Source organism: Tetrahymena thermophila (genome assembly GCF_000189635.1).
Source record: "Tetrahymena thermophila SB210 genomic scaffold scf_8254751, whole genome shotgun sequence".
NCBI lineage: Eukaryota > Ciliophora > Oligohymenophorea > Hymenostomatida > Tetrahymenidae > Tetrahymena > Tetrahymena thermophila.
The window spans coordinates 5,310-149,488 of NW_002476511.1; the positions used below are offsets into that span (position 1 = coordinate 5,310).

The 144,179-nt window shown below is 22.6% G+C and overlaps 38 protein-coding genes across 38 annotated transcripts in view; 11 read left to right on the top strand and 27 right to left on the bottom strand. All coding sequences in view use genetic code 6, as the record gives it.

Annotated features, from left to right (window-relative positions):
* Positions 1-1,093, bottom strand: part of TTHERM_000942629 (kinase domain protein) — a gene marked incomplete at both ends in the record, with an annotated part of 6,120 nt that extends 5,027 nt beyond the window's left edge. The window contains 2 exons of the mRNA XM_012796284.1: positions 658-747; positions 1,023-1,093. Coding sequence (XP_012651738.1) covers positions 658-747; positions 1,023-1,093 — 161 coding nt within the window. The remainder of the gene's footprint in view (positions 1-657; positions 748-1,022) is intronic.
* A 2,227-nt stretch (positions 1,094-3,320) lies between these two features.
* Positions 3,321-5,920, top strand: TTHERM_00942630 (hypothetical protein; the record flags this gene model as incomplete). The annotated part of the gene is made up of 2 exons (XM_001031005.1): positions 3,321-4,868; positions 5,351-5,920. 2 exons carry the CDS (start codon positions 3,321-3,323, stop codon positions 5,918-5,920), a joined length of 2,118 nt encoding a protein of 705 aa, XP_001031005.1.
* Positions 5,921-6,943: 1,023 nt separating this feature from the next.
* Positions 6,944-12,814, bottom strand: TTHERM_00942640 (hypothetical protein; the record flags this gene model as incomplete). The annotated part of the gene is made up of 18 exons (XM_001031006.3): positions 6,944-6,970; positions 7,033-7,248; positions 7,305-7,433; positions 7,517-8,004; positions 8,067-8,349; positions 8,730-8,883; positions 8,943-9,148; positions 9,202-9,504; positions 9,563-9,709; positions 9,761-10,042; positions 10,118-10,324; positions 10,384-10,590; positions 10,643-10,906; positions 10,960-11,194; positions 11,244-11,806; positions 12,038-12,397; positions 12,490-12,565; positions 12,609-12,814. The coding sequence occupies 18 exons, from the start codon at positions 12,812-12,814 to the stop codon at positions 6,944-6,946; spliced, it is 4,353 nt and encodes a 1,450-aa protein (XP_001031006.3).
* A 1,145-nt stretch (positions 12,815-13,959) lies between these two features.
* Positions 13,960-17,045, top strand: TTHERM_00942650 (IQ calmodulin-binding motif protein; the record flags this gene model as incomplete). The annotated part of the gene is made up of 8 exons (XM_001031007.2): positions 13,960-14,019; positions 14,093-14,270; positions 14,367-14,495; positions 14,598-15,981; positions 16,041-16,658; positions 16,716-16,777; positions 16,826-16,950; positions 17,004-17,045. The coding sequence occupies 8 exons, from the start codon at positions 13,960-13,962 to the stop codon at positions 17,043-17,045; spliced, it is 2,598 nt and encodes an 865-aa protein (XP_001031007.2).
* A 775-nt stretch (positions 17,046-17,820) lies between these two features.
* On the bottom strand, positions 17,821-18,952 carry TTHERM_00942660 (transmembrane protein, putative; the record flags this gene model as incomplete). Its single annotated transcript, XM_001031008.2, has 2 exons — positions 18,568-18,952; positions 17,821-18,458 (listed from the first exon to the last, which is right to left on the bottom strand). The coding sequence occupies exons 1-2, from the start codon at positions 18,920-18,922 to the stop codon at positions 17,821-17,823; spliced, it is 993 nt and encodes a 330-aa protein (XP_001031008.2). The 5' UTR covers positions 18,923-18,952.
* A 484-nt stretch (positions 18,953-19,436) lies between these two features.
* On the top strand, positions 19,437-20,617 carry TTHERM_00942670 (hypothetical protein; the record flags this gene model as incomplete). Its single annotated transcript, XM_001031009.1, has 4 exons — positions 19,437-19,690; positions 19,776-19,835; positions 19,920-19,969; positions 20,529-20,617. 4 exons carry the CDS (start codon positions 19,437-19,439, stop codon positions 20,615-20,617), a joined length of 453 nt encoding a protein of 150 aa, XP_001031009.1.
* A 428-nt stretch (positions 20,618-21,045) lies between these two features.
* Positions 21,046-21,846, bottom strand: TTHERM_000942672 (transmembrane protein, putative; the record flags this gene model as incomplete). Its single annotated transcript, XM_012796285.1, has 2 exons — positions 21,046-21,377; positions 21,492-21,846. 2 exons carry the CDS (start codon positions 21,844-21,846, stop codon positions 21,046-21,048), a joined length of 687 nt encoding a protein of 228 aa, XP_012651739.1.
* Positions 21,847-22,876: 1,030 nt separating this feature from the next.
* On the bottom strand, positions 22,877-25,148 carry TTHERM_00942690 (leishmanolysin family protein; the record flags this gene model as incomplete). The annotated part of the gene is made up of 2 exons (XM_001031011.3): positions 22,877-23,602; positions 24,195-25,148. The coding sequence occupies 2 exons, from the start codon at positions 25,146-25,148 to the stop codon at positions 22,877-22,879; spliced, it is 1,680 nt and encodes a 559-aa protein (XP_001031011.1).
* A 1,765-nt stretch (positions 25,149-26,913) lies between these two features.
* On the top strand, positions 26,914-31,210 carry TTHERM_00942700 (B-box zinc finger protein; the record flags this gene model as incomplete). Its single annotated transcript, XM_001031012.1, has 2 exons — positions 26,914-27,403; positions 27,456-31,210. The coding sequence occupies 2 exons, from the start codon at positions 26,914-26,916 to the stop codon at positions 31,208-31,210; spliced, it is 4,245 nt and encodes a 1,414-aa protein (XP_001031012.1).
* Positions 31,211-31,942: 732 nt separating this feature from the next.
* TTHERM_00942710 (hypothetical protein) lies at positions 31,943-33,436 on the bottom strand (the record flags this gene model as incomplete). Its single annotated transcript, XM_001031013.1, has 1 exon — positions 31,943-33,436. One exon carries the CDS (start codon positions 33,434-33,436, stop codon positions 31,943-31,945), a length of 1,494 nt encoding a protein of 497 aa, XP_001031013.1.
* A 1,120-nt stretch (positions 33,437-34,556) lies between these two features.
* On the bottom strand, positions 34,557-35,609 carry TTHERM_00942720 (transmembrane protein, putative; the record flags this gene model as incomplete). The annotated part of the gene is made up of 1 exon (XM_001031014.2): positions 34,557-35,609. One exon carries the CDS (start codon positions 35,607-35,609, stop codon positions 34,557-34,559), a length of 1,053 nt encoding a protein of 350 aa, XP_001031014.2.
* A 3,183-nt stretch (positions 35,610-38,792) lies between these two features.
* TTHERM_00942730 (hypothetical protein) lies at positions 38,793-40,784 on the bottom strand (the record flags this gene model as incomplete). The annotated part of the gene is made up of 1 exon (XM_001031015.2): positions 38,793-40,784. The coding sequence occupies one exon, from the start codon at positions 40,782-40,784 to the stop codon at positions 38,793-38,795; it is 1,992 nt and encodes a 663-aa protein (XP_001031015.2).
* Positions 40,785-41,503: 719 nt separating this feature from the next.
* Positions 41,504-42,577, bottom strand: TTHERM_00942740 (hypothetical protein; the record flags this gene model as incomplete). The annotated part of the gene is made up of 1 exon (XM_001031016.1): positions 41,504-42,577. The coding sequence occupies one exon, from the start codon at positions 42,575-42,577 to the stop codon at positions 41,504-41,506; it is 1,074 nt and encodes a 357-aa protein (XP_001031016.1).
* Positions 42,578-44,361: 1,784 nt separating this feature from the next.
* On the bottom strand, positions 44,362-46,961 carry TTHERM_00942750 (tubulin-tyrosine ligase family protein; the record flags this gene model as incomplete). The annotated part of the gene is made up of 2 exons (XM_001031017.2): positions 44,362-46,574; positions 46,640-46,961. The coding sequence occupies 2 exons, from the start codon at positions 46,959-46,961 to the stop codon at positions 44,362-44,364; spliced, it is 2,535 nt and encodes an 844-aa protein (XP_001031017.2).
* A 789-nt stretch (positions 46,962-47,750) lies between these two features.
* Positions 47,751-53,081, bottom strand: TTHERM_00942770 (ABC transporter C family protein; the record flags this gene model as incomplete). Its single annotated transcript, XM_001031018.2, has 6 exons — positions 47,751-49,206; positions 49,355-49,869; positions 49,933-50,750; positions 51,213-51,569; positions 51,630-52,047; positions 52,119-53,081. The coding sequence occupies 6 exons, from the start codon at positions 53,079-53,081 to the stop codon at positions 47,751-47,753; spliced, it is 4,527 nt and encodes a 1,508-aa protein (XP_001031018.2).
* Positions 53,082-55,284: 2,203 nt separating this feature from the next.
* Positions 55,285-55,596, top strand: TTHERM_000942771 (hypothetical protein; the record flags this gene model as incomplete). Its single annotated transcript, XM_012796286.1, has 1 exon — positions 55,285-55,596. The coding sequence occupies one exon, from the start codon at positions 55,285-55,287 to the stop codon at positions 55,594-55,596; it is 312 nt and encodes a 103-aa protein (XP_012651740.1).
* Positions 55,597-55,761: 165 nt separating this feature from the next.
* On the top strand, positions 55,762-56,262 carry TTHERM_000942773 (Sex-determining region protein; the record flags this gene model as incomplete). The annotated part of the gene is made up of 1 exon (XM_012796287.1): positions 55,762-56,262. The coding sequence occupies one exon, from the start codon at positions 55,762-55,764 to the stop codon at positions 56,260-56,262; it is 501 nt and encodes a 166-aa protein (XP_012651741.1).
* Positions 56,263-56,496: 234 nt separating this feature from the next.
* TTHERM_000942775 (hypothetical protein) lies at positions 56,497-56,868 on the top strand (the record flags this gene model as incomplete). The annotated part of the gene is made up of 1 exon (XM_012796288.1): positions 56,497-56,868. One exon carries the CDS (start codon positions 56,497-56,499, stop codon positions 56,866-56,868), a length of 372 nt encoding a protein of 123 aa, XP_012651742.1.
* A 3,330-nt stretch (positions 56,869-60,198) lies between these two features.
* Positions 60,199-61,065, bottom strand: TTHERM_000942777 (hypothetical protein; the record flags this gene model as incomplete). Its single annotated transcript, XM_012796289.1, has 1 exon — positions 60,199-61,065. The coding sequence occupies one exon, from the start codon at positions 61,063-61,065 to the stop codon at positions 60,199-60,201; it is 867 nt and encodes a 288-aa protein (XP_012651743.1).
* A 2,134-nt stretch (positions 61,066-63,199) lies between these two features.
* On the bottom strand, positions 63,200-67,837 carry TTHERM_00942800 (REJ domain protein; the record flags this gene model as incomplete). The annotated part of the gene is made up of 4 exons (XM_001031021.2): positions 63,200-66,550; positions 66,600-66,807; positions 66,913-67,408; positions 67,465-67,837. 4 exons carry the CDS (start codon positions 67,835-67,837, stop codon positions 63,200-63,202), a joined length of 4,428 nt encoding a protein of 1,475 aa, XP_001031021.2.
* A 1,191-nt stretch (positions 67,838-69,028) lies between these two features.
* TTHERM_00942810 (hypothetical protein) lies at positions 69,029-70,624 on the bottom strand (the record flags this gene model as incomplete). Its single annotated transcript, XM_001031022.3, has 3 exons — positions 69,029-69,826; positions 69,963-70,450; positions 70,510-70,624. 3 exons carry the CDS (start codon positions 70,622-70,624, stop codon positions 69,029-69,031), a joined length of 1,401 nt encoding a protein of 466 aa, XP_001031022.1.
* Positions 70,625-74,168: 3,544 nt separating this feature from the next.
* On the bottom strand, positions 74,169-77,323 carry TTHERM_00942820 (hypothetical protein; the record flags this gene model as incomplete). The annotated part of the gene is made up of 7 exons (XM_001031023.2): positions 74,169-74,186; positions 74,528-74,664; positions 74,738-75,096; positions 75,201-76,852; positions 76,911-77,057; positions 77,118-77,217; positions 77,319-77,323. 7 exons carry the CDS (start codon positions 77,321-77,323, stop codon positions 74,169-74,171), a joined length of 2,418 nt encoding a protein of 805 aa, XP_001031023.2.
* A 4,012-nt stretch (positions 77,324-81,335) lies between these two features.
* TTHERM_000942838 (Sex-determining region protein) lies at positions 81,336-82,115 on the top strand (the record flags this gene model as incomplete). The annotated part of the gene is made up of 1 exon (XM_012796290.1): positions 81,336-82,115. The coding sequence occupies one exon, from the start codon at positions 81,336-81,338 to the stop codon at positions 82,113-82,115; it is 780 nt and encodes a 259-aa protein (XP_012651744.1).
* A 120-nt stretch (positions 82,116-82,235) lies between these two features.
* TTHERM_000942839 (Sex-determining region protein) lies at positions 82,236-82,954 on the top strand (the record flags this gene model as incomplete). Its single annotated transcript, XM_012796291.1, has 2 exons — positions 82,236-82,810; positions 82,909-82,954. 2 exons carry the CDS (start codon positions 82,236-82,238, stop codon positions 82,952-82,954), a joined length of 621 nt encoding a protein of 206 aa, XP_012651745.1.
* A 4,686-nt stretch (positions 82,955-87,640) lies between these two features.
* Positions 87,641-89,118, bottom strand: TTHERM_00942840 (zinc finger lsd1 subclass family protein; the record flags this gene model as incomplete). Its single annotated transcript, XM_001031025.2, has 4 exons — positions 87,641-87,719; positions 87,782-87,964; positions 88,019-89,015; positions 89,085-89,118. 4 exons carry the CDS (start codon positions 89,116-89,118, stop codon positions 87,641-87,643), a joined length of 1,293 nt encoding a protein of 430 aa, XP_001031025.2.
* Positions 89,119-93,500: 4,382 nt separating this feature from the next.
* TTHERM_00942860 (REJ domain protein) lies at positions 93,501-99,358 on the bottom strand (the record flags this gene model as incomplete). Its single annotated transcript, XM_001031027.2, has 6 exons — positions 93,501-93,574; positions 93,811-96,472; positions 96,522-96,729; positions 96,835-97,330; positions 97,387-99,028; positions 99,326-99,358. 6 exons carry the CDS (start codon positions 99,356-99,358, stop codon positions 93,501-93,503), a joined length of 5,115 nt encoding a protein of 1,704 aa, XP_001031027.2.
* Positions 99,359-103,950: 4,592 nt separating this feature from the next.
* TTHERM_00942870 (hypothetical protein) lies at positions 103,951-107,989 on the bottom strand (the record flags this gene model as incomplete). Its single annotated transcript, XM_001031028.2, has 10 exons — positions 103,951-104,043; positions 104,351-104,487; positions 104,561-104,919; positions 105,024-106,654; positions 106,734-106,880; positions 106,941-107,075; positions 107,143-107,286; positions 107,467-107,694; positions 107,787-107,910; positions 107,967-107,989. 10 exons carry the CDS (start codon positions 107,987-107,989, stop codon positions 103,951-103,953), a joined length of 3,021 nt encoding a protein of 1,006 aa, XP_001031028.2.
* Positions 107,990-109,058: 1,069 nt separating this feature from the next.
* TTHERM_000942879 (transmembrane protein, putative) lies at positions 109,059-109,613 on the bottom strand (the record flags this gene model as incomplete). The annotated part of the gene is made up of 1 exon (XM_012796292.1): positions 109,059-109,613. One exon carries the CDS (start codon positions 109,611-109,613, stop codon positions 109,059-109,061), a length of 555 nt encoding a protein of 184 aa, XP_012651746.1.
* A 1,419-nt stretch (positions 109,614-111,032) lies between these two features.
* On the bottom strand, positions 111,033-113,332 carry TTHERM_00942880 (hypothetical protein; the record flags this gene model as incomplete). The annotated part of the gene is made up of 7 exons (XM_001031029.2): positions 111,033-111,872; positions 111,931-112,077; positions 112,137-112,271; positions 112,340-112,483; positions 112,660-112,893; positions 112,950-113,105; positions 113,162-113,332. 7 exons carry the CDS (start codon positions 113,330-113,332, stop codon positions 111,033-111,035), a joined length of 1,827 nt encoding a protein of 608 aa, XP_001031029.2.
* Positions 113,333-116,384: 3,052 nt separating this feature from the next.
* On the bottom strand, positions 116,385-120,227 carry TTHERM_00942900 (transmembrane protein, putative; the record flags this gene model as incomplete). The annotated part of the gene is made up of 10 exons (XM_001031031.2): positions 116,385-117,481; positions 117,548-117,909; positions 118,030-118,490; positions 118,546-118,692; positions 118,752-118,886; positions 118,956-119,105; positions 119,411-119,632; positions 119,707-119,859; positions 119,918-120,064; positions 120,117-120,227. 10 exons carry the CDS (start codon positions 120,225-120,227, stop codon positions 116,385-116,387), a joined length of 2,985 nt encoding a protein of 994 aa, XP_001031031.2.
* A 1,349-nt stretch (positions 120,228-121,576) lies between these two features.
* TTHERM_00942910 (hypothetical protein) lies at positions 121,577-122,428 on the bottom strand (the record flags this gene model as incomplete). The annotated part of the gene is made up of 1 exon (XM_001031032.3): positions 121,577-122,428. The coding sequence occupies one exon, from the start codon at positions 122,426-122,428 to the stop codon at positions 121,577-121,579; it is 852 nt and encodes a 283-aa protein (XP_001031032.1).
* Positions 122,429-125,194: 2,766 nt separating this feature from the next.
* TTHERM_00942940 (carrier protein) lies at positions 125,195-129,041 on the top strand (the record flags this gene model as incomplete). Its single annotated transcript, XM_001031035.3, has 5 exons — positions 125,195-125,304; positions 125,798-125,874; positions 127,816-127,882; positions 128,130-128,532; positions 128,727-129,041. 5 exons carry the CDS (start codon positions 125,195-125,197, stop codon positions 129,039-129,041), a joined length of 972 nt encoding a protein of 323 aa, XP_001031035.3.
* Positions 129,042-131,992: 2,951 nt separating this feature from the next.
* TTHERM_000942949 (transmembrane protein, putative) lies at positions 131,993-132,349 on the bottom strand (the record flags this gene model as incomplete). The annotated part of the gene is made up of 1 exon (XM_012796293.1): positions 131,993-132,349. The coding sequence occupies one exon, from the start codon at positions 132,347-132,349 to the stop codon at positions 131,993-131,995; it is 357 nt and encodes a 118-aa protein (XP_012651747.1).
* A 116-nt stretch (positions 132,350-132,465) lies between these two features.
* Positions 132,466-134,455, bottom strand: TTHERM_00942950 (LAG1 longevity assurance protein; the record flags this gene model as incomplete). Its single annotated transcript, XM_001031036.2, has 4 exons — positions 132,466-132,676; positions 132,997-133,487; positions 133,846-133,989; positions 134,159-134,455. 4 exons carry the CDS (start codon positions 134,453-134,455, stop codon positions 132,466-132,468), a joined length of 1,143 nt encoding a protein of 380 aa, XP_001031036.2.
* A 1,863-nt stretch (positions 134,456-136,318) lies between these two features.
* TTHERM_00942960 (hypothetical protein) lies at positions 136,319-137,401 on the bottom strand (the record flags this gene model as incomplete). Its single annotated transcript, XM_001031037.1, has 1 exon — positions 136,319-137,401. One exon carries the CDS (start codon positions 137,399-137,401, stop codon positions 136,319-136,321), a length of 1,083 nt encoding a protein of 360 aa, XP_001031037.1.
* Positions 137,402-138,654: 1,253 nt separating this feature from the next.
* TTHERM_00942970 (protein phosphatase 2C containing protein) lies at positions 138,655-140,213 on the top strand (the record flags this gene model as incomplete). Its single annotated transcript, XM_001031038.2, has 3 exons — positions 138,655-138,766; positions 138,834-139,328; positions 139,567-140,213. The coding sequence occupies 3 exons, from the start codon at positions 138,655-138,657 to the stop codon at positions 140,211-140,213; spliced, it is 1,254 nt and encodes a 417-aa protein (XP_001031038.2).
* A 755-nt stretch (positions 140,214-140,968) lies between these two features.
* Positions 140,969-143,013, bottom strand: TTHERM_00942980 (CAIB/BAIF CoA-transferase family protein; the record flags this gene model as incomplete). The annotated part of the gene is made up of 4 exons (XM_001031039.2): positions 140,969-142,015; positions 142,142-142,285; positions 142,353-142,523; positions 142,639-143,013. The coding sequence occupies 4 exons, from the start codon at positions 143,011-143,013 to the stop codon at positions 140,969-140,971; spliced, it is 1,737 nt and encodes a 578-aa protein (XP_001031039.2).
* Positions 143,014-143,528: 515 nt separating this feature from the next.
* TTHERM_00942990 (SKIP/SNW domain protein) overlaps positions 143,529-144,179 on the bottom strand; it is a gene marked incomplete at its 3' end in the record, with an annotated part of 1,919 nt that continues 1,268 nt past the window's right edge. Inside the window, exons 4-6 of the mRNA XM_001031040.2 lie at positions 143,941-144,179; positions 143,748-143,878; positions 143,529-143,691 (exon numbers count right to left, since the gene is read on the bottom strand). The exon at positions 143,941-144,179 is cut by the window's right edge and continues 253 nt beyond it. Of these exons, the coding sequence (XP_001031040.1) occupies positions 143,529-143,691; positions 143,748-143,878; positions 143,941-144,179 (533 nt within the window). The remainder of the gene's footprint in view (positions 143,692-143,747; positions 143,879-143,940) is intronic.

Genomic DNA, 144,179 nt, shown 5'->3' on the forward strand with positions numbered 1-144,179 from the left:
AAAAATGAAGAAAAAATATGAAATAATAAGATTAATTAATTAAGAGAAATTAATTTATTCAAATAAATTTAATTTTTAAATTTTTTTATTTTTTATAAGATAATTATGAACTTACAAAAATAAATCTGATATTTATAAATTTAAAACAATAATAAAATCTATAAAAACAAAAGATAATGTAAACCCATTAAGTGTAATTATAAGATTTAGCTGAAACTAAAACTACTAAATAAACTATTTTGATATTATTCGTGTACATATTACCTTAGGGTATTTATATAAAAGAGGTTAAAAATACTTTTTTAAAATATTATTTAATAAAAAATGTTATATTCAATTATTCATCGCTTTTTCGCAATTGTTTATCATCAGAATCTTATTTCAAAGGCTACTAATCTTTTTGATTTAAGGAAATTGCTTTTTACTAAGAATTTTTATGATTCATTAATTTAGTTAAATCTTTTATTATAAATTTGTGTAAATTTTAAATAAATATTAAGTAAAATAAATTTTTAAATTAAATAACATTAGTCGAATAAAAAAGATAAAAAAAATATATCAAATAAAAGCTATCAAATAAATTAAAAGAACTTTATTCTTTTATATTTATTTTTATAGTTAAAAATAAACAATCCAAAGCAAATAAACTGTTTCTACCTAAGATTAAGTGTTAAATTTGAGAGATTAGCACACTTTGCTAAAGCAGAACCTAAGTTTGATGCACCTTCGTCGCCAATTTAATTTTCACTTTTTAAATATTGAAGAAAAAATATATTTTTAATTAGATAATTAGAAGGAGAAAATGAAGAAAAAATATGAAATAATAAAATTAATTAATAATAAAAGCAAACGTTGAAAATAAAATAATGAGTTAAATTAACAAAGAAAGAAGCAAAAAAAGCAAGCAAGCACAATAAAAAGAAAAAGAAAAATAAACCAAATAAATTAAAAGAGCTTTATTGTTTTAAATTAGTTTTTATAATTAAAATTATCACAATCCAAAACAAATAAACTATTTTTACCTAATGTAAAGTGTCAAATTTGAGAGATTAATGCACTTTGTTAAAGCAGAACCTAAGCCTGATGCACCCATTACACCAATTTAATTGTCACTTTTTAAATATTGAAGAAAAAATATATCATTAATTAGATAATTAGAAGGAGAAAATGAAGAAAGAATATAAAATAATAAGATTAATTAATTAATAATAAAAGCAAAAGTTGAAATAAAAAGATGAGTTAAATTAACAAAGAAAGAAGTAAAAAAGCAAGCAAGCACAATAAAATGAAAAAGAAAAATAAATCAAATAAATTAAAAGAGCTTTTATTTTAAATTTGTTTTTAAAATTAAAAATATCACAATCCAACTGTTTTTACTAAAGGTTAAGTGTCAAATTTGAGAGATTAATGCACTTTGCTAAAGCAGAACCTAATCTTGATGCACCAATTTCACCAATTTAATTGGAACTTTTTATATATTGAAGAAAAAATATATTATTAATTAGTAATTTGTAGGAGAAAATGAAGAAAGAATATGAAATAATAAGATTAATTAATAATAAAAGCAAAAGTTCAAAATAAAATAATAAGTTAAATTATTAAAGAAAGAAGATAAAAAAGTAAGTACAATAAAAAGAAATATAAATCAAATAAATTAAAAGAGTTTTTATGTCTTAAATTAATTTTTATAATTACAAATATCACAATCCAAAACAAATAAACTGTTTTTATCAAGTGTAAGTGTTAATAGCAAAAAATGAAGAAAAAATATCAAGTAATAATAAATAATTAAAAATTGAAATAAAAATTAAGTTAAAATAGCTTAAAAAAATTTTGTATAAATACAAATCAATAAATCAAAATGAATAATGAAATATTAGAAATGTTATTTTTTAAAATAAATTGTTAAAAATATAAAAAAAATATTAATAATAATATTTATAAATGAAATATACTTCATATTAATATGGAGAGCCTAATGAGATTAAAGTGAAGAGCTTAAAAACTATTTTTATTAATAAAAATAAATTTAAAGGATACTGATGAATAAATAAATAATTACCTTTTCTAAATCACCGTAATATTTAATCTAATATATCATTTATTTATTTTTTTTCAAAAATATTAAATAGCAATCAATTTATGGAATTTAATTTATATGATAAAAAGAACAAATAAAATATAATAACCATCAAATATTAATTTATAAATTTGCTTTTATGAAGAGATATCACAAAAAAATTAATTTAAAATTCATTATTTAATCTTAATATTTGTATATAAAACATATATTTAAAAATATAGTAGGAATTAGGGATGGGTAGTTAATTAATTAATTAGCCATATGTTGAAAAAATTCTAGTAATTAAATCTTTGATTAAACATTTTTTACTTATTTATTTTTTTTCTTCTATCAATTTTAAAACATTTTTTTTATTTCTTTTACATTTTCTTTAATTTATAAAAAAAATATTTATTATTCTACTAAATAATTATATATTTCCTATTAGCGAAATAATTATTCAGAATTTCTCTACTTATTATCATAACATATTTAAATAAATGATTTGAATTGTTGATTCGCAACACAAATTATTTATTTCAAATATTATTTTTCTTCAAAATTCAAATTAATGATTAATGAATGATTGATAATCACAATAATATTAGATTTTTACAATAATTGTACCAATTTAAAATTTAAAGATTAATAGATAATAAATTAATATTTATATTGGCTTTTAACTGTTTAATATTGGCACTTAAATAATGAATTAATTTATAAAAAAATAAGCACATTAGGTTCTTGATTAGCTTTATCAAGAATAAAAAATAGGTTAATATACATTTTAAAAGTATAGTAAAATATGTAAATACTTGAACAAAAAGCTTAATAGAAAAATGAGTAGATTGATAGTTATATAGATTGATAGATAAATACATGTCTACTATTGATTATAAAATTTAATAGAAATAGATTGAGTAAGGGAGAAAATAAATAGCAAAATTGCTATTTATAATGTTTCAATATATTGGCTGAAAATGAATATAGGTTGAATTAAAAGATTTTGAAATATATATATTTATTTATTTATATTTGAATAAAAGAAAAAAGAGTTGAACTTGAAAAGACAATAAGATCTATGAATTATTATTTATTTATTTATTCATTATTTTTTACATACATAAAAGCTTAAATCAGTCAATCAGAAATCAAATAAATAATTAACATCAAAATAATCTTTCTTTCTTTTTTCTCCAAAAGCAAAAAACGAAATAAATTCTTATTAAAAATTAATCAATTATAAGATAAATAGGCAATGTAGGTAGAATAACATGATGATTAAAAGACCATTGCATAGTATCGTGAGGAGCACTCCAATAATTTTCGCAACGAGTTAAGGAATAAGTTCATTTAAAAGTCTCGTGAGAAACACTTGAATAGAAACAACATTAGCTTTCAAAACAACGATTTAAACAACTACAACAACGCAAATAATTAATATTCTTAGATTCCATAGTAGCAGTAGCAATAGCTTTTTTCAAATTTTTTAGTTGACCAAAATAATATCTTTCAGAATGCGTTTGAATCTCAGAGACAATAAAACCAAAATTTGTCTAACTTATTTGGCTAATGCTAAAACGCAGATTACATGAAAATGGGATAAGATGTCATTATTGAAGAAGGAAATAGCTCAAATAATGGACAAATTATTTAAAGCATAGATTTCTCTTAATAAAATAGAAATAATTAGTATTTGAATGAAGTAAATAAGTTTCATAACGAGAGCAACCAATCCATTTAGTATCTCAATTTTTAAGGAAGTGTGCAAGCTTTGCTAAACAACAACGATGCAAACTTAAAAGTAGCGATAATGCAGCATATCACTGATTTGATTGAAAATAATCTACAAGATCTGATGGACTTCTCCTATATTTTGCAGAGTCATTGTTATCTGTTGGATATTGTAAAACAATACATCGAACATAACTAAAAGCAAGTAAATTTATAGATAAATAAAATGGAAACGCAGCAATACAACTGTAGCAGTAGCAACCATTCTAAAAACAATATTTTAATTTGCAAAGAAAGCGGAAGCAGTAGCAGTAATACTGCCAGCTTGCATGAGTTAGAATAAATAGATTCAAATGGTGAAAGCAGCAAAATTATTTGGGCTATTAACTTAATCAGTCTTATTGCGTATACGAAATAAGAAAGCGTCAACATGCTAATCAAGAAGGGATTTGTTGATTTGTTTATGAACATTTTTACCGAATAAAACTAAAACATTAAAATTGCAGAAAAAATAATATCATTTTTTGCTAATGTAATTTCTGTTGATGAAGTAATGAAAACGTACATTTTGACTAATATCCCGATCAAACTATTCCTTTTCTTTTTTATAAACAACGAGTACCATCATCCTTCTTTTCTTGATTTTCACCAAATTCTCTCCCTCTTTTTAAATAAGTGCTACTTGTAGTCTGATTACATGAATTTAAATAGCAGTAATTAAGATAAACCAAACAGTAACGGAGTTAATAGCAAAAATGACAACGAAAACTAAAATTCATAGGAAGGCCACATTTTGCAAACACTAAATTTTATATTTAATTCTGTAACAAAAGATTTCCTAGAAGCTTTACAAAATTTTATAAACGACACTTAAGTTTCAATAAATTTGTCAGAAATTTTGACTTATATTTGTTCTAATATACTCAAAACATATCCTTTTGAGATGATAAAATAGCATATTAATGAAATCAAGCAACTAATTTAATTATAAATAAAAAGTGGAATAAAACCTCTTTAAATCCAATCAATTAAATTAATGATAAAGATATTTCAGATACCTCACTTGCTTCAAGTAATTTCTTTAAATAACTCTTTTTTACTTAAATAAACCTTCACAAATATGAAGCAATCAATTAATTACATAAAAAAAATCCCCCTTTTAAAAATAAATTTTACAAATGATAATTTAAACAACTTAATTAATCATCATTTAAACAAACAATTTTTCTATTCTAAGAGAAGAAATTTTTACTGCATCAGATCTATCCAAAAATTAGAGCCAAAGTACAAAATAATTAATTAATTAATTGAATAAATAAGAAAGAAAGAATTTATTAATTGAAATTTATCTTTTAATTTACAGTTTTGATAAAATTAAAATTACTAAAAATAAATTAATAAATAAATAAAAATCACTGATTATAAAGGAAATTTTTCACATCCTTTTAATTCTTTCATAAATTAATTCCTTCGTAAATTAGTACCTAAATATATAGATGCTTTTAAGTTAAGCAATTAATTAATTAGTCTATATTAATTTGTATTTATCAATAGGAATTTGATGATGAGGCTAAAAACTTTATGGTTCAAACGTTAAAAGACTCTATGAGCTCTGAATTCAAGCAAATAAGGATTAACTCAATGACTGCAATAATAAGTCTTCTATAAAATATTCAAGATGACAATTAATATACTCACATTATACAATACCTTTACATTAATATCTTTAATCTTTTCGAAAATGATCATTAATAAATAAAAACAATATGTTTAAACTTCTTTTAGAGTCTCATTAACCACTGTGCAAATAGTTAAAATGTTACAATAGATTGGAAGCTTAAAATGGGAGATTAAATCTTAGTCAGTTTGATTTCCTAACTCAGAAAATGCAGTGTTTCAGTATCCAACATAGACTTTATTTCTTAAATTCTTAACTTACTCTAGTAAATAATATCTATCTTAAACAGCAACATCTTCAAATATAAATTCCAGCTTGATTATTTGTAACAAAGTGGCTTGCTAGAAGCTCTTAAAATCCTCCAACAGCAAGATATTTCTTTTGAAATTAAAAATTAATCCTTCATGATACTTTAATAATTTTACAATGTATAAAATCAAAAATGAAAAAGTCCCAACAAAAAATTGATATTTAAGAGTTATCTCAGTAAGCAAGTAAATAAGTAAGTAAGAGAAAGAGAAAGGTATTTTAGAAGAGTTTATAATTAAATAAGCATCCAAATAATTAATTAAATTTTTTAATAACTCTCTAAAAAACTAACTAATTAACTAACAAACTAACTAACTAATTAATTTTTCCACAATAAAATTTTAATTGATGAAAATAAAAAAATAAATTTATAAATTCTATATAAATACTTTCTGGTAGTTTTATACCTTAAATTCACTTTATAACTTAAATATTATGTAAAAACTTAATAATTTGATTTTTAAAAATAAATTATATACATCTATCTATCTACTCATCCTCCTTCCCACCAACTTCTTTTGAGAGAAAAATAGTAAAGAAATCGATAAAGATAAGCAAACTTAAAACAAATAAATAATATAGATAGATGCATACCTAGATAGCTATCATGTCCTTCAAAACTCTCTTAAGCATATTTATATTGACGATCAAATATTTTTAAACAAATACTTATTTATCTATTTAAATACATAAACATATATACATACCGTACTTTCTGTTTGATAAGAATCACTTTAATTTAAGAATTTTTTTTAATAAGGAGGTATTATCTCCTAGCAAAATATAATGTAAATTTTTTAGTAAGACTTAAGATTTTGAAACTTTGTAGTAATTATTGAGTAGATTTTTGAGAATTAAATTTATGATTAAATAAAATTTCATTTATCTTTTAAATTGGAAACATTTGAGAGAGTAAATAAATAAATGAATGAATATAATTTTACAAAGATTAAATATAATTTTGTAATTAAAATAAATTTAATTATCTTATTATTTTTTTTATAATAAATTTAATTTGATTAATAGCCAGCCTCAGTATCTTAGAAATTAATGAATTATTTTCATCTTGCGGTTGTTATTTTACTTTTATACTTTTTCATACTGTAAAGTTTATTTTAATTTAATGAATTAATTAATTATTTGAATTTTGTTAAATATTTTCAATCTGATCTATCGAATTTCTATGCCTGTTTTTAAATCAATTAAATATGTTTAAGCTTTTTATTTGGAAAGAAATAAATTAATTTACTATTTCTTTCATGTGCGAACTGCGAGTACTTAAATTACGAAGTATTGTCAAACAATCAGCCGATATTTCTGGAGTTATTTAAGCAAATACTTTTCTTACTCTTACTATTGATTCTATAAAATCATCAGCTCTGTCATAAATAAAAGAAATAAAAGAGTGATCAGAAGACTCAGAAGCTAAAAATTTCCAGAAGAAAGCAGAGTTTAATCCAATTTCCTTTAATTTTTTATTCATTACTTAATTATTAATAAATAAGTTTGAGTAAATTTTACTTTTGAAGCTTTATTTAAGCATGTCTAAGATATATTAATTAGCAATTCTGAGCCATGAGGAGATTATTGGATCAAATACTTTTTAAGAATATTTTGTTCCTGATACAAAGTTTGAATCATTTCTATACACTAAAGTTAAAAAACAAATAAAATAATTAATTAATTAATTTATTTATGTTTTATATGAATTTTTATATAGTAAAAGAAATTACTGAAAAAGCTTTGCATATAACAGGGTATTAATAAATAGATTCTTCTATGATGTTGAGTAAAAGCTCTACTATTCCAAAGTTTAATAGCATCTTCATCGATTGATACTATTTAAGAAGATAAAAAATACTATCTAGTCCGAAGGCAATATATTCTTCATCAAGATTCTCTCTTTTCAAAATGGTGACTAACTATTCTAAATGATTTTCATTGATGAATAAAAGTGATTTGATTTCCTAAGCTAAAAATGATATAATTTTCAAGGCAGTGTAAGCTATTTTATAATCTGTGTGCTTTATATTTGCGAATAATTTTTCCATCAACTAGTCTCCCTTCTTATCTAAAATAAATGTGTTCATATTTTCTCTCTCACAAACGCCTACTAACATCAACCCATAATTAGCAATATCTTGAATGCTTTCACCTTCTATATACCCATCTATAATCTGTGTTAAAACAGTTGGCTCGATCAAATAATCAACCATATTTCCTAAATAATTAATACATACAATTTATATTTTTATTTAATCATCAAATATTTTATTTATTCACCTTCCATTTTATCCCATAGTTAGTGAATTATTTCTAAAACTATTCTCTCAACTTTAGGTTCTTGCTTGATTTATCTATTAGAAAATAGCTTCATTAGTTTTTTGATAAAGTTCATTTCATCCCTAACAACACTATGTTCAATTATATATTCATATATTTTTAATGTTTTTATAATTCTTTCCCTAACAAATCTATTATCTTTCAAGCTCTCTTCTTCCTCTAATTCTAAGTTATAAACCAAATCAGAACCACCATAAATATTCAGCAAATTAATGTCTCTTTCCTATTTAAATTATAATTAATTTTTTGTATTTAATTTAACTCAATATATTTTAAAAACTAAAATTATTAGTCATGGTTTAAAAAGCTAAAACGAACATTTTATTTTTTTCAAAAAAATTATAATTTTATTCAAAAATTAATTTCTTTCATTCTAAAATAAATTTAAAGTTTTTATTTTTAAAATAAAGTTTCATCAAATCTTAGTTTAAAAGATTAAATTTATTTTTAACAAAATTGAATTTAATTTTGAAAAAAATGAAATAATAATCAAATCCTTCAATTAACTCTTTTTAATTGAAATAAATTAACTTTGAAATAAATCTTGGTTTGGAATGATTAAATAAATGATTGAGTTCAAAATAATATTTAATTTAGATTTACATCGCCATTTTCTACGATTCTTTTCATTAAAGTTAAAGCGTTGCTTTTTGTTGCAGGGTATGGAGACTTAGTACCAATTTAAGCTATTCTTTCAATTATATTTTCCTTAAAAATGAGGCGATTAAAGGTATACTAAGGGATTAAATAGCTTATGCTTTTGAAAAAAATAATTTAAATACATTTTATGCACATTAGATTTAAATAAATATTTACCATAGCAAAGTACCTTATAGAACGCTATTGTTTTACTCGAAAAGCAAATTTAAAAGCTTCATTAATTTTTGATCTTCTTTCACTGTTTATTTAAATGGCTCAATCTGTAGCAATAAACCAAACAAATTTAAATTCGAAGCAAGGAGCTCCTGATTGCTCTCATCCAAATTAATTATTAATATTTATTATAAATCATTTTGGATCATCTATTTTTAGATAAATTGGTCAGAAATTTAATTTAAAAATTAGAATTAATTACTTGGTTAACTAAAATTTTATTCTTTGCCATAAAATTTAAAACATTGAAAGACAGCAACTTTGGCCATTCTTTTTCATATTATCTTAAATAACTAATAAGAAGTTTCATAGCTTAAACATTTTAAAACTCTTCTGTCATTTGAGTAGTCCAAGGTAAATTGCAAGTATTCATAAAAGAAAGTACTTTCAGTCCTGCCATATGCACATTATGATAATCATTTAAATCTTCTTCAGGTCTAGGACCTCTGAGGCATCTTACAGCTATATGACCATTGTTGATATACTCCATTTCTTTATCTGTTAACTTTGTTTAAAAAATTTAATTTTATTTTATGAAATATTAAAAAGAATCATTAACATACTTTATTTAAATCAATAATATCTGCCATTATTTAAATTGCCTGCTCATACATATCTGAATTTTGACTTTCAAGAGCATCTTTGAAAACCCTCATTTTCATTTCAGGAGATTTGGAAAACTCATCTTTTAATTTCTCAGTGTGGCTCATCTTTTATCAAAATATAGATTAAAAATGCATATAAATAGTTTGTAAGTTTACTCTTTCCAAAAGCTGGAATTTAAAGGTTGTATTATCTGAATAACTGACCCAATACTAGAACCATTCTTTTAGCGTTCTGATGTATTTTATTTTCAAGAAAGGATTGGTGTTTGCATTAAGTGGAGGGACGTTGTTTATATTGACATTTGGAGAGTTCACTTAATATATAGAAGGATTCGAAAGCAATATTTGATTTTTATTTGTTCCAACTCCATTTTTATTAGAAGGAGTGTTAGCATAAGATTTTGAATTAACTGCAATAGGAGCAGTGCTATTAATTGTCTATTTTTATCAAATTCATTTTTAATATGTATAAAAAAGTTAAATTTAATTTTATTAATGAGAATAAATTTGTACATCTAATCTGTAAGACTAATTCCCTGCTACATTAGATTATGTTGGAGTTCTCATATAAGGCGACTGCTCTCTACTAATATTCTTTTTTGTATATAAATCTGGATCTTTGCCATATCCACTTGAGCTCTGTGTTTTTAATGGTATTTGTTGCATACCTCCTTCTATTTGATTTTTTAAATTGATGTTTCTTTTTCTGAGTTTTTTCAGCTTTTTAGTTGAAAAATTATTTTAAATCAAAAAATCAAAATAAATTTGAAAAAAAGTACATCTTCTTCTTGGCTAGAGCATTTCAATCTCAAGTGAGCAATTTCTTTTTCTTTTTCATTAATAACAGCCAGAAGTTGTTTGTTTTATTCAGAATTTTAGTAGTTTTCTTATTTAATTTGTTGATAACTGTCTAAATTTAAGCTGCTTAAATTATCTATTTGGCTCATTTATTCTTTGATTTTGTATTTGAGATCATTATTTTATTGCTTATTTTTTAATTAAATCAATAAAAATTAAATTCATTTTAATACAATTTACCTCCAAAGCTATAGTTTTCTATTTGATCTCATTATCTTTTTCTTGAATTTGTCTCTATAAATTTTCAATAGTCACTTCCTATTGATAGAGTTTTTCTAGGTTTTGTTTGTAATCCTTCCCTTATTTATCTAGTTCTTATTAGTTTTTTTACTCATAAAATTTAATTTCATCTTTCAGCTACTAAATCCTTTTATCTTAGTCTAAAATTTCCTATTTAGCAATCAACTCTTGACTCTCTTTCCTCAGCAGTAAATCTCTTAAAAGCTAAAAATAAATTTTAATTTTTTAAAAATAAAAATAAATATTTAAGATTTTACTTAACACAATTAAGTAATGTCTTTATTTTCGTTTTGTTATGCTTTCTATAAGTTTTTTAAAAGTTCATCTTTTTATGTCGGATCTTGTAATACCTCATTGTAATAAGTCCTTATCGTTTCGTATGCTTCATTTATAATTTTCATTTTCTATTGAGTTAATTTTTCTTATTGCTCAAGTTCTTCATTCTTTTTAATTATGATTTGCTCAAACTCATTGTTTTTATATTTCTAATCTCTATTCAAATATATATTCATATTTTATTTCCTAAAACTAAACAATTTACACAAGCATCTTCCTTAAATCCTCTTTTGTTAAATCTGCAGGAATTTCTTTCTCAATTGCTTCTTTGTCATTCTAAACTTTCTAATTTGAATTCTTCAATATTGGTTTTATGAAATCTTTTTATGTTTCACCAGCTCTTTCAGGATTTAAAATCATATCGTACTCATCAGGTTCATCTTCATTAATATTACCATCAGGCAACTATCTCTAATTTTTTTCAAGAATTTCATTTTTAAATTACAATCTTTCAATTTATTCATTTTTCTTTTAAATTAATGATTTCATGTCATCAACCAATTTAACTAAATCACTAAGCTGCTGAGAGTGATCTGTTGGCTATTGCTCATGATTTTAGTTAAGCTACTTTCTTAAAATTTATACTTCCCTATCAGCTAATCCCTTCTCTTCGAGCAACTATTAAACTGCATTCTCATATTGCTTATGCATTAGCTTCATTTATTGCTCTAAATTATATTTTTTATCCTCAGTTTCTCTCAGCTTGATCTCTCTAAGTACATCTGGCTTCTTTTCCGGATCGATTATGATTTGTTTTAAATGTTTCACCTTTTATAAAATATCAAAATAAATGAATGAAAAAAAATCTAATATTTCATTTTATTATTTATTTATTTATTTTTCGATAATAGGAAGTCCTTTTGTTATCAGATTAAATAAATTAAATAGCCATCAATCAATTAAATATTTAAAGAAATTGAATGCCTATCTATAATATTTAATCTCATGGTTATAATTAACTTAATAAAATAATAAGCAAACAACTAATTAAATAAATACCTCCTTTTCCAAAGTTTCGTTTTTATGCTTAAGCAATTCAGAAATTTACTCTAAAGTTTCATTTTGAATTTCCAAAGATAAAATTCGCTTTTTGTATTTAACTACTTCTTGAAAACTGACAGGCTAACCATTTTTGTTAGCCGCATCAATTGATGTTTTAGGATCAATAGTTTTCTTTTAACTTTAATCAATCGATTACGATCCTCTCCTCCTTGCTAAAATATTTGTTTGAGTATTATTTAATGTGCTTGAAGGATTTATGCTGCTAGTTGTTTAATCTTTTCCTTAAGCATTGTAAACAGATCTATTTTTCTTTCTAATCGGCGTTTTAAAATTGTTTTTTTCCTTCATTTCATTTATCTAATAAATAGCATAAATGTTAATAAATGCTGAAATAATTTAACGTCTATTATCTTAGATAAATTAAATGTAAAAATAACATTAAAAATTACAATATCATTAAGCTCATTAATTTAGTTCTGATATTACTCGATTGTACCTTCTTTTTTATCTAACTTATTTTTTAAACTTAAAAAAACTTTATTTATTTCTAAGTAAAAGCGATTTTTACTTATCTATTTTCGACTTCAATCTATCTGATTTAAATGTGATTTCATCCTCATCATTATTACCATCTTAATCCTCTTTATTCCTCTATTGCTAATTCCTAATTTCTTAAGTTAATTGCATCTGCCCCTCCTTACTGCTTAAAGAATTCTATTAATTATTCTTTTTAACAGTTGACTTTGGTGCGCTTGGGCTTCTCTGCCAATACATTTATTTACTTGTAAGTTTATATATCTATCTATCTAAATAATTATAAGTATCTAATTTATTAATTTGTTAGCTCTTTATCAAATGATATTTATTTAATTGATGATAGAAAAATATTTGTTGGTTTTAATTACAAACTTAAGCCTTATAACAAATATTATAAAGCTGTTCAATATCTCTCGCTTTTAATTCTAAATATTTCATAATATCTTCTTTAAGAAATAATTGTATTTCATACTTACAAATATGTAAATCACAAAAGATAAATAAATAAATAATTTATCATATATTTGTTTTAATCAAATCATTTTAATCAACTATTTTAATTTCATTTGAAAAATCATAAATTAATCAAAATTAAAAACCATATATTTTCATTTTACTTAATGAAATATTTAATGAAGCTTCAGCAATTTAAAAAATAATAAATCATTATTTTCATGAATTGGTTGTATTAGCAAAAATGTTAAATTCTTTTCATTTATAATTAAAAACAATATCTTTTTTTAATTTATTTGGCTTAAATTTATATTAACTGTTTAATTTTTATATTTCGTGAATGCATTTTAATTAGTTAATCATTATAAATGTAAAATTGTTTTTGCTTAAATTAATTGTAGTGTTAAATATTTTTTTACTTAATTATGTAATTATTTTATCATAATTTATTAACAAATTATTAAATTGATTTACTTTATTTAAAACGAAAAATAAATTGATAAAAAAACTATCATTTTAAAATAACAAAATATAGTAATTAGTTTTGTTTTTAATGTATTTTATTTGTTTTATTTATTTATTTATTTATTTTTTTGTAAATTCTTATTTTAAATAATTCTGCTCAGTAAGTATTTTAAGAAACACACCAAGTTTATGTAAAATTCAAATATTGATTAGGACTGAATAGTTTCGTTAATAGGACCTTAATATAATTGATTAATTGATTAATGAATTTCACTGAAAAAATTAACAACTAAGAAAAAGAGGGAACTAAATAATAAAAAAATTACTGGGAATTAATTATAGGATTTATTTATATATTAATTAAATAATGATATGAATCACTAATAAGTATTCAGTATAGTAAAAATATATAGTTATAGATACTCTAAATTTTATAGCAAATCAACTTAAATAAAGAGATAAAAATGGAACAAAAATAGGAATTTAGCTCCATCCCTACTTATTCTGTTTAATAATAAAATATTGTAAGAATGATTACTTCATTTAAGAATCAAATATCTTAAACACAAAGCTAAATGTTTATTTTAATACTAACAGTAACTTTAATTGGAGCCATTATAGGAGCAACAAGATTAATTTATGGTAGAAAAATTCATGAATATGTGCGCGACTATTATCCAAAAGTTTTATAGAGGACATTTAATGCGCAAAAAACATTATTACGTCGTTAATTAGATTCAAAAATTCCACGATGCTTTATGGGCTGTAGTTTTAGGTATGATTTTTATTTTTTATTTTAGATTTCATCAAAATTTGAATTTAAAACTGCTTTGGCATTTAAATAATTAAAAAGTTATTTATTCAATTTTAGGATGGAGAGTAAGAAAAATAATTAAATTGAAACGCATGCAAGATCTCATTCAAGAGATGAAAGCTTCAATTTGGAAGAGAAGAGAATTAATTCTAAGCATAAGATAAAATATGCCTAAAATACCTAAAGGTAATTAATTAATTATCAAATTTAAACAGCATCAATCTTTTTATCCATTAAATTTAAATAAAAAATAATTATTAAACTTTATAATTTTAAAAAAATGATAAGATTATGATAGCTAATTTATGAGAAAAAAGGAGAAGGAAGCTTTAAAAGTAGCGATGATGACTAATCAATAGTATAAGTTTATGTCAAATGAGCTAGAACCTTTATAAAAAGAGTTTCTAACAACAATTAACAGACTAATGGTTACAGGTTTATGGATTTATGAAGATAAGCATTATAAAAAGAATGTATAAACAATAGTCACAAGTTTTACAATTATAGATTAATCTAAGCACGTTAATAAAGAATCATTGCATCCTTCTACTTAGTTTAATAGGAGTTAATTTGTTACACCAACTTAGTCTTAGTATTTGAGTCCACCTGGTAGCAATATCTAATAGAAAATGGTTTTTGCAACTCCAGTTTAATAATAATAATAACAACATAGAGTAGCTTTTAATCCTTAATAAAGCTAAATAGCAGCTCCAGCTAATGTTCCAAGCTAGTTTAACTATCCTGTTGATGTTGGGAATGTTTAATCTATTTACTAAGAATAATATAGTTAGCAGTAAGATATTTCAAAAGATGCAAGTACTGTATAATTTGGAAGTGCAAAACAAGTATAATTAGAAAGAAAGTTAAATTATAATTAACAAAGTCAAGAAAATATTTTATAAAGCAAGAAATCTTTTGAGCAAGTAGAATAAAGGCAAGCAGAACCAGAATTAAAAATACAAAATTAGTAGAATAAGTTACAGTAAGGTTAGAATAATGCTCAAAGTCATGATAAACCAATAAATATGAAAGGCGCATTCTAAAAATAGCAATGCAGAGATATGGATCAAGATTAAAATGAAGCTAAAAATGAGGATAATCCTTAAAATTAAAATAATGAGTAGCCATAATAGCAATAACAATAACAGGAGAAGCCTTAAGGATTCAGTTGGGATGATGTGCCTGTAGGTTAAGCAAGAAAAAAATTTTAATTTGATGAGTATCCTGAACATGCTATTACTACAGATATAAAGCCAACGATACCAAAGAAGAAAATGCAAAAACTCAAAGAGTAAAATGAATAGTCTGAAAAAGATAAAGGCAAAGATTCCTCAAGAAAAACTTCTGAAGAAATAACATAATAAGAAGAAAAGAAAGAAGCAGTTAAAAAATCAGCAAAAGGTAAAATATAAAAGAAGCAATAAGAAGAACAAAATGAGGAATAAGTAAGTAACAATAAATCTAGATAAATGCCTAGATCACAAACAGAATTTCCTTTAGTTTACTAAGGCGATCTAGATACAGGCACCCACAAAAGCAAGAGCAAAAACAGTAAAGCACCACTAACCCAAGAAGAAAAAGAAGAAAAAGAGAGATAAGAAAAGCTAGAAAAAATGAAAAACCTTAAAAAGAGAATGAAATACGATCCAAGAAAAGCGATTTAAAATGAAAAGTAATTTAACAATTTAAAAAAAATTATTGAATAAATTCTAACTCTTTTTTAATATATAGAAATGGAGTAAAAGATAAAAAAGATGATAATGATGAAAATGATGAAACAGAAGAAAATAGAATTAATTCAGAAGAAAATGACGAAGATGACGATTAAGTTAATTCAAAAGATCAAATAAGTAACAAAAACAGATCAAAATCAACTCATTTTCCTTCAAAAAAAGACAAAGAAAATGATAAAAATAATGATAAATAAGGAGACAAAGGAAATTACTTAAAAAGACAATCTAAAAATATGGCTTCTTAGAAATTAAATTGGAAAAAAACTGAGTCAAGAGTTGATTGTTGGAGTTCATGGAATAAAAGAAGCAAGAACTATATCTAAAATTCTTAGACCAATTTCATAAATAACACTCCCACAAAAAGAAAAATCACTCTCTCTTCTCATAATTAGCAGTCAGCAAGAAGCAACAGCAATAACGAGTTCTCATTCGCTTAGAATAAGCTCCATTCTGTTAGTGAAGCTTAACAGTTTTAACAAAAAGTGAGAAATAAATTCGGATTAAATGGATAATCTAATACCAATTTAGCCTCAGAAAAAAATATTTTAAGTCCCCAACAATCTATGACAATGATAAAGCAAAGCAATTGGCTACATTCAACCATTGATCCAAATTAGTATAGCCCATATGAAAAATTAAAAATTTTTATTGATTTTTGTTTTAATAATAAAAGAAAAGATTTAATGTCTGGCAAAGAATCTGGACCTGCTATGGCTTCATTCATGAAGCTACCAAGTAATTTTTTATCTTTCAATTTAATATTTAAAAAAAATATGTTAATAGATTTAGATTTCAATAGCTTATAAAATATTTCCACAGGAGATCTTTTGAAGTTGAGAGAAGCTTTAATCCCAATAATTCAAACCAATTTAATTTTCATAGAATAAAACGATCCAAAGATATTTACAGTAAAACATTTATTATGAAAACCTACTATATAATTTTTTTATTAAAAATAAAGAAAATAGCTAAAGAAATACTTAAATCCTCTAATACCAGTTGAAAATATGCTTGAATCAATCAAAAACTTAAATTTGTTAAATATAAAAAAATCCTTCTAAAATTGTATAAATTATGTTTGTTTTCCTATTTATAAATTTGTCATACCGAAATAATTTTGAATCTATCATATAATCAATCTTTTTTTAAAAAATATTTTTTGAGAAAAATAGAAATAGATTAAAAAAATAAAATGTTATTCTGAAATTTTATTTATTCTTTAAATCTAAAATGTTAAGAGTAATTAATTCTGTTAGTAATGTTAATTAATTACTTGTTTTATTTTATTTTTATAATTTAAAATAAGCAAAATTAATTACTTTTTAATAAATAAAATAAATATATTTTATCCTATAATAGTTTTTTAATATTTAGATTCTCTCAAAAATTTTATATATAGTATTATATAAATAGCTTATGTTTTGTTTTATATTTTGAATAGCATTAAATGTATTTTTTGTTTAAACTAACTATTGAAGAATTTAGGATACAAAAAATTGTACTGAGCTCATGCTCTTAGATTCATATTTGTTATGACTATTAACATATTAATTCATTCATTCACATATATTATAACAATTAATGTGAAATAAATTATAAAAAATTAATTAAATTTATATGCTGTTAGTTCCAAAAAAATAAAAATGAAATAATTCTATCAAAAATATAGATAATAAATACAAAATAAAACTTAATAAATTTATATTTATTTTTTGATAAATTAATTTAAAGTTTCAACAAAAGGCCGATTTAAAATAATAATAAATTTCCTATTTTGTTCAAATATTTTATGGTTGTTGTTATTATTAGCTAACTGCCTATTTGTTTTATTCTTAATAATTTACTTAAGGTACATTTTAATTGTTATTATATGAGTTACCTTAATAGTTAGCTTAAGGAGCACTTTATTAAGTATTTGGCTACCAAAGCACTTATTATTATTATTATTATTAATATTATTATTTTTTGATTTATTGCTATTAGTCATTTGGGTTTTATTAATAATTTTGATGATATTATGGATTAGCATTGGTATTGCTTCTATCTTATACTTAATATGGTAAAGGATTGTTTCTAAATTATTAATTTAAGTCATCTTGATTAGAATTTAAAGGCATCATTTATAATTCATTTAGTTTTCTTCTATTTTATATAAATGTGAAAAGGTACATCAATAAAAGTAATCCTGCTCCAATGCATCCAACTAACTAGGGTGCAAGTGCGTAACCACGTTTATATACTGCTAAACTGTCTGTATAGCAACTTAATCTTTAATAACAAAGACCATAGACATATTTAGCTGCATAATAATATGCTTCACCAATATCGCAATCACCACTAGAACCACATTACCAATTTGAGATATTGTCTACAATATCTTTTCCGCTAAGCTCTCCTTAAATGGAAATAAAGCATTCTTATATTTATTTATAATTTGAATTTAATAAGTAAATCTTTTAAATAATTTAAGTAGAAAAATTTAATGGTAAAATTATTTTAATATTTTGCTAAGAGTAATTAATTACGTCCACAAGTGTACGAAATAGAAGTGACGAGACTAGACACGGTTAATATAAAAGCACCACTTAAAGAGGTTATTGTAAGGATATTGGAAGTATTAAAATAATTAGGATATTTTTTATAATTATGAAGGAAGAATAACGAGGATATGCTAAATACCAATGTGCAAGATAATAATGCTATGATAACTGCTTGGAGAAAGGGTAAATAGCCAATATTTATTAATTAATTTGAAGAATAAATAACGACAACAGCTACACAGATTAATAACAAACTATAAGAAAAAGTGTATTATTAATACTTTTTAATAGTTACTTACAAAGTAATTTGATTGTTAGGAATGAGAGGAATATTGTCCATTCTGCCCTATTTTTTTTTTTAGTACTTTAATAAAATTAAATTGTTTATTGGTATTTTAAGATATCACAACTTACTTTTTATTTAAGATTAATTATTTTCTCGTATAAATAAAAATTTAATTAAAGTGAAGAAATATTTATTTAGAGTGGCAAATTTAGAATATCCTCATAAAATTACGATCAATATCTGCAAATCTTAACTTAAGGTTATTTTCTCCTGTAAAAAATTTAATTGTAATTAAAGTGACTACAAATATTAAATGATGAGTATAAAAATAAAAATATCTTCATAAACTTGTTTTTCTTTCTATCTAACTTATTATTTGAATCAAGGGAAATAGTAAGTAGATTTTATGTTTTTTCATCTATTTAAATTGATTTTATTTTCACCAAAATAAGCTTTTTATTTGATTTTACAACAATCTTTGAACAATTTACATATAAAATAATTGATTTCTCTTATTTATATATGATGTAAAAATTATTCTTATATCTTATTAACTATAATCTTAAAAATGCAAGTTTAGATTTATGGTATTATATTAATCCATCATTTTCTCTTGAAGATTTCTCCCACAAAAATAAAATTTAAGAGCTCTTAAATTACCTAATAGCAAACTATAATTATATTTGATTTACCCTTTTTAATTAATTACCTCTACCTAATCAAAGAATACCTTCCTCTTTAAGTGAGCTTTGCTTCTTTATCAGGAGCAACATTAGTTTTTAATTAAATACCTCAACCTACAAATGAAATCAATAGATTCTAGTGATTAATTAATTAATTAGATAAATATCTTTGGTTGATGAAAAATTCAACAAATAAATACTCTAAATCCTCATTGATTTTTAAGGGTACCCCCTCCTCTTTGGAGTTTTAATTTGTGGCACTTAAAAGAAACAAATTCGAATTCGTACATACATATAATTGAATTTAGATTTTTTGAAGAGATTACATTACATTATATTTATAAAATAAGTAAAAAATAACTTGATAGAGACAAGTCAATTTTTTATCATGCTAACTCTTCTATTCATTTTCTGTGTGGTTAGAAATTACTTTTTATTCATTTTTAAAAGGACATTTTGATTGAAAATACTCAATTATTTTTTATTCTCTATTATTTTATTTATTGATTTTAATAAATAAAAATCAAGCTACACAACCAGCCTTCATTATCAATCATTAGAGCTGATTTTAATTATTAATTAATTTAGATTTTTAATTAAAAATAAACTGATTTAATTTAAGATTAAGAATAAAATTTTAATTTTTGAATTATTTTAGATTTCCTATTCAAAATAAACTGATTTATTTTACTTTAAGATTAAGAATTATATTTTAATTTTTAATTATTTTAGATTTCTAATCAAAAGTAAATTGATTTTACGTTAAGATTAAGAATTATATTTTAATTTTTAATTATTTTAAATGTCTAATTTAAAAAAATTGATTTTACTTTAAGATTAAGAATTATTTTTTAATTTTTCATAAAAGCAAAAATTTATTTTGAATATTAACAAAAAATATGTATCAAAGTGAATGAGCTCATTTTAACTTTTTTTAAACTAATTTATGAGACTGTTTAATTTTATTCCCATTTTAGAAGTTTTTGGTTAAAGAAATGAAACTAATAATTTTCAGAGTTTGAAGAAAATAAACTAACTATTAAGAATTTAGGATACAAAACATTGAACTGAGCATTTGTTATGGTTATTAATATATTCACATGTAACAATTAATGTGGAATAAATTATAAAAAATTAATAAAACTTAAATATTTCCTAAAATAAAATGAAATAATTCTATCAAAAATATAGAAAATAGAAAATAAAAGCTAATAAATTTATATTTATTTTTGATAAATTAATTTAAAGTTTCAACAATAGGCTGATTTAAAATTTCTTAATAATTTACTTAAGGTATATTATAACCGCTATTATATGAGTAACCTTAATAGTTTGCTTAAGGAGCACTTTGTTAAGTATTTGGTTACTAAACACTTATTATTATTATTACTATTCGTCATTTGGGTTTTATTAAATATTTTGATTATATTATTGATTAGAATTGGTATTACTTCTGTCTTATACTTTTTATGGTAAAGAATTATTTCTAAATTATCAATTTAAGTCTTCTTGATTAGAATTAAGAGGGATTATTTAAAATTCCTTTAGTTCTCTTCTATAATATATAAATGTCAAAAGGTACATAAAATTAACAAATCCTGCTCCGATGCATGCAATTAACTAAGGTACAAGTGCGTAACCACGACTATATACTGTTAAACTGTCTGTATAACAACTTTATCTTTACTAACAAAGACCTTAGACATATTCAGCTGCAATATTATATACATTACCAATATTACATCCACTAAAACCATTATTACTACATGAGATACTGTCTACAATATCTTTTCCACTAAGCTCTCCTTAAATGGAAATAAAGCATGCTTATATTAATTTATAATTTGAATTTAATAAGTAAATCTTTTAAATAATTTAAGTAGAAAAATTTAATGGTAAAATTATTTGAATATTTTGCTAAGAGTAATTAACTCAATTACATCCACAAGAATACATATAAGAAGCGAGGAGACTAGATGCGGTTAATATAAAAACACCACTTAAAGAGGTAATTGTTAGGACATTGAAAGAATTCAATTTATTAGGATATTTTTCATAATTATGAAGGAAGAATAATGAGGATATGTTAAATACCAATGTACAAGATGAAAATGTTATGATAGCCACTTGGAGATAGGGTAAATAGCCAATATTTATAAATTAATCTGAAGAATAAAAAGTGGTAGCAACTATGAAGAGTAATAGCAAACTGTAAAAATGAGAAAATTTTTTATAATTTTTAATCGTTGCTTTCAAAGTCTTTTGATTGTTAGGAATGAGAGGATTATTGTTCATTCTACTAATTAATTAACCCTTTTTTAGGTTTTTAGTACTTTAATAAAACTAAATTGTTTATTGATATTTTAAGATATCAACAACTTACTTTTTACTTAAGATTATTTTTTCATTTCTCGTATAAGTAAAAATTAAATTAAAGCGACGAAATATTTGAAATATTTATTTAGAGTAGCAAAATTAAAATATCTTCATAAAATTACGAATGATATCTGCAAATTTTAACTTGAGATCATTTTCTTGTTTAAGTAAAAAATTAATTCTAATTTAAGTGACTAAAAATATTAAAAATGAATAACATCTTCATAGACTTGAATGAATATCTTACTTATTTATTAATTGAATCAAGGGAAATAGTATGTAGATTTTATGATTGTTCCTCTATTTAAATCAATTTTATTTTCATCAAAATAAGCTTTTTATTTGATTTTAAAGCAATCCTTCAACTATTTACATATAAAATAATCTATTTCACTTATTTATATATGTAAAAGATATTCTTAAATTTTATTAATAATAATCTTAAAAATACAAGTTTTAATTTATTTAATATATTAATCCATCCTTTTCTCTTAAAGTTTTCTCCCACAAAAATAAAATGTAAGAGCTCCTAAATTACCTAATAACAAATTATAATGATCTTTGATTTACCCTTTATAATTAATTATCTCAAATGAAATCAATAGATTCTAGTGATTAATTAATTAGATAAATATCTTTGGCCTCTAAAAAATTTCACAAATACTTTAACTCTTCATTAATTTTTTAAGGCACTCCCTCCTCATTTTGGAGTTTAATTTGTGGAATTTAATTTATGCTTTAAATTTGAAAATTTTCTAGAAAGTGGAAGAGTTTAAATTATAATAATTAAAGTAATATTTAAAATATTTTAAAAAAACTATTTTTGATGCAAAATAAATACATAAATAAGCGATTATTCATTCATTAATTATTATAATAATTTTTAAATTGTAAAATATTGAATTAAATATTTAAATATGTTATGAATATTATTTTAAGAATAGATATTTCATTTAACTTGGCTACAGTTGGAACCAGTAAAGTCAGCAGTGCATTAACACACTCCCTTTACACAAACACCACGTCCAAAACATGAATCTGGACAAGCCGATTGACTATAACAAAAAGCGAAAGTATCTGGACATGTAAATATGTAACCAGATTTAACTTTAACTTAGTCTTAACCCTGCTTACAATCATACCAACTTCCTTCGAATTTGAATGATGCTGTTGGAGAATTTGCATTTTCATATGAGCATTTACTTTCAAAGCAAAAAGCATCAATTTTTTTATGAACTTTCTTGTTCAACAAATCAGTTTTCCAGCAACGAGATTTTTGTCCAGTAGCTCCTCCTAATTTATCAATCATTTTAGCAATAGATTCTGCAGGATAATTGCAATGAGCATTAGAGTATGGTAAATAGAAAAAGCATTTATCTGAAAGAGGATCATCTTAGCAAGCACCAATGCTTGAATAATCATAGCTGCATCCAACTTACTTTTAACTTGGGCAAAATTAATTTATATTACACTAAGACTTAAAAATACCACAACCTTATTATTTACCCCAAGTCAGAGTGCCTACTTTCTCTTAGTTAACAGTATACCATCCAGAAATTTCAAACATGGAGGCAGTGAAACTTGACATCACACTGTCGTACATTGAAGAGCCAGTCATTAGCTCATTACCAAACACTTTTCTTTCCCAATGAGCTCCAGCAGTTCCCTAGCCTCCCTAATTATTAATTTAATGATAAAAAAAATGTTTTTAATATTATATTAATAAATTAAGAATTATTTCTGTATTTAAATTTTTTCAAAGTAATATTTTAATTAAAGTTAATTCTTAAATAAAAGTTTAATATTTCCTTTAATTTTATTTTTTTATTAAAATTTCAATTAATTATTTTAGCTAATTTATAATTTAAGATTCATTTTACAAGAAATTACTATTATTGAAATCAAATTCTAATTCTATGATAATTAAAAAACAAAAAGGCTTTCTGTAAATCAATTTATCCATTTCTAATGCTTTGTATTATTAATAATTTATGAACTTATTTTTACTAATAAAATTATTCAAAATATTCACACTTTTTTTTTTTTAAATTAAATTAATTTAATTTTACTTTTTATTTTAATTTGTAAAATTATTTTTATTTTAAAATAATTTCCATTAAAATTAAATATTTTTTTATCTCTTCTTTTTATCCTATTTCAAATTGTTTTTTAAATTTTAATCTATATTAAATCAAAAAACAAGTTCGTTAATTAATTAATAAAATAAATACTGATTTTATTTAATATATTAATACGAATTAATTTACCTCATTTTCTAGTGGTGCTCCTTCAGCATCTTAACAATTGAAGTGTTATTATGTAAGTTTCTTTATTTTTGAGTGGCTGACAAAGGTTTATCCGCCTTGTTTAATAGTAGAAAGAGGACCATCGACAAATTTTTTGAAATGTGAAGGAGAGAAGACTAATGAGTGAGTCATTTCATGGATGGTAGTAAATATCCACTGAGCCTTTCTCATAGGATCCTTATCTCTTATGTGTTTAGTGAGGTAGAATAGATTCATGGCAAAATATCCCATCACTGGCCTATTAGAACCAAGTTAGTATCTATGCCTTTAAGGACAGTTGCTTGCGTAAGCTAAGAAATTTTCTTTTTCGTTATTGACTGCTTTGATGTAAAATACAATATCTGCATCTTATATTCCTTGGTTGATATGATCTTTAGGAATTTTAATTTCTGCTAAACCGCAAGTGTTTACACTGTAATAAGGATCAATTTTAAGAGGATTTTTCAAAGGTTTCACTCTAAGAAATTCCTTAAAGAAATCTCCAGCAGCTGGTATTAATTCTTTGGTTATAAAATTTTTGACATCAGCGTCAGAATCCATTAAATTAGAATAATCAAAATGGATTCTAATTGGTTTCCATCCATCGCCTTCTTATAAATTTCCCTAGAAACTAATTGTGGTATCATTTGACTAAAAGGATTCTTCAACTTCCTCTTCAAAATATTATCTCTTGGACTCAAACATTTCTTCTTCTTTTTCTAAAACTTTATCATGAATGCATAAGTGAGTCTCTTCTTCTGAGTACTAACTGCGAACATTTTTGGCAAATAAAACGTTCTCTAATCCTTTTGTTTCAGTTTAAATCAAATCGTGATTGAATTATTTGTAAATTTAAGCAACTCCAAATGTAGAAATAGCCACAACTGCTAAAATGCAGAGCAGTTTTGTTATTTAAGATTTGAAAAGGTTTTTCATACTTATTTAGTTACTAAATGACTTAATTCTAATTAATCAAATCTTAATAGTTAATGTAAATAATTAAATCTTCAATTTTTAAAATCTTTTGAAATCAATAAATGAATAAATAACTTCATAAAGCATAATAATATGTATTTATTAATGCGAAATAAATAGATTTTTTTAAAAAATAAAGTACATATCAAACAAGGGAAAACAAACAGATACTCATATTCCATTTTTAGATTTTAATAAAACAAAATAAAAATAAAATTTGTTTAAGAAAAGTTTTCTGCTTCATTAAATATTTTTGAAGTTTATTAGGTAAAATTTTTTATTTTTCTATTAATAGCAAATTAAATAAGTATTATCAAAAAATATATATAAGAAAAGTTTTAATTAATTTAAATTTAATACAAAATTCTCTTTTAAAAAGATACTTGTCTAAGATGTTTCTAAGGTATTTGAAAATTTAAGTATTTGAATTAGTAATAAATAAGATTTTAGAGAAATTATTTTATTATTTTATATAGTATTTTTTTGTTTTAGAAGATTTGAAAACAAGAACATGAAATTAATTTTATACTTTAAAACTTATTACTCTAAATCTTGAAAGAAAAATGTAAATTTAAAGCTTGAAAAGAATGAAATAAAAATTATAATTAATAATAATAAAAATTAAAATAAAATCAATCTTCAAATACTAAGGATACATTTAAATAAGGTAAGTTTTGAAAAAAATTTGTATAAAAATTAAGAATTCCTATTAAAAATGAAATATGTATAATTGTTAAGTCAGTTTTAACCTAATATTGGTAAATCTTTGTAAGTATATAAAAAATTATAAATGGTAAAAATAAATAATAAAAGTTCAGAAATTAAAAAAATATTTCTTTTTACTTAAAAATTTACAATTTATTTGAAAAACTTCATAATATTTTATGAATATTTAATAGTTTAAATTTGTTTTATATGATTTTCATAGTGTAAAAAAAGAATGAAAAATAATCAAATTGTAAATAAAAGGTATTTTATAAAAAAATAATCATAGCATAAAAATTTTCATAAATAAATTAACTTTTCTTTCATTTAATTGATTAATGAGATATAAACATTATTATTAGTAAAGATTTATATTAGATTTAATTGTTTGATAAAAATTGATTTTTAGAATCAGAAGATTAAAATATTAAAATCTTTATTACCTTATTTAATTTTTTGCAACTTAAATATGTTTTAATTAAATTTTTTAGTATTTATTAAATTTTAATCCAATTTATATCAATAGCATTTATTTACAAATAGATTTATTTGAACTTTACTTATGAAATGGTAGATTCACTTTAAAGCAAATACATTTTATAATAAAAAGAATCTTATTATCAATTATGGATATATTTATAAACCTATAAGGTAAGTAAGCTTTAGAATTGATTTCATAAAAAAACTAAGTCTAAATTATATATGCATTTTAAACAACAGATGATATTTCATTAAAGTTTTATAAAGATTATAAATATATTAACGATAAAATAAATATCTTAATGGTTAACACAAATAAAGTAAGAAATATATCAATCAATATAAATAAATAAAGAATCAATATAATATCGTTTTGAATATCAAAGTAAAATAAAGTGGTTTGGTTTATATAAGATATTATAATATTAATCAATTAATTTACTATATTTTGAAAATATATATAAAAATTAAAATTTGATTGTTTCTTTTATTGAATAAGTAATTAATTAATACTAGTTATTTCCATATAAAGATAGAAAATATGAATGAACCTTAAGCAGAAGGAGACCAATTTTACAACACTTCGCCAATTTCATTTGATGATTTCAACAACCTGTCATCAGTCAATGAATCTTCTGGTGAATAAAGTAACTCTAATTAGATTAATGGCTAGGCCAGTAACAAACAAGTAAATTTCTCTGGTTAATTCAATCCTGTTTAGGAATCAGTAAACAGAGATGACTACTTTATAAGAAATAGTAATTAGCAGATATTATAAGAACAACACATAATTTAGTCGTAGCAAGGTTAACTTTTTGATGATGAGGATTTCTTCTAGCAGCTAGAAGCAACAGACAATCCTTAATCCAACCAATAAATCAATTTTTTGAATGAGAAAAAAAGATCTTCAAATAATAATATTATGAAAGAATAGACTTAAGAGAAGATATAATAAATAGATAACAGACTAGTTATTTAATAAACAAATATTTGGAATCCCAATGAAATATTTGCTAAAAAACCTAGTCAAAGTAAAATTCATATTATCAATAGCAATTTATAAAACAAATTAATTTTATTTAGCATAAAGATAAGCTGAAGATTTAATCAATCAAGATTTTTATGAATAAGAGCATTAATAATTATCTATTGACTCACAAGAGAGAACAGAAAAGTTTCAATAAGATTTATAATAAAGAAAGTTGCATAGTGAAGCTGGCAGCAGCTAAGGAGAAATCAAATCGCAGTCCTCTATTTAAAATATTTAAAACAGAAAAATGAGTAATTAAGAATTGTTTTAACAAAAGAACAAGGTTGATTAGCTTAACGAACTTGAATAGTAAATACAAAAATTTCAAGAAATTCAATAATAAATTGAAAAAAAAAGGAAAAGCTCTTCTCTGAAATCGTAATCGCAAATATAAATGAGCGAAACAGATTCTCAAAAGAGCAATCCCCAAAATATTCATTAGCTCACTAACGAATCAGATAAATCTAAATAGCTGCAGCAGTTTTACAAAGAAAATTCAAATTAAAAGTATTAAAATTAAAATCCACCTAATTAACAGCAATAAATTAATTAAAAAGAATTACAGCAATAAATAATACTGACCCAACAAAATCAGTAATCTTAGTAAAATAAATAATAGGAGTTCGAAAATCAATAGTTATTATAAATCTAATAGTAATAATAATAATAATTGGAGCTGCAGAAATAGCAGTAATTACAAATTTAACAACAGCATTAACAGTAGAAGCAATTTTAAATTTAATAGCAGTAGTACTCATAGCAATAATAAGTTAATACTTAACAGCAATAGCAATAAAATATTTAACAATAATAACAACAAAATATATAACCTGAAAAGGGACAGAATTTTTAACAGCAACAAAAGTATCTATTAAGTAATTAGCAGTAACTGTAGTAATAGTAACTACAGTTGTAATAACAACAACAATATTAATAATAGCTTTAATAACAATAATCTTAATTATAGGTTTAAAGCAATAGATAGGAAAAGAATGGATTTATTAATGTAGATTACAATACCTTGTAAGTAAATAAATAATAAATTGAGAATAATACATAGAAATTTAAGATGAAATGGGAAAGCGTTTTAAGTGATTCTAAAATTAACAATGACTTTAAAAAATTCAGCAATGGACATTAAAGTATTGAAAAATAACTTAAGTACCTCGAGAATTAGCAGAATATTTATAAACAATAACTTATGAGTTAATAATAGCACGAGGAAGAAGAGAGGAAATACTATTCAAAGCATGTAGAAGAGATTTGTAATTAGATTGGAATGGATAGATCTTATTCACAGTCTCCTGAAAAATATGATTAAATTAAATAAAAGTTAATCTTTAATCCAAACAATAGCTAGAGCAACAATAGCAGCGGTAACAATTAAGCCAATAATAGCAGTGTAAAGAAATATAATTATAAGCAGATCGATAAGTAACAGTTACTTTTAGATAAAGAATCAAATTATAATTACTAGAAAGAAGGGAAATTTTAGTAGATTTTGAGTGAAGGGAAAAGCGATTCAAAACACTAAAAGAATTTTACTTTCTCTCACAATCAACCTACAGATAATGGACCTCTTTTTATTGCCGATATTAATAATAATTTGTTAAACAATTAGTCTAATTTGTCAAACAATTTATCAGGAAACATTAAAAATATTTAAAATATTTCTTAGCAACCCAATATTATCATTGAGCAGATTCCAAGCAGAGTGATGATGGAGAACATAGAAAAAATAGATAACCAATTCTCACTTAGCAATGAGAAATAAGACTTTAGTTAATCTAATTTTCTTCAGAACAATGATGACAATATCATTTTATTATAAAACTCTGATGTAGCTAATTCAAATATATAATATCAAAATTAACAAGACCTTCATTCTGCTAATCTGATGGCAACACAATAAGATTTAAATTTATTATGTCCCCTTCATCCAGAGGAAACTAATATATTTTTTTGTGGCACTTGCAGATAATTTAATATCTGCTTGATTTGTCTCCATCAAGGACTTCATCAAAATCACTATGTCTTAGATCTTTAGCAAGAAATTAAAAATATCAATAATTAGAACGTTAACAGCTTCTTTTTGCATAAAATATGTAATTTTGTTGCCTCATTGAAAGATAGAAAGAACTTGCTTATCAATAAGCAAGATGTTATTACTCAAAAACAAAAAAGGATCATGAATCAATAAGATGAGATTATATTATTTGCTCAGAATAAGCTATAAGAAATTCGAAGCAACGTCGATAACTTTGAAAAGAAAATCCACCATGATATTAATAAAATATTTACTCATTGGTATGAGGGATTTTGTGCTGATTAAGACAAACTTTAAGAACTTGTAGATGATTTGCAGAATGAGTGCGACTATTTTGAATCTGCTTTTAGTAAATTGCCAAGCTAAGCTGAAGGAGATAATTAACTTACCATACCAGCTTCTATTTAGATATATGCAAATAATATTGATAAAATCGAGGCAATACTTTCATAAGAAGATAATCCTGTTTATAAAAATTAGGATCTGAATGTTTCATCTCTTGAAACCAATATAACAGAAAGAAATAACTTAGAATTAAGCACAATAGTAGAAACTTTGAATAACTTTTCGAGAAAAATATAAAAAACATTAAATAAGTTAGAAAAACCTAGCTACCTGGATAGCCAAGCAGCTTATAATTAAAAGAGTTAATTCGAAAGCCTTTAAATTCATAATAGAAGTAAGTCTCCCAAACAGTTAGACACATTTAGAAAGTCTCCTATTTAAATGTCTAAACAAACTACTTTGAATAAATTTAATTAAAACAATATTCTCAGTGAAAGAGCTTCCATTATTTAAGAATAATTCTACAGTCATCTTTATCCAAGCCCTCTATAGAAGTAACAGAATAATGATAATCATTTTAGATCTGAATATAATGTCGAAGAGCATTTTAGAAGCTTTTCGCCTACTAGATTAGAAGCAGGATAGAATAACTCTTAGCATTCCCTTTCTGTTAATTCTATGTTCGGAAAGAATACACACAATACAAATAATAATTAAAATATATTTTAAAGTACATCTATCCTCACTAAACATAATCAGAGCTATAAAAACTTTGAAAATCACAGCCATAGAAAAAGTTTATCTCAAAGAAAAATAGATGTTAACAATATCAGCCAATAGAATAAAAATTATGAAACGATTTCGAGGATAAAGAAAAATTTAGATTAAATAACTCATTCTCCTCTTTCTTCATCATAAAATTCATAAAAAAAATTGCAACTTTTATAAAACAGTATTATTTTTAACTAAATGGCTGCTTCGAGTGCTATTTCTTCTCATAGTAACATAAATATAAAAAAGAGTGATAAAAAATTATAAAATGACAGCAAATTTAATAGCATTTAATAATTGTAGTAAAAATCTAATAATATCTCAATACTTCCAGCTTCCAATAGACAAAATTTAAGAAATAGAAAAAGTGAGATAGACATTACAACACTTAAAACAGGATATGAAGATTTGAAAAATTCAAACAAATTCTTCAATAACATGATTCCATCAAGCACTTAAAGTTAAATTCAGCGCAACTCACCAAAACGTAGCTTAAAAGTTGAAAACTAACTAGCAGCAACCCATAGAAATCTACATAACTCACAACAAAAAACTAGCCTTTTTTCTGCTGAATAACAAAACTCATCTAATAAAATGATGTCAAATCTTATAAAATACAAATAGCTTTATAATATAGGAAAAAGGTCTTTCTTTGATCAAAATTCAAACGGAGGTGATTCTTCAAATAGTAAAAATTTCTAATGAAGAAACGATAAATTAACATAAAAATTGTAATTAATTAATAAATCAATTAATGTATTTAGAGTATAATATAATTTATAAATTATTTTAATATAACTTTTATAATTAATTCAATGTCAAATCAAATCAAATATATTTATTTTTTATTACAAAATTTTTGCAATAATTCTTTATTAAAAAATTACAAATTGATTTTTAATAAATTAAAATGATATCTGTTGAAATATTTAATAACAATAATAAAAGCATTTAAAATACAAATTATAAGGTTATATTTTTATTTTTTCGATTTTTTTTGCAGTTTTAAAATGTTTTTACAAATTAGACTAAACATTCTGGCTAAAGTATTTTTATATTTAAAAATAATAGCTTTTTTAATTAAAGGGTATTAAATAAAAATAAAATTTATTTTTAAATTATATAAAAACAAAAAAAAACTTGAAGTAAATCTAACATTCAATGTTTAAATTATGAATGCTCAATATATAATTTACAATATTGTTATCTCTTTAATATATTTATTTTCTTTAATTTATATATTTTTTATTAAATGAAAAGTGTTTTCTTTAATATCAACAAAGAATAATCAAAATGAAAATTTTAATTTTTTTCAACATTAAAAATCTAAAATAAACTTTCTTAATAAATACTATTATAAAATTTTATATTATTTTTTTTTAATTTTTTGAGAAGGTAACGATAGACAATTAAATTACAAGTCTGAAATATTTTATTTCAAAGTAAGTAAGTAAGTCTCATTTCTAATTCAGTGCCTTCCTAGAACCCTTCTTGCATGGAATCAATTCTAAAAGATTAAAATGGTTAGAAAAGAAATTCATTTTCCTCAAAGTAATTTGAAATATTCTTTATAGACTTAGGCTTGAATTAATTATTCGAGTCAAATTTCGCATCTATGTAAATAAGCACTTTGTAAGCCTTTCTGAATTCTTCGCTTTTTAGATATTCTTTATTAAGAATTGAATATTAATTAAGTACTTATTCTCTTCCTGATTATTCTACCTTTACTTCGATAATTCTTAGACCCATAGTTCTTTTGGCTACCTTTTCACAATTAGACGTAGATAAGAATTAAGGAAATGAAATAAATGTAGGAACATTTTTTTTTTGATTATATGAATATTCCTAGTACATAGTGTCATATTAATACTTTTAAATAGCTGCTCCTCTCACAAGTTTGATTTCTGATATATTCTGATTATCATTATATGAATAGATACACTTTGATAATATTTTAAAAACGTCTTTTAAGTAATTGTAGACTTACATATTCATAGTATTTAAAGAGAAATTCAAAATCTTGTAAACAGGTGTTTCTTGTGTATAAAGTTTGATAAAATTCTCTATTATTTTATCATCATTTTTTGAGGCACCATTCAATGTGAAACATTATTCAATATATTAAACAGTTTATTCCAAATCAACTTATGAGAGGTAAAGGGTAAGTGGAGCTTGAATTTCGTTTTCCTTCACATATTAACATAGTTATTAAAATTGATTCTTTAAATCCTTAATGCTTGATTGAAGTTCCTTAAAACTATGGCTTTTAGGGGTCTAAAAAATATTCAAAATATCTTTAGTTTTTGATCTAAAATAGTAATCCAAGTGGCTATTCTAAATAAACGATCTGTGTATCCTATTGAAAATCATTTTATCAAAGCTAGTGAATAAAAATGAGTAGTCAACTGTCAATTAAGTAACATATTTATATTTTTACTATAGATTCTCGATAGTCCAGTTATTCTTCCTCACTGTATTCATACTTGTAAAGAGGATAATTGATTTAGAATGTAATTTTTAATCTCTAATATTGTTATTGACCCACTGAATATTAGATTGGCCATCAAGTTACTCATTCGCAAATGTTCCACTCATTAAAAACAAAATATTCATTCTAGCAAATTCTATTGATTTTTATCTGAAGTCCTTGCTTTTTTCGAATTTGTAGATTCTATTTTTTAAGAAAGGGTACATGCTTATCAAGCCCTATTTTGCGTGTTCGTTGTCTTCATTGACATAAGGGTCACCCCAAATAATGATGTATTCTTATTAATCACCTTTAAATAATGACGTAGTACTCATTTGAAGATCTTCTTTAAATAAAGAAAGTTCTGTCACATACCCTGCTTTACTTTTATCAGATGGGAGACTGGAATAAGTTGTAGATTGTGAATAAATTTCAAGAAATTAGCTTTCTTCTAAACTATCCATGCTTTTTACACTTTTTTAATATTTTATATCTTTTAATTTAATTATAAACCCCTTAAAGGAAACTTAAATTATTTAAAGCTCAGTACATTCTAAATAATAAGTAAATTTACAAATGAAAAAATATTTTATGATTCCTCAACTTGAAATAGAAAAATTAAGGTAAAATGAATAATAATTGTGATGAATAAATAATATTATTGTTTTAAAAATGGTTAAATAGTAGATTAAGTTTCTTTAAAAATATTAGTTAGAAGAGAAAATTTTAGTGAGTTTAAAAAAAGAAAAATTAGTATTTTTTAATTAAATCAACTTTTCTAAAAAGTTTTTGTATTAGTATTTTCCTTTGTTATAAATCTTAAATATTCTAATTAAGTTTTGAGATTAGATAGAAGGATTATATTCACAATCAATTTTAAATTTTTAAAAATTAACTGAAAATAATTATTTTTTTAAATAACGCAAACATAATTAAATTTTTTAAATATGTTTTGTTTTTAATACATAGAAATTTATCATAAAAAAGATATACAGTTATTCTAAACCCTTGGTCAATATCCCTGTGTCCACTTAATATCCCATGTTTTTAAAAATGAAAAAAGTTTGCAAAAAATATTTTTAGATTTATAATTTTATAAAATTTAAACCAAAATATTTTAATTTAACTCGCTTTCATTTTATAAATTTGTATGATAACTTACTCTAGTAAAATATAGGAATCATCCCTAATCTTGAGAAAGTAATTATAGTTTGTGTATAATTAGTGCATGAGGAATATAAAATATATCACTCGATTTCGAATGTAGTTTTATAGATCTTAGTCTATCAATAGTTAAATTAGTTATTGTGTGTTTTTAGTCTTTGTGTTTTTTATCATATTTTTGCAATTAATTTTTATTAAATTTCTATTTGACTTTTTGATCATATTTTTCAAAAATAAAGAAAATCTTGTTTTAAATATTCAAGTAAGTAAGTATTTGCGGAATAATATTTAAAATTTATAAAAAATATAATATAATAATATAAAATGAATTTATTTTATGAATTCTTTTTACTAAATTCATTATTTAAGATACATATAAAATATTTTATTTTTATTTAAACTTTCTTGCTTCAATCTCTCTCATACTTCTTCTTCTTTAAAAAAACTATGATTGCATTTTTCATTTATGTATACTCGGTACATGCTTACATATTGTAGAAAATGGCTAATAAGACTGATAAGATAAAAGGCTTTGACAAGATTTGTTGAATATAGAATCACTATTACAAATGAAACTACAATACAAACTACTCCTACGATGGTTAAAATAAGTACTGATGTAAATCTAATGATATGAATTTAAATGCAGTTTGTAACCAAGTAGATAAGAGATAGAGCATAAAGACAAAAAACTCCAATACTTAAAGCATAAAGAAGAGTATTCATGTTGTCTATTACATTAGCATCACCTTAGGAAATACATGAAAATCCATCACCTAAAGTTACAGATCTTAAAAAAATAGGTGGACTAAATCCTACAGCTGTTCCCGAAGTAAATATGAGAAGAAGGAGATTACCACTATAAAACTTTTCCATTAAGCGAGTTATAAAATATGAGTTATTATTATATTTCTTTGCATTATCTAAAAAAAATATATAGCAGAGTAAATAGCGAGTGAGTGTTCTTGGGTTATAGCTTTCTTCATTCTTTGGAAAAAATGGAAATATTAAAGAGAAACAAACCATAGCTCCAATAAATCCAACTATAAAATGAGTGTTTACCAAAGTACTGGTGTGCTTACTTAGATAATTGGATATCTTATTCTGCTCAACTTCGCTATAAATTTAACATTAATCTATATTACTAAAGCTTTGAGTTCCATCCAATTAAGATCCAAAAATAATTTAACCATTTCTAAAGTAATTTTTCTTAAGGTACAAACCACTGATTGTTTTGAATTAGCTAACAACACAAGCAAAGTAAGTAATATAAAAAACCAAACCTATAACATAAATACCTGCATACACTTTTGGAGGAGAAGTACTATCCAAAAATGCATCAACCTCCTTCTTTCTTACTTATAAAGACCAACAACAACATGGCTAAGATGCAGCTGGAGGAGCAGGTCGAGGAGGATAATTATAATTCCCTAATTAATCAGACTCTGAAGGTAATCTATTGCTTTAACTCATTTATTTTTGACAAAAAATTTTAATAAAATTGTATTTAAATATTAAAAATAGTAAATTAATGAAATAATAAACCTAAGTATTTATAATAAAAAAATATATTAAAAAAACAATGAAATTTTTATTTCTTAAACATATTTTTTTCTTTTGCTTTTTGGATATTAATCATTCGCTAAAATCTTTCTTTCTTTGTATTATAAATTTAACAATCAAATGTAAGGTGTATTTTTTTGGTTTATAATTATTTGTACAATTTATTGAATATGATGGTTATGCAAAAAGCTAAATCCTTTTAACGCTATTTTCAGTTTTGTAAAATAATATTTTAAAAAACATTTCAGAACATAAATAGCTAGCTATTTGAATATGTTTTGAGTTATTTATTTATTTTATTTTAAAATAATTTGCATTTATCTATGTAAATATATTAGTCGGTATTCATTGGTATTTATATTTCTCTTTTATTATAAAAGTTTTTATATTTTTGCTTTTCCAAAAAGGAAAAACTCAAAAAAGATTAATTAATTAATTAATTTACCTTAATACAACAATTTCTTTATACATTCAAGCTATTCTTACTATTCCAGTGAAAAAAAAAAAAAATAGCTTCATAAGAAAAAATTTAAAAATAAAAAAGCTTATTTTTGTAATATTCTATTTAACTTTCATAAATATCAAATATAACATTTTTTCAAAAACAATTACTGTGAACAAAAATTATGAAGTGGATTTAAAATAACTTTTTTTTATGAATAAGCATGAAGCAAAAAGTAAATATTTAGTTGATGATATATTATATGAATCAAATATTTTGTTAATATATGATCACATTGATTGTCGATATTTTTTAGTCCTTAGAAATAAATTTTAGTTTTCAAATAAATAATTCAATTATATATTACGAGCAAGATATTTTATTAATTTAAACAAACACATAATTTTATATAGATGAGGGATTACTTATTTATTTTAATTATTTGCTTATATTATCAAATTAATTACCTAAATCTTTTCAATATATTAATTGTGCAAATTTGATTTTGAAATAAATTTACAATCATTTTATTCAAAAAATTAAGAAAGTTATAAAATATTGAATGTGTTTAAATAAAATGATTAAAAGAAGAATTTAAGAGTCATTTTTTTATTAATTTGCTTATTCTCCTCTTCTCTACTTACTATTTAATAAGGTTGAAATGGTTAGAAAAAATATACTTATTTTTCATTAAATTAAATTCACTTTTTGTTTTTATCATAATCTTTACCACTTTCTTTTTCTTGTAAATTTTTGTTAATAAAAACTAAGGGAACCAAATAAAAGAGGATAATTTTTTTACTAATTAATTAAAATTCTTGATATATTTTGTCATATTAATCATTTTGAAAAGATTTGCTGCTAATTAGATTAACAGTTAATTAATTCTTATATAAATCAGGCTTTTTACAATAGTTTATGCAAAGTGAACAACTTTTAATAAATATGAGGGAGGATTCATCTTGTTTTAAAACATACTTTAAATTTTATAAACTGATGTGTCTTAAAAATAGAGTTTTATAACATTCTACACTATTTTAGTGAGTGCTATTACTTGAAGCCCAATTTTTAGAAAACAAATTCTTAGTTTTCAACAGTGCCTTATAGATCCATTTTTAATAGGTAATGAGTAAGAGTAGCTTGGATATCTGAATTTTATACATATTTGCAAATTTTTTCTAGTTGTGGTTTTTAATATATAAGGAGAAGAAATAAGTTACTAAGAGGAATCGCTAGTAATATTGTAAAAATATTGAAAATATTTTGTGTGCTCTTATTGAAAATAGTATTCCAAGTGGCTATTCTAAAAAAACAATATGTATATCCTATCGAAAATAATATTATCTAAACTAAAAAATTAAGGTTGATTAAACTAAATAGAGTGCAATTTGTGATATTTGTCATTTTAAAATATTTAAAAAATACTTTGAAAATGAAATATAATTTAAAATAAAGCAAATAGTATTGAATTAAGATGTGAAATAAAGCATAAATAAATTATAAAAAAATTTTAATTTATTATTTATGAATAAGAAAAATCAAATAACAATCTTTAAAAATTCTTTAATAAAAAAGGCTAATTTATCAAACATTTTTCCAAGTATTTATTTATCAAACATTTTTCCAAGTATTTATTTATCAAAGCAATTTTTTATTTATTCATTAATCTATATAAATAAATATGATTTAGTTAAGATAAAACTAAAAAGATAATGAAAAATCATTATTTTTTAAAAAATTTTTAGCTTAAATTATAGAATGTTTTTTTAATTATAATTTTGTTATATGTGATTTTAAAAGCTTTAGTATTATGTAAGTATTAGGAAATAAATCTATATAAAAATAATCCTTTTATCTGTTAAATTTATTTGAAGCATATACTAAATTAAAGAAATCTTATTATTTAAAAAAAATAAAATATTTTTTTTTTTTATTTTTGAAAAGAAGAAATAATAATAAATGATAATTTTAAGATATCTTCATTCATTTTTATTGATTGATTAATATTGTTATTGTCTAAAGTCTTTAATGTAAATTAATTCATATGAAATAAAGATATTTACATTCAATCATTAGTTAATATAAACAATATTAAAAATTATAAAATAATGCTTAACATGAATGATATTTAAATAAATACCATAATATTTTTCTTTTATTTAACAAAAGATATACAGATTATTTAAAAAAATAGATTTTTTATTTTAAATTTTATCATATAAAAAAAGTACTTTTATTCAATCGGGTAGATAGTAGTTGTGTTAAACAAAATAATTAAGAACATACTGTAAAATAGTTATTGGTTGCGAGTTAAATAATAATATGTAAAATATTCAAAAAATAGATAGAAAACATTTCAATTAAAAAATTCTAACTATTAAAATGCTCTGAGATAAAAATATTAAGATTATTTTGATTAAAATCAAAATCTTTTTATTTTTCTTTTAAGAAACATTTTATTTATTTTGCAAACAAAAAATAAAAACATTTTTTTTTTAAATACAAATTTTGATAAATGCTAATAAAAGAGTTCCATAATTATTAAATATTTGTTGTATTTTATTTAAATGGCATCTCAGTAAATTGAAAATAAAATAAACATTTAATTTAATAGTGAGAGTTAATAAAATAACTAAATTTTATTATCAATTTCATTCTTAATATTCTAAGTATATTTCATGAAATTAGATTGCTTGATCATCGTTTCTTAAGTTGTCAGGCTCAGTAATACGTAAAACTTTAAATTTGCTAAATGGCTAAAATAAAAACTCTTCTTCACTGTATTCTGAAATTTTAGAAATATACTTAGGTCTATACGGATTTTCAAGGCTAATATTTGCTTTTATGTGGAAAATTACCTTATAAAAATTAGACATGTCTTTAGGCAATAATCTAAAATCTTCTTCATCATGATTTTTAAATTCCTCATAAATAGATTATTTTATCTCATTTTAACTTTTTGATTCTTCTTTTTCTTATCCTTCTTAATTATTTTAAAATCCAATTTAGTCTTCATTTCTAGGTTCTACTTAGGATTCATCTTTTAATTCCTCTTCTTCATTTTCTTGGTTAACAAATTGTTAATTTATATTTTAATTTGTTTATGTGTTTTGAACAGAATTTTAATTTTAGAGCAAGAAAGGTCTAAATTTTTTTATCAACTAATATACTTCTTTGCTTATTTTGCTTGTTTGTTATCCTTATTGATATTGATATAAAATTGTATTATCCAGCAAAAATTTTCTTGAGTTATAAATTATTTCATAAACTTCGTATTCCATGTTTTCAAAGCCACTCTCAGTTTGTGTTTAGGTTTATATCTGCTATGGTGCTTCTTAATCTTGAGAGCTACTCACTATTTATGTTTAATTTTATATCTATTATGATGCTACTTAGTCTTGAGAGCTACTCGCAATTTTAGTTTAATTTTATATCAGCTTTGGTGTTACTAAGGATTCAGAACTACTCAGAATTTGTGTTTATATCTACTATGGGGCAACAAGATATTGAGCTACTTATTTATCTAGCGTTGTAGAAATAAATGAGGGGAAAAAAATGAAGGTTTTTTCATTTTTAGATTCTTTGAGAACAAATTAATAGGAAATTTATTAATAAAAGCTTTTAGAAATGACAGAACCTCTGTATAATTTGAGTTGTCTAAAATTATTTTCGTCATCATATTTAGTGAGAGCTGCAGAAAATAGTTTATAAACAGGTTTCATGCAGTCATAAATAAGAGGATTTAAAGTGCAAAGAGTAAAATTAACTAATTTATATATATCTCCTTCTTTTGAAAACAAATGAATTAAGTTATTTACTATGTTTTATTTTTAAATAATTTAAGATTTTTGAGTGATAGTATTTTATTTGCAGCATTACTTGATTTTATGTAAAAAATTTTTAACCAAACTCTCATCTTTGAATTTGTCAAGAGGTGAATCTGAATTTACATTTTTCAACAAATCAATCAATCTCTTTAATTTTTCATCTTCTATATTAAGCTTTTTATATTATTTATTCAAATCAAAGTATTCAGACTTAGTAAAAATATTTATTAGCTTAGTGTCCTATTCGCTACTTAAATAATTTTATTGATTTTCTTGCAGCTCAAAAGGAATGTGAGAATAATTATAAATTAAATTTAGCATTTGCTAAACTAATTATTTATACTTGTGTTCAAGCGCCATCAAGCTAGGATATTATGATTAAAGTGTAGCGAGACTTAAATTTTGTTGATTAATTGTTTACTCGCTAGTGTAAATTAAAATGTATCTGCAATTAATCTAACAATTGGTTATTAGTTAATCTACGTACTTTACATTTTGAAAGTTTTTCTGAGTAGCAAATCTTCCGCTCATCATAATCAGAGTATTTTTACTTCCATATTTCTATAATTTTAAATAGAAATCAGACTCATTAAAACACTAAAAGATGTTCTCCTCCTTGAAATTATAAAATTCAACTAACTAGTTAATCAAATATTTATTATCTTAATTATTGTTATAATCACCCCATATTATAGTTGTGTTTAATAACCTCTTAGCTTTAACTTTTTGCTCTGGAAGTGGACGTTGAGTATTATTACCCATTTGAGTTCTACAATATTTTAATAATTCTTTCAATTGTAAGAATAATTAAATCATTCAATTAACGAAGCAATCAACTAAATGAATTAATAAATACAAATCACATTATGAGACTAGGATTAGTAAAAGAATTATTTTAGAATCACTTTATTTAAAGGTAAATAGTAGGTAAATATCATTTAATTTCATATAAATTGTTTATCCTACAGAATGATTGATTGCTTGCTTGCTTGCTTACTTACTTACTTGAATAAGGAGAACAAATTCTTTTAAAATTTCGCATTCATTATTTTTATATCCATTAATCTCTTTTTAGTCAATTTAAAATTTAAACAATTCAAAATATAAAAAAATTATTTTTTTTTGAAAAATTAATTTTGTTTTATCTTTTATTTACATTTACTTCTCAAAAACAATTCAATTTATCTCATTTTTATGCAAGAGAAAATTGATTAAAGATTCTTTAATTTGCACTTTAAAGAATAAAATTATAATTTTGCAAAGAGCTTTTGGCTTTTGTAAAAATAAAAAATAAATGGTTTTGAAATAAATGCTTCTTAAAATAGTAATTTAATATTTTTACAAATTAATCCGCAAATTATTAATTTTAAATGAAATCAGATTTTAAGTTGAGAAAATTAATAAATTAATTTAATACTTTAGTATAAATAAATGCAAGAAAGATTTATGCGAATAGTAATTTAAAATATTTATGTTTAAAATGTACTTCATTATATCTAATTTAATTATTATTTTAATGTTTAATATATTTTCTTTCATAATTATTATTGTTGTTATTGCTATTGTTATTGTTGTTGTTGTTAAATTTGCTAGTTTAGTTATAAATTGGTTAGCCTTTTGAGCTATCTTCTAGCTCTAGTGATTAACTACTATTAGAGCATCTCACTATCATAGATTTTTAATGATAAACTTGTTAGCTTAACCATATTTTTAAATCCTTTTCCTAATCCAAAGTCTTCTTCTTAGCCTTTGATATTGTATGAACCAAGTGAAAAATCTAAAATTCTTAAAGATTTTAAAGAATGGATTGAATGAGCTAAATCCGAAGCACCCTCATGAGTTATCAGATTATTGAATCCTATATTTATTTGAAGGCATTGAAGCATATTTACATTTTTTATTCCTTCAGCTATTGCTTTTGAACCTTCTAGACCAATTTTATTATAATCGCCTATAGTTAGTTATAGGGTTTTAAGGCTTTTTAATAATCCAATACAATTTCCCATTTCGATAGCACTCTCGGAACCAATATTATTATATCCAATTAAAAATTTTAACTTGGTTAGTTATGTCAAATTCTTAATGCCTTGTATTAAAGATATAGCCCCTTCTTTTTGGATCTGACTGTATCCTATTTGTATAGATAGTTCTTATAGACTGGTCAAGTATTTCAAACTCTATCCAAGGCTATAAGCTCCTTCGATGCCAATATTATTTTGAATTCCAATTGAGAAAGAGAGGTTTTTTAAGTTGTAAAGATTTTAAAATGCCAAACCTATTCCCTAAGCTCCTTTTGAACCTATAAAATTTTAAGTGCCAATTTAGAAGGAGAGACTAGTTAAATTGTTTAAGTTTTTAATACTCTCACCTAATTCTTATGCTCCATCTTCACCAATATAAGTATTGTTTCCTATTTCAAATTTCAACGTTGTTAAATTTATTAAAGACCTAAGCTATTAGCTGAGTATTTTTGTGTCATCCTTGTTGAGACGACTTACTATTGAGCACTCTTACTTTTTACTTTACTCAAAGAAAAATTTTTAAAGCTTCTCTAAATTAAAAGTAGAACTACAAAATAATTCGCTATTAATTTATTTATCGCAAAGCATGATAGTTCTAAATATATAAAGATTATTTGAATATATATATCTAAATTTATTGATATATTTCTTATTTTTTAGATTTTTAATTTTTATAACAAAATTCCACTTGATTTTTTGATAGTTTTAATGTTAAAAATATAAGGAATTACTATTATTGTTCTATTTATATTCAAAACAAACTCACTTTTAGCTAATTAATTTAATTTATCCCCAATTTATCTATTATTGCATCAGAAATTTATATCTTTGCAATTAATTTCATATTTATTTTGTTGGAAACTTCATGTAAATTTATGAGAAATCACCTCAAAATATTGAAAGTTTTTTGATGTATTTTAAAAATATTCTCAAAAAGCGAACAAAAAAAAAATAAAAGTTAAAACAATTCTTTTGGATTTTTAGCCTAAATTATAAATTTTATATAAACTCAAAAATAGAATTTGTTTATGGCTATCTTATATATTTATTTTTCATAAAATAGATAGATTTTGCAAGGTTTCTAAAAATAATCTAAAACAAATTTATATTTTCATCGATTAATCATATTACAAACATGCAACCACCTTTTTATTTGTAAGCAAGCAAAATTAATAATTTTTATCATGAATAATAAATAATTTATTTATTAATCTAAAATATTTGTAATTCAATCTTATTTGTAAAGATTTTTTTATTAGTCAAAGAATATCTTGAAAAGATTTTATTTTTTTTATTTTTAAAAAGAAAAATAAAATGCTAAATTTTATGACTTATCTAATAATTCGCAAATCATTTGCTTTTATTTTATAATATCGAGTCAACATTATAAAAATATAATTACGTAGTTTTTTGTATCGTCATAAAAAATAAAAACTTTATTAATTAATTTTAGAATTTCTTTTAGAAGCTTTTAATTTTTACTGAAAATCCACATGTGTCGAATTCAGCCTCTTAGATTCTTAAATTTCCTGTTTGTTTACAATATCAAAAAAAATAACTATCCTTAACAATTTTAAAGCCAAATGATATGAAACACACACTTTTATTTTTCTAAAAACTCATTTTATTTATCGCAATAAGCTAACATGCTTTTAAGTAAATTAGCTTTTAAAAAACTCTTCCAAGTAAATTTTTTAATTATTTAGTAAAATGAAAAATATTTTTAAATTTTATAAAATTTATCTATCAAATCTTCTCTTAAAAATTAATAAAAAAAGAATTTAAATATATTTAAAATTAAAAAAAACCCATGTGTCTTCATTTTGCTTTAAAATTATTCGTAATTTATTTATGAGTATTATTAAAAATAAATAAATTCATCAATATTATATCATTAAAACTATTTGTGTTATTAAGCAATTCATGAGTTTTTTAAATAAATGAGAATCTTCATATTACTTACAAAGGTTTTATAACAATTTAAACTTTTTTGCAAATTAAATTTGTATTTTAAAAATTTTTAAGACTTTTTAATCATAACAAGAAAGCAATAAATTTTCTAAAGTCTAAAAATATCTTTTCATCTAAAAATTTAAATATTTTTTAAGATAGAAAAATAATTTTTGATAATAATGATAAAGTCAACTATCAAAATAAAACTTTTTACAATGATTTTATTCTTAAAAATGAGAACATAATCTAAATAAACTTAAAGTTATTTACATGAATTAACTAATTTTATAATGATATAAACAAATAAATTAGACATAAAAAGCATTTTATTAGGAATAATTATACATTTTAACTTGAAACAATTTGCTTAAAAATTTATCCTAATAATTTCAAGTAGCTTAATTAATTTGATGCTCTTCTCAGATGTAATCTTAGAGAATATGAAAATCCTCAAGTTCATTTATTAGCATTTCGCATTTAGGACATTTCGATACAAGAGTTTTTACATCAATATCTTCTCCTTTTACTATTTATGAGTTAGCATAGTGAGATAGTTCTATAAAATCAAATACTGTTTCACTACAAACTACTTCGTGGGTTGAGGTTCCACCTTAAAGCCAAGGAAAATCATTTATTTCTATTAAGTATGGGTTCATCTCATCATCAAACATGTAATCTGTTCCAAATATTTAGAAAAGACCCTCCTTTCTTCCTATTAATTCCTTTGAGCCTAAGAAAATGTAAGTGAGCATTTCCTTCATCTTTTTGTAAATCTTCTCCTAAATAGAAGTTAATCTGACTTTATGTTCTTCCCTCATTACTTTTTCAAATTTCTCCATGCTCCAATGGGAGTCATCTTTATCAATTTAATACAATGGGTGCTTCTTCTAGATATGGGTGTTGACTAAATGAGTCATCAAGTCTTAATCATTTTTATCATATTAATTGTAGGTTAACCTCACATAGCCATGCCTAAAAAAGACAATATATGGATCTGCGCTTGCTATTATTACATAACTTCTCAAATCAAATTTTCTTTTATGTAAAAGGAGAGGGTTTTAGATGTATTGTTAAATTATCATTTTTTCTTCTTTAATTTTTCTATTTTTTTTATTTTTATTTGATGTTATCAATGTCCTATTTGTTTTCAAAGAATCAATGTATTAATCAACTTCTTCATTGTAATTTTTTTATTTGATAATATCTAATATTGCTTTGAATTGATCATAAAGAAGGTGATTTTATTTTACAACTTTGTTTTCCAAGAGTTTAATCCAGTGTGTCTTCCAAAACATCAGTAATCCATTTCTCTCAAACCTATTTCTAAAATGACTGATTGACTTTAAGTGCAAAATCTGATTTATTATTTTTTCACTATCATTATATATTTATATTCCTTTCCCTCCAATCATATCTATAGGCTTTGAAATCCACATATAATCTGTCCTATTATAAAAGAACTAAGACTCTTCTTCATTTACATAAGAGGCTGAAAGATTTATTTCAAAAGTTTCTGGAATTTATTTCAAACCTTTGTAATTTTTTATAATATTGCTATCATCGAAATTTTTAATGAGAAATGCAAATGTATTTTTTAAATCAATAACCCACGAATTAGGCAAATAAGAAATCTAAGTAACATTTTTCTTAAAGTAAACTTCTCTATTTATATATCTTCTAAAAACTATGTCACTCTATTTTAACGATAAATCCTTTTATTGTTTACTCTATGTTAGATTTCTACAGTGAGGAGGTAGAACTTCATATTTATCTGTATGTAATGCATAATATGTATGATGAAATACAAATTCCCTATTGCACCAAATGTGGATTCTTTTCACTCTGTAATCGTAGTCATACTTAAATAGCTTGAAATCTCTATCTTTTGCACAATAAATTGTATTCATATTAATTAAATGCAGCTTTTCTTAGTCAAAATCTTTATCGTATTGCGTTTTTGTGTATTCCATTATTGGAAGAATGTTTTTCAAAAAGGGTTTTATTTGTTTTTTATATTCTACAAAGCCAATTTACAAAGTCAAAATAACGTTTTTATTTTTTCCAGTTGATTTCTACTCTTCTAAAATCATAATCTTGCTTATATATTTCTAAATTGCAATTATTCTTTCTATTAGCTTAAATCCTTAATCATACTCTTTCACAAGCTTAAACTCTTAAATTTCTTTCACATTTATATCAGTGAATAATTAGCCATTTGCATATTTACAACTTACAAAATACTTTTAATCGCTTTCCCCCAAATTGATTTCTTCATCAACATATTTTTGAATCATGATGACTTAATTCTTTTCTTCGCTATGCTTAATTAATCTATTGATACTCTCCTCGTTTTTGTTGATCTTAATATATTATATATTTCCAAATTATATTGACTTTTAAATATAAATTCCATTATAATCAAGCCTGCTGTTGTTGAAAAAATCTTAATTGAAGACCGGCTCATGATACCCACTTATGTTAATATTCCTCATTGAGGTAGGAATGTAGAAATAAGTGCGGGGAAGAAAGTGCCTATGCTAAATTCTATCTTTGCTTTAAAAATAGTCATCTTATAATTTATTATACAAACTCAGCCAATCTTTGATTTCAAAAGACCCACTTTGCTACTACTCTATATAGTCCAAAAAAAACAATTTAAAAAAGTTGGATTAAATATAAAATGTAGGATAATTATACCTTATGACAATGATATTTTAAATTATAAAACTGCTAAACTTAAAACTATAAAACTAAATAATTTTTACTTCATACTAAAAACATACTTTTATATCTAATTAAAAATTAAAAAATTAGCAAGTAATTAATTAATTGATTGCTGTTTTTCGTTTTAATTTGTGATTTTTTTTAGATATTCATTCTTTATAAATTAAAAAGATATTTTTTATTTGTTAATTATTTTTATTTCTAATTAAAAAAAAAGCTCCGAGACCGGGAATTGAACCCGGGTCTCCTGCGTGACAGGCAGGAATACTAACCACTATACTATCTCGGATTTCATGAAAATTATATAAAATTTGTTATATTTTTATATAACTTATTTGAAATCTAAACCAATATTTTGAAAAAATCATCAATATTTAATTTAATTCAGTTATTAAATGAAATGAATATTTTGTTCCACAAAAAAATATGTTTTTTGAATTTTAATTTAAAGTGAAAAAAATTGTAGAATTTAAAAAAAAAACCTAATTATAATAAAAGTTTAATAGTAAAAAATAATTAATAAAATAAGCATAAAATAAATTTGTCAAATAAAACAATTTAATTACAATCTATGAGAGCGTAAAATAAAACAAAATGTGTAAAAGTATGTTTTTGATAAAAGATATTTAAGAATGATAATAACTTAAATAAGCATATTAAATTTGATAATTGTGCAAGATTCTATTCAAATAATTTTATTTATATCTGGTTTTTCTATTTTAAACCATTATTAAGATAAGAAAAGAAGTTATTAAAAAGAAAAAGTAGATATAATAAAATTGTTTTTCTCAATTTTTATTTTAAGCAAACAAAATAAAATAAATACTTTAACAATAAAAATGTTTTTATTTATAAACTAATATAGCATAATTAATTTAGACTTATAGAAAATATTTCAAAAAATTTAATAGATAAGCTAATATTTAGTAAATGAAAACATAAATTTATTTTTTTAAAATAAATTTTAGTATTTTAAACAATTTTTAATTATTAAACAATTTTATTTTTATAAATTGCATTTTATTAATTAAGTAAGATTAACATTTTTATAAGAAAAAAAGTTTTTTTATTATCAACCAATCAATCAATGATTTTTAAGCAATCTATTAAAGAATCCTCCTTGAATATTTCTCAATTCTGTTACATTTCCACACTCAACTATTCTTCCTTTTTCTAAAACAACTACTCTATCAAAGAGCTCAATATTTTCTAATCTGTGAGTAATTACCAGCAAAGTTCTATTCTCTGCAAATTTAAATATTTGTCTATGTAGTTCTGCATCTGTTTTAGGATCCATATTAGAAGTGGCTTCATCTAAACAAACTATATCTGTTTCTCTCAGAATTATTCTTAAAAAGTTCACTACTTGCTTTTCTCCATTCGAAAGATTTTATCCTCCATCCTCTATTTCAAAATCTAAATTATCATCAGTTTAATTATTTATATTCTGCTCTTTTGAGTTAATTTAAATGACATTCTAATCTGCATTATTATATTATTAACGATCAGAGATATTATCATCATTATTAACTCCATGCGAATTGTCTCTAATTCTTAGATTTGTTTCATTTATTTTCTTTTGAATAATTTCTCTCGGAATTTAACTCTCTGGATCTAAATTATCCTTAAGAGTAGCATTATACAAAAACCCAAATTATGGAATGATAGACATTTTAGATCTCAATTATTTCAAAGAATATTATTTAATATTCTTTCCATCAACATTAATACTCCCAAATTATATAGGATACATGTTGAAAAGCGTATTTAAAATTGAAGTTTTTCCCGATCCAGTTCTTCCACAAAAAGCTATTTTCTCTCCTTTCTTTATCTTAAGACAAATATCTTTAAGCGCAAATTGCACATCTTTAGATTCTGTTGTTAAATTTTTTTCAGGATTGACTTCATCGTAAGTAATATAAACATTTTTAAATTCAATAGCAATATCATTGTTATCTTAATTACATTGCTCTTCATCAATTGCTTTTTTATCTTCTTCCATTTCAATAAAGTTAGGATTTTCTTATTCGTTATTGAAATACTATCTAATACGTTCAACTGAAACCATATTTTGCTCTATTGCACAAAAATAGCGAATTAGATCAGAAAATCTTGTAGAAAGAAGCATTGAATATGTAAGAGCCATGGAAATAGTATAATAGTTGAAATCAAAGTTTCCAATAATCATAACCATACTAGTGACAGATACACAAATAAATAAGAAGTTACTAATTAGCAACAATCTGATTGACATCCAAATTTATATAGCTGAAGCAATTAAATATGTGTTAACACTATCATTTAATCTTTCCATATACTCCTTTAAAATAAATCTCTCTCTGTCAAAAGATCTTATTAATATTAATCCTTTACAAGCTTCGCCTAAACTTGTCAATAATTTACCAGAATTTACTGAGTTCAATCTCTTTATTTCTCTATTTGAGAGCCTAAAGATTCTCTAAACCCAATATATCAGACCAATAGAGATTAAAACAAATACGACTAGCCATGGGAACTAAATCATGACTCCGATAGGATAGCTTTTTAATCAAAATAAATTTAATAAATAAGCATTTTTTATAAAACAACAAATTTTGAATATTATTTAATTTAACTTGAGAAAGTTATAATGGTTAAAATTTTGTAAAATTGTTGATTATATTAGTAATTAAATAAATTTAAGAATACCCGCTTGTGTAAGCCATTTATTCTAAGAAGACATGACAAGTCCAAGGTAAATAATCGTCAATACATAAGATATCATCAGATAATCTGTTAACTATTCTTCCTACAGGGTTTTTATCAAAGAATGTCATCTTACTATAAATGAGACTTTTGTTCAAATTATTGAAGAGTCTTTTACCACTAAGAAGTGCACATGTACAGTAAAATGCAGCTCTGGTGGTTGTGGTAGCTAAGTTCAAAGCAATAAAAAATAAAAATGTATTTGAGAAAGAATTGAAAAGGCTGTTTATGTCTTCAAAAAAAGCACTGCTTGGAGATACATAATCTCTTAGCCAAAAATCCATGATCATTTAAGTGCCTTCCATCAAAAAATTTGTTATGATTAAAAGAATTAGAAAAAATACTCCCATGGATTTAAAGTACGTGAGAAAGGTATCTAATTTAATATTTCCTTTTTCTCTTTTTTCTTCTTCCAATTTCTTTGCTTCTTCATCATCGTCTTCTTCCTCAGCTTTTTTCTGATTTTTTTATTATTATAAAATTCAATAATTGTTTTTTAATTTAAATTAATCTAAAATTACATCTTGGTGCTTGCTACTTTGCTTTTTTTTCAAGTTTAAATCATCTTCTTCTTTGCTCTTATTTAAATCGTTGTTTTGTTAATCGTTGCCTCCAGCTTATTATTGGTCTTCTATTTGTTCATCTGAGTTCAACTAAAGTTCTAATTATTGCTTCTTTTTTTTTTCTTCTTCCTCTTCCTACTCCTTGCTTATTCCGCTATTAATAAATTCTTCAATTTTATCTTACTCATAAACCAAGCTACCCTTCTACAGATAAAATATTCTATTTATGCATGATCTGTTTGAAAATATGCTGAAATGACTTGTAACTAGAAGGACGGTTTTTTTAAATTTCTTAATTAAAGCATCAACTATTACAGATTAGTATACTTTATCAGCAACGTGAGCATCTAAGCTGCTGAAAATATCATCGAATAGATAGATATCACAATTTTAATAAAGAGCTCTGCATATAGCTATTCTTTATCTTTATCCTCCACTTAAATTTCCACCTCCAGGACCTACAATTTTCTCATCTTTCTTTGAAAAAGTATTAAAATCTACTTTCAAATCGCAAGATTCAACACATTCATTATACCAAACAGGATCATATTATTTTCCAAATAGAATATTTTCTTTAATTGTCTTATTTTACAGCCAATGATTTTATGAAACATACCCTGTCCTACCATTAACAATAATTTTCTTCTCAAAATTCGTTAACTTTTCTTAAATAGCAGAACCCTCAATATTTGAAGCGATTAAAGACTCTTAATTATCGATAGGCTAGGAGTCTAACTCATTTAAAATAGCTTATAGAAGGGCTGATTTACCAGAACCTAATTAGTTTTTTTTAAATATAAGCTAGCTGAATCAATTAAATAAAATTTTAAAAAATAAATAAAAAATATTATCTTATCAAAAAAGATTATTCATTTAATTTTAAAAATAAATATTTTTTTATTCATTCTTTTTATAAATTGTGTCAAATAATAATTTTTAACTACTTTAACATTATTGATATTTTTTTTGAGTGAAATATATAAAATAATTTAAATTATATTTTTTAAATAAATTAATCCATGCAATTAAATAAATGGTTATTAATATTAATGAATTAATGTAGGTGGGAAGATTAATTAAATGAAGTGATAAAATAAAAGATAGTTTTTTGAAAGATAAGTATTTGATAATTTTTGAAGGATTATAAAAATAAACATTTTTCAAAAATTTTTAATATATTTTAATTAAAATTTGCTTTTAAATAATTAAAAATATAAATTATTTAATTTTTAATTTACCTATCTTTCCTATAATAATAGCAAGATCTCCTTTATTTACAATAAAATCAAATATTTTTAATTCAAACATGTTTTTTTCACTAACTTCTTGGCTGTTTTCATATTAGTTATCTAATAGTGGTTCTTATATATTTTCTTCTGAGTTCTTACTCTTATTTTAGTTTATTTTTGGGTCTTCTTTTTTCTTCAAATTTTGAGGTCTCTTTTTAACTGGCCATATGAATTTCATCCTTCTCATAGAGATGGCTATTTAATTTACAGAAGTTTGTACTTGGCTATTAGCGAAGCTTTCAAAGAAACTCTCTTAATTGGCATTACTTGAGGAGTTTTTGTTTAACTCTAAGTCCAGATTGACAACTATTTATTTTTATTTTCAAATTAAATTAATAAAATATATCAATTTATTAAAAAAAATACCGTTGTTATGGTTTATTTCTTTCTCATTTAAAAATTTTTGTATTCTTCTGTAAGAAACTCTTGACTTTACTAAATAACCAATACTCCATGGCAAAGATCCGATAGGACCAGTTAATATACCAAACAATGCAATAATTGTAAAGACATTTGAGTCAGCTAAATTATTGCCGTCATTCACATAGCTGACTAAAAAGAAAAACAATAAGAAATAGCTGATGCAATTCCAAAATATGCTTAACACTCCATCAAGACATCTTGTAGTAATGATATAACTGAATTCTTTTGAACGAATTTTTTCAATCTTTTATTTAAATATTTCTTCCCAACCCAAATATTTGATGCTTTTCATTCCTTCAATCACATCTTTGCTAATTGAAACTCTTGCATCCTTCTTTTTGTATTGCCTCCTAAAGAAAAACTTTTATTTTAGATAAATAAATATAAGTTAATTTAGATATGTTTATCAATTTAATCTAAGCTATTAATTACTTGCATAAAGTAAACAACTATTATATTAAAAACAAAAGCAGCAAGTAGAATGTATAGTCCATTATATATAGAGTTACCAATTCTGTAGTATATAAGCAATAACACAATACCAATAGTGATCATATCGACGAAACTCTCTGTAATAGCCCATATAATTTGTTGCTATTAATCTATGTCTACTGTCATTATGTTGTTCGCATCAGGGTTCTCTTCATATTCATTACTCTTTCCTGAATCTTTATCCTTTTTTCCATCTATGCTTGAACTAGCAGATATCACTTGCGTTCTCAAAGCCTTTGTGAAAACTAGATACTGTAAGGTTGCATAAGTATTAGCTTTCCACTAAACTTAATACCATGATTATCTAGTGTTGAATATGTTTTTTAATACATATGCTAGAGATATTGCTGCTAATAAAAGACACAAATCTCTTTTCTAGTCAGAGGAGCCATTATAATTTTTCAATTTATCTGTGATTATATCCAATATAAAAATGCACCCACAGCTCAGCAGAGATTGCATAACAGAGTAGAATAAACAAATAAAAAAAATCTTGCTTGTCATCAAAATATAAATAGATCTTAAGTTGAAATTGTTTGGATCACTAAAATCTTTGGGATGACGCTTTTTGTAGGCTTCTAATTTCTCTATGATGAATCTAACTTGGGTTGATTTAGTAATAAAATCTTTAATATCTTCATTTTATATTTGTTTTTCTTCCTTTTAAAAATCGTTTGCCCTCTTAAATAGCTTAGTTAATGCACTGAATAATATATTATGCTCTCTTGCTTTTATTTCAGAATTAGGTAGAACTTCTTTACAATAAATGTCTCTTTCCTTCTTAGTTGGTTAGAGAAAGATTATTTAATTTTATGACTCTTGCTCTAATTAGTGCTAGTCTATATTTGACTCATTCTATAATTGCGATTTTAATTTTACATCGACTTTTTTACTAGAGCTCATTTATTAAAAAGCTAATATTAATTGAAAGATTTTTAATAAATTTAAATATTCTGTAAAAAAGGATATGTATTTATTTAAAAAGATTACCTAAAAAGCTTTATGAAAAGTATAAAATAGCAAACATTAAATTTTTCTGATAAGAGATGAACATAATTTTTAAAATAATGTTTAAGTTTAAAATACACTTGCAAGGATAGAATCCATTTTTGTGATAAGTTTACTTGTTTTTAAAAATGTATGTATTTAATTTAGAACATTTATAAATATTTGCTAATTTTGCTTTTGTTATATTCAGCAAGCAAGTTATTCTTCTCTTATAAAATTTCAAATCACTTTTGATGATATTAAAAAATTGGATATAAAAATAAATCAAAAAGTTGCTCTCTAATCAAACAATTTAGAAAAAAATTTTCTGATAAGGGTCACTCATAAGTTAAAAAACAAAATGGAATATTGATTTAAATATATTTGATTAAAAACTTTAAACCATACCTTAATTTATTATCACTTATTTAAATATGTATTATCAATAATAAAAATTTAAAATAGTTGAAACACACTTAACTTCAAAAAACAAACTTAATTAAAAATTAACTTAACATACAGGTTAGACGGTAGTAAAAATATACATCCCAAATATCGAAAGAGTATTACAATAAAATACTATATAAAAGAAACATACAAAAAATGACAAATTACACAATAAAGTGACTAGCTAAGGTTTATATTATATATAATTCTAGTATTTATATTTTTTTGTCAAAGAGGTTAATTATTTTGAATACTCGAAATTTAAATTGTTAAACTGCTTTAATTTTATTTTAAAAGCTATTATTAATAAGTATATTTTTCCAATATTTATTATTGCTTAACTATAATAAAATCAAATAAATATGCAATAATTTATAGAATAGCATATAGTGGCTGTAGGAGCATAAGGGCAAATATATTCATTACTAAAGTTAAACTGGTGTAGGTGATGACTTCAACATAATTACTAGAGTCGGACTTTGAAGAAAAAAAACTTATTATAAAGTATTAAATATAGAGTGTTAGCCAAAAGAAGTAATTTACTATGAAATAAATATTTGTCAGTTTTGAGATAAACGGTCTCAAAATTATCGTAGTTATTAATTAAATTAAAGATAAAATTATAGATATTAAACAAGTAATCATCCAATATGAACTTAGTTGAATAAAATAAGTTGGCAGAATGACAGTTTCTAATACAAGATTGATTAAAAGATAATTCCTTCTATATTTACATTCATAAATTGTACCACTCTAAATTACTTTTCTGTTCATAACATAAAAATTCCTGTCTTTACAATTATAAGATTCTCTATTTAGATAATAGATCAGATACTATACTATCTTAAAGCAAATGAATATCAAAAGAATGACAAGGCATAACTAAATTTCTTTTTATTATAAACCTTCTATTATGAAATATTTTATTTATGTGTTTATAGCAACCATGAAAATTAAAATGCAAAGCTGAAAATATTATATTATTAATAAACAGAATAGATTATTGTACAATTTCTCTGAAATAATTTGGATATTTTTATTTTCTACTTTTTCTATTAAAAAATAAAATAGAGTAAAAACAATCAGACATCCAAAAAATAAAATTAATCCAGATCCACAATTATAAATCATATCATAAGGTATATCAACAGAATAAAATCTAGTATCATAGTATTAAATTAGACTCTCATTTTGTGGTTATTTTAGTACATTTAAAAAAGAAAGCTGTTTAGATGGAAACTAATCTATTATTTTTAAATTAAATTTATAAATTTAATTGTAAAATAATCTTTTTTGTCAGTTTTATAATCAGGAAAATCTCTTTATACATTTATATCATAAAATAACTTTTATTTAAAAAATGTATTTAAATGTATTTTTAGACTATTTATATTAGAATATATTTTTTTTTTGAAAGAAAAATAATGACTGTAACAAAAGAAATATGGGGGTTATTTGTTAATTATCCTTACTAAATTTAATAAAAGGATTAATATAATTATAAATTTTAAACAAGTCAAATATTTTTTATTATTGAGCGGACCCCTATTTTATGATAAAAAAATTGTTGAAGGAATTTTTCAAAAATCAGTTATTTTTTTCTATCTTTATTGATGATGAATTATGGTTATTTTATTTACCTTTGATATTTTTTAATGGCATGAAAACAAAAATGGGCATATTAGAATCTATCAAACCAAGAAAACCTAGCTTTGAAATAACTATTCCTTAAACCATAATCGAAAAACCTTATTAATTTAATAAGCTAGAAACGACAGTCTAAGCATAGGAACTGTAAGTAGAAGAACTCGATATCGTTTTTGAAGATTAATTTATACCTCCAATTAAACTTTAGCTTATTAATGTTTAGTTTTTTTAAACTAAATAAACTTATTAGCACAAAGAGTTAAATTATATGAATCCTTCATAACAGCTTGTACATTCTTTTTTGCTACTTCCACTGCAAGTTTAACATGATGAATGACAAGGAATACATTTTTCTTTGCTTTTAATAAATAATAAAATAATAAGTAAACGTAAATTTTATTTGCAAAATATTAAATAAAAATATTTAAATCATTATATTTTATAAATAAAGTATTAATATATTTATTTTTACCTTATAAAGAAAGCAATACTTGTATCACAAATGCCACATGATCCATCTGGAAATATATGGTAACCTTCTTAACATAACTAACAACTTGAGGAGTTTAAACAAATTTTACAATTTGGTTAGCATTAATCACATTTGTAAATGTTTTCAAAATATTTATAGAATCCATTTTAGGTATTACACACTTTGCAAGACCCATCTGGAAATAATGAGTAGCCTATAGAACATTCCTAGCAATTAGTAGAATCTTTACATACTGAGCAGTTAGATTAGCACTAACCACATCTATCAACATTCAAAAAATATTTATAAAATCCATTTTATGTATCACATATTTAGCAAGACCTATCTGGAAATAAAGAATAACCTTTAGAACATACCTAACAATTAGTAGTATCTTTGCAAACTGAGCAATTAGATGAGCATTAACCGCATCTGTCAACTTTCAAAAAATATTTATAAAACCCATTTTATGTATCACATGTTTTGCATGACCCGTCTGCATATAGATAATAACCTGTTTAACACTGTTGACAATTATTAGAGTCTTAACAAACTTAACAATTAGTTTAACACTTTCCACATCTATCGACGTCTTAGCGATATTTATAATATCCATTTGATGTATCACAAGTTTTGCATGATCCATCTGAAAATAGATAAAAACCTGTTGAACATTTTTAACAGCTTGTAGAATTTTAACAAACTTCACAATTTGATGAACATTAAAAGCATTTATTACCACTTAAATAGTATTTACTATTACATATGCATTAACCATTAACAATAGTTGCATTAGGATCACATTTGCACTATTTATTAATAGTATCAACTTAGGCAGAGCTCGGACAAGAATTATTGCATGTTTTATCAAACTGGAGAAAATTACCTTAAATACAAACTTAACAAGTTTAACCATCTATGCATTCACTGCACTTAGAAATACAGCATTAACTGGGATCTTACTTAGAACAATACTAGCAATTGGCAGAGCAATAAAGGGAGTTTATATTTAAAAGGTAGTAGTTAGAGCCCTTCATTAAATAAATAGTTGATCCCTATTTTATTTATCATCAATAACAAATTAAGTAACATAGTTTAATATAAAATAAAAATTTACTTTTTGAAAATTGGAGATGAAGAAACTATTCGGAACTTAATAATAAGTTGAAGGTGATTAGAAAATCAATTTAACATTAATATTATCAAGCAAAGAATTATAAGTAACCGAATAAAGGTTCCTTTAGATGTATACATTATTCTATTTAAATATATTCGTAAAGCTTAATTTCAAAAAATAAAAATTATCTACTTACTTCATATTAAAATAAGTCTTAAGGATTAGTAATTGTTAGTAAAGTATCTCCTGAAGGGGTATTTTGAATAACATTTAGTGTTAGCGCATCAAAAAAGGTATATTATTAATTATTATAATTATATCCAAAAAGTAAATTTTTCTATTTTATAAATAAAATCAATCAAATTAATTTAATATAAAAAGTAAATAATATACTCCATTAGAACTAAAGACCTTAGATATAATAGCATTGTTAGTATCACTTATACCAAGGTCATATATTTATGAACATTTAAATGTTACTTAACTCATTTTTGCTTTACAAAGTGATTTATTTAATAAGAAAATATCAAAGTTTAACTATTTTAAAAAAATATTTTTTAGTTATTAATTTTATAAATTTAAATAATAATTAATCTATTTTATAATTAAAAATAATTCTTTAACAATATCGAATTTTTAATATTTCAGCTTCTTCAATTTTTTTTATTTATTTGGATAAATTATATAAAAATTAAAATATTTCAAATTATTAAATTGAAAATATTTAAAAAATTTTTTTATTTAGTTTTTTGATCATTTTAAATTAGAATTTAAATCAAATTTGTGAAAAGCAAGCTGACTAATATTTAATAGATGATTTAATGTTTAGTTATATTAGCTATTTTGCTAATAGAACCAAATGTGAGAAATATTATTCTTTAATTACTTAATTAATTACAAAATTCTGTTAATTACTGTTTATAACTAAGTTAATTAACATCAATTTTTATTTCTTTTTCTAGTTATTTCTTACTTTTAATTAATTGAAATTAATTTTGATAATTTCCCTAAAAAATATGCATTTGACTGCTAATAACAAAAATCCATAGAATGAGTCGTACCAAATATCATTAATTTTATATAGAAGAGAAAACGTAAGTAACATATTTTTAATTTTTCAACTAAAAGAAAATTAATTACATCATATAAAATTAGGTCTTTAAGTCCAGAAGGAAAGTCCGTATATAAAATATCTTTATATACTAAGTAATTTTAATTTATTGTTACAAAATATTATCTAAAAGAATAAGTGCCTTTACTAATACAATCATTCGATGTTTGTAAATCTTAAAGAGAAGTTCCTTTAACAAGTTTACAAGAATCTGAAACACTATTTATGTAATAATAATACTAGCCCTATTCATTTTAGACAGAAAATTAATTACTTTACCTTTTTCATTTCTAAAAATTAATTTTACATATCTTCTAACAAATGGATCTTCGCAGTTTTAGCTATTTTTAAAATTCAATCTTTACAAATACCCTTATTTGCTACTAGTCAAAATACTAAGATCGATGAGTTAATATTCTTTAGTTCCAATCTAAAAAAAATAAAGCAATTTATTATCCTTTTTTTAAAAAATAATGTTCGATATTTTTTCATAATAGATTAGTAAAGTTTTACATTTTCTAGGAAATATTAGCTTGGTTAACCAGTTGAACTTTATTATAAATCACTAAAATCATTAATTAAATAAGTGTAGACTATATTTCCACTCTCATCCAAGACGCTATACCTCCATGTGCTATCAGAAGTAGCTTTATAAATAATTGCATTAGTTTCCTAATAAAAGACGAAAAGCTATTTAATGATTCTAATTAAAAAAAAATGCTATACTGCTATCAAATAAACTTAGCTAGAAACTTAAATAGGTATTTAATCTTAGCAGTAAATTAAATTAAAAGCAAAATGAATGAGTAAGAACACTATTTGCGTCAATATTTTAATCATTCTATAATCCTAACTAATTTCAATTTATTTACTTCTTTATTTAAAGAGTTTTGATATTTTATTATTTGTTATTTTAATTAACCAATATTATTATTTGTACCACCAATTTACTTATTAAGTAAATTTAAGCAAATATAACGATAACTATTAGTCTATCTACCTATAAATCAAATCATTTCTTTTACTTAACATTTAATTTATACACAATACATTTTTTTCACGTGTTATTAAACTTTCTTTAGTAATAATACTCAATATCATGTTCTAAAAAAACAATGAATGCAGTAAGCGAGGCAGTTTATTTTGTTTAAACTAAAATAACTTATGATTAATAAATTAATTTTTATTCACATAAATTTGTATCGACTTGTTTGATGATTAAATTATTTCTAATTAATTGAAAAACTAATATTTCCATTTAAATTGTGAATACTTACATTTTTAAAAAAATTTAATTGTAAATTTGATGAATTCTAATTAATTATTCTATTTTAAAAAATATAAAATGAAAATATTTTAATAAATTAAACAAAGTTTGAATAAATTTATATTTTATATAATTAATGAAAAATAAATAAAAAGTAATTTAAAATACAATACCAATAAATATATCATCAGAGATAATCCAAAAGTTGTATAAGTAATTATTTAATAAACAAATCTATTTAATCTTAATTCATTTTTTCTTTACATAAATATCATAAATTAGCTATTGACCATTTAATGAATTTTCAATATTAATAATCAATATCATCAATCTGTAAGATTAGATAATAGGGTTAAATTTGTTTTAATTGAATCAAATATCTTTGTGTATTTTAATTTTAATTGAGAGAGTAGATTTTCTATTTATTTATAGTTATTATATCCTGAAAAATATTTTAATAGCAACAATTTTACTTTTGTAGCTTTTTTAAATTTAAATTCCTCAATTATTTGATACATTTGATAATAAAATTAATAATTAAAAAATATTTTAATTATAAAAAATAAACTATATTTCTTAAATTTATTTTTAAAAAAGTATTAGAAATAAAAATAATTTAAATTAAATAAATTATATTTCTCAAATAAATTTATTAAGAAATTAGATTTTCAATATGAATTACTATAATTTATTTAATTAACATTTAGCTATCCAAAATATCCGCATTTTAATAATTAAAGTGAATTTTAGTTTTAGTTAAATACTTTGAAATTATATTAACTAACAGGCCTCCCGACTAATTAGATTAAATTGCGAATTTATATATTCTTTTTGGTTCTGTTAAAATATATTAAATAATTCTTCCTTTCAAAAAAAAGAAGAAATAAATACTCTATCTATTTTTTGTTTATTTCATTATATTATAATTATGTTGTTAAGTAGAATAAATTAGAAGAAGAGATAAAAAATAAGTCAATTATTGGTAAAAAATAAACATGAACAATATAGAAGACACTTAAGTTGCAACAAGCAACCATAAATTGCTTTTGAAAGCTTCTGATTTGTATTATGAATCAAAAATAGATGAGAGTATGGACATCTTAAATTAAATTTAGACAATAGAAATTTTAGATAACTCTGATTAGGCACTTTATAAAAGATATTTATTGCTAAATCTAATGGCTTAAGGCAATTTATAACAAGCAAGAACCTTAAGAGATAAAATATTAGATGAATATTATGAAATATTTTCCATAAAAAAAAAGGATGATAATTAAAGAAAAGTAGACATTTAAGATATCTTGTTATTTATATGTATACTTTCTAATCATGAGAGATTTCTATTTAATGTCTTTTAAAGGGAAACCACTGAATAGCTACTATACGATCTTTAACTTACCTTAAAATAGCAAAATTCCAATTTATCGTTGCTCGAAAATATTTTATGCTAATTGTCTGCAAGTTTATACTATTCTATAGAAGATTTTGATGAATAAAAATTAAATCATGATAATCTAATTGAATCAATTTCTGGTAGATTATTAGAAGATTGTTTATATTATGTACTTTCTTCATTTATGAGGTATAATCCTTTTAGGAAGGAATTTGTATCAGAAGTTTTTGAGAAATGTGCTCATAAGCTTTATTAAATAAATCCATAACACCCTTTAATTTGTTACAGTTTAGCAATTTATTACTATAATAATAACTACGATATAGCTTTCGACTACTTTTAACAAGCGCTTGAACACTACAATAAAAATCCTGTTTGCAATTCTATTTTTTTAAAGTTTTTGACTTAATACTAAAAGCAATAAGAATTCGAGTATTATTATCCATAAATTAGCTCTATTAATCTTAATAATTATAGAGTTGCTTTGGCTCATGCAGAGTTTTTAGCAACAAATTATTAATAATAGGATGCAATTGAAGTTATTCTTAACTCACTGAGATTGGCTAGTGATAAGACCATAATTTAATATGATTACAATTACTTTCATATTGAAGTCTAAAAATTTCTTAGCTAAGATTAATTAAGGTATTTATATGAATCTGCTATAAAATATGGGTATGATAATTATAGCTTTTATGAAAAATTATAAAATATTTACATGGAGATAGATGAGCATGAAAAGTTACTAGAAATATCTTTTTAATATATCAAATAACAATAATAGAGAGAAAAAAATGTAGAATAACAAATTTATTACAAGATGGAAAGTGTTTATGAATTATAAAATAATTTAAAATCATATGTAGAACTTTAACTGAGTAAAGAAGAAGATTTTTATAGAGAATTTAAATTTTTTAATTTTACATTTGATTATTAAGTTATAGAATAATTATTTTAAAACTATTCAAGAGAGCTTATTGAAGTAATTATCAAGATAGTGGAATATGAAAGAGAGGACCTTGATATTTCTGAAGGATAAATAGATTAAAAATAATTATAAAAGCTACTTTTTATAACCTATTTTAAATACTAAATAGAGATTAATAATTTACTTCTTAGGTAAATAACATTTAAGAGATAATTAAAAGATATTGCTCTTTTTTAGTAATAATATTTATTGTTAGATTTTTATTTTTGAGTTTTTATGCTTATTAATTTAATTAAATCTATTTAATAAAAAGAAAATCTTAGATTGTTTATTTTTTAGTAAATTGTGAAATAATTTATTTATTTTTTTATAAATTAATTTTTATTACTTTAAAAATCTTTAAAGCATATTGTTATTTTCAGAATTTCATTAAGTAAATATAAAACATTTAGTACTGTGGAAACGTACTTTTAATAAGAAGGGGGAAAAAATATTTTTAATTTTTTTCATATTTATTTAAATTAATTAAAATCCAGGAATTAAATTCTTAATTCTCCACATCCATAAGAATTTAATACCTGGAATTGCTATATATATTTCAATTTAAATATCTATAAATTTATTTATTTTTTAAATTATATTTGATTTTTTTTTTTTAACATTTAAAGCTTATTAAAATTAAAAAAATGAGGGTAAATTCAAGTCTTTTCTTTCTTCATTTGATCTTATCGTAATTTATTTGATTAATTTTATATTTATATTAATTTATCTTTTTTGAATAAATTTAATTAAATTAAAGTTAAATATAAGAAATTAGACCAAAAATTAAAAAATTGCTCCTTGTCTCGCTTAGCTTGCTTCATTTCCCTTTGAATTATTATATTTAAGAAAACAAGGAGAGAAAAAAACGAACTAACTCGTCATTTTGTTTTTTACTCGTCCCATTTCCTCATCACTGGTTTTTATTATGTAAAATTCTAATAATGAATAAAATAAAATTAAAAATTTCATAAATTATTGACTTAGTATTTTATCTTTTTAATAAAAATATACCTCAACTAATTAATTAAGGTTTATGCTACAACTGCTTTATTAGAAAATAAAGTAAAATATTAATAATAACTCCAGGACTTGACACTTACTCCTTATACTAGTTTTATAATATTTGTGTGTATATTTTTATTATTTTAAAATATTTATTTAACTAAAACAACTTTGAATAATTTTTCTGATCTTAATGTTGTGATATTTATGGAAAATGTCATTAAAATTTGATAGAAATAATATTTAGAATTTTTATAAACTTTGGTAATTTAATTTGATTTTTTTTTCTCCTTAAATTTATTTCATAATTAATTTTACTTTAATACAAAATAAAATACACTTAAACTAAACCTTTTGAATTTTTTCATTTGTAATTATAGTTTGATTAAAATATTTTTTGAAATTACTCCCTTTATAAAATAAAATCCTTTAAAAAAATTAGCATTTAATGAATTATTTTTTTCTTTTTAAGTTTTATTTTAACATTAATTGTTAATTAAATTAATAATTAAATTTTCTAATATTGAATTTTTATTTTGTTTCTAAATTCTATTTTATATAAAAACTACATTATTACTAATATATATCTTCATTTATGCTAAAATAAATCATATAAAAACATTTTATAAGATATCTTAAATTTTTAATAGGCTAAATAGTTTTAAAAATAAAGCATTCTTTGGATATTTATTTTTAAAAAATAATATTTGATTAAATATTATTGACATTAGGGTAGAAACAACTAGAAAATCTATACCAAAAAGAGTAAAAAATTACACTATTTTTCCATTAGAGTAGCTCGCAGACTAACCACTAATAACTGCGAGTATAACATAATAGTAGAGAGCTAATAAGCCAATCATTAAGAAAGTTGATATTATTCTTCCTACTTTCCTAAACTTATATAATGATTCTAATATTAGCACACTAACAATGATAAGTGTAGAGTTTATTACCGAAACAAAAACCATCTGTGCTTGATTATATTATTAATCAAAAATTGTTGAAATACTTAATGAGTGAATTATTCTTAGGTAAAAAATACTAAACCTCAAAGGTCTAGAAAGCTATTTATCATGGGTTAAAAAAATGTTAAAAAATTTATGAAAAAGTAAAACTCTCCAAAACAATGATTTTTAAAGAATCTGTTTTTATTTTTCTTCAGAAATTGCAATTTTTTCTTCATCATTAACTTAATTTTAATTTTGAGAAGTTTCTTTTGAAGTTATTTCTTGTATTTGGTTCTGATTGTTATCATCAACTTACTCTTTTTTTAAATTTATAAAGAGCAATTTACTTATTTTTCTGTCTGAATAAAATTAAGATTTCTTATCATCATTTTATTCCTCATTTTCTTTAAGTTTTAAACCATCTACTTGCTATTATTTATTTTGAAAGCTTTAAATGTTTATCTCATGATTTTAATCATATTTTTAGGATGAATTCTTAGTTTTAATGTCCTCAACCATTCTATGATCATCAACATTTTTTAGGCTAGTTTAAGATATTTTATGAATCGATAGAGTTTAGCTTTTGTTGTCATTCTTCTCTTATTATTCTTTTAATTTAAAGCTATCAGTAATTTTTAGATTAGTTTAAAATATTCCATTGTTGGTTAAAATTTAATTATGCAATAAATCTCCTTCAGTTTAAAGTTACTATGCTTATGGTTATTAGGAATTAACATTATTTAATTGAGGAGTCTGAACTACTGATGCTAATGTTTTATAACTATTACCTGGAATTTTGCTATCCATAGTTTTACCAAAGTAGCATAAACCAAGCTAAAGTAGAGTTGCAAAACTTAAAATCCAAAAAATAACATACTCATAGAAGGTATCAAAATGAAGTATATTCTAGAGTCCATCAGAATTGAATGCTGTTTACAAATTTTTATTGTCTAGAACACTTTTTAAATCTTCAGCAATCGTTGTTGGTTTTTGATCTTTACAGACGCAATCATATTTTCCATTTTACGAATATTTAAATGTTGTGCAACTACTTGATGACCAAATTGATTTTTATTACTAAATGCATGTAAGATTGTATTTAGATGGCTTTATATTTGAGAAGGACATTTGTATGTATTTATCTTAGCTTAAATATGAGTTGTTAGAGCTACTTTGTATTACAGGTTTTATAACTGTATTATTAGATATTTAGAAATCAGATGTTGCATTCACTTAAAAGGCTTTGACGTAATTTTAAAATTCATCTGTTTTGTAAAAAGGATTTTGTGTATAGTTAGTGATTACAACACTATAAATACTAGAGTCATTTGATACAGTTTAAGACTATCCATAGTAGTACTTCTAAAGATTTTTTTATGTAACTTACTCGCAACTTAATGAAATTAAATTACCTTTTAATTGAAATTAACCTTGATTTGGGAGAGTTATATTGTTTATCAAATTTCCAATTTAATCTGATATATTCATTTAAGTACTCAGTAAGTCTTAAGGTTAATTATTCACATCAATATTTAGTGTTGTTGAATTTAACATTTTAAAAGAGTCTACTAAATTTTATTAGGCAATATCGTTATTATTTAATAGCTTATTATCACTATTAATTGTAAATTAAGACTATTTATTAAGTACTAAATTAATTTAATTGAGAATACTAGAACTTTGTTATTACTATTAAGTCGCTATAGAAGACTATATCATCGCAATCACTTTATTTGAGTAAGTAGATAAAAAAGATGTATTTGGAAGCTTATTTGCAATATTAATTATTTCCTATATCAGTGTAATCTTTGATTGATTTATAGATGGAAGATTGTAAAGGGTATTGTTTTTAGATATTTCTTCTCCAATTATACATAAATTGATAATAGCATTTCTTGTTGTTTTGGAAGAGCTGGTTATAATTGCTTTATTTATTAAATTTATCAGTGCTTACTCATCTTACTAGTAAGGATCTATATTAAGTTGAATAGTAGAGTTAAATACTGCTAAATTTGAATCCATAGCCTATCCGATCATTAGTGGCTTTCCTGATGGCAATATTGTTGCAAATGATTAAGAAGTACTAGAGTCTTAAATTTATCTTCTTAAAATGTTTTAAGGTACCTCAATTTCTTGTTAATAATCACTTAATTGATTATAGTAAAAGAATTAGTATAATAGAGGATTATTTTAAGTAGTACATCCAGTAAACTAAATTATGAATAGAGTTTATAAGGCTAATCCAGTTTAAGGGGTGACACTAAAAATACAATTTTAAGGAGGTATATTTATTTTAAAGTTTATTATTTATAAACTTGGCATAACATTTTATGGACTATAAACTGAAAATCTAACTTAGATAATTGGATTATCTATTTGATAATCAGAAAAGTAATCCCACAATCTTAATTTTACTTTGAAATAGTCAAATTTAATTAGTCCTACAACAACGTTGTTATAAAGTACAGTGCCTGCATATGTGAGAAGGTTTATTGATATATCTGTGTTATATATAAGCGAAACTGAAATATTATCATTAATATTTACTTTTTCTTATTATAATGGATCATCGAATACAGTTAATAGAGGAGGAATGTCTAGCTCTGCAAACATTAGTATTATTGATTGATTAGCTTATCTTTAATCTTTTTGCCCCATAAAAAAGAATTTCAGAGATTAATAGGGATTAAAGGTTCTTTCTTTAATTATAAGCTTAAGAGTATCTAATTGTGGAGGAAAGGGTCTTTTTAAATAATCATAGCATTTGTTATCACCATTACTTGAAGCTTAATTTTAGCAAGTCCAACTTAGTTATATTCCTTAAGGAGAATTAGGATCTTAAATTTCGTAATCTCTAGCTAAACCTATTAAAGTTATTTTAGACTTATAATCTACTAGTCTATCGTCTGAACCCCCAGAAATCTAAATTAAGAGTTTAGTTTATTCAGGAGTAATTAAATATGTTTATGAGGAACTGATAGCATTATTACTGTGTAAAACCATATTTACCTTATTTTTTATGAGTTTTAAAATAAAAAAAATAAATTAAAAATCTTACTTAAAGATCTAATGCAGTGTTTTAAGGAATAGAGTAAGGTTAGATGTCTACTTCAATTTATTCTCCATTAAATTCATTTTGGATTTAGTTGAGTTAAGGTAATACTTAAGAAACAATTTAGATATCTAAAGGTTCTTAAGTAATTTGAGGTCCTGATTAGTCACAAATTTGTATAAAAAACGAAAAGAAAATTTTCAAATTCATATATCTTTTTTAAAATAAAATAAATAAATTTTTTTTGTTTTGGAATAATTTTTTAATGAGAAATTAAATTAAATTTAAATCATATTAATCATATTTTATTTAAAAATACCTATATATAGGTGGATAGTTGCTTTAAAGGCTTTATACAATAAGTTGTTTAGTCTTTTAGTTCAATGTTTTAAATGTAAGAGTACTATTTTAGTTCACTTTTAGTATGTAGAATAGGTGAACAGTAATAGAAATATCAGGAGGCAATACATATTTGTTTATCACTAAACTTTAACTTTATTGTTAGTTAGTTGTCTAAAATATGGTATTTATAGCTTAAAGAGTAGAGTCGCTCAAACCTTAAAGTGGATCAAAGCTCCATTACAAATAAAAGAAACTTCTTTTGGCATCATTTAAAACAGATTTAACTCCAAAAGAAATGTCATTACATGAATTTTCTATATCATTAAATTGAACTTATACAGATGGTTGCGTTGTTAGATTTTATACTACTGATACCAAATAGAAAGTATCTATATATTTTGTGTATCCTTAGAATTACAGAAAATTGCTTTTAAATCCTAATGTGTAGTTAGCCATAATAATTGCATCATCGCCTATTTATTATTTTATGAATAAATCAAAAAATTTTAAATTTAAATTAATATTTTACTCAATGAAACAACTATTTAGGTTTAACTTATTTCACAGCTAGAATTAGAACCAAGCAACAGATATGTAGCAGAATCAAATATTTGGTCACATGTAAGATTATTTATATTTACTAAATTAGACCCAAATTCAAGTGTTAAAATTGGAGATTTGCTATCAAAGATTGCTTAAACAACAGCATAATTATCATAACTACACTGATAGAAGATATTCCTTTAGTCTTATGGATTTCTACAAATACATTAGCTTCCACTAATTTGCATTGTTTCATAGCAATTTATGCAATTACTTATTTGACTTGCTTAACATAATTTACATGTAGTGCCACAGCTATGACAACCTTCAGAAGAATATAATGTGCATTGCTAACACATGTTCTATTTTATCTAGTAATTATTTGGGCATATTTGATAACATTAAAATTCTGTTGCTGAATCAGAAGTTAAAAATTAATAATAGCTGCTTTAACAAGCAGAACAGTTATTTGAATTACCAATACATTTACTGCATGAAACATCGCATTATTAGCATTCTTACTATTACTACTGTAAGAAGTAACCATCTGGACAAGTTTAGTAGCATTTATAATTTGTATCAGAAGGTTAAATTTTAAGTGGATAAAAAGTATTCTTGCAAGCAGTACAACTACTACCCTTGCAAAAATGTTGGAAACCAATTCGTCAAATCTTATTGAAGAGTTTAAATAAATTTTTGAGTTGATATCCTGATACAACTTTATGTCTACTTTCTATTGATATGTGAATTATCAAACAAATCGAAGGTTAACACAATAAACAATTGAAGATATATGATAAATTTTTTAACAAAATATTACAAAATTTGCTTTTTATTGATTTTACATTGAAAATTAATTAAATCAATATTTATTTAAAGAAATTTCTTTGGTTAATCTATGTTTATTATGTTTTTTCTCTATTGAATAATAAGCACAATTTATTAGAATTATGTAACTCAGAATAGAATAACGAGAATTTAAAAAATGTTTTAATTGAAATATGGAATACTATTGACTAAAATGTCATAAATTAAACAATAAGCCACACAAAAAAGTGTATGAAACAAATCATATAGAATAAAGGAGATTATTTAAAGCAATATTTATGAATAATTGTATCTTATTTATAAATCTTTTGACAAATCAATGAAATTTTTAGTTTTTGTAATTTTTCCTACTTTTTTTTTCAAGTAATTTCATATTTATTAACTCTATTTCTTTTCATTTACTAAAAAAAGTTGTTTATTCAGAAACTAGAAATTGAGCTTTATAATAATATAGTAAAGAAATTTCTCAGATCTGTTTGGACAAAAAGTTCTTTTTCAGTTTCCAACATTTTTAAAATAATAGTAGTAGAAGTACCACTGCAGGAACTACATGAAATGTCACATTGTTTATATTACTAATTGTTATCCAAATAATAACCATCTGGAGATGTCTAATAGCATTAAAAATTCGTTGCTGAATCTGAAGTTTTAAGTGGAAAATAAGTATTTGAGCAATTTGTACAGCTTACAGAAGTCCCATTACAAGTTTAACAGGAGACATCTCATTTTTAACATTATTATTGTAGTAGGAAATAACCATCGGGACATGTTAAATAACATTAAAAGTTAGTTGCTGAAGGTGTAGTTTTAAGTGGGTAATAATTATTTGCGCATACAGTACAACTTAAAGAGCTGTCACTGCAAGTGTAGCAAGATGCATCACATTTTAAACATTATTAAAAGTAAAAATAATAACCATTTGGACATGTTTAGTAGCATTAAAAATTTGTTGCAGTGGGTGAATCTTTAAGTGGATAGTAAGTGCTTGAACAAGTAGTACAGTTTGTAGAAGAACCAGTACAAATACTGCAAGAAGCATCACATTATAGACATTAGTTTTGTAGAAAGTAAGATCCATTAGGGCATATTTAGTAGCATTAAAAGTTAGTTGCTGAAGGAGAAGCTTTATAGGGGTAATAACTATTTGAACATGCAGTACAACTCAAAGAGTTGCCTGTACAAGTACTGCAAGAATCATCGCATTTCAGACAATCTTATGAAAATTAATAGTAGCCATCTGGGCATGTCGAATAGCATTAAAAATTAGTGTCTGAAGGCAAAGTTTTCAATGTGTAATAATTATTTGAGCAGGAAGTACAACTTGTAGAAGTTCCACTACAAGTACTACAAGAGGGATCGCATAACTAACAGACCTATTCAGTAGAATTTTAATCAACTTAAGCAAATTTATTGAGACTACAAGTCAAGAAACAGTATTTTTGTTTCTAATCCAAATTATAATTTTAAATGCAAGAAGAGCACTTACCAGAATTATCACATGTCAAACAACCAATTGGACACTAAATATTTAAATTTAAAATTTAATTTAATGAAATATTAAAGTTCATAGATTTAAGTTAATTTTTAAATGCTTCCAGTTTATTTTTCTGATTTAATTAGAAGAAGAAGAAAAACTAAAATATTAAAAATATTTACTTAAAAATAAACTAATATCTCTATATCACCCATTTTGTTTTAGGCATTACCAGGAGATAAATATGTTTGAATACAGAATTAACTAGTAACATTATTCAAATTAACAAAATAATACTAAGTAGTTCTAAAAAAATTGTTAATATTGCAATATTATTGTTCATTTAGTGAGCTAGCTGGTTTTCCTAACTCACTTAGATAATAGTTTGGTAAATCAAAAGCCTAAATTGAGAACTAAAAGTTAACACCTGGATGTTAATAATAAAATTAGCCATAGGTAATTTAAAAATATGAAATAGGCTGCTTTCCATAAAATATGATACGAGCATCATTTTAACTTCTGTCTAAATTATTCGGATTTATTAAGAAGTTTGAATTACATTCTTATTGTTAAAGACTTTAGTTGTAAAAAAAGTGGTCATATCTGTCAACTTAAGTGACAATAAATTCAGAGGAAAGTGATGTATTTGAATCGAAAACGCATTGATATCCTATATATTGTTTATTTGTTAGCAAAATAAGTAAAAATATATTTTATTCTTATCTATACCTTAATAGGCTTTTGGAGTTACTAATTTTTAAAGTAATTTGGAGCAATTTTAAGCTTCAGAATGAAGAAGAGTAATCACAAACCAAAAAATAATTTTACAAAATGATGCTTTCATTATTTAATTATGAAAAAATTGGTTTAAAAATAATTTTCTTTGTCTCTAAAGTTAAAATTCTGTTAAAGAACTACTTTCTTTTTTAACTATTTATTATGTTAAATTTCAATTTAACTAAACATTATTAAAAGTGAAATAAGATCATAAAGGTGATGAATTAATAAATAAACAAAACTAATAAATAAACAAACAAACAAACTAATAGTCTTCAAGTTTTTAATTTAAAAAATTGGATGTTAAAATCAGAAATTAACTAATTCAAAATAATTAAATATTAAAGCAGTAACTTAAAAAAGATAAAAGCTAATTTAGGTATAATTTTATTTACGTACTAAATTTTATTCGTAATATTGATGGTATTGTGACTTTGTTAAAAAATAATTAAAGTATTAATCTAAATTTTGGGAGAATAAATCGCTCAAGCACATTTCTAATAATTAATTTAACGCTTAGTTTTTCAAAAAAATTAATTAATACTACTTACAATTCATCTAACTAACTAAGATCAGCCTATTACTTAATTTGATTTACTTCTAAGCAGTCCCTATTCTCAAAATGCGCGATTAAGAATCAAAATTTAGATTTAGTTACAAATTACACTTGCAAATATTGCTTTGTGTCTTTCGCTTTAAAATTAATTAAAACAATATTTTATATTGATTATGAATAAAAAATGATCGATTTTTAAATAATATTTTTGATTTATATAGAGAAATTCTTAGTTTAGTAAAACTGGTTATAAAAATAAAATATTAATCAACAGTAAATACACAAAGAAGTAATAAAATAGTTAGTAACTAATATTTTAACAACTATTTTCTTCTTAAAAAATCATTATTAATTCTAAGTAATATAAAAAATATTTGTAAATAATCTAGAGATTTATTGTTTTTTCAAGCTTCCTAACATTTTTTTTCTGGTTTTTTAAATAAGACATGGTATTGTATTGATAGCTTTATTTTATGATTTTTAATAACTTCTAAAATAACTTGTTCTTAAATGAGCTTTCTCTAAATAATAGAAGACATTTATATACTTTTTGATGTAAATAAGAAAGATCTTCTATTTAAAAAGAAATTCAACATTAAATTTTACTAAAAAATATTGATTTGCTACAATAAAATGCTCTTATATAGGTTTATTAGCCACAAAGTTATTAAATATGATTGTTAGTAATAAAATTGTTGGCATGCTAAAATATTTACTAAAATTTAAATAAATAAAATTAGAATTTTTATATAAAGTTTTTATATGAAAAATAAATAGCCTAATCTCTCAAATTTAAGATTTACAGATGTGAAAAAATAATCTATTGGGAATTTATTCTTTTCAAATATTAGCAACCATTTATTTTATGATTCCTAATTTAGTTTTTTTTAAAAAATATGGTATTTAATAATTTTACCAAAATAATAAATCCAAATACTATTCCATAAGTAATCACTGAACTAATTTAAATTCAAGCACAAAAAAGAATATAAAAAAATAGAAAACTTAAATATAATCAATAAAAATCAAAAGGTTCTTGAATATTAATCCAAATAAAAGACTAATCTTTTAATTATTACTAATTTGTTTATGATAGAATAAATTGGCAATGACTTTGCCCAACGAAATATATATTTGAATTATCAATATGAACAGAAATAATTTCTAAATTATTAATCTTGAATATTCCTATGTAGCAAATAATTAAAAGTAATCCAAGCTAATAAACTTAATAAAGTGGTTGAATAATCAAAACATGATTAATAATAAATCATATAAAAATAAGAAAACGATAAGTAAATAATAGTGGTAATAAATTAATTGCAAATAAGCTGACTTTAATTTCTTATGACTTATTTTTTCTTTCTTACACTTCTAATTTATTGATCTAATTTCCTATTAAAAAATTTATATCACATAATTAAAAAAACCCTATCAGGTTTTTATAAAACCTTACAGTCACAAAACACAAGGATAAAAACGATTCAATCTATGAGAAAGATATAAAGTAGAAAATTTTAGTATATTTTGGCTATTAACATTAAAAATACAAACTAGATTGAGCGTTTTTTGAAAGATTTATCTTTTTGAAACTATTAAAGAATGAACTAAAATATTTTAAACTATCTTAATGCAATATTAAAACAATTAAATTTATATTGCTCTCATATTTATAAGCGAGTTATATATTATTGATTTTCAAATACGTTTTTACAATATTTAAATTAAATTAGTTCAAATTTTTTTATCATATTTATTTATTATAAAATATTTTATTTTGTTTAGATATTTACTGAATCAATCAATATGATCTACTCTTTTACTTAAATTTGTAAATATTTATAAATACATATTAAATATATATTTTTTGAAAAATAGAGTTTAAAAGGAGAAATTAAGTGTCCATAATATCTTTAAAAGTATAAACTAGTCAATATATTTTAGAAAAAAACATTTTTTGATATGACTTTGTAATACGAATACATATTTTATAAGTCTTTATATAATATTCATAGAATTTAATCGTTATAAATATGATATTTGAAGCAATTCATACATTATATTTCATAGTTGGGGTATTTTTACTAATATTTAAATTAGATTAGATAATTTTTTTTTCACCATATTTATTAATATAAAATATTTTTTTGTCTTTAATATATGGTTTCATAATTAGTTAGTACAGTTTATTTCCTTAATTTAATTTTATAAAATATGTTTCTTTGTTTTAATTTTTTTCAAAATATATTAGGCGCTATTAATAATTTTTGTTAAAATATTTACTATCTATCTATTCTCCAATTTTATCATAAAATTTTATTAATTTAAATGGGGAAAAAATAATTTATTTATTAATAAACGAATTAAAGAAATATATTACTATTTATATTTAATAAACAAAAATATAAAAATAAGAATTAAAGAATATCGTTTCGTTTTTATAATATTAATATATCATTTTATAATTAGTTTCCTTACTAAAGTTCTATTTTTAGATTATTTTTTAAACTTAAATGAAAAAGGGTTATTAATTTTTTAGATAGTCAAATTATTTTAATTTGATAAGCTTTCATGTCTAAATATTTATTAGTATAATTATAACTCTAATAATTCAAACCTTTCATTCTACTTCTTCTGCTTCAATTTTACTTACACTACATCATAAATTTTAGTTAATATTAAAAGTACTGTATAAATTGGCTGTAGGAGCAATACAACTTAAATATTTATAGATATTATTAAACTTAGCTAAGAGATAGTGTATTCGTAATCAGTATAATCAGGCTTTGAGCAATAAAAATTTACAATAAAGAACTCTATATAAAGAGTAAACCAGAAAAAATAATTTACCATAAAGTAAATATTAGTTAGCTTAGATATAAATGGTCTCAACATAACTACCATAATTAGTTAAATAAAAGAAAGGTTAATTGATATTATGCTTATAGTCATCCATGAAGAGCTTAATTAAATAAAATAGGTAGGCAAGATAAAAGTTTCCAAAAAAAAGTTGATCAATAGGTAGTATCTTCTATATTTACATTCATAAATTGTTTCATTCTGAATTTTTTCTCTATTAATAATTTAGAATGTTCTATTTTTTTTATCTTCGATTTTTATATTTAAGAAGTAAATCAGATATTTAAATATTAAAATAGATATCAAAATTAAAATTAGGATTAGGCACTATTAAATTTTTTTATTTTCTATACTGTTACTCACAAAATATTTTAATTATGCGTTGATTGAAACTATGAATATTAGAATGCATAGCTAAAAATGTTAAACTAAAAATGAGCTAATTAAATAATCGTATATTTTAACTGATATATTTTGAATACTTTTATTTTATACTCTTTCTATTAGAATATAAAATAAAATAAAAACTAAGAGGTTAATCATAAACAGTATTACTCCTGAGCCACTATTATATACAATTTCATCTGGTAAATCAGCTGAATAGAATTTAGAATCATAAAATTAAATCTATTCTTAATTTAAATAACTTTTAAATAGATTTAAAAATGAAAACTTTTAAGATGGTAACTAACCTATTATTTTGTAATTAACAAAAAAATTTTTATTTAATTATGAGAAATTACTATTAAATTATTTGATTTTTACTTTTTAAATCCTTTGATGGGATGAAAACTAAAGCAGGTAAGTTAATATCGACTAATATAAGAAAGCTAAGTTTTTAAATAGAAATTCCTTGAGTTACAATAGAAAAACTTTATGTATTTAAAACTCCAGAAACTAATGTTTAAGTATATGAGCTATAACTAGATATTTCAGAGCTAGTTTTTGAAGATTAATTTATCTAATTAATTTAATCTTGGCTCAAAATAGGATCTTTATATTCTAAATAAATCTATTCACATTTAGAGTTAATTAAAATAAATCCTTCTAAGCAAACAGTAATTTAGTCTTTACTATTTCCTTCATCTGCTTAACATGTGATTAGACATGAGTTACACTCTTAACTGTTTTTAAAATATAATTTATTAATTTATCAAGCCAAATAACAATAATGAAAAAGAAAGAACTAACTTCAAATGAAATTAAAATAAATAAATTTTAATTATACCTTGAGTTAAATCCATTTATTTAGCATAAATTACATTATTCATCTGAAAATAGCTTATAACCAGGTGAACACTGTTAACATTTAGAAGAATTTTCACAAACATAACAATTAGATGAGCACTAGCCGCATCTATTCCCATCTAATTAATAGTTATATAATCCATTTATATTTTCACATAAACCACATGAACCGTCTGGAAATAAATAATAACCATTTTAGCACTTCTAACAGATAGTAGCATCTTAACAAATTTAACAATTTGATTAGCATTTCCCACATTTTTTTCCATTAATTTTATCGATGTAAAATCCATTTTAAACTCCACATAAATTACATGATCCATCTGAAAATAAGAAATAACCTGGTAAGCATAGCTAACAAATATTAGAATCTTAGCAAACTTAACAATTAGATTTGCATTTAACACATCTATTTCCATTCAATTCATATCTATAAAACCCATTTTAAGTGTTACACTAATCGCATGATCCATCTGGATATAAGTAATAATCTTTCAAACACTTTAAACATTTAGAAGAGTTTTGACAAATTTAGCAATTAGATTAGCATGAACCACATCTATTTCCATCTTAATAATATTTGTAAAATCCGTTTTATTTATCACATAAATTGCATGAACCATCAGCAAATAAATAATAACCTACTTAGCATTACTAACAACTGTTAGAGTTTTGGCATAATTTACAATTTTATTAGCATTAATCACATTTATCACCATTCAATTAATTTTTATAAAAACCATTCCATATTTCGCAGGTATTGCATAATCCATCTGGAAATAAATAAAAACCACTTGAGCATTATAAGCACTTAGTAGAGTCTATACAAATTGAGCAATAAGATGGACAATTACCACACTTATCTCCATTTAAAGAATATTTATAAAACCCATTTTTTATATCACATGTATTGCATGATCCATCCAAAAATAAATAAAAATCTTTTGAACACTGTTAGCATTTAGTTGAATCTTAACAAACTTAACAATTAGATGAGCATTTACCACACTTATCTACATTTAAAGAATATTTGTAAAATCCATTTTATATATCGCATTAATTGCATGACCCATCCGAAAATAAGTAAAAACCGCTTGAGCACTGTTAGCATTTAGTTGAGTCTTAACAAACTTAACAATTAGATGAGCACTTACCACACTTATCTCCGTTTAAAGAATATTTATAATATCCATTTTATATATCACACTAACTACATGACCCATCTGGAAATAAATAATAGCCAGATGAACATAGCAAGCAATTAGTAGAACTTTCACAAGTATCGCAATTAGATTAACATTAAATACACTTATTTGCATTCATGTAATATTTATTTTTACATATACACTTGCTTTAAGTAAAAGTAGCATTTGGATCACAAATACATTGCTAATTATTATTGTCAACTTAAGCGAAATCAGGACAAGTATTTACACATTTATTATCAAGTTAAAGGAAGTAGCCTGAAATACAAGTTTAACATATTTATTTTTCTGAGCATTTTACACAATTAGAAGGGCAGCATTATCTTGGATCTTAAGCAGAGCAATAAGGACACTAAGATGGACAATAAAGAGTATTTATATCTAAAAGATAGAAATTAGTGTCTCTCTTTAAAAATATTAAATTTCCCTATTTTAGTAAAAATAGAAATTTTAAAGAATTCTAAAAAGTAAATTTAAAAATTAACTTGCTAAAAGTTGTAATAATGTTATTAAATGTTAGGCAGCTAGTAATGATTGGAAGTCAGAAAAGAAGTAACTAATTTAACATTCACACTTGCAGATTGTGAATCATAAGTTACTCTATAAAAATAGTTTTGGATATATACATTATTCTAATTATTAAATTTTTTAATTTTAATATTTGGTCATTTTAAAATAATAAATAGACTTACTATATACTAAATAATATCCAAAGGATTATCGGTATTTAATAATTTATCTCCTGTTACTGGAATTGTGCTTAATGTAAATGCATCGAAAAATACAAATTAACTTTTTTTATGGTCATATGTAAAAATTAAACTTATCTAATTAATTTTTTGTAATGTTTAATTAATAAAACAATTTTTTTAAAAATAAAAATTGTTAATTACTCCATCTGTATCAAAAACTTAAGAAATAATAGCTTAATTTGCACTATTTATACCTAAATCTAATAATTTTGTACACTCAAATGTATCCTAGCTCAGAATTGCTTTGCAAAATTTATTATCTATCAGAAATAAATCGAATTTATACTTTTTTAAAAGAATAATATTTAATTAATTTTTGATTATTTTTATTTTTCAAATTTAAAATGATATTATATTTCATGTATGTTAATTTTATTGTAAAAGAATCATTTAAATAACAAAAAAATTAATTTTAAAAATTAAAATACTTGAAAAAAAATTAAGGAATGAATTGATAAATAAATAATTTTCTACATTAAACAATAATAATGTTTGTAGGTCTTTGGTTTGAGGTTTAAAGTTAGTATAAACATTATTTTTATAGACAATATAGTTGTTATCAATCACCAAATATGCTTAGTGCATAAAGTAATCTTTAGCATAAATTAAATCTTTAGAATTTTTTAGTTTTTGAAATGAGTCTCCTCGAATAAATTTATGTGGTGCATAACTGCTAGTACAGTAGCAATAGTAAAGCGAGCCCTAATTATATATGTAAAAATATTTAAATATTGATTTATATTTTTCTAAAAAATTTATTTGATTTTACATAATTTGTGACAAAGGGTTAATTACATTATTAACTAGTTCCAAAAGAGAGTTTCTAAAGATACCCTTGCTAATTACTAGTAAGAAGATTTAAATCAATTTCATAGTAAAAATATTCGAGCTTGATAAAAAAGATAAGCTTCTATTAACTCTTTTTAATTAAAATGTGAGTTAAATCTATCCTATCTGAAAAAATTGAGTGTTTATATTTTATAGTAAGTAGGAACCATAACTAAAACCAGCACCTGAGACAGGTGATGAATCAATCAAACCATTTATTATATAGCTCGTGACTATATTTCTATTTTAATCCAAAGTACTATATCTCCATTAACTATTTTCTGAAGTTTTATAAATAATTGCGCTTTTTTCCTAAAAACATGTATGTAAATGTTTATTTCCTATTTTATTTATTGTAAATTAATAAGGATTACTTAAATGAAGTAAACTGAATTCGTAATCTAAATCGGCAAATCAATACAAGATATTAAACTTAATAATAAGTTAATTAAAACAAAATAAAGATATGAGAGAGTTATCATTTGGATATCTGTCTTATTTTAACTAATCCAGCTTTTAAGTGTAATTGCTTGTTATTTCTTTTTATGTTCTATTATTTAACTATTTTTTAATTTTCTATTTTTTAACATAAAAAGTATCTTATATATCAACCATAGATAAATAAATAAGCTGATTAACTTTTTAATAATTGTTAATTACTTTTAATCAAATTAATTGAACATGTTTGACTAGAATTATTAAAAATAAATACCACATTATATCTAGTACATATTATTTATATCTATCATTAAATCATAGATACACCATAAGCTATCCTAAGTGAAAACCTATGTTTACAATCTTACATTAAAAAAAAATTAAATTTTTTCTAGTAAAAATGTATGATTTTTTTATAAAAAAAATGTTTATTTATAAAAATATAAGGTAATATTAATTTTAACTCCACACAATCTTATTTATATTTAGCTATTTTAGAAATTTTATTCTTCTAATTTAGCTTGTTGAAAAGTAATATTTATTGGTAAAAGTATATGATGAGGAATGATCACAAATTTAAATTTAATATTTTTTTTAAATTCTTTTTATATTTGTACAATATATTTTTCCATATTAATAACTTGTTTTTTAGACTGCAAATTTATCCTAGTTTTATTTTGAATGCAAAAGCTATTAATAATTTAATTCTGTTGATTGCATTCAATAAAATACATTTTATTGTTTTTCCTTCAATTTATCTTTTTAAAATCAAATAATTATACTAAAATTAATAGAAACCCATAAATTAATTATAAGAGCAAAATACTAAAATTAGACTAGAAAAACTAATAGCACTTTATTAATTCTAATAATATCTAATAATGAGACTTTGAACAATAGGAGCTTATAATTAAGTTTTCAGTAAATAGAGTAAGCCATAAAAAATGGTTTATAATAAAAAAAGCATTTTTAAGCTTAGAAATAAATGGTCTGTAAATAATAGCAATACTTAATTAGATTAAAAAAGTAAGATTTGATAAATTTTTTGGTTCTAAATTTTATCTCTATTAATAATGTAAAAAATCTTTATTTAGCTATTTTTGAGTGGTCTATTTAGATACTAGAACAGATATAAGAATGTTTAAAAGAAAATTACAATCAATAGAATAGAAAGACATAAGTTCATTTCTTTACTTTCAATATTTTTGTTTATGAAATATTTTATTTATACATTGATACCAACTACAAAAATTAAGATGCAAAGCTAGAAGTATTATATTACAAATGAACTTATGAGATTATCATATAATTTAGTAGATACATTTTAAATAAATTTATTTTATACTTTTTCTATTAATAAATAAAATAGAACAAATTAATCTTTGTTTAAAACTGAATTCTTTAATACTAGATAAACTTATTAACATTATTTCTTTATTAAAAAAAATCCATCATAGCAACTTGTACATTATTATTAACTACTTCCTTCACAAGTTAAACGCAATAAATTGTAAGTTATTCAGTTATTGTTACTTTTTTCAAAAAAATATTTTTAAAAATTATTTATTCATTTATGCTAAAAATATTAGTTTAATAAAAATTAGTACTAATTAAGAATTTAAGCGAAGTATTTTTTTAATTTTTACTTGATATAAAACCCTTTCTGAATATCACACCCGTTTGGATACAAATAGAAAAATCATGAGCATTACTAACATTTTGATGAGTTTATTTTAAAAAACATCACAATTAGATTTTAATACTAATTACCATTTAAATAATAAGTATTATTGCGTTTACACCTTTTATTTATAAAATTAGCGTTTGTGTCACATATAAACTTTTCAAATTAATAGAAATAAGACAAGTTTTAATACATATTTGATCTTTTTATACCATATATTCAGGACTACAAGTAAAACAAGTTTATTCGTCATTACATTCAAAGCAATTTGAACTATAGGATTAATTATTATTTTAAATAGGACAATGTTAATAACCAGCTCGGCAATAAAGTAATAAAGAGAAATAAATATTTAAAATCAATTTTTTACAATTTTAAAAAAAAACAAATAAAATTATTTTTTTTTTAGTTTTAAAAGCAAAGATATTTTAATATCAATATATGAAAATTTATGTATTAAAATTTTTAAGATATAACATAATATAGTAAAGATGAAGTTATTAATTTAATATTAAGATTTGCTGACTATGAATTTTTAGTAACTGCATAAAGATTAGAAATAATTTCATAATTTTCTACTATATTAATATTCTATCTTTAATTTTTTGTAATTTAAAATATAATATTCTACTATGTGATATAAATTAATAAATAAATGAATAAAAAATATTTATCTATTTAATGTCTTGAAATCAACTAATTTTATATTAATTTATAAATAATTATCACTTTCAAAAGTTATTTTTGGAATATAAAAAATTATAAAATATTTAGAAAAATCATTATGTATATAATCTTTATCTATTTATTTACTTGAAAGAAAAAATTATGGATGTGATTTTTAGAGATTAAAATTAGTTTTAAAAAAATATTTTTTATTCAAAATAAATATGATAATAATAATAAAGTTTTTAATAAAGTTAATAATAAAATTTTTCATAAAGTTAATAATAAATAAATTTAAAATAAAAATTTAAATAGAGTAAAATTAATTTAATGAATGATTTATAAAACAATTAAAAAATATATTACTTTTTAAATTTTACTAAAAAAATACAAAAACAAGAATTAAATAATATCATTTAGCTTATAAATAAAAACCTCTTGAGCACTATTTGCATTTAGTTGAATCTGAACAAACTTAGCAATTAGATGAGCACTTACCACACTTATCTCCATTTAGATAATATTTGTAAAATCCTTTTTATATGTCACAGTAATTGCATGACCCATCCGGAAATAAGTAAAAACCACTTGAACACTATTAGCATTTAGTCGAGTCAGAACAAATTTAGCAATTAGATGAGCACTTACCACACTTATCTCCATTCAAAGAATATTTGTAAAATCCATTTTGTACGTCACAGTAATTGCATGACCCATCTGGAAATAAATAAAAACCACTTGAACACTGTTAGCATTTAGTCGAGTCTGAACAAATTTAGCAATTAGATGAGCACTTACCACACTTATCTCCATTCAAAGAATATTTGTAAAATCCATTTTGTACGTCACAGTAATTGCATGATCCATCTGGAAATAAATAAAAACCACTTGAGCACTGTTAGCATTTAGTTGAGTCTTAACAAATTTAGCAATTAGATGAGCACTTACCACACTTATCACCATTTAAAGAATATTTATAATATCCTTTTTATATGTCACAGTAATTGCATGACCCATCCGGAAATAAGTAAAAACCACTTGAACACTATTAGCATTTAGTCGAGTCCGAACAAATTTAGCAATTAGATGAGCACTTATCACACTTATCTCCATTCAAAGAATATTTGTAAAATCCATTTTGTATGTCACATTAATTGCATGACCCATCAGGAAATAAATAAAAACCACTTGAGCACTGTTAGCATTTAGTTGAGTCTTAACAAATTTAGCAATTAGATGGACACTTACCACACTTATCTCCATTTAAAGAATATTTATATTATCCATTTTATATGTCACAATAATTGCATGACCCGTCCTGAAATAAGTAAAAACTGCTTGAGCACGTCTAGCATTTAGTTGAGTCTGAACAAACTTAACAATTAGATGAGCACTTACCACACTTATCTCCATTTAGATAATATTTGTAAAATCCTTTTTATATGTCACAGTAATAGCATAACCCATCCGGAAATAAGTAAAAACCACTTGAACACTGTTAGCATTTAGTCGAGTCTGAACAAATTTAGCAATTAGATGAGCACTTACCACACTTATCACCATTTAAAGAATATTTATAATATCCATTTTAAATGTCGCAATAATTGCATGACCCATCTGGAAATAAGAAAAAACCACTTGAACACTGTTGGCATTTGGTTGAGTCCGAACAAATTTAGCAATTAGATGAGCACTTATCACACTTATCTCCATTCAAAGAATATTTGTAAAATCCATTTTGTACGTCACAGTAATTGCATGATCCATCTGGAAATAAATAAAAACCACTTGAGCACTGTTAGCATTTAGTTGAGTCTTAACAAATTTAGCAATTAGATGGACACTTACCACACTTATCTCCATTTAAAGAATATTTATAATATCCATTTTATATATCACACTAACTACATGATCCATCTGGAAATTAATAATAGCCTGATGAGCATAACAAGCAACTTGCAGAATTATCACAAGTATCACAATTAGACTAACATTAAATACACTTATTCGCATTCATGTAATATTTATTTTTGCATATACACTTGCTTTAGGTAAAAGTAGCATTTGAATCACATATGCATTGCTAATTATTATTGTCAACTTAAGCGAAATTAGGACAAGTCTTTTCACATGTATTATCAAGTTAAAGGAAGTAGCCTGAAATACAAGTTTAACATATTTATTTTTCTGAGCATTTAACACAATTAGAAGGGCAGCATTATCTTGGATCTTAAGCAGAACAATAAGGGCACTAAGATGGACAATAAAGAGTATTAATATCTAAAAGATAGAAATTAGAGCCTCTTTTTAATAAAATTAAATTTCCCTATTTTAGTAAAATTAGAAATTTTAAAGAATTTAAAGGATATATTTAAAAATTAACTTGTTAAAAATTGTAATAATATCTTTAAATGTTAGGTAGCTAGTAATAATTAGAAGTCAGAGAAGAAGTAATTAATTTAATATTCACGCTTGTAGATTAAGAATCATAGGTTACTCTATAAAAATTGTTTAGGATATATATATTATTCTATTTATTAAATTTTTTAATTTTAATATTTGATCATTTTAAAAAAAAATATTCTTACTAAATATTAGATAATATCCAAAGGATTATTAGTATTTAATAGTTAATCTCCTGTTGCTGGAATTGTATTTAATGTTGATGCATCGAAAAATACAAATTAACCTTTGTTATGGTCATATGTAAAAATTAAACTTATCTAATAAATTTTTTGAAGATTTTAATTAATCAAACAACTTCTAAAAAAAGAAAAATTTTTATTTACTCCATTTGTATCAAAAACTTAAGAAATAATAGCATCATTTGAACTATTTACACCTAAATCTAATAATTTTGTACATTCAAATGTATCCTGGCTCAAAATTGCTTTGCAAAACTTATTATCTAACAGAAATAAGTCAAACTTTTACTTAAAAAAAAATAATATTTAATAAAATATTTATTATTTTATTTCTACATTAAATAAAAATAAAGTTTGTAGCTTTTAGGTTGGAGGTTTAATTTAAGTATAAACAGTATTTTTATAGACAATATAGTTATTATCAATCACCATATATGTTTAATACATAAAGTAAGCTGTAGTATTAAGTATATCTTTGGAATTTTATAGTTTTTGAAATGAGTCTCCTACTATAAATTAATATGGTACAAAAGAGCTTGAACATTAGCAATAGTAAAGTGAGCCCTAATAATATATATATAAAATCTAAATATTGCTTCATAATTTTAAAAAAATTTATTTGATTTTACATAATTTAAGACAAAGGGATAATTACATTATTAACTAGTTTAAAAAGAAATTTTTTAGAGATACCCTTGCTAATTAGTTGTAAGTAGATTCAAATCAATTTGATAGTAAACTAATTGCCTCTTTATAAAAAAGATAAGCCACTGTTAATTCTTTTAATTAAAATGTTAGTAAATTTATTCTATCTGAAAAAAATTGAGAGTTTACATTTTATAACAAGTAGAAGCCAAAGCTAATATCAAATTAGCTCATATAGACAGGAGATGAATCAGCCAAACCATTTATCATATAACTTGCAATTATATTTCCATTTTAATCTAAAGTACTATATCTCCATAAATTATCATCTGTTGTCTTATAAACAATTGCGCTTTTTTCCTATAAACATGAAAATATTTATTTCCATCTTGATTTATTATTAATTCATATAATAGATTTACTTAAATGAAGTAAAGTTAATAAGTTATCTAAATAGGCAAATTAATGCATGATATTAGACTTAATAATGAGTTAATTAAAACAAATTGAAAATATGAAAATCTAGTTTTCATAAGGATGTCTGTCAGAGTTTAAATGTAATTGCTTTCTCCTTCTGTATGTCTTTTTATCTATTATTTTACTATTTTTAAATTTTGTTTTGACAATTTATTTTTACTTTATTTTTTTGAATCTTACTGCTTATAACAGATTAATAAATATCTTATAAAGTATTCATATTAAATAAATAATCTGCTTAATTTTTTGATATTTTGTAATTATTCTTACTCAAATTAATTGATATATTTGATTAATATTTAAAATACAATAACCACATATTATCAGGTAAATATTATTTACATAACAAATCTAAGATACACAAAAAGTTCTCCTAAATCAAAACTTAACTTTTTATCTTACACTTTAAAAATACCAAATATAATAAATTAAATTATGGTTAAATGGCAGCCAAAATACTTTTTTTTCTTTTTTAAATCAGAATTTATCTAACATATATACCTTTGCTTTAAAACCTAGCCTAGCAGAATAATTTTTAAGCAAAAATTCTATTTTTGCTTTAAGATTAAATTTACTTATTTTTTTTTAAATTTGTTATCATAGGTAGATCTTCAATTTTTAGTATTATTTTAAAACAATTTTATATTATTAATAAAAGAGAAATTTTTATTAACTACTCTAAATAAAGATATTTCTTAGATAAAAGAATTTTTAAACAAAATAAAAATTTTTCCTCTTGTTTAAGAGCGCTAAGGGCATTAAAAATAGAACACTTATATATACTCAACAAAAATCAAAAGTCTTATGAAAATAAATCTAAATAAAAAACTAATCTTTTAAACATTACTAGTTTGACTATGATAGATTAGATAGAAAATGAAGATACCCAACGAAATATTTATTTGAATTATCAATATTTTCAAAATGATTAGATTTGAACATTCTTAATTAGCGAAAATTGTATATTTATTCAATCTGATAAATATAATAAAGTGGTTAAATAAGGAAAACATAGATAAAATAAGAAAAATAAATAAGTTGTAATAAATTAATTGCAAATACCTAGATTTAATTTGTCCCAGATTATTTTTTGTTTCTTACACTTCTAATTTAAAATTCAAATTTTTTGATAACAAAATATAACAAACCCTTTGAGGTTTTTAATAACCTTACAGTCACAATTAGTAAGAATAAAAACTATTTAATAAAGATGTTTAGTAGAAAATCTTAGTATTTTTTAGCTAGTAACTTTAAAAATAGAAATTATGTGGATAAATCTTTTATATGTCTTTATATAATATTCAAAGAATTTAATGGTTATTAATTTGATATTTTTGTAGCAATTTAAATATTTATAGTATTGGAAAAATAATGGTTACAAATATTTAAATAAGATAAGCTCAGTTTTATTTTTGTAATTCTTATTAAAAAAAGTATTTTTTTGATGTATTAATTAAGTCGTATCTTTATTTCCTTAAATTTAGTTTTATTAAATTTATTTCTTTCTTTTAGATTATTCAGATATCATTGTCATATAATCTTATAAATTTTAAGTAATATTTAAAATTTTTATTAAAATATTTACTCAATATTCTCAAATTTTATCATTTATTTTATTTTAATAAAAAATACTTTTTCATTGTAAAAAAATAAGTTTTTTAACTAAAATTAAATGATAATTTAATTGTAGAAAATATATATTTAACCTTATATTGAAAGAAAAATACTGACTTCTATAAAAGAGTATAGATTAGTAATCAATAAAAAATTAATAGTTAAATATCTATATACTAATTGATATTTGTAGAGAATATGGAAAATTTGTGATTAGTAAATTTGATTTTTTTTTCTCCTTAAATTTATTACATATTAATTTTACTTTAATCTAAAATAAAATACATTTTTACTAAACCTTTTGAGTCTAAAATTTTCATTTGTAATAATGTAATGATCATTTAAATATTCTTTAAAATTACTCTCTTTATAAAATAAAATCTATTATATATATTAGCATTTGATGACTTATTTATATCCTTCTTAGCTTTTATTTTATCAGTAATTAATGTTAAGTAAATTAATAAATAAATTTTTCTATGATTGAATTTTTTTGTTTATTTTGCTTCTAAATTATATTTTATTCACTATTTTAAATAATATTTATCAAGATTGATTATTATTAATATAAACTATATGCAAAAATAAATCACATAAAATAATTTTATAAGATATCTTAAATTTTGAATAGGTTAAATAGTTTTATAAATAAAGCCTTCTTTGGATATTTATTTTTAAAAAATAATATTTAATTAAAAATTATAGACACAACGATAGAAACAACTAAGAAATCTATACCAAAAAGAATAAAAAATGACACTATTTTGCTATTAGAGTAGCTCACAGACTAGCAATTAATAACCCCGAGAATAATATAATAGTAGAGAACTAATAAACAAAGCATTATGAAAGTTGATATTATTCTTCCTACTTTCCTAAACTTATATAAAGATTATAATATTAACACACCAACAATTATTATTGTAGAGTTTATTATTGAAACAAAAACCATCTGTGCTTGATTATATCATTAATAAAAAATTGTTGAAATACTTAATGAGTGAATTATTCTTAGATAAAAAATACTAAATCTCAAAGGTCTAGAAAGCTATTTATTATGAGTCAAAAAAATGTTAAAAAATTAATGAAAAAATAAAACTCTCCAAAATAATGATTTTTGAAGAATTTTTTTTTATTTTTCAACTAAAATTGAGACTCTTTCTTCATCATTATTTTAATTTTAACTCTAATAAATTTCTTTTGAAGTTATTTCTCCTATTTGGTTTTGATTGCTCTTATCACTTTAAACTGGCTCTTTTTAAAAATTTACTTAGAGTAAAAAACTTATTGTTTTGTCATTTTAAAATTAAGATTTTTTTTCATCATTATATTCCTCAATGTCTTAAAGTATTTAATTATCGACTTGCTATTATTTATTTTGAATGTTTTTAATGTTTATCTGATGATTTTAATCATATTTTTATGATGAATTCTTAGTTTTGATATCCTCACCCATTCTTTGATCTTCAACATTTTTTAGGCTAGTTTAAGATATTTTATGAATCGATAGAGTTTAGCTTTTGTTTACTTGCTTCTCTTATTATTCTTTTAATTTAAAGCTATCAGTAATTTTTAGATTAGTTTAAAATATTCTAATGTTAGATTACATTTAATTATGCAGTTAATCTTCTTCAGTTTAAAGTTTCTATGCTTTCGGTTATTAGGAATTAATATTATTTATTTGATGAGTTGAAATTACTGCCGCTAAGGTTTTATTACTATTAACTGGAATTTTGCTATCCATAGTTTTACCAAAGTAGCATAGACCAAGGGATAGTAGAGTTGCAAAACTTAAAATCCAAAAAATAACATACTCATAAAAGATATCAAAATGAAGTATATACTATAGTCCGTTTGTAAAAACACATTTACTGCATGAAAAGTCGCATTATAGGCATTCTTATTATTATTGCTGTAAGAAGTAACCATCTGGACATATTTAGTAGCATTTATAATTTATATCAGATGGTTAAATTTTAAGCGGAAAATAAGTATTATTGCAAGCAATACAACTAGTAGAAGTACCACTGCAAGAGCTACATGAAACATCACATTATTTACATTAGTGATTGTTATACAAATAGTATCCATCTGGACATGTCTAATAGCATTAAAAATTAGTTGATGAAGGCATAGTCATAACTTGGTAATAGTTATTTGCACATGAAGTACAACTTAAAGAGCTATCACTACAAGTGTCGCAAGATGCATCGCATTTTAAACATTATTAAAACTATAAATAATAACCATTTGGACATTTTTAGTAGCATTAAAAATTTGTTGCAGTGGGTTCAATTTTAAGTGGATAATATGTGTTTGAACAAGCAGTACAGTTGGTAGAAGAACCAGTACAAATATTGCAAGAAGCATCACATTATAGGCATTAATTTTAAAGAAAGTAAGATCCACTAGGGCATACTTAGTAGCATTAAAAGTTAGTAGCTGAAGGAGTAGCTTTATAGGGGTAATAACTATTTGAACATGCTGTACAACTCAAAGAGTTGCCTGTACAAGTGTTGCAAGAATTATCGCATTTCAGACAATCTTATGAAAACTAATAGTAGCCATCAGGGCATGTAGAGTAACATAAAAAATTAGTGTCAGAAGGTGACGTTTTAAATGTGTAGTAATTATTTGAGCAGGAAGTACAACTTTTAGAAGTACCACTACAAGTACTACAAGAAGGATCGCATAACTAACAGACCTATTAACTAGAATTTTAATCAACTTAAGCAAATTAATTGGAATTACAAGTCAATAAACATTATTTTTGTTTCTAATCCAAATTATAATTTTAAATGCAAGCAGAACACTTACCAGAATTATCACATGACGAGCAACCTATTGGACACTAAATATTTAAATTTTCAATTAAATTTAATGAAGTATTAAAGTTCAATGATTTTATACTTAAATCCCTCACATTTTTTACAGACCCATCCATTTTTTAATAAACAGGATAATTATTCTAGAATATTTTTTAATCCATTAAATATTTTCATTTTCAAATTTATTATTCTTTAAGCATAAAATGGATAGGCTTGTATAAAATGATTGTTTTAAGTATAGTTAATTTTTAAAGACTGACAGTTTATTTTTATGATTAAATTAGGGAAGAAAAAAAATTAAAATATTAAAAATATATACTTAATAATAAACTATGATCTCAATATCACCCATTTAGTTTTTGGTTGTAGGAGGAGTTAAATATGTTTGAATAGTTAATTAATTAGTAAGATTATTCACATTAACCAAATAATACTAACTAGTTCTAACAAAATTGTTAATATTGCAATATTATTGTTCATTAAGTTAGCTAGCAGGAACGTCTTTACTAGTTAGATAAGTATTTGATGCATCATAAGCTAAAAATGTGCACAAAACATTTGGCGTTGAATCATAAAATTAGCCAAAGCTAATTTAAACATATGAAATCGCCTACTATCCTGAAAATATTATAAGAGCATCATCTTAACTCCTGTCTAAATTATTCGGATTGATTAAGAAATCTTTATTGCATTAGGCTTTTTCAAGATTTTAGTTGTAATAAATATGGTCATATCTATCAACTTAAGTAGTAATAAAGTCAGAGGAATATGATGTATTTGAATCGTAAACGCATTGATATCCTATATTAATTAATTTATTAACAAAATATCTAAAAATATATTTTATACTTATCAATACCTGAATAGGTTTTTGGTGTTACTAATTTTTAAAGTAAATTGGAGCAATTTTAAGCTTTAGAATAAAAAAGAGTAACCACAAACCAAAAAATTATTTTATAAAATGATGCTTTCATTATTAAATTATGAAATAATTGGTTTAAAAATAATTTTTTTTTGTTTCTATCTTTAATTTCTGTTTAAATAAATACTTTCTTTTTTGGTTATTTGCTTTATGAAATTTAATTTTAAATAAACATTATCAAAATTTAAATAAGATTAAAGGGGTGATGAATTAATAAATAATCAAATTAATAAGCAAATTAATAGTCTTCATATTTTGAATAAAAATAGGATGTAAGTTAAAATCAGAAATTTTTTAATTCTAAAAAATTAAAAGTTAAAGCAGCAATTTAATTACATAAAACAAATTTAGTTATCTATCTTATTTTAGTAGTATTTATTTTACATAATATTTATAAAGTGGTTTTGTTAATATAATGAAAGTATTAATATAAATTTTAGTAGAGAATTACTCACATCCATTTCTAATAAATAATTTAACACATAATTTTTCAATTAGTTAACTTACAACTCATCAAACTGACTAAGTTCGAAGTATTACTGAATTTGATTTATTTCTAAATAATCCCTATCCTCAAATAATTAAAAATCAAAATTAAGATTTATTTAGTTATTACTTTTGGTATTTCTTTCACTTTTAAATTAATTAAAAGAATATTTTAAATTGATTATGAATAAAAATGACCTATTTCTAAATAATATTTTTGGTGTTTTTTGATAGGAATACTTACTTTATTTAAACTGGTTAATATAAAAATATAAAATTAATGAACAATATTAATACAAAAAAACAATAAAATAATGAGACACTTATATTTTGAAAACTATTTTCTTCATAAGAGATTAATATTTATTTGAAATAATTGTAAAAAATTTGGAGATTTAATCTTTTCAAGCTTTCTAACCTTTTTAAACATTTTTTCAAGCTATTTAAATAAGACATTGTATTCTTTAGCCTGTTGCTCTTTAAGTTTAAATCTACACAATTAATTGACAGCTTCATTTTTATGATTTTACAATAAATTAGGTAATAACTTTTATTAAATGAAGTTTCTCTAAATAATAGAAGGCATTTCTTTCTTTCTTTATTAATTTACTTTTTGAAATAAATGAGAAAGATCTTTTATTTATAAAAATAAATTCAACGAAATCTTAAATAATACCAAAACATATTAATTTGCTACAATAAAATGTTCTTAGACTTAGCTATAAAATGATTATATTTGATAGTCTGCAATAAAATTTTAGATACTTAAATAAATAGCAATAGAAAGTATTTGCTAAAATTTAAATAAATAATATATATATTTGAATTATCAATATGAACAAAAATAATTTCCAAATTATTACACTTGAATATTTTCATGTAGCTAAAAATTTATATTGAGTCAAGCTGATTAATCTAATAAAGTGGTTGAATAAGGAAAAAATAGAAAATAATGTATCATATAAAATAAGAAAACTATAAATAAATAAATAAATAAATAATAGTGGTAGTAAATTAATTACAAATAGCTGGCATTAATTTCTTACAATTTATTTCTAATTTATTCATTAATTTTTAAATTAAAAAATCTTTGTGTTAGGTTTTTAAAAACTTTATAGCCACGAAAATTAAGAATAAAAATCATTTAATCTAAAATAAAGATATTTAATAGAAAATCTTTAATATTTTTATAAAGTAAATTTAAAAATACATATTAGATTGAGAGTTTTTTGAGAATGTATCATTCAGAAATGATTAAAGAATGCATTAAAATATATCAAACTATCATAATAAGAAATTCAAATATTGAATTTAATGCTCTTTTTATTTTTAAGGGATTTATAAATGTTTGATTTTCAATACATTTTACAATATTTAAATTAAATTAGTTCAATTTTTTTAATCATATTTATTAATTAATTATAAAAAATATTATTCTTGGTTTATGAATTTACTGAAACAATTAATATGATAAATACTCACTCACTTAAATTTATTAATACTTATAAATATATATTACTTTAATTTATATATTTTTTAAAAATAGAGTTATAAAAGCAGAAAATAAGTGTACTTAATATATTAAAAATATAAACTAACTTATTTATACACTTTAGAAAAAAAATTTTTAAGACGACTTTATAAGCAGGATAAAGTAAAAGCAAATACAATAAAAGAGTTTGAAATAATTTTTTTAAATATAAGCGAGATCTTGCAAGTATTCAAAATATTTTTTAAGTAAAACTTAAAATTTTAAGACATAATAATAAATAAAAATAATATAAAATAAATCACTTTTTTTCTATTTATAGTATTAACAATAATTCCATATTGTTGAAGTCTTTTCTTTCTTCATTTGATCTTATCCTAATTTCTCGTTGTCTCGTTTAGCTTATCTGGATTCTCTTCGAATTATTATTTTTACGAAAACGAGCAGAGAAAAAAACGAGCTAAATCCTCGTTGTCTCGTTTCCTCATCACTGATTATTATGTTAATTTTTAATAATGAATAAAATAAAATTAAAAATTTCATAAATTATTGACTTAGTATTTTATCTTTTTAATAAAAAATATCCCACAACTAATTAATTAATGGTTTATGCTACAACTATTTTATTAGAAAATTAAGTAAAATATTAATAAATTAACTTTATTGTCTTAAATCAGGGGCTTAAAACTTACGCCTTATACTAGTTTTATGACATTAGTGTGTATATTAATATTATGGCAGAAGGCAGAAATATTTGTTTAATTAAAATGACACTTTAAATAATTTTTCTGATCTTAATGTTGTGATATTTTTGGAAAATGAAATTAAAATTTTATAGAAATCATATTTAGAATTTTTATAAACTTTTGTTATTTAATTTGATTTTTTTTTTGCATAAATTTATTTCATAATTAAGTTTACATTAAGCCAAAATAAAATACACTTTAATTAAACCTTTTGAATCTTTTCATTTTAAATTATCGTTTGGTTAAAATATTTTTTGTAATTACTCCCTTTATATAAAAAAATTTCTTTTAAAAAAATTCATGAATTATTTTATCCTTTTTAAGTTTTATTTTAATATTAATTGTTAATTAAATTAAAATTTTTCTTTATATTTTGTTTCTATATTCTATTTTATTCGATGTTTTAAAAAATATTTATAAAAACTACATTATTACTAATATATATATATCTTCATTTATGTGAAAATAAATCATAGAAAAACAAATTATAATATATCTTAAATTTTTAATAGCTTAAATAGTTTTAAAAATAAAGCATTCTTTGGATATTTATTTTTAAAAAATAATATTTAATTAAATATTATTGAAATTAGGGTAGAAACAACTACGAAATCTATACCAAAAAGAGTAAAAAATGACACTATTTTTCCATTAGAGTAGCTCGCAGACTAACCACTAATAACTGCGAGTATAACATAATAGTAGAGAACTAATAAGCCAAGCATTAAGAAAGTTGATATTATTCTTCCTACTTTCCTAAATTTATATAATGATTCTAATATTAGCACACTAACAATGATAAGTGTAGAGTTTATTATCGAAACAAAAACCATCTGTGCTTGATTATATTATTAATCAAAAATTGTTGAAATACTTAACGAGTGAATTATTCTTAGATAAAAAATACTAAACCTCAAAGGTCTAGAAAGCTATTTATCATGGATTAAAAAAATGTTAAAAAATTTATGAAAAAGTAAAACTCTCCAAAATAATGATTTTTGAAGAATTTTTTTTGATTTTTCATCAAAAATTGCAATTTTTTCTTCATCATTAACTAAATTTTAATTTTTAAAAATTTCTTTTGAAGTTATTTCTTGTATTTGGTTTTGATTATTATCATCACTTTAAACTGGCTCTTTTTTTAAATTTATAAAGAGCAATTTACTTATTTTTTTGTCTGATTAAAATTAATATTTCTTATTATCATTTTATTCCTCATAGTCTTTAAGTTTTAAATTATCTACTTCCTATTATTTATTTTGATTGCTTTAAATCTTTATCTCATGATTTTAATCATATTTTTAGGATGAATTCTTAGTTTTGATATCCTCAACCATTCTGTGATCATCTACATTTTTTAGGCTTGTTTAAGATATTTTATGAATAGATAGAGTTTAGCTTTTGTTGTCATGTTTTTCTTATTATTCTTTTAACTTAGAGCTATCAGTAATTTTTAGATTAGATTAAAATATTCCATTGTTGGTTAAAATTTAATTATTCTATAAATCTCCTTCATTTTAAAGTTATTATGCCTATGGTTATTAGGAATTAACATTATTTAATTGAGGAGTCTAAACTACAGACGCTAATGTTTAATAACTATTACCTGGAATTTTGCTATCCATAGTTTTACCAAAGTAGCATAGACCAAGCTATAGTAGAGTTGCAAAACTTAAAATCCAAAAAATAACATACTCATAGAAGGTATCAAAATGAAGTATATTCTAGAGTCCATCAGAATTGAATGCTGTTTACAAATTTTTATTGTCTAAAACACTTGTTAGGTCTTCAGCAATCGTTGTTGGTTTTTGATCTTTACATATGCAATCATATTTTCCATTCTACGAATATTTAAGTGTTGTGCAACTGCTTGATGACCAAATTTATTTTTATTACTAAATGCATGTAAGATTGTATTTAGATGGCTTTATATTTGAGAAAGACATTTGTATGTATTTATCTTAGCTTGAATTTGAGTTGTTGGAGCTACTTTGTATTACAGGTTTTATAACTGTATTATTAGATATTTAGAAATTAGATGTTGCATTCACTTACAAGGCTTTGACGTAATTTTAAAATTCATCTGTCTTATAAAAAGGATTTTGTGTATAGTTAGTGATCACAACACTGTAAATGCTAGAGTCATTTGATGCAGTTTAAGATTACCCATAGTAGTACTTCTAAAGATTCTTTTATGTAACTTGCTCACAACTTAATGAAATTAAATTACCATTTAGTTAAAATTAGCCTTGATTTGGGAGAGTTATATTGTTTATCAAATTTCCAATTTGATCTGATATATTCATTTAAGTATTCAGTAAATCTTAAGGCTAATTATTCACATCAATATTTAATGTTGTTGAATTTAGCATTTTAAAAGAGTCTACTAAATTTTATTAGGCAATGTCGTTATTATTTAGTAGTTTATTATTAGTATTAATTGTAAATTAAGACTATTTATTAAGTACTAAATTAATTTAATTGAGAATACTAGAGCTTTGTTATTACTATTAAGTCGCTATAGAAGACTGTATCATTGCAATCACTTTATTTGAATAAGTAGATAAAAAAGATGTATTTGGAAGCTTATTTGCAATATTGATTATCTCCTATATCAATGCAATCTTTGATTGATTGATAGATGAAAGATTATAAAGGGTATTATTTTTAGATATCTCTTCTCCAATTATACATAAATTTATAATAGCATTTCTTGTTGTTTTCAAAGAGCTGGTTACAATTGCTTTATTTATTAAATTTATCAGTGTTTACTCATCTTACTAGTAAGAATCGATATTCAGTTGAATAGTAGAGTTAAATATTGCTAAATTTGAATCCATAGCTTATCCAATCATTAATAGCTTTCCTGATGGCAATATTGTTGCTATTGATTAAGTGGTACTAGAGTCTTAAATTTATCTTCTTAAAATGTTTTAAGGTACTTCAATTTCATTTTAATAATCACTTAATTAGTTATAGTAAAAGAATTAGTATAATAAAGGATTATTTTAAGTAGTGCATCCAGTAAATTAAATTGTGAATAAAGTTTATAAGGCTAATCCGGTTTAAGGAGTGACACTAAAAATACAATTTTAAGGAGGTATATTTATGTTAAAGTTTATTATTGCTAAACTTGGCATAATATTTTATGGGCTATAAACTGAAAATCTTACTTAGATAATTGGATTATCTATTTGATAATCAGAAAAGTAATCCCATAATCTTAATTTTACTTTGAGATAATCAAATTTAATTAATCCTACAACAACATTATTATAAAGTACAGTGCCTGCATATGTGAGAAGGTTTGTTGATATATTTGTGTTATATATAAGCTAAACTGAAATATTATCATTAATATTTACTTATTATAGTTATAATGGATCATCAAATACAGTTATTAGAGGAGGAATGTCTAGCTCTGCAATCATTAGCATTATTGATTGATTAGCTTATCTTTAATCTTTTTGCCCCATAAAAGAGAATTTCAAGAGTTAATAAGGATTAAAGGTTCTTTCTTTAATTATAAGATTAAGAGTATCTAATTGTGGAGTAAAAGGTTTTTTTAAATAGTCATAGCATTTGTTATCGCCGTTATTTGAAGCTTAATTTTAGCAAGTCCAACTTAATTATATTCCTTAAGGAGAATTAGGATCTTAAATTTCGTAATCTCTAGCTTAACCTATTAAAGTTATATTAGACTTATAATCTACTAGTCTATCATCTGAACCCCCAGAAATCTAAATAAAGAGTTTAGTTTATTCAGGAGTAATTAAATATTTTTATGAGGAACTGAGAGCATTATTACTGTGTAATACAATATTTACCTTATTTTTTATGAAATTTAAAATAAAAAAAATAAATAATAATTATTACTTATAAATCTAATGCAGTGTTTTAAGGGATAGAGTAAGGTTAGATGTCTACTTCAATTTATTCTCCATTAAATTCATTTTGGATTTAGTTGAGTTAAGGTAATACTTAAGAAACAATTTAGATATCTAAAGGTTCTTAAGTAATTTGAGTTCCTGATTAGTCACAAATTTGTATAAAAAACGAAAAGAAAATTTTCAAATTCATATATCTTTTTTAAAGTAAAAAAAATAAATTTAATATATTTTGAAATCATTTCTTAATGAGAATTTAAATAAAATTTAAATAATATTAATAATTTTTTATTTAAAAATACCTATATATAGGTGGATAGTTGCTCTAAAGGCTTTAGACAATAAGTTGTTTAGTCTTTTAGTTCAATGTTTTAAATGTAAGAGTACTATTTTAGTTCACTTTTAGTATGTAGAATAGGTGAACAGTAATAGAAATATCAGGAGGTAATACATATTTGTTTATCACTAAACTTTAACTTTATAGTTAGTTAGTTTTCTAAAATATGGTATTTATAGCTTAAAGAGTAGAGTCACTCAAACCTTAAAGTGGATCAAAGCTCCATTACAAATAAAAGAAACTTCTTTTGGCATCATTTAAAACAGATTTAACTCCAAAAGAAATGTCATTACATGAATTTTCTATATCATTAAATTGAACTTATACAGATGGTTGCGTTGTTAAATTTTATACTACTGATACCAAATAGAAAGTATCTATATATTTTGTGTATCCTTAGAATTACAGAAAATTACTTTTAAATCCTAATGTGTAGTTAGCCATAATGATTGCATCATTACCTATTTATTATTTTATGAATAAATCAAAAAAATTTTAATTTATATTAGTATTTTACTCAAGGAAACAACTATTTTGGTTTAACTTATTTCACAGCTAGAATTAGAACCCAGCAACAGATATGTAGCAGAATCAAATATTTGGTCACATGTAAGATTATTTATATTTACTAAATTAGACCCAAATTCAAGTGTTAAAATTGGAGATATGCTATCAAAGATTGCTTAAACAACAGCATAATTATCATAACTACACTGATAGAAGATATTCCTTTAGTCTTATGGATTTCTACAAATGCATTAGCTTCCACTAATTTGCATTGTTTCATAGCAATTTACGCAATTACTTATTTGGTTTGCTTAGCATAATTTACAAGTAGTGCCACAACTATGACACCCTTCAGAAGAATATAATGTGCATTGTTAACACATATTCTATTTTAACTAGTAATTATTTGGACATATTTGATAACATTAAAATTCTGTTGCTGAATTAGTAGTTAAAAATTAGTAATAGCTGCTTTAACAAGCAGTACAGTTATTTGAATTACCAATACATTTACTGCATGAAACATCACATTATTAGCACTCTTACTATTACTACTGTAAGAAGTAACCATCTGGGCAAGTTTAGTAGCATTTATAATTTGTATCAGAAGGTTAAATTTTAAGTGGATAAAAAGTATTCTTGCAAGCAGTACAACTAGTAGAAGTACCACTGCAGGAACTACATGAAATGTCACATTTTTTATATTACTAATTGCTATCCAAATAATATCCATCTGGAGTTATCTAATAGCAATGAAAATTCGTAGCTGAATCTGAAGTTTTAAGTGGATAATAAGTATTTGAGCAATTTGTACAGCTTATAGAAGTCCCATTACAAGTTTAACAGGAGACATCACATTTTTAACATTATTATTATAGTAGGAAATAACCATCGGGACATGTTTAATAACATTAAAAGTTAGTTGCTGAAGGTGTAGTTTTAAGTGGATAATAATTATTTGCGCATTTTGTACAACTTAAAGAGCTGTCACTGCAAGTGTTGCAAGATGCATCACATTTTAAGCATTATTAAAATTATAGATAATAACCATTTGGACATGTTTAGTAACATTAAAAATTTGTTGCAGTGGGTGAATCTTTAAGTGGATAGTAAGTGTTTGAACAAGTAGTACAGTTTGTAGAAGAGCCAATACAAATACTACAAGAAGCATCACATTATAAACATTAGTTTTGTAGAAAGTAAGATCCATTAGGGCATATTTAGTAGCATTAAAAGTTAGTTGCTGAAAGAGTAGCTTTATAGGGGTAATAACTATTTGAACATGCAGTACAACTCAAAGAATTGCCTGTACAAGTACTGCAAGAAACATCACATTTCAGACAATCTTATGAAAATTAATAGTAGCCATCTGGGCATATAGAGTAACATAAAAAATTAGTGTCTGAAGGCAAATTTTTTAATGTATAGTAATTATTTGAGCAGGAAGTACAACTTGTAGAAGTACCACTACAAGTACTACAAGAAGGATCGCATGACTAACAGACCTACAAAGTAGAATTTTAATCGACTTAAATAAATTAATTGGAATTACAAGTCAATAAACATTATTTTTGTTTCTAATCCAAATTATAATTTTAAATGCAAGCAGAACAATTACCAGAATTATCACATGACGAGCAACCTATTGGACACTAAATATTTAAATTTTAAATTAAATTTAATGAAGTATTAAAGTTCATAGATTTTATACTTAAATCCCTCACATTTTTACAAGCCCAACCATTTTTTAATTAACAGAATAATTCTAGAATATTTATTAATTCATTAAATATAAATATTCATTTTTTAATTTATTATTCTTTTAGCATAAAATGGATAGGCTTGTAAAAAATTGGGTTTTTAAGTATAATTAATTTTTTAAAGCTTATAGTTTATTTTTATGATTAAATTATGGAAGAAAAAAAAACTAAAATTTTAAAAATATTTACTTAATAATAAACTATGATCTCAATATCTCCCATTTAGTTTTTGGTTGAAGGAGGATATAAATATGTTTGCATAGTTAATTAATTACTTTAGTTATTCACATTAACCTAATAATACTAACTAGTTCTAACAAAATTGTTAATATTGCAAAATTATTGTTCATTAAGTTAGCTAGCAGGAACACCTTAATTAGTTAGATAAGTATGTGATGCAGTAAAAGCCAAAAATGTGCACAAAACATTTGGCGTTGAATCATAAAATTAACCAAACCTAATTTAAACATATGAAATCGCCTACTATCCTGAAAATATGATAAGAGCATCATTTTAACTATTGTCTAAATTATTCGGATTTATTAAGAAATTTTTATCGCATTAGGCTTTTTAAAGATTTTAGTTGTAATAAATATGATCATATCTATCAACTTAAGTGGTAATAAAAGCAGAGGAATATGATGTATTTGAATCGTAAACGCATTGATATCCTATATTAATTAATTTATTAACAAAATAACTAAAAATATATTTATACTTATCAATACCTGAATAGGTTTTTGGGGTTACTAATTTTTAAAGTAAATTGGAGCAATTTTAAGCTTTAGAATATAGAATAGTAACCACAAACCAAAAAATTATTTTATAAAATGATCCTTTCATTACTAAATTATGAAATTATTGGTTTAAAAATAATTTTCTTTGTTTCTAGATTTAATATTCTGTTTAAGTAAATAGTTTCTTTTTTGGTTATTTGTTTTATGAAATTTAATTTTAAATAAACATTATCAAAATTTAAATAAGATTAAAGGGGTGATGAATTAATAAATGATCAAATAAAGAAGCAAATTAACAGTCTTCATATATTCAATAAAGAATTGGATGTAAATTAAAATCAGAAATTTATTAATTCTAAAAAATTAAATGCTAAAGCAGCAAATTAATTACATAAAACAAATTTAGGTATCAAACTGACTAAGTTCGAAGTATTACTTAATTTGATTTATTTCTAAATAGCCCCCATCCTAAAATAATTAAAAATCAAAAATTTAGATTTATTTAGTGACTAATTAATACTATTTAATATTACTGTTGGTTTTTCTTTCACTTTTAAATTAATTAAAAGAATATTTTATATTGATTATAAATGAAAATGACCTATTGCTAAATAACATTTTTGGTGTTTATAGAGAGGAATACTTACTTTATTTAAAATGGTTAATATAAAAACACAAAATTAATGAACAATATTTATACAAAAAAACAATAAAATAATGAGATACTTATATTTTAAAAACTATACTCTTCATAAAAGATAAAAATTATCCTAAATAATTTAAAAATAATTGTAAAAAATTTGGAGATTTAATCTTTTCAAGCTTTCTAACCTTTTTAAACATTTTTTCAAGCTATTTAAATAAGACATTGTAATCTTTAGCCTGTTACTCTTTAAGTTTAAATCTATAAAATTAATTGACAGCTTCATTTTTATGATTTTACAATAAATTAGGTAATAGCTTTTATGAAATGAAGTTTCTCTAAATAATAGAAGGCATTTCTTTCTTTCTTTATTAATTTTCTTTTGATATAAATGAGAAAGATCTTTTATTTTCTAAAAATAAATTCAACGAAATTTTAAATTATACTAAAACATGTTAATTAGCTACAATAAAATGTTGTTAGATATAGCTATAAAATGATTATATTTGATAGTCTGCAATAAAATTTTAGATACTTAAATAACTAGCAATAGAAATTATTTGTTAAAATTTAAATAAATAATATATATATTTGAATTATCAATATGAACAGAAATAATTTCCAAGTTATTACACTCTAAAATTTTCATGTAGCAAAAAATTTATATTGGTTATACTGGTTGAATAAGGCAAAAATAGAAAATAATATATCATATAAAATAAGAAAACTAAAAATAAATAAATAAATAAATAATTAATAGTGGTAATAAATTATTTGCAAATAACTTGCTTTAATTTCTTACAATTTATTTCTAATTTATTCATCTATTTTCAAATTAATATATCTTTTCATTAGGTTTTTAAAAATTTTACAGCCACAAATATCAAGAATAAAAATTTTTGTATTTTTATCTGTTACCTAGTTGATATTTATATTTTAAGATCAATATTAGATATTAATAATTTAAAAGAGTTATCATCAACGCTTCTAAAAGGTTGTATTAAATCAACAATCCAATTCATTAACATCTGATTAAATGATATTTTATTCGATTAGTATAATTTTGTTAACTACCCTGGGTACGCAAGTTTAAGAGGATGAAAAAAAATAATTTTTAAAAAAATTTCATTTCAAAATATTTCCTCCTTAAATCAAAATTCTCCTTAAATTCATATCCTCCTTAAACATGCGTACCTGCAAAATTTAATTTTAACTTGGTGGTTAATTAGCTCCTAAATTGAATATTTTTTTAAAGTAAAATTAGTTTAGCAGTTAAATATAAAATATAATTTTTTTAACCAGAGAATAGCTAAAAATGCTAAACTAAAAATGAGCTAATTAAATTTTCATATATTTTAACTGATATTTTTTGAATATTTTTATTTTATACTCTTTCTATTAGAATATAAAATAAAATAAAAACTAAGAGATTAATCATAAACAGTATTACTCTTGAGCCACTATTATATACTATTTCATCAGATAAATCAGCTGAATATAATTTAGAATCATAATATTAGATATATTCTTAATTTAAATAGACTTTAAACACGTTTAAAAATGAAAACTTTTGAGATAGTAACTAACATATTATTTTGTAATTAACAAAAAAAAATTTTTAATTATGAGAAATTACTATTAATAAATTATTTGATTTTTACTTTTTAAGTCTTAACTGTTTTTAAAATATAAGTTATTAATTTTGTCAAGCAAAATAACAATAATGAAAAAGAAAGAACTAACTTCAAAGGAAATTAAAATGAATAAATTTTAATTATACTTTGAGTTAAATTCATTTATTTAGCATAAATTACATTATTTATCTGGAAATAGCTTATAACCAGGTGAACACTGTTAAAATTTAGAAGAATTTTCACAAACATCACAATTAGATGAGCATTAGCCACATCTATCCCCATCTAATTAATAATTATATAATCCATTTATATTTTCACATAAACCGCATGAACCATCTTGAAATAAATAATAACCATTTTAGCACTTCTAACAGGTAGTAGAATCTTAACAAATTTAACAATTTGATTAACATTTCCCACATTTTTACCCATTAATTTTATCTATGTAAAATCCATTTTAAACTCCACATAAATTACATGATCCATCAGGAAATAAAAAATAACCTGTAAGCATCGCTAACAAATATTAGAATCTTAGCAAACTTAACAATTAGATTAGCATTTAACACATTTATTTCCATTCAATTCATATCTATAAAACCCATTTTAAGTGTCACACAAATTGCATGAGCCGTCTGGAAATTAGTAATAATCTTTCAAATATTGTAAACATTTAGAAGAGTTTTCACAAATTTAGCAATTAGATTAACATTAACCACATCTATTTCCATCTTAATAATATTTGTAAAATCCGTTTTATTTATCACATAAATTGCATGAACCATCAGCAAATAAATAATAACGGAATTTTTGAATGGAATCTTGCTATAAATATATATTGTAAAAACCAAATTTTATTAAAAAAACTACATTCATTTTAGAAAAAGGAATATTAAAAAATAGATCTGTAAAATGAATGAGTTCAAGAACCTTACCTAAAAAAGTTGTAAAAAATTTGATTTATTGAAGTACTATTCATATTTTATTTAATATTACCTACAGTTGGTAAATAAATATAGATAGATTAGAATTTGGTCTATAAGATAATATATAATTATATAGCTTTTTGAGTGATAAATAGACACAAATAATCCAAGGAATTATAAAATAATCAATAAAATAAAAAATTAAAAAAATGAAAACAAAAAAATTAAATAAATATTTTACTTTTAAAATTTAAAAAATAAAATACAAATAAGAAAAAAGAATATCATTATATTTTTATAATATTAATATTTCATTTTGCAATTTGTTTTCTGACTAAAGTTCTATTTTTAGATTATTTTTTGAACTTAAATAAAGACGGGTAATTAATTTTTTAGATAGTCAAATTATTTTAACTTAATTAGCTTTAATGCCTAGCTATTTCTTAGTATAGTTATAATTCTGATAATTCAAACATTTTATTCTACTTTTTCTGCTTCAATTTTGCTTACACTAAATCGTAAATTTTAATTAATATTAAAATTACTGCATAAACTGGCTGTAGGAGCAGTATTACTTAAATATTTATAGATATTATTAAACTTATCTAAGAGATATTGTATTCGTAATCAGTATAATCAGTCTTTTAGCAATAAAAATTTACAATAAAGAACTCAATATAAAGAGTAAACCAGAAAAAATAATTTACTATAAAATAAATATTAGTTAGCTTAGATATAAATGGCCTCAAAATTATTACCATAATTAGTTAAATTAAAGAAAGACTAATTGATATAATGCTTATAACCATCCACTAAGAACTTAATTAAATAAAATAGGTAGGCAAGATAAAGGTTTCCAAAAAAAAGTTGATCAATAGATAGTTTCTTCTATATCTACATTCATAAATTGTTTCATTCTGAATTTTTTCTCTATTAATAATTTAGAATGTTCTATTTTTTTTATCTTTAATTTTTATATTTAAGAAGTAAATCAGGTATTTAAATATTAAAATAGATATCAAAATTAAAACTAGGATTAGGCATAATTAAATTTTTTTATTTTCTATACTGTTACTCTCAAAATATTTTAATTATGCGTTGATTGCAACTATGAAAATTAGAATGCATAGCTAAAAATATTAAACTAAAAATGAGCTAATTAAATAATCGTATATTTTAACTGATATATTTTGAATACTTTTATTTTATACTCTTTCTATTAGAATATAAAATAAAATAAAAACTAAGAGATTAATCATAAACAGTATTACTCCTGAGCCACTATTATATACTATTTCATCTGGTAAATCAGCTGAATAGAATTTAGAATCATAATATTAAATCTATTCTTAATTTAAATAGCTTTTAAATACATTTAAAAATGAAAGCTTTTAAGATGGTAACTAACCTATTATTTTGTAATTAATAAAAAAATTTTTATTTAATTATGAGAAATTACTATTAAATTAATTGATTTTTACTTTTTAAGTCCTTTGATGGGATGAAAACTAAAGCAGGTAAGTTAATATCGACTAATATAAGAAAGCTGAGTTTTTAAATAGAAATTCCTTAAGTTACAATTGAAAAACTTTAGATATTTAAAACTCCAGAAACTAGTGTTTAAGTATAAGAGCTATAACTAGATATTTCAGAGCTAGTTTTTGAAGATTAATTTATCTAATTAATTTAGTCTTGGCTCAAAATAGGATCTTTATATTCTAAATAAATCTATTCACATTTAGAGTTAATTAAAATAAATCCTTCTTAGCAAACCCTAATTTAGTCTTTACTATTTCCTTCATCTGCTTAACATCTGATTACACATGAGTTACATTCTTAACTGTTTTTAAAATAGATTTATTAATTTTATAAAGCCAAATAAAAATTATGAAAAAGAAAGAGTTAACTTCAAATGAAATTAAAATGAATAAATTTTGATTATACCTTGATTTAAATCCATTAATTAAGCACAAATTGCATTATTCATCTGGAAATAGCTTATAACCAGGTGAACACTTTTAACACTTAGAAGAACTATCACAAACATCACAATTAGATGAGCATTAGCCACATCTATCCCCATCTAATTAATAGTTATAGAATCCATTTATATTTTCACATAAACCGCATGAACCGTTTGGAAATAAATAATAACCATTTTAGCACTTCTAACAAGTAGTAGCTTCTTAACAAATTTAACAATTTGATTAACATTTCCCACATTTTTACCCATTAATTTTATCTATGTAAAATCCATTTTAAACTCCACATAAATTACATGATCCATCAGGAAATAAAAAATAACCTGATAAGCATCGCTAACAAATATTAGAATCTTAGCAAACTTAACAATTAGATTAGCATTTAACACATTTATTTCCATTCAATTCATATCTATAAAACCCATTTTAAGTGTCACACAAATTGCATGAGCCGTCTGGAAATTAGTAATAATCTTTCAAACATTATAAACATTTAGAAGAGTTTTCACAAATTTAGCAATTAGATTAACATTAACCACATCTATCTCCATCCTAATAATATTTGTAAAATCCATTTTATATATTACATAAATTGCATGAACCATCAGTAAATAAATAATAACCTACTTAGCATTGCTAACAACTTTTAGAGTTTTAGCATAATTTACAATTAGATTAGCATTAACCACATTTATCATCACTCAATTAATATTTATAAAATCCATTTTATATATCGCAGGTATTGCATAATCCATCAGGAAATAAATAAAAACCACTTGAGCATTGTGAACACTTAGTAGAGTCTATACAAACTTGGCAATTAGGTGGGCAATTACCACACTTATCTCCATTTAAAGTATATTTGTAAAACCCATTTTTTGTATCACATATATTGCATGATCCATCTTAAATTAAATAAAAACCTTTTGAACACTGTTAGCATTTAGTTGAATCTTAACAAACTTAACAATTCGATGAGCATTTAGCACACTTATCTACATTTAAAAAATATTTGTAAAATCCATTTTATATATCGCATTAATTGCATGACCCATCCGAAAATAAGTAAAAACCGCTTGAGCACTGTAAGCATTTAGTTGAGTCTTAACAAATTTAACAATTAGATGAGCACTTACCACACTTATCTCCGCTTAAAGAATATTTATAATATCCATTTTATATATCACACTAACTACATGACCCATCTGGAAATTAATAATAGCCTGATGAGCATATCAAGCAATAAGTAGAACTTTCACAAGTATCACAATTAGATTAACATTAAATACACTTATTTACATTCATGTAATACTTATTTTGACATATACACTTGCTTTAAGTAAATGTGGCATTTGGATCACATATACATTGCTAATTATTGTTGTCAACTTAAGCGAAATTAGGACAAGTCTTTTCACATGTATTATCAGGTTAAAGGAAGTAGCCTGAAATACAAGTTTAACATATTTATTTTTCTGAGCATTTCATACAATTAGAAGGGCAGCATTATCTTGGATCTTAAGTTGAGCAATAAGGACACTAAGATGGGCAATAAAGAGTATTTATATCTAATAAATAGAAGTTAGTACCTTTCTTTAAAAATATTAAATTTCCCTATTTTAGTAAGAATAGAAATTTTAAAGAATTTTAAAAAGTAAATTTAAAATTTAACTTGTTAAAAATTGTAATAATGTCTTTAAATGTTAGGTAGCAAGTAATAATTAGAAGTCAGAGAAGAAGTAATTAATTTAACATTCACAGTTGTAGATTATGAATCATAAGTTACTCTATAAAAATTGTTTTGGATATATACATTATTCTATTTATTAAATTTTTTGGTTTAAATATTTAATCATTTTAAAATAAAAAATATACTTACTAAATATTAGATAATATCCAAAGGATTATTGGTATTTAATAATTTATCTCCTATTGCTGGAATTGTGTTTAATGTTGATGCATCGAAAAATACAAATTAATTTTTGTTATAGTCATAGGTAAAAATTAAACTTATCTAATTTATTTTTAGAAGATTTAAATTAATCAAACTATTTCCTTTAAAAATGAAAATTGTTAATTACTCCATCTGTATCAAAAACCTAAGAAATAATAGCTTAATTTGTACTATTTATACCTAAATCTAATAATTTTGTACATTCAAATGTATCCTAGCTCAAAATTGCCTTGCAAAACTTATTATCTATCAGAAATAAGTCAAATTTTTGCTGTTTATTTAAAAGTAATTTTTAATAAAATATTTATTATTTTATTTTTAAAATTTAAAATGAATTTAAATTTCATATTAATTTTTATTGTAAAAAAATCATTTAAATAACAAAAAAACTAATTAATAAATTAAAATTCTTAAATAAAATTAATTAATTAATAAAAAAATAATTTTTTACATTAAATAAAAATAAAGTTAGTAAAGATTTGACTGGAGGTTTAATGTTAGTATAAACAGAATTTTTGTAGACAATATAATTATTATCAATCACCAAATATGTTTGGTACATAAAGTAAGTTGTAGCATTAATTATATCTTTAGAATCTTATAGTTTTTGAAATGAGTCTCCTAATATAAATTTATGTGGTGCAGAACCGCTAGTACAGTAGCAATAATAAAGCGAGCCCTAATTATATACGTATAAAAATTTAAATATTGCTTCATATTTTTCTAAAAATTCATTTGATTTTACATAATTTGTGACAAATGGTTAATTACATTATTAACTAGTTCCAAAAGAGAGTTTCTAGAGATACCCTTGCTAATTACTTGTAAGTAAATTTAAATCAATTTGATAGTAGAACTATTGGAGCTTGATAAAAAACATAAGCTGCTGTTAATTCTATTTAATTAAAATGTGAGTAAAATTTATCCTATCTGAAAAAATTGAGTTTTTACATTTTATAGCATGTAGAAACCATAACTAAAACCAGCACCTGAGACAGGTGTTGAATCAATCAAACCATTTATTATATAGCTTGCAATTATATTTCCATTTTAATCCAAAATACTATATTTCCATAAATTATCGTCTGTAGCTTTATAAATAATTGCGCTTTTTTCCTAAAAAAATGTAAATGATGTTTATTTAATACTTGATTTATTGTTAATTAATAAGAATACTTAAATGAAGTAAACTGAATTCGTAATCTAAATAGGTAAATTAATACTAGACACTAAACTTAACAATGAACTAATTAAAAAAAATTGAAAATATTAGAGTTTAGCTATCATTGTCTTATTTTATTTAATTTTTGAATGTATAAAAAGTAATCGCTTGCTACTTCTTTTTATGTTATGTTTTTTAACTATTTTTTAATTTTCTTTTGGCAATTAATTTTCACTTTTTTTTAGAGTCTTATTGCTTATTTTTTAATAAACTTAAAGGCTAATTATAAATCTGATAAATTATTTGTCATAAATAAGTAAATAAGCTGATCAATTTTTTAATACTTTGTAATTACTCTTAACCAAATTAATTGATATGTTTGACTAGAATTATTAAAAACAAATACCACACATTATATAGTACATATTATTTATTTGTATCATAAATCGTAGATACACCATAAGCTCTCCTAAGTCAAAACCTATGTTAATAATCTCTCATTTAAAAAAAATGATATAAAATATGAAAATAAATTTAATCGATTAAAAATTAATAATATTTGAAATAATTAAATACTTTATATATGATAAAAAAAAACATATAAAAACTTTCAATAAAAATAGGCTGAATAAATTTATTTTTAACTTTTGTTTACAATGATATAAATTACAAAAACAAAAATCTTGTTAACACCATAATTTATAATAAATAAATAAATATATTTATCTTTTCTTTTTTTGAAATTTTGCAACAAAATATTCTAATCAATTATTAATAATATGATGATAAAATGAAAGTGAATTTGTTTATGAAGATAGTTAATAACTCTTGATTTAAATCAACTCTTTCTTTTACTCAATATTTAAGCAAGAATAATTATATCAAATGCATACACTTTTGCTCTAAATATAAGTTGCTCTGAATGCTGTTTAGCATAAACTGTCATCCAAGAATGAATTTTTCAGATTTCGCTTGCTCTCCTCATTAAAATGTATGAAATACTCAAGAAACAACTGTGAAAAATGATATGTAAGCATCTATTATGGAATCCTTATATTTTACTGCATGGAATTTATGCCTTAATTCTAAATTAATAAGAATCTAAATATTAAGTAAAATTTCTACTTGATCTAATTACTAATTATATAAAACTAGAGAATTATATTATAATTTAAAAGAAATTTGCTATCACTAAATATTATATGATCAATTTTCAAAGTGATTCTGTCTTTTTTCGAGCTGGATGAAATCAAATTTATAAGGAAATACAATTAAGAACCTATCAATAAAAGGTAACATAAAATAAGATTTTGTGAGCATGAATCTGGATTAATCTAATCCACTTTTTCTTAGTAAAAGCTTATGTTATTTTATAAACATTTACAGTAATTTTTTATTTAGAAAGATAAAAGGTGTTAGGAATTTTATCTCTTCATAATTTTATTTTATTTAGTTATTTTAGAAAGTTTTTTTATTCTTCTAGTTCGACTTGCTGAGTGGTGGTATTTATTTTATTAGTAAAAGTATATGATGAGCAAATTAATAATGACAAATTTAAATCAATTTTAAATTTAATATTCTTATTAATTCTTTTTTTATTTATAATCACTGAATTTATATATTCCATATTAATAATTTGTCTTTTAGACTGAAAATTTATCTTAGGTTTAGATTGAAGGCATAAGTTATTATTAATTTAATTATATTGATTACATTTCATAAAAAACATTTTATTCTTTTGACCTCAACTTACTTTTAACAAAATCATATAATTATACTAAAATTTATAGAAACCCATAAGCTGGTTATAAGAGCAATACAATGAAAACATTAAGTACTAAAATTAGACAAGCATAACTAATAGTACTTTCATAATTCTAATAATCAGACTTTGAACAATACAAGCCTACAATTAGGTATTCAGTAAAAAGAGCAAGCCATAAAAAATGACTTATAATAAAAAAAGCATTTGTAAGCTTAGAAATAAAAGGTCTATAAATAATAGCAATAATTAATTAAACTAAAGAAAGCACTATTGATATTATACATACTACCATCCATTAAGCACTAAACTGTATAAAAATAGTAGGTAGAAGAAAGGTTTCTATAAAAAAATTGATCAAAAGGTAGTTTCTTCTAAATTGGCACTCATAAATTGTTTGGTTCTAAATTTTATCTCTATTAATAATGTAAAAAGTCCTATTTTAATTATCTTTGGATTATCTATTTAGATAGTAGAGCAGATATTAAAATATTTTAAAGGAAATAACAATCAATAGAATAGAAAGACATAAGTTCATTTCTTTACTTTCAATATTGTTATTTATGAAGTATTTTATTTATGCATTGATACCAACTACAAAAATTAAGATGCAAAGCTAGAAATATTATATTACGAATGAACTTATGAGATTATCATATAATTTAGTAGATACATTTTAAATAAATCTATTTTATACTTTTTCTATTAAAAGATAAAATAGAACAAAAGTAAAGAGACTTGTAAAAAATAAAATTAATCCAGACCCACAGTTAAATAATATATTATCAGGAAAATCAGCAGAATAAAATCTGGTGTCATAGTAATCAGTTTAGCTTTCATCTAATTAGCTTTTAAATACATTCAGAAGAGAAAATTACTTCGAAGGAAGCTAATCTATTTTTGAAAATAAAAAAAACTCTTTATATTCATTTAAATAATAAAATTAAATAACTAATTTAACAAAGTATTTCGATACCTTTTTGATTTTTGATAACCATGTAAATTAGATCTGGTAAATTAATGCTAATTAAAGTAAGAAAACTGAGTTTATAATTAACTATTCCTTAAATAACAATAGCAAAACTTTGTTAATTCATTAAACCCATAGCTATATTCTAAGAATATGAGCTATATGTTTACACGCTAGAAACCGTTTTTGAAGATTAATCTATATTTTAAACTTAATCTTAGCTTAAAACTGAATTCTTTAAAGGTAGATAAACTTATTAACATTATTTCTTTAATAAAGTGAATCCATCGTAGCAACTTGTGCATTGTTATTAACTGCTTCCTTCACAAGTTAAACACGATGAGTCACAAGGAATACAATTATTGTTACTTTTTTTTAAAAAAAATATTTTTTAAAAGTATTGATTTATTAATGTTAAATATATTAGTTTAATTAAAAATAAGCATTAATTAAATCAAAATAAAATTGTTAAAAATTGAATTCAAGAGAAGTATTTTTTAATTTTTACTTGATATAAAACCCTTTCTGAATATCACACAATTGACATGATCCATTTGGATACAAATAGAAGCCTGATGAACATTACTAACAATTTTATGAGTTTTAACAAAAATCACAATTAGATTAACACTTTTAACACTAATTACCACTCAAATAATAAGAATTATTACATTTACACTCTTTATTGGTAAAAGTCGCGTTTGGATCACATATACACTTTTTATTAATGTTATCAATTTAAGCAGAAATAGGACAAGTTTTATCACATGTTTGATCTAATTACATCATATATCCAGGACTACAAGTTAAACAAGTTTATTCATCATTACATTCAATACAATTTGAACTACAACATTAATTATGATTTTAAATAGGGCAATACTAACAACCAGCTGGGCAGTAAAGAGAGTATATATTTAAAATTAATGATTTAGAATTTTGATATAAACAAATAAAATTTCCCTATTTTTTTTTAGTTTTAAATGTAAAGATTTTTTAATATGTAATTATTTAAATTTACATATTAAAAGTTTTATTCATCATATGGAATTGAAGCTAAAGTATAATCTCCAGAAGGTAAAGATGAAGTTATTAGCTTAATATTAAGTTTAGCTGACTAAGAATCATAAGTGATTGAATAAAGATTTGATTGAATATAAACATAATTCTATATTTAAATAAAATATTTTTTAAATAGAAATTTAGAATTAATTTTAATTTTATTACTTTGATTTATATAATTTGTTCAGGTTTTATATTACTTATTATGTTATCTCCATTTGCATATATAGTATTAAATGTTTCAGCCTCTAAAAAATTATAATTATTTGTCTTATAGTTAAAGCCAAATATAATATCTTTCTTATTTAATGGTAAATAGAAATATTTAATTTCAAATTAAATTTGTTTTAGGAAATAAAATAAATTACTCCATTTGAGTTGAATACTTTAGATATGATACAATCTTTGGTAGGATTTAATCCTAAATCATACTTTTTTGAGCAATCAAAAGTAGATCCAGTCATAGTTGCTTTACAGAGTTAATAATCGAATAAAAATATGTCATATTTTAACTATTTTTATGAAATAATGTATTAATCTAAAATATTTCTTAATAAAAAAACAATCTAAATATTAAAGAACATAATATAAATTAAATAAATAAATAAATAATAAATTATTTTACCTTTACTTAAAATTAAAAAAAATAAAAATAATTAATTTGTAAATTGAATTTAAAAAACATTACATCATATAATCTTATAGTCTGAATACTGGTTATAGATAAAAAGTTAGTATATTCTTTTCCTTTATACACTAGTAAAGTTTCATCGAACACTATATATGTTTTTTTAAATAACTGATTGTTGAATTTCACTTTAGAAGTAGCTGTTTCTAAATCTTACAAAGAAGACGCTTTCCAAAGGTAATTATCTACAGTGCCAGAACCATGAACAGTGCAAGTATAGTAATAAAGTGAATCCTATTTAATTATTTTGTTTCTTGATAAATAATTTATATTTTAGTTAAATTTTTTACATATTATGAAACAAAATAAAATGAGTCGCATCCTTTATTGGCATACTTATTTATTGAGAGATATTTTAAATTATTACTAGTTAGTATACTTAAGTCAATTATATAATAAGAATCACTAGGGTCACGGTAATTATAAAAGTAGAGTAGCTATTAATTCTTTTAATATTCAAAATTTTATTTAAAAATATAGTTATATACCACAATAAATTTACATTTTAAAGAAGATATTAAGCGAAACTACCAAATAAGTCACTCATTCCATCAATTATGTAAGTTTATGTAATACCTGTGTTTATATCCAAAGTACTATATCTCCATTTTTGATCTGTCAATCCTTTGTAAACAATTGCGTTAGTCTCCTAAATATAATGTAAATCAATCATTATTATTTCATATTTTTTAAATTTTAATACCTTTATAAAGTAGACTTGAGAATCAACGTAAAATGGCAAAGTGTCAGCTATACAAAAAACATTTTAAAAAAACAATCCTATGAAAATAAGTAGATATTATAATAAAATCATATTCTTTTAGGTAAACTCCTTGTTTCTATATTCACTTAAATTTACTTTCTCAAAACAAAAGTCAGACAAAATTTATTAACTTACTCTTTTTAATTTAAACTAATAGTCTCTTTAATATTTTTCTTCTTCTTCCTATCTATCAAGTTTTTCTATGTTTTTCTCTCAGTTTTTAATTTTTTGTGGTCAATTTTCTTCTTTTATTAATCGTTACTCTTATTTCAAAGTATTACTTAATTAAATTCACTCAAATTAAAAGGATGTTTTTATAAATCAATATTAATAATTCTCAATAGCCAAAGCAATTAAATACCCTCTGACAAATTTTCGATATATTCAAATGATTTCATAATTTTGTTTTTTTGTAATATAATGTAATGTAAAATATAATATTCTACTAGGGCTATAGATTTACTTATGAAAAAATGAATGGAAGATATTTATCAATTTTATGTCTTGAAATCAACTAATTTTATATTAATTTATAAACAGATATCACTTTCAAGTTATTTGTGGGATATTAATAAACAAAAAAATTTAAATGCATTTAGAAAAATAATGAGGTTTACTTATTTTAAGATATAATTTATTAAAATTTAATCTTTATTTATTTTTTAATTTGAAAAATGATGGTCGCAACTAATTTTTAATAGATTAAAATTAATTTAAAAAAATGTTTTTATTCAAAATAATTAAAATAAAATATAAACATTATTTAACAAATTATATTAATAGTTATATATAGACACTTTTGAAATCAAGAAAAGAAATAACTCTGACTCAATTAATTTTGATAGATAAGTGAATTATAATTCCTCTACTAAATAATCCTCCTTAATTTTTTCTTAATAAAAATGCTTAATTATATTTAACTATTTTTTACCTTTTTCCAACACAATTACTCTATCATCTAATTTGTCTATATTTTCCAATCTTTGAGTGATAGCTAACCGTGTCTTATTTTCACAAAATTATAAATTAGTTTGTTAAGTATTGATTTAGTTTTAGATGTACATGCTAAAAGTAGCTTCATCTAAGTAAATAATTTCTGGCTCTATTATAATAACTCTAAAAAATTAACAACTTACTTTTCTCCATTAATGATCAATCCCTAACTTTTATTTAAAAATTCAAATTTTCCTACTCTTGCATTTTTGACTCTTGCTATTAATTGCTATCATTATTCTTATTTTTCAATAACTAAATTTGCTTTTTTAATAGTTTCTTTTCTTATTCACTTCATCTATTTTTTGTCAAAAATGTTTTGTCTAATTTTAAGATTAGTCTTATCAATCAATCTTTTATTAAATTTCTTATAAAAGGATTATATTTATTTTCTGAATATAAATTGCCCCTTAAGGAAGTATTATATAAAAACCCAAATTAAGGTGAGGGAAGTTTTAGATATTTGTTTTTCACTGAATAATATTTTATATTTTTTCCTTGTATTAATATGCTATTAATTATATTGGATATAAGTTAAATAGGAAATTCAATACTGAAATTGTCCAAGAATCAGCCCTTCCAGAAACTACTACTTTTTTTCCTCTATTTATTTTTAAGCTAAAATCTTTGGCTGCAAAGTGAACATCTTATAATTGATAAATCATATTAGTTTATGATTTATTTCATCATATGCAATTACAGATTTTTAAATTCAATTACAATTTTTTCATCATCCTCATCTCTTCATTGATTTTATTTTTCTTATTTTAAATATTAATTTTCTTTTATTTCTATTTAACTACTTTCTTGCTCATTGTTGAAATGTTATATAACTCTCTCCACTGATACCATATTCGATTCTAAGCTACAAAAGAAGCGAATAAGGTCATAAAATCTGGTAGAGAGCAACATAAAATAAGTAAGAGACATAAAAACAATGTAATAATTAAAATTTTGACCAAATGCCATTCAAAAATTTAGTGGTTTGAGATCACAATTTTTTTGAATGGCTGATGTGTTTGAATATAATTTATGTAAAAATAAATAATTTTATAATAGAATTTAAATAATAAATATTTATAATTAATTAATTTACATCAATCAAATTTTTAATTTTAGTCTTTTTAAAAAATTTTTCTTCAATTTTCGAACCTGATAGAAGAAAAAATATAAAAAATGCTTAATCAAAGATTTAATTAATTTATTGATGAAGAAATTTAAATTTTTTTATCAAACATTTAATCTTGAATTAATTTTTTTTTATAAATCTATGTTAGCAATAATTTTTAAATAGTAAAAATTTACAAATGGCCTGAATGGAGCAGGATAATAATATAATATAAAAAAAACTGCAAACAAGAAACAATATATGATGCTTTTAAAGTCATACAAATAAAAGTAAAATTATTATAATTATTATTAAGAATTTTTTTAATATGTGTAAAATTAAATTCGTAGATTATAGCCATTTTGAGATTATTAGCAATATAAGTTTGGTGTAAGTAAACAATTTTATTGTTATGATGGATTAATAACCTTGGCTTTAATTATTATTGGTGTCACTAATTGAAATAATAACTATAGCTGAAGAGGACTCAATATTATTGCTGAATCTTCAATATTCTATGATTAATTTACTCTAACCAGATAAAGTGATTTATTGAGCTGGATGAAATCAAATATTTAAGGAAATACATAAAAAAAGATAGCATATAATAGGATTTTGTGAACATGGATCTGGATCTAATCTAAATGTCTTTTTTCAAGTAAAAGCTTATATTATTATATAAACATTTATAGGTATTATTTATTAAAAAAAGTTAAAAGGTGTTATAAGTTTAATCTCTTCATAATTTTATTATATTTAGCTATTTTAGAAATTTTTTTATTGTTCTAGTTTTGCTTACTTAATTGTGGTATTCATTTTATTGGTAAAAGTATATGATGGGCAAATGATGAAAAATTTAAATCAATTTTAAATTTAATATTCTTACTAATTCTTTTTTTACTTTTAATGATTGAATCTAAAAATATTTTTTTAATGATTTGTTTTTTAGACAAAAAATTTTTCTTAAATTTAGCTTGAAGGCATAAGCTATTATTAATTTAATTATATTGATTGCATTTCATAAAAAGCATTTTATTCTTTTGACCTCAATTTACTTTTAACAAAATCATATATTTATACTAAAATTTATAGAAACCCATAAGCTGGTTATAAGAGCAATATGATGAAAACATTAAGCACTAAAATTAGACTAGAATAGTTGATGGCACTTTCGTAATCCTAATAATCAGACTTTGAACAATAGCAACAGACAATTAAGTATTCAATAAATAGAGCAAGCCAAAAAAATTGGTTTATAATAAAAAAAGCATTTGTAAGCTTAGAAATAAATGGTCTGTAAATAATAGTAATAATTAGTTAAACTAAATAAAGCACGATTGATATTATACATACTACCATCCATTAAGCACTAAACTGTATAAAAAATGTAGGTAGAAGAAAAGTTTCTATAAAAAGATTGATCAAAAGGTAGTTTCTTCTTAATTGGCACTCATAAATTGTTTGGTTCTAAATTTTATCTCTATTAATAATGTAAAAAGTCCTACTTTAGTTATCTTTGGATTATCTATTTAGATAGTAGAACAGATATTAAAATATTTTAAAGGAGATAAATATCAATACAATAGAAAGACATAAGTTCATTTCTTTACTTTCAATATTGTTGTTTATGAAATATTTTATTTATGCATTGATACCAACTACAAAAATTAAGATGCAAAGCTAGAAGTATTATATTACGAATGAGCTTATGAGATTATCATATAATTTTGTAGATAAATTTTAAATAAATTTATTTTATACTTTTTCTATTAAAAGATAAAATAAAACAAAAGTAAAGAGACTTATAAAAAATAAAATTAATCCAGACCCACAGTTAAATAATATATTATCAGGCAAATCAGCAGAATAAAATTTGGTATCACAGTAATCTATCTAGTTTTCATCTAAGTAGCTTTTAAATACATTCAGAACTTAAAATTACTTTTAAGGAAGCTAATCTATTTTTGAAAATAAAAAAAATTCTTTTGATTTTTATTTATTTAAATGGTAAAAATAATTAATACCTTTTTGATTTTTGATAACCATATAAATAAGATCTGGTAAATTAATGCTAATTAAAGCAAGAAAACTGAGTTTATAATTAACTAATCCTTAAATAACAATAGCAAAACTTTGTTAATTTAATAAACTCATAGCTATATTCTAAGAATATGAGCTATATGTTTACACGCTAGAAACTGTTTTTGAAGATTAATCTATATTTTGAACTTAATCTTAGCTTAAAACTGAATTATTTAATATTAGATAGACTTATTAACATTATTTCTTTAATAAAGAAAATCCATCATAGCAACTTGTGCATTGTTATTAACTGCTTCCTTCACAAGTTAAGCACGATGAGTCGCAAGAAATACAATTATTGTTACTTTTTTTAAAATCATTTATTTAAAATTATTTATTTATATTAAATATGTTAGTTTGTTTAATTAAATCAAAATAAAATTGTTTAATATTGAATTCTAGTGAAGTATTTTTAAATTTTTACTTGATATAAAACCCTTTCTGAATATCACATAATTGACATGATCCATTTGGATATAAATAGAAGCCTGATGAACATTACTAACAATTTGATGAGTTTTAACAAATATCACAATTAGATTAACACTTTTAACACTAATTACCACTCAAATAATAAGAATTATTACATTTACACTCTTTATTAATAAAAGTTGCATTTGGATCACATATACACTTTTTATTAATGTTATCAATTTAAGCAGAAATAGGACAAGTTTTAATATCACATGTTTAATCTAATTACAATATATATCCAGTACTGCAAGTTAAACAAGTTTTTTCATCATTACATTCTATGCAATTTGAACTACAGCATTAATTATGGTTTTAAATAGGGCAATATTAACAACCAGCTGGGCAGTAAATAGATTAAATATTTACAATTTATAAAACTTTTTAATCTTAACGCAAAAAAAAAAAATTTCCCTATTTTTTAGTTTTAAAAGTAAAGATCTTTTAATATGAAAATTTGAAATTTTACATATTAAAAGTTTTATTCATCAAAATTATAATAAGTATAAGAATAATACGGAGAAGGTAAAGATGAAGTTATTAGTTTAATATTAAGATTTGCTGACTAAGAATTGTAAGTGAATGAATAAAGATAACTTTTAAAATAAAAATAGTTCTATATTTTAAAATAAATAACTTTTAAAATAGAAATTAAAAATAATTTTAATTAATTACTTTGATTTATAAAAAATATAGAGATTAAGATACGATATTTATTCTATCTCCAATAGTTGATATAGTATTAAATGTTTAAGCCTCTAAAAATTCATAATTATTTGTATTGTAGTTAAAGACAAATATTATATCTTTCTTATTTAATGGTTAATAAAAATATTTAAATGAAAATTAATTATGTTTTAGGAAATAAATATAAATTACCCCATTTGAGTTGAAAACTTTAGATATGACACAGTCATATAAATTTGCAAAACTTAAGCCTAAATCATATTTTATTTAGCATTCAAAAGTAATTCCAGTCATAGTTGCTTTACAGAGTAAAAAATCGAATAAAAATATATCATATTTTAGCTATTTTTATGAAATAATTAATATATTAATCTGAAAGATATCTTATTAAAAATAATCTAAATATTAAAGAACATACATAATATGTATTAAATAAATAATAAATTATTTATTTTACCTTTAATTAAAATTAAAAAAAATATAAATATGGTAAAGGATCATATATTAAGGCCGTTTTTAAAAGATTTTTTAATTTGGTTTAGTTAAGTTAAAGGCGGTAAGTGAGATGTATAAACTGAAATTGAGGTGACCTTAAAATATGAACCTTTGCAGTAATTAATTTGTAAATTTAATTTTAAAAATATTACATCATATAATTTTATACTCTGAATACTCTTTATAGATACAAAATTAGTATATTCTTTTCCTTTATAAGCTAGAAAAGTTTCATCGATTACCATATACTCCTTTGTATATCTCTAATAGGTGAATTTTACAGGAGAAGTAGCAGTTTCTAAGCCTTCCAAAGAAGACGCTTTCCAAATGTAACTATCTACATTAACAGCGCAACTTTAGTAATAAAGTGATTCCTATTTAGATTTCAAAAATATTTAATTTTTTTTGTTTCTTGCTAACTTATTTATATTTTAGCTAAATTTTTTACATATTTTGATACTAATTAATAAAATTTGCATCCTTTGGCACTTGTATACTTATTTATTATGGCAGTTGTTGAACCTTTACTAGTTAGTATACTTAAATCAATTATTTAATAAGTATCATCACCTTAATTATAAAAGTAGAGGTACTATTAATTCTTTTAATATTCAAAATAAATTTTATTTTAAATTGCTAATAATATACAATAAATTTACATTTTAAAGAAAATATTAAGTATAAAAACCACTTAACTCAAGCATTCCATCAATTATATAAGTTTATGTAATACCTGCTTTTATATCCAAAGTACTATATCTCCATTTATTATCTTTCGGTCCTTTGTAAACAATTGCGTTAGTCTCCTGAATATAATGTAAATCAATCATTATTTTTTCATATATTTTAATTTAATACCTTTATATAGTACACACCAGTTTCAAGTTAAAACGGCAAAGTGTCAGCTATACAATAAACAAATTTAAAAAGCAAACCTATGAAAATAAGTAGATATTATAGTAAAATCATATTCTTTTAGATAAGTTCCTTGTATTTATACTTACTTTGATTTACTTTCTCAAATCAAAATTAAGACTAAATTTATTAACTTATTTTTTTTAATTTAAATTATTAGTCTCTTTTATATTTGTTTTTCTTCTTCTTGCTAGTTATTAATTTTTTCTATGCTTGCTCTCAATTTAAAATTTTTTGTCTTAAATTTTCTTCTTTTTATAAATAATTACTCTTATTTTAAAGTATTACTTAACTAAATTCACTCTAATTAAAAGGAGATATTTATAAATTCATATTCATAATTCTCAAAAGCAGAATCAGCTAATACCTTTTGACAAATTTGCTTAAAATATATTGAAGTAATTTCATAATTTTCATACATATTAATCTTTGATTTTTTGTAATGTAATTTAATGTAAAATATAATATTCTACAATGCGATATAGATTTACTTATGAGTGAGGGAAAGATATTTATCAATTTAATATCTTGAAATCAACTAATTTTATATTATTTGAGAAATTAGTAAAAACATATTGATGAAAAATTTATATCATCTGCTCCTCCCACAAACACCTCATTTTTTTAGGCATCTTTCTATTTTACAAATTACTTATCATTAATAATATATCTTTAAATAAACGAGTAAGATAAAAAATAAATTACTTACAAAATTAACAGGAATACATACATACAAAACATTAATTTTTATTAATTTAATCCTAAAAAAAATTATTTATTTATTTATTTTTTATAGTAACTATTTTATTAATAATTCTTTGTTGCTATTATTATATAATTTATCAAATGCTTTAATTAAAATTGAGCATTGATTTATTTATTAGAATTAGTTATCCTATGTATTTTCAAAAATGAAAACTATTACGATTGGTTGTTGGTTTATTTATTTGTTTATTTATTCATTAATAGTTAAGTATATGTGGAAAGATTGATGAATGGATTGTGTTTATATATTTAACAAAATTGCAAAAATGTTAGTTAGAAAATTTATAAGTGATTTTTATTATTTTAAAGATTTCTGAAAAGAACTAATTTTAATAATTAGTTTATTATTGATATCAATCGACAGAGTTACTTAGTTATAAGTATCTTTCAAGCTTGTTTTGCCTCTCTTGATAATAATTTATATAATTTTTTAGTAAAATATTTTTATTTGTTGGTTTTAATATTTGTTATTAATATATTTAAAAATAAGTTGTTATTATTTTATTCAACAGTAATTGATTTCTTTTAATTTCTGTATGCAAAATTTGGATTAAAAAAGTGAGACTAACAAAATTGATAATTTAGAGGGTAAGACAATAAATTAAAATGTGTATACATACACACATGTTTGTTGATTTTCAATAAACAGCGGGAGAGCTTTTTTTGTTGAATGTTCCATCATATGGTCTATTCCAGATTTCTTCAATGTGGCTTTTAATAAAGACCTTTTTAGGCTATTTATTTTGAGAAGCAGAGGAGATATGGGTGTTTGTTGATAAAAAGCATGATTCCTCTGAATCAGAATTGCAATTTGAAGATTTGCAACTGGAGCTTGCACTTATACAGCAATTAGTTTTAGATTTTTAAATTTGATGTTTCTTATTGGTTTATTCGTTTATGTTGTATTAAAATTCAGTAATATCTGATTAATTAATAAATTAATTGGAGACTTAGTTGGGGTCTTCCTTCATAGAACTGCATGGAGCAGTGTGAGGAGTTGAGTTGATGCTTCCAGGCGTCCACTTTTTATTAGATTTCTACTAGTTTGATTGCAAGTTTTACTTTTGAGGAGTGTAGGGAGAAGTATTAAATTGAGGTATATTTTGAAAAGTTTAGTAGCTCTATGAGGAATCAAAAGGACTATATATGATAGGTAATTGATGAAATTAGTTCATATTTTGAGTTTGTTACTAGCAAGGAGCGAATATATTAAAGAATTGGGAATCATTTTATTCTATATTAGTGTTGTTTTAGTATTTCTTGTAGGCTAGAGCATCCCAAGAATCATTAAAAAAATCAAGCTAATTGATAATGCTTTAAGGAGCAGTTGTAGATTGTTCAAATAGATTTTATACTTTTGGCTGGACAGTAGAAGAACTAAATAATGGTGTGATAAATGAAGAATTTTATGGATATTATCCGTAGTAGTTTTAATGTTATTGCTGCTAGTGACTACTATTGTATTTGTTCGAATTAGATTAATTTATCATGCTCTAGAATTAGATTGAATGATTCTGAAACTTTCAATGATAAATGCTTGCTTATAACTTCGTTTTAACTTAAAAAATAAACTATAAAATGCTATCACTATTTGGTTCTAACTTTGGAGTTTACTCTTTTTAAATTAACCTATTTAACTATTGGCTATAAATCGCAGTTTAGTTTGCTTCTTTGTTTGTTTGTTAGTTAGTTAGCTAAAGAGTAGTGAATGAATAAGTGAGGAATATTAGCCTCTTTATTAGAGCTAAAAAATATCTATGTTTTTTTTTTTTTTAGTTAGGCTTAAATATTGATTTCTCTAAGCTAATTAGATTTTCTGCGGGATAATTGTCGCTTTATTATAAATCAAAATAAAATAGTATTCTGTGCACACACTGCATATTCCTATTAAATTTACTTTTTTCTCTAAGACTAATATTTTTAGTTTCTAATTTAAATGTCGCTTGTCTCTTTCATTCATTTATCGTTTGTCAGCTAATATGTAAATATCTCAATAACAACAAACATCTCCTACTTTCTTTCTTTCTTTATTTATTAAGTTAAATACTAATTCTCGCTTTCCAAAGTGTTTCAATTTAAACTGCACACACAAAACTTTATTTTACTATTTTAACTAAATAAGAGTGCCTGCCTACCTACCTTTCATTGTTTTATTTGCGCTCTTATTGTTTAGATTTATTTTTTATTTCTAGTTATATATTTGCTTAATTTAAATTTTTATTTCTATTATTTTCTGACTTCATAATTATTTTGAATTTCTAACTTTTCATTAATTTTATGAGAAAATTCTAACAAATATCTCAAAGCTAAAAGCTATTTTTCTTAAATATTTTGAAGTAGAAATGCATTAATTTGTAATTTTGCTTTTAAATAAAAATATTTTATTCAAATTAATTCAAAAATAGTTACAAAATTATTCTAAAATAAGAATTCCAATAAAAATTTTTTAAATTTATTGCTTGCTTATAAAAATAATTTGTATTTTGTTCTCAAACATTTAACAACTTTATTTTTTTGTTTGTTTCATTTTTTATTCGAAAGTTGATAAGTTAATTTTTTCATTTATTTACTACTTATTTTACAAAGAATATTTTAGCTTTAAGTGAATTAAAAACATTATTTATGGTATTTAGCTTATCTTAATAGTTTTAAAGATTTTTAATAAGATCTAATTTTTGTCTTCTACACTTAATTTTGAAACATAGTTTCAGCTTAAATAATCTAGATTTTATCTTTGATATTTTTAAAAACTCTCAAGAAAGTATCTTAGAATGTATTTTAAATAAATTTGTTAATTTTTGATTTTGAGGAAAATAAATAAATAAATATTGAATTTTCTAAAAATAATTAATACTTAAAATTATTTTATTTAATAATTTCTAAATAGTTTTTAAAAAAATATTTAAGAGCATATTTCTTTTAATATCTAAGAAAACAAACTTGTTTTAATAATAATTTTTATTAAAAATTTCAAATGAGTCTATATCTAGTTATACATGTTACAGCATGAATATAAAATGGTTGATAAAAATTTTAGACATTGTTTAACTTGAAAAGTTGATATTGGTAAAAAGTTGAACATTTTGCATATTTTAATGTAAACAATAAGCGTTTTACAGTAAAAGATATGGATTTGTTCTGCTAACCAAATATATAAACAATAAAAGAGTGCTCGTACTATTTTGTACTATTTTATCGAATATTTCAAATAAGATAAATTTATATTTTAAAATATAAAAATTTTTTTGTTTTTTTATCAGATAAAAAATTAAACAAATATTTTAGATTCATTTTAGAAATTGCTTAGATTTTCGAATGAGGAAGTTTGAGTTAGTTATTTACTTGTTTAGCTGAAATCTTTATAACTTAAAAAAGCAAAGAGAGAGAGAGAAGTACAAAAAGGTATTTTTTTTAATTAGGATAAAAGTTAGTAATTTGTTTATACATAGGATAAATTTATTAACTGCTGTAGATTAATTTGCTAAAATCTTCTAGTGAAGTAAGGATTTTCTTAGTATTTGCTGAAGACATGCTTACGTATGAAAGAATAATGGTTCTATATTTCATAGTGCGAAAGATAAATTAATTCCCTATTCAAGTAAATAAATATAAATAATAATAATATTCAAATGGATCTCATTTCAGATAAAATTACCTTATTTATTTAATTATGATTAAACATATATTCAATTCGTATTATAAGCAAAAAATCCCCCAATCTCTAAATTTATTAACCTATCTCTTTTTCTATCAGTCTATTTTTTTATTTTCCGATTAAGGCTCATAAAAATAATTAATTCAATGAATATATTCTAATTATTTTCAAGTTAGAATGTATTTTTTGTAATTTTTTATTTCTTAATCAGCCCCCACTTTTTACTTGTCATTTCATTAAATTTAAAAGAAAAAAAATTAATTTCTGCTTCTATCACAAGCGGTTTAAGACCTTCAGCATAAGACTTCTGTTTATAATTATTATTGTTTTAAAAAACATAAAACTTTGTAAATTCTCCTCAAAAAAAAAAAAAATCATCATCACAACTAATTCTTTTCAAAACTAAAGAATAATAAATAAATTTAAAGAAAGAAAGAAATAAACAAACAATTATTGATTAAATCTTCTATTCATAAATCAATCAATCAACCGTATTCATTACTCACATTCCCCCCACCAAACCTCGAGCAACTAACAACAACAACAATAAAAAAAACTATAACGTAAAGAAATTAATAACTGCACTTAAAGTCATATACATATGTTCCCATACGAAGTCATACTCCACGGTATAGCAGGGTCTGTCGCTGCTGTCATGTCAACCTGCTTACTCTTCCCTATCGACTAGATTAAGACCCACTTATAATTGAGGTAATTTAATTATTAATTTGTTTATTTGTTTGATATATTTTTGAATTGCTATTTCTTCTTTGCCTTTTTTCCCTTTAAGCTTGCTTGTCATTTATTACATTGAAGTTTCTTTCTTCATTTAATTATTTATTTATTGCATGTGTGATTTAGTTATATATCTTTGCATGTTTCTAAGATATTGTTTTAGACTCTAAGGTCGGATGTCTCGTTGTTGGATGTAACCTAGTTGCATGTTTGCACCAAAAACGAAACCATCTTTCAGTAGAGTTTATTCTCACATTCAAATAAATAAATTGTACTATTTCACTGTAGGACATTTCTCTTTTTCCCTTGTACATGTTTTCTTTTCCTTTCTCCTACAAAATATTTGAAATCAAATTACAAGCAGTTAAAAGCGGAATCTCATACATATTTTTATAAGGCCAATAACAGACAAACAAATAAATAATGAATAAAATAATCAATATTTTAACTTAATTTATATCAAATCTAGTGAAAAGAACAATAACGAAGAAGACACATCAATAACCACCACTATTAAAAAAATACATAAAACTAGCGGTATTCAAGGTACACTATTAGCAAGAAGAAAAAAGCTTCTTGTTTTTATATTTATAATTTATATAAAATCAGTATTTATGGCCATCATCGCATCAAGCATCGAAAGATGTTTGCTGTCATTCTTCTTTTTCTTCCCTTTTCTTTTCCCCATTTTTAAAAAATCGAAATTGAAAAATAAAATCTGAAATAAATACATATCAGAAAGACAATTCAAAATTTAGAAAAATTATTAAAATTAAATAAATAAAATTCTTAGCATCAAGAATATAACCTAGATAGAGATAGATTTTTATTTATTTTAACTCAAAACAGTATTTTTTCCTTTTAATTTATAATTACACCGTCTAAAATAATCTCTTTCAATTTTTGATAAAGAGTTAGGCCAAGTAAACAAAACAAACAAAAGCTACTTTGTCTATATTTTCAATAGTTATAGATTTATATAAAATAAATAATCTCAACTCTCTTTCACTCTTTCTTTCTCTTTCTCTTTTCCTATCAACTGCTTAACTAATATCTAGCTCAAAGAACACATGATAGCACTAGATATCAATCATTTCTACTCTCTGATTTCCTCAGAAAAATCTACCTTCATACATATATTTTTTTTATGTTTGATGTTGTAGCTATCTCTAATATAAAATTTTATCAATATGTAGCATTGTAACTAGTTATATATTTGATTTTCACATTCATTTTTATAATGAGCAAAGCTAGCTATCAATTACATAAACTTAGCAAACAAACAAGCAGCAGCAAACATAGATACAAACAAACAAGCAAATATCAGAGGTTGAATAAACCTTGCTACAGAATTTTTAAAATAATCAAATAAAATAAAAAAATCAACTCTCTTTTTAATGCTTTTCTTTCTCTTTCTCTCCCTCATTTAAACCTTTCATTTTATATGAAAATCTGTTTATTTATAACTTACTTAATTACTAAGTAATTGAGAATGAAATAACTTTCATAATAACTAACTAACTAAATAACTATTGCTTCATTAATTCTTTGCATTTAAATTAAAACTATTGTTTCTTTATACATTTTGTATAGAATTATGCAAACAAAATGCGCTATACAACAACCCCCAATTATAATGAATTTTGTACAAAGAATAAGTAACTAATTCATTTATATTCTTGCACGGAAACAACTATCTACATGATAAATAAATAAATTATGCATATTCTTTCTCTATATCCAAATTGTCTGTCTGTCTATAATTGTTGTTGCTGAGACCCTCTTTGCTGCTAAAACAAATAAATGTTAATTTTCTTTAATAACCTCTCGACAATCACTGAACAGAACTGTTAGTTAGTTCTTAGTCTTGTCTAATTTAGAATTTTAACCCCTATTTCACTGCTAACCAATAAATAAATAAATTAACTAAGCAGGGGATAAAAGAAGGCATTACTGAATGAGAATTCGAAAAAAACCAAATAATTATTGATATTAACCAATCAACCAACCTTTTCGATTGCTCATTCTTGCATGCCTGAGAGTTCATTTTTGTCGAGCCTGAGAGTTTGAAGAGGATCTGGGTCTCATTTTGCATAACTAAGTTACTAAATTAACAATCCATATTCTGTTATCAAAAACTTTAGTTCTGACAGTTTAAAAACATTTTGTTTTGTAATGCGCAATTCCCAAAAATTTCATTTTTTGTTAGCAAAAAAAGGAAATTCCTAACAAATGCAAAGGCGCTGATCACCAGCGCTGAAATAATTTAATCCTCCATCGTCTGGAGGATTGAATAACAATAGTTTGATAAAATTTTAATGCAGTTTAAGTGAAATAAACTCATTTTTTAAACATTTTTAAGAGAGATCATTTTAAATAATAATGCAAATTTTTACAGATGGCCAAAAATCTGAAATGAATTTTACTAACAAAACTACACACAATATCACATTAAAATTAACTTATTCTAATTTAAAAATAAAATAGGATTCTACAGAGGTATCATCCCAGTCATTTTTGGTAACATAGTCTCTCAATTCGTTTACTTCTTCTGGTAAACATTTCTTAATTTTTGCCCTAATACAAGCAAGCAAAGCTTAAATATTATATAGAGTTTATTTGTTTGGTAAATCTCTTACTTAAGTAATAGTCCACCAAAATACATTCATTCATTCATTTATTTACTCATTCACCCAAATAGTAGATTTAGAAAGAAACCACCAAAAAAACTCTATATAATAGAAAAGCAATTTTTATTCATGTAACTTTATACTAATTTCTTCTTAATTATGCATCAATAGGTATAATTTCTTGAAAATTGCCACTGGTACTTACTAATCCTCCATGCTTTAATACGCCAAGTGCTCCATGCTTGCTGGTTTAATTGCCTCCATTTGCACCAACCCCTTCTGGGTCCTCTAAACACGTATGCTTAAATCTAAAGGTGGTGTGATCACTGTTGCTATGCAAATGTATCAAGAAGATGGTTTAAAAGCATTCTTCAAAGGTCTCAGCACTTCCTTAATTTTAGTTACTAACCCCATCATCAACTACATGATCTACGAATCCTACAAGATCTGGGCTCAAAGTTTGTTCATTGACAGTAAGTATGATGCTCTCATTTTCTTCTTTGGTGGAGCTCTCGGTAAATTCTTTGCCACTGTTGCCACCTATCCTTACTAACTCCTTAGAACTAAAGCTCACGTACTTATAAATTCTTTCTTCTATTTCTTAATTAGAAAAAAATTAAAATTAATGCTTCATTCATGAAACCATTAAGAATTAACAAATAAATATCTTCCCACTCCCTCACTAACAAAACTATTAGTTTTTTTTCTACAAAAATTATTCCCAAATCTCCAATTTCAACTAACTAATTTCTCTTTGTTTATTAATAGATTGCCAAAGAATAAGGTTACCTTTAAATGATCAAGACCATTTACATTTAAGGTGGTATCCCAGCTTTCTTCAGAGGACTCCTCCCTAAGCTCTCTCAAACAGTCCTTGCCAATGCTTTCAACATTATGTTCTATGAACAAATCTTCAAATTATTAGAAAAGGCCATTATCATTTTACATGAAAACCAAGTCTATCATGAAAGTGCTAAAATTATTGTCCTTGCTGCTTTCTTATACATAGCTGCCAATTGGAAGATTAACCAAGAAGTAAAACCTGAAGCCAAGGAATAAAAGGAAGCAGTTAAGTCCTTTTGAAACTCTAAGATGATATAACAATCAACCAATCAATATATTACGAAATCTTGTATATCAAAACAACAACACACATATTTCATGAAAAATAACTCTCATTTAAATAAAAGCAAATTTTTTACAGTATAATTCAAAAAGCTTTACAATCAATCATATAAAAACATATAGACTAATAAATAAATAAAGGAACGAACGAATGAATAAATAAATAAAAGCATCTTAATAATTGGATCGTATAAGAAACCTAGACAAAAATTTACTCAATCATAAATAGTAATAAAATTAATAGTGTTACAGTATGAAATAAGCATTTCAAAATAAATAAAAAAACAAATACATAAATAAATGAATAAAATAACCAACTATTAACCAATTAATGAATAAATAAATTATTTATTTATTTAATTATTTACCATTTTAATTTAAACTGCAAGAATTTATTTTTCTCATTTATGAGTTAAACTCAAAAATGAATATCTCTCAAAAAAATCTTGCATATTAATATATAAAAACAAACATATATAAAAACCAATCTTGATTAGAAGACAGACCTTCATGTTTACTTTCGTAAAATTAAAAAGGTCACTCTTTTAACATTTATAAACTATTCAATTAAAAACTGCATCTAACCCTCACTAAAAATGTCTTACATCAATCAATCTATTTAAAATAAACTTGAAATATTTTGTCTTCTTTATATACAATTAATTTGTGTTGTTGTTTTATTATTAAGCCTATTTATCATTTCCAAAAAGTCATCTTTTTTATTTATTAATTTTAACATTATATTCTCCTGATTATTATCAAACTTACAAATAGCTAAAAAACTTTATTATTTAGATTAAAAAATATTAAATATATCTTGTGTGACACACTATATAATAAATTTATTATATCTATTTCATATTAATCTATTTATTATGTTTTTCTCTTAAATTATATCTTATTTTTTGCATATTAAAAACCTCTCTTTACTTTTTATAAATTAGATTTATTAGAACCTACCAGTCTATTTATCTATCTACATCATTTTAAATTTATTGCTCCCCGAATAACGTCTAATCTAATTTAAAAATAAAAAAGGTATTATAAATTAATTTATTCCTTCAACAATCAATGTAACAAGATCATGGATCTCATCATTTAAAATTTCTCCACTAAAGATATCCAAAAAAAAAATGAAAAAGTAGGAATTTAAAAAAGCAAATATTTTTAGCTTAAATTGAGCTACCAAACAAAATATTAACAAAAGTAGTATACTAAAGTTAAATTTTATCTATATCCACTCCCCAAAATAAATTTATATGTTTTAAACAGAAAACAGGAATCAATCAATATACGTAGAAAAACTTTATAATATTTAAAAGTTGAAATAACTTAAATAATCAACCAATCCTATGATATTCTTTTTTATGTCATTATTTAGGTGAATCACATTTAAAAATAATAAAATAAGCTAATAATTTCTTTGATTTTTAGTATAAAATCATAACTTATTTTTTCATTTAATATTTTTAAAAAAATAATTCTAAAATGTTTTAAAAAATTTTAATGATATTAAATATTATTTTGTTTTTTGTAAATATTATCTTAAAGTATTGTTCATAATTGATATTTTTTATTTCTTTATTATTGAATTTTTTATAATTCATTTATTTTTAAAAATAAAATTTTCACTTAAATTCCAACAAATTAAATTTATTTAATCATTTAAGCATGAAAAAAACTTCTTTGTTGTACAATTTTAATTTTTTAATTTATTTATTGATTTAGCTATTTATTTTCTAACAAAAATTTAAACTAAATAATATTCACTAAAATATTTTACTAATTAAAATAATTTATATTGAAATCTTATAAATTGTATAATTTTTAATAAAAAATAATTCAAAATATTTATTAATAAAAAATAATTTGCTTTTTATTATTGAATTTTTGTTTTTTAAATTCCATAGTCCTGAGTAAAAAACGAAATTTGAAGATTGCAGGCACAATAAGTGCTTAATTAAGTTATTTTTATGAATATATAAAACTTTTTATACATAATTTTAAATATAATATTATTATAATACTTTAATTTTATAAAAAAGTTTAATCAATTAAATATCCAGATTATGTTAATAATTTACTTAAAAAATTAATTAATTTTTATTCTAAAAATATTTTCTAATTCTGTAAATAAAAATAAAGAATAAAATAAATAAATAAATTACGTTATCAGGAGAAGAAGAAATGAATTAAATTATTTATATTTTATTTAAAATAAATATTATTAATAAATATTTAATATTTAAAGAGCAAAAAATATTAAAATTAATATAAATAAACTAATAAATTAAAAGTTACCCTTTTTTTATAGAAAATAGAAATAATTTTAAATAGAAAATGTAAAGGATTTAATTAGCTCAATAATTTCTAGTAATTATTTTAGCATACTAATTTATTTATTTATTTACCATTTTTAAAAACAACTTTAAAAAATATGTTTCAATTTTAATTAAATTTAAAGGATGTTAATAAAATAAAATGGATAATCCAAAACAAAACAAAATTTAAATATAATTTATACTATTTTATTAATCTGAACTTTCTAAAATTATATTCAAATTTCTATTTAACACTTTTGGAACCTTTATTTTTGGTAAATTTATGGATGTTACCTTATTTGTTAAAAAATAAATAAATAATCAGTATTTTCAATGGAGTATATTTTTTGAATAATTTATAAAAGAATGTTTCAAAATAGATCTACTATTAGAAGAAGATATTACAATTCTAGTTTCAAACAACTTTTGATTGAATTAAAAAAACTATTTTAATTATGAACATATTCAATATTTCAAACTATTATTTTTTTTAAATAAAAAATGGATAATTTTAACTCTAATTCAATCAACTATATTAATAAGAAATAATTTATTCATCCATTCATAAACTGTTGAATTATTTAAATTTCAGAATTTCTATTTATATTTTTAAGAATTCAAAGCACTAGCAAAAATAAAAAGCAATAAATAATTTGAATAACTCTTATTAAAACAGTCAGTTTTTTTTTTGAGTTATTAGTTTTTTGAATCAATTTTTGTTTTTTGAATTATTTAAAAATAGATAATTAAAAAAATAAATAAATAGGAGTTAAGAAAGCTAGCTAGCTTCTCGCTTAAAGAGTAGATAGAATTCAAAACATAAAAGATGTAAAGTAAAGGGCATGCAATACATAAAATAAATAAAAAATAAATTTACTAAAATAAAATAATAGCGTAAATATGCTTTGAAATGTTTTTATTTTATTTATTTATGGATTTATTCATTCATTGATTCATTATTATTTATTGGCTTTTGATTGCTTTATATAAATGGCATTTTTATGTAAAAAATTTATTTGGCAAATCAAAATAATAATCTAGTTAATTAATTTTTGTTTCTTTCATTTAGATTTCTTTTCTTATTATAATTCCATTTCTTGTTGTCTCTTTTTAAGCTTTGCGAAATCAGAATCGTCGTAGAGATTTTTATAAGCAGGCTTTGAAGAGTACTCGAAAACAATCTTGAGCATAAAAATAGTCCAATAGCAATGCATGAAGAAGAGAATGACTAATTAAACAAACATATAGTAATAGCAGTACTTGACAATATCCCTAATTATTTAAATAATAATACGTGTTAATTAATTTTCCTTTAAAAAAGTCAATAAATTTTGAATCTTTTTGCTTAGCTTACAGTATACGTAATACTTATAATATTATTCATTAATTTTTGTGTAATTGAGGCTAATTATTTGATAAAAACTGAAATCAAATAAATTTGAAAGATAATTAATTAATTCATTCATTTATTCTTTAGGGAGGGAGGGAGTTAAAAATAGGATCATACACATCAAATTTATTTGAATCAAATAAAGGCATTTTTATGCATGCAAATGCTTTGTTTATTAACTAAAAAAATTTTATTTATTTACCAAACACCCCAAGCAGGGTTGCCCATTACCTACCAGCAAGTATAGATGATGCAGCTAGGATAAACGAAGATACGAGAGACAATCCATACAATTAAAGCGCTTCCCATAATAGCGTAGAGGACATACCTGTTTTTGAACTTCATATCAGCGTAGAATCTGCCACCAGCGACGAAAATATCACCCATGTCGTGAATAATTAAAACCAAAACTGAAACATAAAGGAAGTTGTACATTCCGCTGTAGAAAATCAAACCGGCAGCCATGAAGTGATGAAGAGTGAATTCATAGAATTTAGAGTCTTCATGTCTTCTAAATAACACGAGTTCGAAGAAGGAGTATGTGTGGCAACCAAATTGAACTAAGTGATAAAATAAGACAACGTTGCTAGGAGGGAAATTAGGGTATTAAGAGAGAGCTCCACTGCAGGTACCATTACCACCAAATACGCTAGGCATGAAAATCTCATCTTTAAATGCGATCAAACTAAAAATCTAATTAATAAATAATAAAAAAATTAGATGATATTTTTAGTCTTATATTGGTGATATGAATCATATAACTAACTAACTATCAAAGTATCTCTTTATATATTTATTTATTTATTTGCAAATATTTAATTGCTAAAATTAATTAATTGATATTCTTTTTCAAATTTGACAACAATAGTTTAACCCTATTAAGATGGTGATAAATTGTTGTGGGATTATTTAATATATTTATGAAGAGCCTATATATTAATAACATTTGTTTGTTTTGTTGCTTATCTTTGATTGGAAAATGAAAGTCTATTTTTTCGCTCTATTATTGGCTGATTTTTATATGATTTTATAATTGATTTTTTTGTTTTACTGTAGTGCAAGAGTAATAAGTAGAATCTTGGATCCATTTGAGTATCTTGTTTGCACGGACTTCCTTTTAGGCGCCAACATATTTTTCATTTAGATTTCTAATGACCCAATCCTTAAGGCAGACTCTAAGTGTTTTTTTATAGCCCTTTTGATAGTTAAAAGTAGAATTCAGTATTGAAAAATGTATTTCTTGTTTAAATAATAAATAAGTTGCTATTTCTTTGTTTGTTTGTTTTAAATTGGTGGGTGCACGCACAAATTAGATAAATTAGCGACTTTCTGTTAATAATTATTGATTATAATATTCAAATTACAAATAAGAGGAAGACAACTAATATAGAAAGTATGTTATAGCTCCAGGGGATATTATAAATGTTTCTTTCTGCGCTATATTGACGGAACTAGATAACACTATTAATGAAGAATATGAAGATACTAATAATTATGTAGCAAAGGATTCTGAAAAAGTCTTCAAAATCCTTGATCACGAAAGTGTTTTTAAATAGCTTGAAAATGCCAGTAAGGGGAGCTGAATTCTTCTTCTCTTCATCTTCCTGTTCGCAAACAGAAGAAGGAGGACATGGATTTGCTTTGCTGATAGGGTCTTTCATTTATTTAGACTATTTAGAAATGAATGAAATTTATTACTTGTATTTTTCTAATATTTATTTTGCTTGTTTGTTTTTTTATATTTAAAAAATGCAAATAATGTTTGTTATTTTCTTTTTTCAAATTATTATCTTAATAAAAATTATTGAAGTTTTCTTTAGCTTTTCTTCCTCTTTTTTAATAATCAATCAATCAATCAATCAATCAAGAATCCATCCCTCAACTAGTCCTGCAAAAAAAAAAAACAAAACAAACAAACAAACTAAAATAAATGCAAGCGAGGAGTTAAGAAATCAATATTTCATCAGGTTATTTAACCAATAAATCCAATTTAAAATGATTAAAAATTTCATCCTCTTCTTCCCTTTCTCTTACAAGTAAAATTCTTAATGAAATAAATATAAAAATACTTAACTTATTGCTCAAAAACTCACCTCAGCTATTTATATCACATTTTATTCTCACAAACCACTCTTATTTACTTTAGAAGCTACATTTATTCCGCAAATTACGTATTTTTCAATTCTAATTTTTTGATAAAAAAGCTGATGAAAACAACAGGTTTATTTTCATTTTATTTCTTTTTTTGTACTTTGCCTATTGTTTTAATTAAGCTTTAAAAATAGAAAACTTTCTGATCAAAGAATATTAAATTACCGTACATTCCTCTATAACCTCAATGAATTAATAATATCATATAATATAATACAAGTAACCTTTAGATCTTATACCAAATTAACTCTAACAAATTTAAAAGCTGTATTACGTCAATAAATCAGTTCTAAAGATTAAACAAATCATCTTATTATTTATTTATTTAAACTAAATCAAATTATTCTTAGTTTTTTTCAAAACAAAACACATGATTTTACTTTTTTTTCAGCTTGCTTTATTTACACGATAAGCTTCGAGTGATCTACGAAAAGCAAAAACTTAAATTTTATAAAAATATTCAAATACTAAAATAAATTACAAATTTCATTTCAATTATACTAAGAAATAAATAAATAATTATTTAATTCTATTTGTTCAAACACAAAAATCTTATTTGATGAATTTATTTTTTAAAAATTATATTTTTATTTAAATTTTAATCAAATTTATTTATCATTTTCATGCAAAATATTCAATCGGTGTAAGCTTTTAATTATTATTTTATTTAAATATCTACGAATAGATTAATAAATTTTATTTCAATTACAATAAGGAGGCAATCAAACATATCTTTTTAGTACTTCATTAATGACTCCGTTTTAAATTCAACGCATATTAAATTATCAAAAACTGCTTTTATAATCTTTTAAAAACTTTTGTCTACAACAAAATAACTTTATTTTCAATAAAAATTTATTAACTTAAATCAATAAACCAATTGAAGGTTGTTAACTCAAAATTTTGAATTTCTTTGAACACATTCTTTTGTGTTTAATTTTTCAAAAAATTATACAACAAAATTTAAGCTAATTAGCTTTAAAACAATGACTTTGCCAGCTATTTCACTAAACTGATTGGTTGATAAAAGGTGAAAATGATAATTTTATACTGAAATATGGTTGTATTTGGAGTGTATAGTGTGTAATTGTTTATTTGTTTGTTTGTTTATGTGTATGTCAATCATAATATAATTTATTTTTTAAACAAATAGTGTTTTTATCTTATTTTTAATGTAAATCAAGCTGACGCAAATTAGGTCAATCCAAACTCTTCCAATTTGGAAAATTTCTTATTTTTTATTTAAAAATGAAAGAAATTTTTAAAAAAGATGATAAAAAAAGTAGAAAAAGTTAAACAAGATTGAATTAATTAATTATTCATACTTGAAATTTGAATGACAAAAAATAATTCCATAAAATAGAAAAAAAAACTCAACACAAAAGGCTAAAAATAAAAGCACCTAATAAATATGAAAAATATAAAACAGATGAGTTGTTGTAAACAGATCCTTCAATTAAAACTTGCTAATCTTAAGTAGAATCTAGCAAATAAGACTGAATTCCATTCTTAGACAAATAAAAATTTGATTTCTATATTTAGGGCAATAGTCGAGAATATGATTGATAGTTTACAGTGTGATTGTAATAGCCATTTGTATTTATTTCTTAAATCTAATCTTAAATATTGTTAGGCACAAAAGCATTAATAGCACAATTTTGTTAGCTTAAATCAACACTAAGAAAATATAAGTTACTACAGCTCGACTCACAGTCTTAGCCTTAACATGCATAATTCAAATTATCTGTGAGCATTTTATCATACAAACTTTTTGTTTAGTTACACTGTTCACTTTAATCTGATAACTGATCAAATAAAGTATCTACTATACTTGGAAATTGATTTCTTAGGTTTTCCATGCATTTCATTGACGAAACCAAATCATTATAGTAAGAATTAAAGCTATTTTAATCTAAATAAGCATCTGAGTTGCCTGCAAAATAATTTTGTATATTGTCCAACCCAGCACAAATTGAACACACTTAACCTCTATAAAATCTAATAGTTGTTTAGATTACTTGGATTTAGCATTATTTATATTAGCTCTTAAATATTTCGATCTCTTTAATACCAGTATCGCTTTTGTCAAGATCGTTTGGTTGATCACTGTTCTTAGCTCCACACAGATTGATTGAAAAACCAATATTCGATAGAATTTATCCATAAAATGAATTATATTTTTCCATTTCTGTGTATTTTGAAAAAGCTAGCTATTTCAACAAACCAACTAATTCAGCATCGCAGCAAGTTTGTTAACCAGCATATTAAGAGCAAATATCAAGATTATCAGAAGTTTTTGATGCAGATAAAGTTTTGAATAGAGTGAGTTTCTAGCTTAATTGCTAAAATAAATTTTGATTATATTTTTATTACTGCAGAATGATAAACTACAAACCATCCAAAGCAGGGTGGTTAATGCATTGTAAATTTTGCAAAATCTGACAAAATATGCTCATAAAATTTAATTAAATTAATACTAAAAAAACTAATTTCATTTTCATCCAAATCTTCTGCTTTTCAAAAAAGTCTTTTGATTGCTTATTTATTTAACAAACTCTTAAACTCTTCTTGAACGTCTCAAAAATTAATTTAAAAAAAAAATCCTTATAACTAGATTTAATTTTGATAATATCCACTAATTTTTTATTTAAATAGTTCTTCTTATTTTCAAATTCAATCATAAAATATTTTAAATCATTATTTATTTGACCAAACAATAACTTAATAAATATTTTTAATGTATTTATTTTTAAAACAAACATTTGCATTTTCATTATTTCAAAATTAAATATTGAATCTATCAAAATATTTAGTAAACTTATCATTCATTCATTTAACTAATTAAAATAATTTTTTTTTAATTTTAATTTACTAAAATATTCAATTAAAAAAAATATTATTTTATTGTTTAAATTTAACAAATTTTAGATTTATTATGCCATTTTGTTAGTAAGTAGTTTGTTAGTTAATTAGTTAGTTAGTTAGTTAGTTAGTTAGCTAGTTAAAAAGAAAAGCAAAAATTTTGTTTTTTATTAATAGATTTTTATCGATTTTGCAAATATTCACTTAAAAAACTTAAAAAGCAAACATAAATTTGAATTTTTAAATAAAGAAAAATTTACTAATTTAAAATAATAAAAACTTTGAATAATAATTATAAGAAAATACATATGAAAGCACATTTTATAACCTAAATTTTTATCTCGAAAAACTACAAATCGATATAGCATATTTAGGTAAAGAACATCTTTATATAAAGTATTTATAAAACAAAAATATGTTTAAAATTAAATCAAAGAAATTAAATGAGGTTATTTATAATAGTATGATAAATACAGTTTTTAAGCAAAAATATATTCATATAAATAAATTACTTTCTAGAAAATTCTTGTATAATTTTAAATAATATCTATCATATTTTTAGTTGTTTAAGATTGCATTTATTTATTTGTTTGATTGCATTCTTATCTTTTAAATTTTAATTTGTGATAAAATTTAGTGCCTTTAAATGATAGTTTTTGACTTTAAAAACAAGTATTTGAAGAGATTGGATAAATAAATAAATTAAATGAGTAATTACTTAATTAATTAATTGATTGATTAATAATAAATACATGTTTGGTTGGCAAAGTATAAAGATATTAATTAAATTAATTAAAAAACTTTTCAAAAAGCTATAAAATTAATCATTTTTAGATAATATATAAGGATGAGTCAGTTTTTGTAGAAATTTACTTAAGGGCTGAAGATGGGCAGCAATCTATTTTAACATAGATTATCTCAACAAAGAATGTTCTTGACCAACTAATTTTGGCGTTAGAGTATGGTATTGGATTGAATTATTCTAAAATGAAAGGTTTTCGCAATTTTATTTTATAAATTAACTAGATTAAAACCAATAATAGCAAAGCAGTGAAATAACATAAGTTGTTAATAATTAAGAGTAAAACTTCCAAAGAGATCAATAAAGAAAAGGTTTTAATTACTGGATTGCAGGTTTGGTTCCTCTTTTCTTGTTCTTAGAAGACTAGAGAAGGAAAAAGGAATAAATTAATTGCTTTTGGGGAAAAAACAACTTGAAAAAAAACAGAATTACTGGTAGAATAGCCTCAACTGAATATAATGCAAACGATCCTATTGAAGATAGACATGTGTGCAAGCAGTTAAAGAACATTGATGCTTATGTTTGTGCAGTTTTTGATGGCCATGGTGGCTGGTCTCTTTCAGAATATGCTAGCAAGTTGCTTATTGATGAAATTGATTTGCAACTTGATTAGCTTAAAAAGAAAGAGTACAAAAATGAAGAATAATACATATCAGAAGCTATAACTAAGGCCTACGAGTATATTGAAATATCTTTCTACGAGTTAGCAATTCAAGGAAGTATGCATGCATTCATTTATATTATTTTTACATTCTTATTTTCTCAAAAAGAGACCAGATAACATTTTAAAAGAATTTATTTAAATATTTGGTTTTTTTAACAATAAATAAATAAAACAATAAATTTTTATTCAAACAAAACTCTACTGAAAATCTATTAAAAAATTTATTAAAAAAAGAAAGAAAATTAAAAGAAAATAAAGTAATTTTGTTTAATTTATTGCTTTTTTAAAAATAGAAATTGCCAGACCTTTCAATGTAGGAAGTTGCGCTTTAGTGACTTTAATAAAGGATGACAAAGTTTATGCTGCAAACATTGGTGATTGCAAGGGAGTTATTATTAGTGAAAATGGTAAGGAATTTTAAGCTAGAAAAATTAACCATAAGCAAAATGCAAACTCAAAGAAGGAGTAAGATAGGTTAAAAAAAACCTTCCCTTCTGATTAGGATATAGTCATATGTAAAAGAAATAATTAATCTGCATGTTATGTTAAGGGAAGATTGATGCCTACAAGAGCATTTGGAGACTATCATTTAAAAATCAAAGACCACTTTAAGGGTAAAGGATAATTTAATGGACCATACATTACTGCAAAGCCAGAAATCCAGGTCCATTAATTAAAAAAAGAAGATAAATATATTGTAATGGCCTCTGATGGCTTGTGGGATGAAATGAATAAAGCCACTATTGCTAAAATCGCTTACGAAAATAAAAACGACAAATCAAAAATAGTTTCTTCGTTACTTAGCAGTGCTCTTTAGCACGCTGCAGATGAAAAAAAATTAACCCTCAAACAATTAGGTGATATTCCAGCTGGAGAGCGTAGAAGTTTGCATGATGACATCACTATTGTATGTGTTGAGTTAGATAAATAATCTAATTGATTAAATATTTATTATTGTTTAACTTACTTGAATCTATTTCTCAACTTCTTTAAATTTGTTTAAATTTAATAATTTACTTATTTATTTACTTCTAGTTTTATCAAATTAAAATATTTCCTCTAAAATTCAAATTATTAATAAATATTTTATTCAATAATGAATATTCTTATTTTTTTGGATTCACTTTCCATACTTTATAAAAATGAAAATCCACTTCAAATTTATATCTTTAATGTGAGTTTATCATTTTTATCCTGGATTGGAAAAATAATATATATACAAAGTTTCAGCAAGATAACGCACCTGCACATAGACCCAAATTCAAATTGATTTAAGAATCACACTTATATTGGATTTAAATTTAAATCAGTAAGCTTAATGGAAGTATTAAACATTTTCCAATAAATAAATAAATAAATAAATAAATAAATAATGAAATTTATCATTTGATAAAAATTTGTTTATTTACTTTTTGAGTATTTTATTTGTTTAGAAATAATATTTTAAATATTTAACCAAGCACATATTAATACAAGATATTTGCTAATTAATTAATTTATTTAATAAATTTATTTCTATGAATTAAAGCTTTTATTTTTTTTTGTTTTGAATTTCGTTTAAATGTAAGTTTATCATTTTTATCCTGGATTGGAAAAATAATATATATACAAAGTTTCAGCAAGATAACGCACCTGCACATAGACCCAAATTCAAATTGATTTAAGAATCACACTTATATTGGATTTAAATTTAAATCAGTAAGCTTAATGGAAGTATTAAACATTTTCCAATAAATAAATAATGAAATTTATCATTTGATAAAAATTTGTTTATTTGCTTTTTGAGTATTTTATTTGTTTAGAAATAATATTTTAAATATTTAACCAAGCACATATTAATACAAGATATTTGCTAATTAATTAATTTATTTAATAAATTTATTTCTAAGAATTAAAGCTTTTATTTTTTTTTGTTTTGAATTTCGTTATATCTTTCAATGATATTATTTATATTTTCTTATTTGATTATATTTTATTGAAAATTATTGATTTAATATAAATTATAAATTAATATTACTTTTATCTCACATTTTTTGTTTTGAATTTAAATTTTAATTAGTTAGCTTTGTTGAAAAATTAAATCAATATTTTGGATTAATGAGAAATTTTTATTTATTGACATGCTGAGAAATATTTTAAGAATAAATATTTAACCAAGCTTGAATTAATACAAGAAACTTATGTATTTGTTTATAAATTAATTAATTTATTTTTTTCTATCTCATTGCAATCAAAGCTTTTATTTTGGAGTAATAAATTTTGTAATGTCTTCTTGAGATATATTGTATTATTTAAGCACTTCAAGAGTATGCTATCCTCTAGATGGTGGAGCTGAAGCATCAGATGCTATATTAATATTAAATAATTCAGTTAAATATTTTTCTGCCATAATATACCTAAATTTTAATAATTTGAGAGAATAGGGCTAGGGGCATATTAGAAAGCATGTGGTTTATCTGATTCCTTAAATATAAATTTTTATACTTTCTGATTATTCTACATCTCGTTCATATCTAAAACAGGAGAAACACAACAATCTAAAGGTTCAAATATTTGCATCCATTCATCTCTTGTTTTGTTTAGAATTATTTTTTGGAATTCATCAGTTAAATGCTCGTATTCATCGACATCGTATTAGTTTTTGGCTAAGACATCTTAATGCTCAACATTTAAACCCTTCAAAAAGTTTCTATAAAACTAATTTTCTATACAACCAACTGCTAAATATTTTCCATCTTTGCACTAATTTGATTTATTTATTTATTTAATTAATTAATAATAACAAAATATTTATTGAATATTTCAAAGTAATATTTCTACTTTAGTAAAAACCTACTTTTTGAATAAAAATCAAAAATGTTTATTTACTTTGTATGTTTAATAGTAATGAGCACCTCCATCGAGAAGATTTTTACCTCTAGGGTTATTCCATACACCTAATTTTTTCATATTATGAAGGAAACTACTCATATAACCAACGCAGTCTGTCAAGCTAACATCAACTACTTATCCCTATTAACATACACACATGAATGAATTAATCTAAAACGATTCTATTATTTTATATTTATTTAAATACTTTTCCTGTTCTTTCTCTTTCATATAAAGCAAGTAGAATACCAATAACGCCAAAACCACCACCGCCTGCAAAATCAGCTAAAACATTATTTGGAGGCTCTGGATTTCTGTTTTCTTTGCTAAAAGTGCCTAATATTCCACTATAAGATAAATAATTTATGTCATGACCAGCCTTTTGTTTAAAAATAAAACAATTGAGCTATACATTCTAGCCTAATTATCAAAAAATGTTTATTTCTTTATCAATATCTTTTAGCTTTAGTCATTTATATTTTGTAATTTCTTACATAATCTCTCAATGGTCCAGTTTAGCCAAAACCACTCACTCTTGCAAAAATGAGTCTATCGTTTTTAATATCGTTTGGTCCCAATCCAATATGCTCTAATTTTCCAGGTCTAAAGCAATCAATGACTACATCTGTCTTCTCCATCATCTTCCTAATTACTGAAACCTGAAAAGGGTCTTTAAAATCTGCTGCTAATGATTTCTTTCCTCTATTCAAATAAGTGTTTTTAGTGTCTATGCCAATAGGATTAACATTTTTCTTCCTATTTATAATTGTGACATCAGCTCCAAAATCAGCTAAAATCATCCCTGCAAATACAGTTGGGGCAAGTCCCTCGAATTCCAACACTTTAATTCCTTTTAATGGTCCCTTCATACTTTATCCAAATATAAAATTTTTGTAATAATTAAATTAATTTATTAATTAATTAAATAATTAATCAATTATTCATACTTTAAATTAATAACGTCATTCAACATAAGAATTCATCAAAAAAGCTAACAAAAACACTAAAAATACAAAATATCTATTTAAAATAATAATTGAAGGATTTAATAGAATTTTTAATAAAGCTGCAAACAGGTTTTAAATTTATTAAATAATAAATAATAAATCGATTATTTAATCAAAATTATCAATGAAAATAAGAAGAAAGAAAAACATTTATTTATTGAATTAGCAAATTATTTATTTTTTAAATTCAAAGAAATACAAAAATTATAAAACGTTTTAATTAAATCAAGTAATTTACTTATTTTTTTATTCTTTTTAATTTATTATTTATTTATTTATTGAGTTATTTTTTATTTATTGCCAATCAAAAATTAAGTCCATAATATGTTTTTAAATTATAAATTGTGTTTGATTTTTTTTCAAGAAGAATTAAATAATCAATCCTTCTTTAATTTTTTCTAAACTTTATCTGTGATAAGAGAGTCCATACCAAAGTAATCGTTTTATTCCTTTTCAAATTCTACAGGTCTACTTCTGTTTCCTGCAGCTTTGTTGGCTCCATCAAAAGTTCTAGCTGGTGCTTTTACTACTCTAGTAATACTATAAAATTTATGATTAAAATATGCTAACAAAGTAGTAATGATAAAAAATTTTACTCAGCAGGTTTATCGTCGTCTTCATCATCATCTAAGTTAATTTCATTATTATTTCTATAAATATTTGCATTGCTTCTGTCTGCAAACAATGGCTTATCATAGAGTTTATTTTCATCATCGCTTCCGAATCCCTTTTTATCATTAAAAATAGAAATTTATATTTTTTATAACAAAAATATTTTTGTGAAATTACTGCATCCAATCCAGAATTTTAATTGAAAAGACGTTAATCAAACATAACTTCCTTGGACTAGGTAGGTTGAGCTTGACCAAGAGCTACTTTTTCAGAGATATCTCTTTCCTAATCTCTAACTTACTTAGCCTTTTTATTTCCTGCATTTTCAAGACGAAGTTGTCTTTCAAGTTCTCTCTTTTCAATGTATCTCATTTGCTCTCTTCTCTTAATTTCCTCAATATTCTTCAAATCTTCCT